This window comes from Rhipicephalus microplus, chromosome 8, assembly GCF_043290135.1.
Source record: "Rhipicephalus microplus isolate Deutch F79 chromosome 8, USDA_Rmic, whole genome shotgun sequence".
Taxonomy (NCBI): domain Eukaryota; kingdom Metazoa; phylum Arthropoda; class Arachnida; order Ixodida; family Ixodidae; genus Rhipicephalus; species Rhipicephalus microplus.
The window spans coordinates 102,110,056-102,254,234 of NC_134707.1; the positions used below are offsets into that span (position 1 = coordinate 102,110,056).

The following is a 144,179-nucleotide window of genomic DNA, read 5'->3' on the forward strand; positions in this document are numbered from 1 at the left end:
AGCGAACGAGCGGCGGCGGCCACAGCGATTAGCGGCGGGAGGACGCGCGGAGGCGCGTTCGTTTCACATGCGCCGCTGCTACCGCTGCTCTTCCGCGACACCCGCCGCTCTAGCGGTAGCGGGCAGTGTTGTCCGCGGAATCCGCCGGTTGACCGCTGTTTTCAGCGGTATCTGAAAGCCGCACTCTCCTCCAAGTGTCCTTCCTTTGGCGCCCCGTGCTACGAGGCTCATCATCAATAGCCGCTCGACTTTTACGTGTCTGTACACTGATTGAACTATTTGTAACACGAATATTACAACAAATAAGCAACGTTTGCAGTTGCTTTTTGTTTTGTCCTGTCTTTTTCAGGTATGATTCGTGTTGCGCGCCCATATAACCGACCATGGAGAAGCAAAAAAAAAAAGGAAAGAGTTTGCTTGTATGGGTTTTTTATACAGCTATTCCGGGTAGGCGAATGCTTAGAAACTGCGAGCGTGTTTTGCGCAGCACTTCCCATGTTTCTCCGATTCATTGCTTTTGCTTTCAGCGATTTAACTTTCAATTGGTAGCCTTCGGCCGTGAAACTTAAATGCATGCTCCTAGGCATGTGTTGCTGTACTGGTGCCTGAAATCAACGGCTGTTCTTCGTAATCTGTGCATTGTACATTGTGCTCGCTACCCAACGTATGTTTGCTGGCCAGCCACGCATTCCGGCACTAGAAACTGGCCAGTGCCGCAGGACTTGTCGACTGCCTGCCAGCTTGAGCGCTGTGCAGCGCATTAGGGGACGTAGGGACGCGAGTTTGAACCCCAATGTGCTTGAATTGGCCATTCAATAAATACAGATACTGACGCATGAAGTTCACTGCCTAATTCTATTTTATTTTCAATCTGCACTCACCAACCGTATAAACGCAGTGAAAGAGGACGGCGTCCCTCGCTATAGGTGTAGCAAATATGGAGTAGATCCATCTTCAAATCTATAAGCATTTCTTGTGGCGTGCTTTGCAGGTATGGTTTCAAAGACAAAAGAAATAACCCGTTAGCGTCCATCGCCTTGTGAGCCGCAATGACGTTGCGCACTGCGTTCAGTTCATCGTCGACAGTTTCCAATTCTCTTTTTCGCTGCCGCTTTGACATTTGTTGTGGCGTCGATGAAACTTCCTCACTTTCTCTTGGGCAGCTGGCACCCTGTAATGGATTGGAAAGTGGTGGATTGGAAGACGGTGGATTGCCGGGAGGCGGATGGTGGGGTGGCGGATTAGGGGGTGTTGTAACCCGTTCTGGTACGCTAGGTTCTTGGAATATAATTTCAAACGGATTTCTTGTGGCGGGGCAGTTATCAACATCTGAACCCTTCCGGAAAGCTTGCGATGGGAGGTCGAGTGGCTCCACAGGCAAGGACGTTGGAACCGCTGTTTCCTCGCTGGCATCCATGTTACTGATGCTCCTGAAAGCAATGTATAATTCAGTAAATAAATGACTATACATTACAAAAACGACAGCAAGCATACGAGTACTATGTTACATTGGCTATTTAAAATTCGTGCTTAATATTGCCACATGATATTTACAATTACGTCACGTACCGCCTAGGTTCCAATACGTCTCTGAGGAAAGTCATCTGTTCAGTGTGCGGCCAATATGCTGTCTTCGATGGAGCTGCAGCACCGCTCTTTTTTATTTTTTCTTCTTTTTTTCCTGAATGTGTCCTTTAGGTTCTTCCAACGTGCTTGAAGTTCGTCTGCTGTCACTTAATAGGAAAAACTTCACATTAGAGCAAATCTTTTAGAATATTATATGCCTGGCACATCTATTTTGAAACTATAAGTTAAAAAAATAAGTCTTTACATGAACAACGTGTACGAAAAGAAAATGTTCACAAACGGTAGAGAAATAATCCCATGTGACACGTGACGCATCTCGTTCCTAAATTTTATAAAAGCAGATGGGAATGTGTGTGAGCATTCAAAATGATGAATTGATGGACTTTAGTGCCACCCCATAGCTCCATGCTTGGTTCTTCAGTTATGCACACACGCACACATGGTCGTATACACGCAAAAAGACATTGTTTACTTACCAGATTCATCGACTTCTTTAAGAATCTCGCAAACTTCTTCCCAGAGGATCATCTTCTTCTGCTTATTCCGGAAATGTTTACTCTTTACGTCCCAAAGAATAGGTAGTTTAGCAACTTCAGCAATCAACAACTCATTGAAAGTAGCGCGAGACATTTGTGGGCTTGGGAGAGGACGGATGTCGTCTGCTACTCAGTCGGAGTGAGCTGTTCTGTGGAACCAGTTCCTCGCAGCGCGCGCGTCAATTTCTCGACTCCACCCCCGTCATCACGTGTCAAACGACGTCACTGGTCGCTCTGCCGCTTGTGCCATTAGCGAATTTTTCCAACTTGGGCGAATTTCACAAGGGCGTCTAGTCGCCGCGGTAGAAACCTGTTTTAGCCTTGCGCGGCGGCTGTCGCTCCGCTCTTGGACCAAAATCGCTCGCATGTGAAACAGGCTTTAGGAGCGTGCTGGCGTCGCTTGCAATAGGCTGTGCGCGTCGCTCGAGGACACTGGGTGCTTTCGAAGAGACACTCTACGCGTCCTTTACTGACAACAAAGGCATCCGTCAGAGACGCCAATCGCGTCCAACAGCGGGGCTACCCCTCCTCCTTCTGCGTACTATACATACGTTGTAAATATAGACGCTTTGTTCCCTTGCTGCCTTTTGCTTTGCCAGTGCCTGAATGCTACTGCAGGTGGCCACGACGACTGTCAGCGCGTTTCTTTTGCTAGTGTTTGTGTGGCACGTCCGTGAGAGCAGACGAAACTCAGCACGATGTTCGTCACAGCCTTGTGTGGTCACGGGATCAAGCCACCTATGCATGACGTCACTTCCCAACTCGGCGTTACGAAACCAAAACCGAAAATGATCCGCATAAGTAGCACACTATTAAATTATTTAGCGAAAATACATGAATTTTGGGGCGTGTATCATGCTTCCTGGAACCGAAGGAAACGCTTACAGCAAAGAACACGCATGCCACAAATTTGGTGGCACCACCCCTTTAAAGTCAATAGAGAAAACACGTTCGAGCTACGGGGCTGCTACGAGCCCAATTCATTTGTGTGTAGCATAAATTGACTAAAACACCACATGTTTATGAACAATCTCAATCACGTTTCCAAGTTCGCAATCCTCACAAGGACCATGCGAATTTTCGTTCATGTACAAAGTGTCTCTGATTTACATAAGAGCTCCAGCTGATGAGTATGTTGCTTTGAAATCCGTTAGAAGTGAGGAGTACAATCTTTGTGCGATTGTCAGTTAGACACCTTTCTCTTTATTACTGAGCGAATTCTCACGAAGACACGTTTGAACTATTGAGAGAAACTCCACGTACATGCAAATGTGTTGCTGTTGCATGTATATGAAAAGAGCTTGGCCACTACACTGCGGACATAATATTACCTGCAAACATTTTTTTTTTGCATCAAATTCAGAAAGCCAGTCGCAAATGAGCTCACCATGTAAGTATACAAAAGCTGCTGCCACTTTTGAGCTATGTCGGCTTCTACTGCAATATTTTACGGAACAACATTTTGTTTCAGATGCTTCTGAGTAAGTATGCTTCTTACAAATATTAGCTTTCTTTGAAGCTAAGGAATCCAATATCATTCGTGGCCTAGTTTGTCCATATGCTAACCTATGACAGGCCAAACACTGTTTTGAAGTGACGCGATGCTGTCAAACCCTCGTATATCAAAATCAGGTATATAAAACTACACTTTGTTTCAAACTATTTTAAAACATGCCAATTTCATACAGTGAATTCCTAGTAAAGCCCGTGGCTACGAAAAACAAAAATAATGGCAACACCTGATACATCGAACGTCGTAATACACAGCACTACTCGAGAGGTTCATTTTTCTACACAGGAGTTTGTCATTTCTCGTGGAAAAGTACTTTTCTGCCCAAAATTTAGATAGCGAGTGGTGTGAACGCTCGCTAGTAAATGCCCGGCACACTCGTGTTCACACTGTTATCCGCTCGCATGAAGAAAACTCTTTCATTGCGGAAATGAAAAACGGCCAGGCCTGTGCGGAACGTGCTGCACAGTCACAGCGAAAGCTGGAAAAGCAACCTTTTAAAACCTTTTTTCAACACTACTTGGTTAATCGCTCCAAGCGACTTTGCAAGGCACCCACCACACTATAAAACATTACATTATTTTACGTAGTGAGCAGGCATTCACTGTGTCGTCCTTCGTTATTCCGATAAGCATTGTAGCCGCTGCGCACTTGCGAGAAATATTATTGCAATTGTTTGATGCTGTTTCTGACGACGGTGACGAATTACGCCCGAATCTTCAATAATAGGGATCGAACATTCGATGACCCACTTGTTACGCAATTCGCATTGTGTGACGCCACGTTCGGTCTCAGTTTTTCTAAAATGATTTATTACAATAACGTGATTCTTTTGCTGAACACAAGCCTACCTCAAGTCAGCTTGTGGCGGACTTTCAAGCGCAGTCTTGGCTCTGTGTTAGAACACTAGGCTGGTACGCAAAACCACCATATGAATATGAGAGACGCCGTAGTGGAGGGCTCCGGAAATTTCGACCACCTGGGGTTCTTAAACATGCACCCAATTAAATCTGAGCACACGGGCCTGCAACATTTCCGCCTTTATCGGAAATGCAGCTGCCGCAGCCGGGATTTGATCCCGCGACCTGCGGGTCAGCAGCCGAGTACCTTTGCCACTAGACCACCGCGGGGGAGTGCGCTGTAAAAGATGCTGTGAAACTACATGTTGAGGAGAATCACATTGCAGCTTTTCGTCCAGTTTATTATATTCACTCCAGTTTATTAAACCTGTGTCAGTTTGTCTCAAATCAGCCACCCAACATACGGCAGTTTTGATCCATAACAATTACTTTCTATGATGATTATTCGGTGAAGTTGGTGCGCTTCACACGCATTGCACACTTAATGCTCCCAGCTCAAACTCTAGTGTCTTACATTGTTACGAGCAGCATTCAAAATTGGAATTACTAAGCCTTGCCTGGGTGTATGTGCCAACGCCTCACGCTTCTCGCAAATTGAAGCCCATGCTGAGGAAAAGTGATCACCGCAGAATTGTTTCTAAGAGAATTTTTTTCGGCCAGCAGGGGGCGAGGGGAGGGCTAGGCGTTACAATTCACGGGTAATTCACCTCTGGCTGCTAATGGCCGTAGAACGTCTTAAGAAGCACGATATGAACTGCTTCTGAACGCACACGACGTCCTTGAAGTTGTGCCGTTCCGTCAAGAACAACCTCGTATACAAGAGAACCTAGCGGTGTAGTGACCCTGTAGGGTATAAAGTAGCACAGAAGCAGCTTCTCGGAAATCACACGGCTGCGGATAGCCAGCGGAAAGGGAACACCGCCTCGCAACAACTGCCCAGGTTCTATTCTTTTTCCAAAATAATACAACTCTCGTGCACTCTCCTCGCCCACTTGGTTCGACATTGGCGCCTGCGCAGTACTTATTCTCGTGCGCCCGGCTTATCTAAGAAATAAGCATCTCCCAAAATGGAAGCACTCACCACCAACACAGGCAGCATGTGGCAAAGATAGTCTGTCCACACCAGCACAGGCGTCAATATCGACCGTCATCATTCGTGCTTCCTATTTCACCGATTCCCGTTGTACGTTGGATCTGCCAGATTTTTTTATGCTTTCCATCTTTCCCATTTCAGAGAATCATCGAAGTCGTTGCACTGCATATCTATCGCTGTTTGTTTCTGCGTATCTATGTTCCTCGGCTTTGCGATCATCACGGTAATGAGTGGCACAAGTAAGAATTTTTTCCGTGTTATACTTGGAAACGAGCGTTTTATGATGGCAGTTTCTTTTTGATAGCAATACGAAAGTAACATTGAACATGACCAGAAGCACTTTTGTAAATGATTTATTATTCAAAGCTAAAGAAAAGTGTGCAATGAATAAAGAGAAATGTATTTTGACTGCCTCTGTTTCCTACCAAATTCGATTGGATCTCGAGTAGGCCAGCAGTGTTGCTAACTTTGCACAGTATGTAACATAACAAAACTTGCGAGAATTCAAAGACTGGTTTGAATGATGGCTATATCGTTCGCTTCTAATAAATTTTTTACGCTCAAACAGCCGACTGATCTAATGAGGGCAAACATTATTGCAACACTTCCAGCGCGTCGAAAGAATCTTTTCCAATTACTTTCTGATTTGTCAAACAGTACTGCTCGAAGATGATGTAACATGAGACAACTTAAGACGAAACCTACTCGCCAACGTCACGAAATTGGTCAGTTCGAATAGGTTGTTTTGGCTAGACATTGCCTAAAATGACCTACTTGAATGAAGCCGTTCAGCACAGGTGAATAGATGGGAATAACCTGCTTCTTCAAGCACTACATTTTTACCTTTTGCATTTTTAATTTAATTATCGTTTACTTAATTTGATAATTATTTACTTTATTGCGTTTTAATAAGTTGCGTGATTAACGTTGCAGGCTTTTGATTAAAGCACTGTTTTTATTTGTTTTCAATTTAACTTTTTATATTTATGTTATAAACTGTGAAGGCAACATGTGTTGTTCTAACTGAGGTGAAATAAAAAAAATTAAAGCACAACAGAAGGGCACCTGTAAAGTGCACTGTGTCTAGGTGTCTTTTTTTAGTATTTGTGTTCTAATTTTTTCGCGCACTTCAGTAAAGATGAATTACAAACTGGGCCACCAGTCCGTGCTTCACAAATATTGATTATACGAACAATCAAAAGCACCTCTAAGCGTTTAGTTTGCTGTTGGTGTGGTGTTGTACTTCGATAAAAAATACGTTCAATAAAAGAAATAATTAGGGAATACATCAGCAGCAAAAGGGATAAACATTGTATCAGCATGGCCCTGCATGGTTGTGGTTTGCATTTTTTTAGAGAGTAAAGAAACATGTGATTACTTGTATTGGAGTGTGCACTTGTTGTTTTTTTGCGTAGTATTATCATATTCATTATGCAGGCTGCTTCGCCATTATTTTTTCTTGATAGATATGCAATGGCTGTGAGGCTATCGGTAGTTGCCTGTGTCTTATGACTTCCATATTAATGCCACTGTGGGTCGGCTTTGTGAGTTGTCGATCTTTCTTTCGGCGCACCAGTTCAATATGAAGAAGAACTGTCAGAAAGTGGCTCAGGCTTTCATTTATTCTACATCAATGAAACTAATATCTGCTATGTCCTTGTGAAAAAAAACTCCACGCTTTACTGCATTCTTTTCAAGGTGCCATCTCGGGCGAAGACGCACTCATTATTTAACGTACATGATCACCTGGTCCTCTAACATTGCTAAAGTCAGTGACATCCTAGTTAATGCCATGCAGTAACTAAAGCGGTCATCATTCAGTGGCAATTGTTCAAGGATTGTCACAACATACGAAAACCACCAAATTGATTTCTTTAAACTTTGTGTTATGCACTCGGCTCCTATGCTGCAATATACACAATATTATACAGTAAAAAAAACAGCAGCGTTGACCTTTGTACTTGTAACTTTTCAATAGCAGGAATATGGAAATTGTTCGGAACGCCAAAAGCGTTTAAGAAGAAAACCGGTTGTGCTTTTTCCCATTTTTCGACATCACCGGGTTACACATAACACTTCCTGTACAATTTTTTATCAGGCGATGAACTGACCACCGATAAAAACGACAACTTTCTTGGTGAAAGTGGAGGAAGTGGCGGAGGTGGTGGCCCAGTGCCTTCTTTCCCAACTCCGCACACCCCAGTAACTAAGGCTGGAGATACAACCATGCCTGTAATCTACCCGTCAAGTGATCCTCACCAGCTGAGCACGGATATCACTCATACGCATGCTGCTACTCCGAGTACACCGCCTTCAACGGCAAGAGAAACTCCCTTTTCTTTGCTGTTTACTACTGCTCCGGCTACCACCAATTTCGCTCCAACTGATGCGTCTACCAGGCCACCACGTCCGCCTGTCCCTCGTCCCACTCCAAGGGTACCGGCTCCAACTCAAAGTAGGCCTACCAGACGCCCTATTCCTACAACAGCAACACCAAGCTCGCATGCGTTTACCACACGTGCGACTCCGAGTGGACTATCTTTCACGACACTTCCGACTTTGAGTACACCAACTCCGACACAGCAGACGGCCACCAAACCAGCGACTACAAGACTGACTTTCCCTCCAAGGCTGACTACTTCAAGGCCGACTCTGAGACCGACTCCCGCACCACGACCCTCTACCACACGGACAACTGCAAGCCCAATTACTCCCGCGCCACGACCCTCTACCACACGGACAACTGCAAGCCCAACTACTCCCACGCCACGACCCACTACCACACGGACAACTGCAAGCCCAACTACTCCCACACCACGACCCACTACCACACGGACAACTGCAAGCCCAACTACTCCCGCACCACGACCCACTACCACACGGACAACTGCAAGCACAACTACTCAAGCACCAGTGACCACAAGACGACCTCGACCTGCAAAAAGTACACGAAGTAAGTTAACATAATTGCCTTCAGATGATGGCTTTGTTATTTGAAATATAAATACTACCTGGACTACCGTAACAATTCGTATGGAATAGTTTTGAGCGTTTGGTGGCTTTGACGAGAAGATCGCGTAATTTTAGGTGCGTGGTCTTTAAAAGGGCTGTCAAATGTGCTACAATATAACAGCCGACACAAGTGCCATAGGCGTCACTTCGCAGCACCGCCTGCGTTTTTCGCAGGTGGTGCTGCGAACAGGTGGTGCTGCGAAAAACGCTGCTATACCATTACCCTTTGATGTAGCCGGTGTTCTGCCCAGAGGACCTGAGCCAGCCAGAGTCTCGGCGAGATGTCGAGGAGAGGAGGACGGATCTGTTAAGAGCTACTTTTAATTACAATATTTACAGGTAGCGTGATACATGATGGTGGTAGCATCATGGAAGCTCTCGATGGAAGCATGACGGGAGCTTCTGGGAGCTTGTGAGAGCTTCTAGGGAGCACCTCGGCGTTCGCATTTTATTACCTGGCCTTCCCAAATTCCCTGCAGGAAAAACCAATGGAGGCGAGGACTGTACAATAAATTATGACATCTTCACCTTTGCCCCCGAAAGGGGAAGGTGAAACGCCACCTCCTTCCCAACCCACTGAAGGGGGAAGAGGGATGCCCAGTTCAGCCCATGGCGAGGGGAAAAACACTGCACACCGCGCACGACACAGCACAGCACGAAGTCATTGAGTCCTACGTAGAACTCAACTTTGTTGTCTGTTGCATTGATAGGTATGTGGCGCCAGGCAGACCACAAATTGTAGAAACAGCGGCATCAAGGCGCCACGGAGAACGTGAGAAATGCATACGCAGATAGTTCCGAGACGCTGGGCCCTTGACGACAATGCAAGCCGCCTCCACGGCCAACAACTCTTCCTAATCCGTCAGTTGGTCAGGCGTGTCCAAAGGGTTTACGAGGGGTGCCGACGACATGAGATAACTAGAAGAACGTATTTTATTTATTTTTATTTATACAATACTGCAGACCCTATTTGGGTCCAAGCAGGAGGGCAAATACATGAATATAAATATACACATACACACACACACACACATATATATATATATATATATATATATATATATATATATATATATATATATTTATATATATATATATATATATATATATATATATATATATATATATATATATATATATATATATATATATATATACACGCATATGTATATATCTGTGAACAGCAATCACAAAAAAAATTAAAACAGAAAATCACAACTAAACAAGATGTACACTGAAGAAATACGAAAAACATGAAAAATGAAAACAACGTCAGAAAGAGAGAACAAAAGTAAGAACACATAATATGCGCATAAACATTTGCCAATACCCCCGCAAGACACTTGAAATACACACAAAAAAGAATTGAAATACAGAAAAAGGAGCACTAAAAATAAAAAAATGAAAGATTAATCAACATGACAATGGCGAACACCAAGTAGATATATGTTCAATGGAGTCTATGCTTACTAGTTATGATAAATGCAGATTATTCCAATCGTTTATAGTGCGCGGAAAGAAAGAATAATTGAAAAGGTTAGTTCTGGTCTTATATGGTGGTAAAGAAAATTCGTGACGATGCCGTGTTAGACGTGCTGCAGGTGGTGTCACATACGCGTGTGGGTTTAGAGAGAGTTGTTTTTCAGTTGGTGGAGAAATTTTAGCCTGTGTATTTTCCTTCGAAGCTGAAGTGTCTTGATATTATGTTGTTTCATTAGGCTAGTGGGAGAGTCAGTTATTCTGTATTTAGAAAAAATGAACCTAACTGCTCTGCGTTGAATCATCGCTAGAGCGTTTATGTTAACTTTTGTGTAGGGATCCCATACGATGCTTGCATATTTGAGTTTCGGGCGAATGAGTGAAGTGTAGGCTAGCATTTTAGTAGAATGAGGAGTGTGCTTTAGTTTGTGCCTGAGGATACACAGTTTTTTGAAGGAGGAGTTACATATGTTGGAAATGTGGTTATTCCAACTTAGGACACTGGTTATCGTGATTCCAAGATACTACTTGTATTTGTTTACTTTGGTGAGTGGTGTAGATCCTAGGTTATAAGCAAACGACATCATATTGATTTTTTTATAGACATGTAGACTGTTTTTTCCTTGTTCAATTCCATACCCCATCGCCCGCACCACGACAAGATGTTTTGAAGATTAGAATTAAGCATTAATTGATCATTATGAGAACAAAATTCGTTAAACACTATACAATCGTCTGCGAAAAGCCTAATTTGAATAGGGGGAAAATTTCGTTAACGATGTCATTTATATATATTAGAAATAGTAAAGGTCCCAAAACACTACCCTGGGGTATTCCAGACGTTACTGAAAGTTCATTAGAAGAGTAATTACTGATTGATACAAACTGTTTGCGATTATACAGACAATCTGCTACCCAGTTAACTATATATGCAGGAAGGTTAATTGACTGCAGTTTTTCAATAAGTTTACTGTGAGGAACAAGGTCAAACCCTTTCTTAAAGTCCAGAAATATCACGTCGATTTGGCTCGACTTGTCAAGTGTACTAGCAAAGTAGTGAATAATTGTCGTTAATTGTGTTGCAGTCGATAACCCTTTGCGAAAACCATGCTGATGAGAAGAAGAAAGTATATTGTTATCATTTAGAAACTTTGTTCTTTCTTTAGCAATAATATGTTCAACTAATTTGCTGCACTTGGACGTTATTGAAATGGTTTTTTAATTGGCTACTTGTGCTGCGTCGCCCTTTTTCGGAATGGGAACGACACGCGCAGTTAGCCAATCTGCAGGAAGAATAGCTGACGACAACGAAGAACGAAAAATGATTACTAAAAAGGGGGCTAACACTTCAGCATATCTGCGCAGAAAGGCATTCGGTATGTTGTCTGGTCTTGGAGATGATTTAATTTTAAGGTTCAGTAACATTGATACCACACCTGGTTGTGATACAACATCAGTGTTCGAGTCACATGGCAAGCGATTAGGGTTTACAATGGTATTAGAACTAGAAAATACACTGTGAAAATAATGATTAAAGCGCTCTGCGATACATTGCTTATCGACAACGACGAGGCCTTCGTGAACGATTTGGTCAATTGAGTTAGTTTTCCTGCTTATAAAAGACCAAAAGTTTTGGGGTGCCATGCGAATGAAGTTTGGCAACGTGTGCTGGAAATACCAGCGCTTAGCTAGCTGTACTTCAAGGTTTAATTTATGTTGCATTTGGTGAATAATCACACGGGAGGCCCGCCGTCGCCTTAGGCGCTTTACTTTCCTTTTGAGGTGAGAGATTTCTCTCGTTATCCAAGGAGTAGTTTTCGATGCTTTTTTAGTTTTGTTGCGAATAAAGTTGCTAAGACAGCAAGCAATAATTTGTTTCAACTCATCCCAAAGTACAGCAGTATTGTTACTTTGAAAATTTTCAAGGCATAGTTCCAGATCATCCAAAACACTTTCTTCTCTGGCACGAGAGAAATCTTTAACCGTTATCGTTTTACATTTGCTGCTGTTAGGTACCTTGAAAGAAAAAGAACAGTATACCAGGTTGTGATCAGAAATTCCGGGATCAACCGATACAGAAAAGTCTTCTAATGAACGACTAATAAACACAAGGTCCAGTATTAATGCTGACATACCACAGGTGCGCGTTGGCTATTTAACTATCTGATCCAGATTGTGAAATAGGATGATGTCATGCAAATATTGTAAATGTGAATTATTCGCGGTGCAAAAAAATCCGTTTTCCCAATCGACATCTGGCAGATTAAAATCACCTACAAGAAACACCTTATCGTTTGCAAAATACGCCATGTGTGTAAAAAGATCGCGAAAGAATTCAAGGGGAGAGTCAGGTGCTCGATAAGCAGCAAAAAGTAAGAATGATTTACCCCAGCAAGACAACTTTAGTGACAAGGTTTCTAAGTTATCAGCCTGTCGTAATGGTGTAGCGGCTATAGTGTTTTTTAACAAAATAGCCACACCGCCCCCCCCCCCCCCCTAGTACTTCTGTCACGGCGATACGCCCTGTACGACGGAGGAAACACAACAGCATCTTCAATATTATCATGCAGCCAAGTTTCCGTTATGACAACTACATGAGTGTTGTAACTTAAAATAGTAGCCTCGAGGCTTTCCGATTTATTAACGACACTGCGGGCATTAATGTTTAAAACTCGAAGTTCTTTAAATTCAGGGGAGGCCTCCACGGAGGAAAGTCAAGTATTTCTGGTACTGTTTTGACGACCGTCGATTTTGATCCTCAAGTTGTTGCTCTCATCCCATGTGAAAAGTTCATTGTTAATGCGCAGCTTATCGTTACGCAGGCTAACTTTCTTGCCTTGCTCTCTATCAGTTCTAGCGCTATCGCACAGCAGTTTACGTTTCCTTAGCGTATTGCGCGAATAATCGTTCTGAACTGATATTCGAGTACCCTTCAGTTTATGAGCATTTTTTAAGATATGCTGTTTTTCAGTGACATCCTGGAAGTGAATAATGACTGGTCGTCTACTACCCGCGTTACCGAGGCGATAAATTCGGCCGACAGATTTACAACTAACCGAAAGCCTCTTGGAGAAAACTTGTTCAAGAATCTTATTTTTAAGAATAGCTTCAGTTTCACCCATATCCCCAAAGACTACTAAATTGCATCGCCTACTCCTATCCTCGAGATCAGTCAACTTCGCCTCTAGCAATTTTACAGTACGTTCAAGGTCATCCACGCATGAGGCTCGTCTTTCCAATTCGACAAATCTGGCTCCCCAGTCAGCTATAACCTTTTCAACGTTATTCTGTTGTTCTCTGAGTGCAGTTACATCCGCTGTCAACTTTTTCTGGCCAGACAGCAGCTCCCTCAACATCGACTCGACAGAAGCCCCACCACTATTAGTGGGGCCGGAATTTGACTCGACGTCACCGCACAACAGCAGCAAACATACACAGTAAACATCATAAGCAATAGAAGCACAGCGTTGGGGGCACGGCAAGACCAAAAGACCGCGACAATCACTCCTAATCGTGCTATAGCAGTTACTAACCTGCACGAGGTAGCAAAACGGTTTGAGCCACATGTTCTTCGATGGTCCGCCGTGCCCACAAAAGGCATAGGTCTGGAGCTGGTGTCTTTTTAAATGGTGTGTCGACGTCACGTGGAACATAAGTGGCGCCACGAGTAGGTGAGGCGTGGAACGAGCAGTGACGCGACATGAGTGACGCAGTTGGAGACCAAGCGCACGTGGCGAAGTCAGGCAGATATGCCTGGTCGATTGCTTTAGTCTTCGGTAGTTGCAGAAACGTTGATCCAGGCAGACCATGAACAAGAACCTGTACGAAGTAGCAAAGCGGTTTGAGCCACATGTTCTTCGATGGTCCGCCGTGCCCACTGTATTCTCTGTTGTCGCCGCATTTGGTGCATCTCTGGGAGCAGAGACTCGGAAGAAATAAGGGTACGCTCAGCCCCAGTGTCTAATGCGTCAAAGCGGCGTCAAGCCAGGCATGCAGGCCAATCGTAAGACCTCGTTGCTGCGCTGGCCATAACTGGGCACTACGATCAGAGCCATCCACAGCGAACGCGCATAAGCACTTCACATTCATTGATGTTGAAGCATGGTTTTTCGAAAATCCTTGATCTGGCAAGCTGTGCTATGGTTATCGCACACCACCGCGCGCACCATGGTCAGGGGCTGTGGTGAGCTTTATAATCAATGTTACCACCGTGTTATGTCAAGGCTACTCAAAACAATAATCGAAGGCTAACGTTATCACACGTTCTCTTGTGACCACCTGTTGTAGAGAAGGCGAGTATTTCGCTCACCCTACACGTTTCCAATGGTCCGGGGCCAGCGCTGTCGACGTTCTGCTTCGCGGCAGCTACGGAAATCGGTAAACCTGAATTTTTTTACGTTCGTGGCAATTCACAATGCAGCAGTACTGTCGACCGCGATCTTTCTTCGTAGTGCGTGGAGCTGTTGGGTCTGCTCTTGTTTTTGTCGTAGTTCTGGCAAGTGGACTGACAAGCACGTCGTGGCTGTTTGATGCCGCGTCCGAAAAGCGGAAAGAAATTCGTAGCTCTTCTTCGGAGTGTACAATGTGCAAACACCGCTACTATTTTGCTCAATCGTACTGTCGTCCGTGCTAGTTGCACCTGGTTGCACAGCAAGCTACGCAAGGTTGTCGGGCTTTGTAATGCACTAAACTGCACCAACGGGTGCCCCTACTTGTCTACAAATCTCCAGAGTCTTACGTTTATACAGTGGGAAAAACACTGTGCTAGAAATACGGTGACTGCAAGCAGAAAGAGCATACTAATGAGCCCCATAAGTCCAAGACAGCAAGCTTGAAAACCATGACGCCCATCGAACACGCAGCTGCGTTATGTGCAATTGCACCAAGTGAAAGTGTTTTCAGGATTATACTAAGAATCACTTACATAGCTAATCATATGTTCACTATTATGCTTTTTGGATATATCTTAAGACTCACTTACACAGCTAATCATATGTTCACTATTATGCTTTTTGGATATATCTTGTGCGACTGTTTGAAATATTGGTAGGTGTACGAAAGTCTCCTAGCGTTAAAAGAGCACAGACACATTCATTTTTTTTTTGCTGACATGTATAGATGATGACCCAGTTATCACAACCGGAACCCTCGTTTGCACGCGGGACAGTTTGTTATGTACAGGAGTTTTGAGAGCACCTAGCCACAATTTTGGTTTCATAAAGCGCTCAGCGATAGGTAGTCGCTGTTCAAGCAGGAAGGAGAACACAACTACCCATGTGAGCACGTAACTGTGACGCGGCAACGCGCGATAAAGCATTCACCAGCAGGCGCCGCACTAATACACAGCCCACGCAAAGCCGCCGTCACAGATGAAGAAATTGCGGGACGCGTGGGCGCAAAGAATTTGTCCGAAACAAGCAAACACAAACTCGGGAGGTAGGGTTAGTTAACAATACCGCCACGTCGACATCAGCAGAGCGAGGGGCTCCGAACTCACTCATTACCTATGTTGCCTTTCAATTTTTGTATCAGTGCTCTTCATTCACATAAATTCAAGAAGTTCTAAAGGAGGTTTTTTGAAATTAGTTCTGTTCATTACCGCTACGTGGTTGAGGGCTTGTGAAGGATGAAGGTATGGTCACACGCGTGGTATTCGTTTAAGGTTGCAGCAGCGTAGAAAATTGGACGAGTTCGTTTAGCTTCACGGTGCAAAACGCAGCACCTAAAGACAATGCACAAAAAAAAAAGACAAAGCGTTAGGGCTATGCCTTCACTTTTTTATGTGTGTCATTTTTATGCGCTGTATTTCACACCATCAAGCAATCAGGATTCATTTTAAATAAGTTTGAGTTTGTATTTGCCCATGATATTTTGTACATTTTGCGTATGTATTCAACCAAATTTTTCTCATTCATTCCCTCCCCTTGTTAATTCTGTATCCCATTTGCTACGATCACATTATTTTACAGAAACCTAAAATAGGTTCTTTCAAATTATCTCTGAGGAATTCCGTAGGTGGCGCAAAGGTTGCGCAAGATAAATACGCGGCTGCGTATTTGTAGGACAATGGCAGGAGACACTCAGGATGCACTTGTCGGAAAAAATGCTTCTATGCTGTTGTAGAAAGGTAGGGCCTTGTCGGGACAATGAACACAGGACCGGCACGCTGACGCTCTGGTCGTTGTACCAACTCAGTTATCCAGGAATCAGTTAGTTCAAAGAAACGCTGAATCATCAACAACTCCACAAACATGGTCACAGAATATTGCAAATGACGTTCTTTAGAATCGCACAAGGTGACCGGTATGTTTCGAACCACCGTATTTTGCGGCACGAAGCTAATTTTTGTTTCGTAATCATTCTGCCACCTTTCCAGATTAGGTAGAGCTCTTTCGCAAAATTTTATGTCCACGTTCTACGACTGGCCGACTATTCCTTTCTCACACTGTGAAACGGTAGCTTCCTGGTGAACTAATCAACTAGGTAGACCACCGTGCAATGGCACTGTCCTCGGTGTAGATCCGAGAATAAGCAAAAATTTGTGCACCCCCAATACCAGCTTTCTTTTTTGCTTGTGTACTTCTCGCTCTGTTTTTTCCCATCTTTATTCAGCATTGCGTCTTCCCTAAATGCAGGGTAGCATATCGTATGCTTCAATTCTGGTTCACCTTCCTGCCTTACTCTTCATTTTTCTCTCTGTCACACTCTAAACTCTATTAAAATGCTGGGTTGGTGGATTCCGTAATCATTAGTGGATAACATCACAATATTAACACGTATGCTAGATCAAGAGTGAATAAAGTGACAAGAAAAGAATTACTCTGGCTTAACTCGTTTAGCCTGAGTGTGTCTAGTCAGCTGTAAAGTTAATTTTATTGAACAAACTTAGTTGAGCGTCGGCAACAGCTTTGTGGACGCAGCCTTGGAAAGGCTGGCAGGCTGCGTCTGAAGAGCATCTGTAGACACCTGAGAACATGTATCTATTATTTAGCTTGGTTTCTCTGTAGGGCCGCGCTTCGTGAGGCGTGAGTCTCCTCCTTCCTCCCTCTCCTCGATCACCGCCTTCTCTTTATTTTCTTCCGACGACGAAGCCTGGTTTCTTTCAGGTTGTCCTACTCACTTTACATATCTTCCAATGAATCCCACTGAGCCGCCTTTTCGTACTTAAGATGTACTGCTGTGTCCGCCTTACATAAGATTGAACAGCGCGATTGAGAGTGGACAGAACAGATCACATGTACGCACGTACGCCCACGCACGCCCACACACGTACGCCCACACTAGCACGCCCCCACGCCCCCACACACAGAGCGTCGACTCTTCAGTGGCAACAAGGCTGCAAAACGGTTTTACAGGCTCCTCCTCTGACGTCATGCCAGTTGGCGCGGTTACAGGTTTTATCCACTTAACAAACCAGGAAGCGAGTTATTGTGAACTGAAGCAAAATTATTGACAATTCCAACATAATCGTCAGAATTTATTCCTAATTAGGTTTTTTTAGAATCGAAAATGGCAACCGGTGTTGTAGGGAAAAGAATTAAACGTCAATATTTTGTGGCACAAGACCACATTTTTTTTAATCAGTGGGTCACCAAGTGGCATTACACAGAACTCATTTTCGAATTTTTGTGTCTCTCACCAGTCGGAAATTTTATACTTGCGCTGTCTAACAATAGCTTCCTGGTTAACTCATTTACTAGGCAGACAGCTGCAGAATTACATTGAAATTAAAATTAAGCCTAACATTAAAAATTTTCGGGCTTAACTCTTCTGAAAATTTCGGATTGGTGATTGCGACAAAAATTATTGGACAACGTCACAAAGTAGCTTATTTTTTGGTTACAACAGGAAACAACATGGACGGAAAACATTTGGCTTTCACGTAACTCACTTTTGCCTAGGTCTCTATAACCTATGGTACGGTTAATCGTATTGGGCAGGTTTAAATGAGCTTCCACAACCCGCTTTCCAGACTTAGCCAGCGTCTTGCGTATGGCATGCTTTGCATGGCAGCAGCCAACGTATGGCCGGATGCGTCCGCAGAGCCTTTGCTCCGTCCCAAATAAATCAGTTTTAAGGTTAGTGCATGCATACGCTTCTCGAGGCGTACGTCTCGTTGTTCCTCTGTCTACTCGGCTCACTGCCATTTCTCGATTTCCTTCTCACGTTGAAGCCTGACTTTTTCTCAGTTTAGGCAACTCACGTTCCATATCTGCTGGCGAATCCTACTGAGCCACTCTTTATGTAAGATCCCATCAGTTAATTTCCTCCTCCTCGACTAGCTTCGACACTAGCTAATGAGGGAAGATGTTTCAGGTTCGGAATGGCTCCCCTCGATGACTCGAGTGCACAGTGGCAGCGCGAAGGAAGAGCCGTAGTCCGGTGAAGAGATGCTTTATTGCAGCCCCAGGCTACTGCCCGAGTCTAAGCCCGAACATCCGCTCTCATTTCAGATTCAAACAACCTCTTTTCAGCCCGCCCTTGGTTGAACAAAGAGTCTTTACAAACACCAATCACATGTTGGGACTCGCATCATCACAACCAATCGCAGAAACACCTTCATAACAGGTACTAGATTGGTTAAAACCACGTTACAAAATAAAACACGCAAAGGAATAGGTCCTGCGCGTGTGACACTCTCTCCCATGCCAGGCCATGCTGCCTCCGTCGGCCGACTTCTGTCGGCAGCCGTTCTCACGCTCGAGCCCCGTCAGCTCTCATTGTTGTTGCTTCGTAGAACCCTCCCTAAGAGCGGTGGGTACACCGTTGGGCTCCGTGCGCTTAACAGGTGTGCATGCGACAGCGAGGCGCCCCGACATATTAGGGAGTTTTAGTGCTGGGTACCCAAGCGGCTTGCGTACGCAGGACGTTGTGGCGGCGGCATTGCGCATGCGCGAAACCCCAAACAGATGCGTCGCAAGATCGCTGGGGCGATGAGGCCATGCGTCCGCGCGGTTCACCTTCACAAGAACTCATGGTATCCGCACAGCGGATACTCTAGCCGTCGAGTTAAAATAAGCCAAAGTGCAAGCACTTATAGTGATTACACGGTTTCAGTCAGATTTCCAAAGCTAGAATGGCGTGGAACATAGAAACTAAAAGGCGCATGCCAGCCCCCGACCAGCTGAATAGGTGCCGCCATCTAGCGCGGCCATAGTGAAACAGACAACCACAAATTTGTTATTGCAGAAACATTGTGCATTGTACATTTGGTGCAAAAACTGCGCAGCGACAATATTACAGATGAATAACCTTTTTATTCATTTTCACCTCAAAAACATTACACGTAAGCTAACATGTTCATGACTGCAGTTGCTCGAAGTGTTACAAGCTGTCGACACTTTCGTTACAGTAACCTTGTATTTTTCACTTTTTTGCGTATACCAGATTACTGTACACAATAAGAAAAGTGTCCTGGTCACTATGTATGTTTAATTTAACATTTTAAATCATAAAAAGACTTAAATAATACTTACGCGACAAGACACTATGGCTCTGCGAGCGCGTGTGAACTTCGTGCGGCTTGTGTTTGCGTGCGTGCCACCGTGGCGCCAACTAAAAGGCATTCCGGTTGGCTATGTGTGCGGCACGCAACGCCGCGCGCTCCCAAGCCCGCAAGGCCCCAAGGGAATGCGTACCCAGTACGAAAACTCCCTATTAGCAGCACTCGGTAATGACATACAGCAGGGGAGGTTATGCTCGTCTCCCTGCCGCCACTATGTCTCGGTCAGCCAAGTGGTCGCGTCCCCGTGTCATTCTCAATGGCACGCGTGCATGCCAACAGTGGCTTAAAATCAGACGGTGGCGCCTGACCTGCCTCTCGCCAGACGCTTTTCCGAGTAAGCCTTCTCCTTCTAGTCCTGAACGGGGATGACTTTGACGGCTCCGCTCGTGAACCGTGCGAACGAAGGAGGCTCCTTTCTTTCCCATGCTCGGGGTCTTCCGCGTTCGCCTTCGCGGAACCGATCGGCGTCGCTAGTTGACTGGTCGGGAACTGGCTACGCGCTCTACATCAGCCGCATTGATTGCGCTACACTCAACATGCTGGTAACTGGTGCCTCGTACTAACTCCATCCTTGCTTCTTCTCTGTTAAGTCTGAACAGAGCGATTGAACGCGGACAAGTAGAACATGTGTGCGCGCGCGCACACACACAAAACGCTGGCTTTACGCTGGAAGCGCGCCTGTGATGGGGTTTTCCTGGCTCTTCCTGTGGTGTAAATATTAGTAACCTGGAAACTGCGGTTGTCGGAATGCCTTAAGCAGGCGAAAAGAGTGAATTCGGTGGAAGAGGCGCCTCTAATTGCGTGCTTTATTTGTTGTTCAAAACGGCCATTTAATACGAAAATATAAAGTGCAGCCTCTTGGTGGTGACTGCAAGAAGTTTTCCATCACAAGCTTGTTGAAAAACTCGAATTACCTTAACATGTTGGGTGTATTGAGCTGCAGTACGGTATGCGGTACTGCTGTGGCAAAATTACCGTATTCGAAAATAGTGACATTTTTATTGTTTTTTTTTGCCAAGAGTGCAGAAAGTTGTTTGCACCTCTACGAAGTCAGCGGCGATTAGAGCGCTGTCCAGAACACTTTGTTTTCTATCCATCTGCTGTCAAATAATCTCTTACTACTAGTGAATCTCAAAGGCGTGAAGCTCGTACCTACGGAACACTGACGCCCGCGATGTTTCCTACATTATGAGGCTTAGAAGTTGGCGTCCACACCGACAGTAAATTTGCTAGACCACAACGCAGTTCTCCAAATTTTGGCGATGTAACGCAAAGAAAACAGCCGCCACAATTTAAGGCCTCCCTAGAAACTTGTCTCGCAATATCCCGCACACTCTTTTTACCTCAGTGGCATTTTAATTGAGCAGCGAATAGACAAAGCCTGAACGCATTACCATCAAGATTGAGTAGTAGTCTGCACCGAGATAGGACCCACCTTGTATGGCTTTTGGTGAAGGTTAGGTCTGTCATAAAGCGCGAATCCACCTACACTATCATTGGCACTTTTTGGTTTCAGGGAGCAGAATCCCGACTGCTATGAATGACTATGCGGCACAGCTGCGGCATTGCTCAACCTAACTGACACCTTCCTTCTGTATGACATGCATTGCGAAAGCAAACATCGGGATACTTCAGTGAGATTAGATTGAAAGATAAAGCCTCTGTAGAAGCCTTTGTATAATCTAGAAATGAGAAATATACACTATAGTGAAGTGAAGCACTTTGTACGATAACAAAGAAGACAAAAACGACATGACGGTTGCATTTCTGGCGACCTATTTATTTCAGGAAAGAAAAATACTTCATAAACTCCTAATGAGGGCATGGTTATGTGTGGCTAAATACAGAAAACCAGATGAAACATTTTTTTTAGTTTTTTCATGGCTTCAAGTGAGACCGCAGTAAGAGTGCATCAATGCACCCACGCCTAACTGGGTTATGCAGAAATCAATCAACACAGAGTCACTGTCACAGAACAAGCGCTCAAAAGGGGCGCGCCGCCAAATTCTTGCGATAACGCGCGGGAGAGGGCCGCGAGGTCAAAAGAAAAAAAAAGAAAACAAACATCCAAGGCTCCCTGGGCGCGCGACTATCTCCCCTCGGAAGCGTGGCTTCGCCGATGAAACTCCTCACCCCACAGCGGCGGCCGGGCAAGCGCTGGAAATTTCTGGAAGGAAATAGGCGTGGTTATGCCGAGTTGAGTCATCTGACGCGGAGGGTATTCGAACCGTCTCGCCCTCTCCCCAGCCTTCGCTGCGTATCGCGCCGACGAAATGACGAGAACCTTCTGGAATCTCGCACGGAAGGTGTTTAATCGAGCGGCCGAGACGAGAGAGCAGGAGAAGACGGAAGTTAGCGCCAGAGTGCGTAGGGATTCCGCCGTGTAGTCGGCGAAGGTTTTGTCCGTGGAGACAAAGCAGGAGAAGAAGATGATTTCCACCTGAGGGGTGACGACTCGAGCTACAGGCCACAGTGTGTGTTTACCGCTATTGAGCGAAGACGCGTGGCAACAGCTGCGTGTGTAAAGCCGGCGTGTTTCCGGCGAAGAAGTTTGAAGCTTGGAGAGTGGCCAATTGAAGACGCGAGGTTTCCTGGAAGAGAAACTTCGGGGCAGCGGAACGGCAACAACGCTGGACTTTGAGTGATTCTCGGAAGAGTATCATTCAGACTTTTGTTCCAAGGACTTTGGACTGAATAGGTTTTCTATCCCTTTAGTCTTTAAGTGTCTTGGTTGTTCAATGCATGCGACTGCATTGTAGTGTGTATTGTTGTCAGTGTCCGTTGTTTTGAGTGTGGCTGATTGTACTGTGAAGTACGTTGTTTGATTGGTGACCTATTGTCTGCAACTATTGTGGGGTGAGCATATTTGTGTATTGTTTTTCTGATGTGCCATTATTGAGAATATAATCTTGTTGGTTTATCGACTCTCGGCTCTGACTTGTTCTTTGGGCCACAGCCGACGTCCGCTGGCGCGCCAAAAAGGACCACTTCTAAATTGTCCACGCTTTCGTGGGGCTGTTCGGGGGGCCGATACTTCGGCCCTTGGAATTAGCCCGGCGATCGCCTCCCTAATTAACGGTACTTGTGTGACAATTAATCTGGCGTCCGCGACACAGGACCTTTTGGTGTACAGTGTGTCCAAATTAGTGAGAAAGAGCCTCGAGTTGTTGATAGTGCTATCGGAACGATTTTGTGTGTTGCTCTGTGTTCTCGTAACAAGTGCAGGGGAGTGTTCCGATAGATGATCTAGGCAGATACTTTTTGCACGCGGCAAGGTTTTATTTGCGAGACACAATGGATCTCGAAAAGTTAGTTGCTCTTGGTGAGAAGATGGGTCTTTCTGGCGCCGAACTACAGAAGTGGGTAAGCCAGAAGGAGAAAGATGCGGTGGAGAGAGAGAGGTTGGCAGCGGAGAGGGCGAAGGAAGAAAGAGAGCAACAATTGAAGTTGGAGTTGGAGAGAAAAAAGCTGGCAGCCAAAAGGGCGAGAGAAGAAAGACAGCAGCAATTGAAGTCGGAGCTGGAGAGAGAAAGACTGGCAGCTGAGAGGGCGAAAGAAGAAAGAGAGGAAAGAGAACTGCAGCGACAGCACGAGATAGAACTCGAGCGGCTCTGTTTGCAACAGCGAAGTGAAATTCCGGTCCAAGCTAGAGTTGAAAGCAGCGAATGGGAGGACGACGGATTCCGCTTGAACCCAAGCAAGCTGCTCGTAGCATTTGATGAAAGGAAGGACGACGTTGACGCGTACCTTCACAGATTCGAGACGATTGCAAGGAGCCAGAATTGGCCGGAACATCAATGGGCAACTGCTTTGAGTACTTCGTTGAGTGGTGAAGCGCTCAGTGTGTACGGCAGGCTGACGCGGACCGATGCAGCCAACTACGCAAAGGTGAAAGCTGCTTTGCTGAAGCGATTTAGATTTACTGTGGAAGGATTCCGGGACAGATTTCGGACAGGAAAGCCAGCTGATGGTGAGACGGCGACGCAGTATGCCGCCCGACTTTGTCATTATTTCGACAGATCGATTGAACTTTCAGGGACAGCACAGGAGTTCGATGAGCTTAGGGAGCTCCTAACTAGAGAACAATTTCTTACTAGTTGCTACCCAAGCCTGTCGCTTTACTTGAAAGAGAGGAAGGCTGAGTCACTTGAAGGAATGCTTGAATTGGCTGATCAATTCTTGGAAGCGCAAGGTGGAACTAATTTGGCCAGGGTCAAGAAGGAGTGTCCTGAAGATTCAAAGAAATCGGCTCCTGAAGAAAAGAAGCGTGCACCGGAGAACATTCTGTGATGTTTTCTGTGTAACCGAGTGGGTCATCGCGCGAAAAACTGTCTAACGATCTTTACGAGCCCTACGGTTGTAAAATGTTTCAAGTGTGGACAGGCTGGGCACAAAGCAGACGCATGTCGAAACGGAGCGAGTCAAACTCACCAGGTATCCTGTGTGCAAGCGGCACCGAAATCCGGGGATAATGCCGTCACCGATGGATTTGTAGAGTTGAAAAATGTGGAGAAATTTCCTATCGTGGGTGCCGTAATGGCAAAACAGCCAACCGGTGTTTCGAAGGGAATGCCAACGCTGCCTGGAAAAGTTGCGGACAAAAAGATTACGGTGTTAAGAGATAGCGGCAGCTCCACTGTTATCGTGCGGAGAGATTTGGTACGGAAAAGTGAGTTAACAGGCAAAACGAAACCGGTTTGCTTAATTGACCGTACAGTTCGGATGCTTCCCGAAGCAGAGATTGAGGTGGAAACCCCGTACTTCAGCGGGAAGGTTACCGCTCTATGTATGACGATCCCCTTTACGACCTTGTCATCGGAAACATCGACGGGGCGCGAGGACTGAATGATCCGGAATGTTTGGGAGAAGACCCTAAGATAGAGCCCTCGCCAACCCAGCGACCGCGACATACAGTGGAGGAGCATCCCGTGACGGATCTCACTAGAGCCCAAGGTGAAGCCGCGGCGCAAGAGACAGCGAATGATAAGATGATCGTGTTGAATGAGTTCATGTGCTGGGCAGCTGGAAGTACGTCGACACGACCCCAACCGACCGACAGTGTAAAAATGCCGGAGTCGGCCAGCCAGGCCCAATGCCGTGACATGAACAAGCTGGTAAATAAACCGACAGGACTCGTTCAACGTTATGACCCGTTAACGGTGTCGGAAGTGACAACGATGGCTGAGACGCCGCCTCAGATACCGTCGTTGGAAAGGGCTCGCCGAAAAAGAACGTGGAAACACAAGAAGAGATCGAGCGAGCACTGCAACAAAGGGCGCAAGCGCCGCTCAAAGTACACAGGATAAGTGCTGAGGTCGAATTAGAATGTGTTTGGCAGTGCTGAGTGTCATATGTTGTGTTAATGTTGTGTTATCCTGTGTCACAAGTGTCGAAGTAATTGTGCTGTGATGTGATGTATAGTGTTGTACAAATTGTTGTAATGAGAGAACTTTGTACATTTGTATTGTTTGGAATGTGTGAGGAAGCGTTTTACTCATGTACCTGCGGTTATATTTCATGTGTGTGAGATTGAATTGTAATGTCCAATTATATTGAGTGATCTATTGTTAATGTGAAGTGTCATGAGCGACGGTTTGTGTTACAGTCTTACAGAGTGTGTGGGGACTGTTCGCGCTCGTTTGTGTGGTTTTGAATAGTATAAGATAATATTTTAAAGTGGGGGGTAGTGTCACAGAACGAGTGCTCGAAAGGGGCGCGCCGCCAAATTCTTGCGATAACGCGCGGGAGAGGGCCGCGAGGTCAAAAGAAAAAAAAGAAAACAAATATCCAAGGCTCCCTGGGCGCGCGACTATCTCCCCTCGGAAGCGTGGCTTCGCCGATGAAACTCCTCACCCCACAGCGGCGGCCGGGCAAGCGCTGGAAATTTCTGGAAGGAAATAGGCGTGGTCATGCCGAGTTGAGTCATCTGACGCGGAGGGTATTCCAACCGTCTTGCCGTCTCCCCAGCCTTCGCTGCGTATCGCGCCGACGAAATGACGAGAACTTTCTGGAATCTCGCACGGAAGGTATTTAATCGAGAGGCCGAGACGAGAGAGCAGGAGAAGACGGAAGTTAGCGCCAGAGCGCGTAGGTATTCTGCCGTGTATTCGGTGAAGGTTTTGTCCTTAGGGACAAAGCAGGAGAAGACGGAAGTTAGCGCCAGAGCGCGTAGGGGTTCCGACGTGTAGTCGGCGAAGGTTTTGTCCGTGGAGACAAAGCAGGAGAAGAAGATGATTTCCACCTGAGGGGTGACGACTCGAGCTACAGGCAAGAGTGTGTGTTTACCGCTATTGAGCGAAGACGCGTGGCAACAGCTGCGTGTGTGAAGCCGACGTGTTTCCGGCGAAGAAGTTTGAAGCTTGGAGAGTGGCCAATTGAAGACGCGAGGTTTCCTGGAAGAGAAACTTCGGGGCAGCGGAACGGCAACAACGCTGGACTTTGAGTGAGTGATTCTCGGAAGAGTATCATTCAGACTTTTGTTTCAAGGACTTTGGACTGAATAGGTTTTCTATCTCTTTAGTCTTTAAGTGTCTTGGTTGTTCAATGCATGCGACTGCATTGTAGTGTGTATTGTTGTCAGTGTCCAATGTTTTGAGTGTGGCTGATTGTACTGTGATGTACGTTGTTTGATTGGTGACCTATTGTCTGCAACTATTGTGGAGTGAGCATATTTGTGTATTGTTTTTTTGATCTGCCATTATTGAGAATATAATCTTGTTGGTTTATCAACTCTCGGCTCTGACTTGTTCTTTGGGCCGCAGCCAGCGTCCGCTGGCGCGCCAAAAAGGACCACTTCTAAATTGTCCACGCTTTCGCGGTGCGGTTCGGGGGGCCGATACTTCGGCCCTTGGAATTAGCCCGGCGATCGCCACCCTAATTAACGGGACCTGTGTGACAGTCACTCTGCGGTGCGTGGGGTTATGTTTCGATAGAATAAGGGATACATTGGCTCACAACAAAATTGAAGTAATGATTGCAAAGAAAAACGCAATGTGTTCAAGATAGTGGCTTACACTGATTGAGATAATTGCCCTTCATGATGACCGCTGTGTAGGTTTCAGCGCTGTCGTTGACACTAAACGGAATTATGAGCTCAGAGCATCAGAGAAAAACATTTTGCGGGAATAGATTGCCGGAACAATAAACACACGTATTAAGGTAATTCAATGAGGGCTAGAAAAAAGTTTGCAGCAGCCTTTTGTTTCTGCAAGTCGTTAAATTTGTTTTTTGTTTGTTTACAGGAACCCGGAAGACAACCACACTGCCGCCATTTTTACGTAAGTCAGCACCATCCCTAGCCAGTTTTTCAAATTTATGCTGTCACACACTGAAACGTCTGCGTAAGGAATTTCAAAAGAATGCTGTTTTGTCTCAAATGTTATATAGGACCTGAAATTTTTATAGCTTGGTTTCTACTCCAAATTCCTCCGAGTGCAAGACTTCAATGTCAATCAGGAGCTGCAGTGTAAGGAGTATGAAATAGAGAGCGTCTAAATGATGTCGAGAGTATTAGGTATTCCAGGAATAAATGAAAAGTTGTCGCACAGCGCCTGCTGCTGAAACCAATGTTTCGACAAGTGGCCTTCCCTTCTTCAACGCATTGAATATAGTTGTGCCCCATGCGTTTGTAGAGATCACAGACCAAATTCCATTCACTGCAGTGCAAGAGGCGGGTAGACCAAGAACAAAAAAAAATATATTAGTGCGGGATATTAGGACACGGCGCGGTACCTAATTGTGCTAGTCAATTGCAAATATGAGACCTTAAATAAAACGCATCGGTTCTTTTTTTCCGTCATCCGTACCCGCGCATCACTACTTTTCACCGCCTTGCTATAGTATACAGTGTTATGCGAGGGAGTCCTATGCTTCGCCGTCTCCTCTTCCTTTTGTCACCTACCGACACACAAAGCCTGTGATCACCCCTCTGTTTAATTACATTATACAAAACTATGCCTTGCTTTACTTTCTGAACTTTTTTTCATCATCCTCAACCTCACTTTTTCTTTGGCGTCTCGCTGTATTCTACTATACTTGGCTATGCGATGCACCCGGTCCACAGTGCAGAGTTAGGAAGAGTGTTGCGCTGCCAACAGATACAACCCTACCTCAAGCTGCAGCAGCTACGCTGTCCGAAGAGAGGGAGCGGTGCTGTTTTGCAGGGGTTTTGGTTTGCCTCCGAAAGGTCGACGCTGTGTGGGATTCCGTAGAGTCATGAAACAGCAGTGCAGTTTCTGACTTTCGTTGTCTATTTACCACATCGCTTGCATCCTAAAACTATATTGGAAATTTCTCTGTTATCCGAATATTCGTAACATTTTCGATAGGCAGAAGCCTCCAGTGCTTTTCTTGCCTCGAGGACCGAACATTCTAACAATGCGCAGCTTTGGCTTGAGGATGCAGTGTCCTGCCGTAATGAATTCTCGGTGGCAGCTTTCGGCGATTTATTTCTCATTTTGTCTCACGACCTTTTTAGCCTACTGAAGCAAGACTTCCTAGATAGCAAGCAAGTATCACTTTAAAAAGCAATATGCTAAAGTAGGCAGGGTTTTATTAGTGATAATGAATACCGCGATGTCACATCAATGCGAGCGAAAATTCATGTTCCTTCTACTTCCAAGATAATGGTTCATTCGGTGAGAAGACATTCCAAATCACGTCGTGTTGAAATATTCCCAGAAGTTTTTGCGTATTACTTGTGAAAAATGAAATACCAATGACCCCTTTTTTTCCTGCAGTGTATAGAAGTGCGAATGGACTAAGCTTTCTACTCCACCAATCACCATCCTAGCTTACCGCCCATGGCGCACGATAGAGTTCCGGTAGTTTTGAAAAGAACGAATCAGGAAGCAATCAGCAGAAATAGTACGTGCATCGACCTCGAACCGTACCTCGGGCAACCCTTTTTCGTAAAAAGTAGCGCGAGCAAGTTATCTTGCGAATCCACAAATAGCAAACACCAGTACCAGCGCTTGAACACTCGTGCTAATGCTTTTAACGTCAAGCTTGCATAATATACATGGAGCAATGGATGGTGAATATTATATACGTGTGTTTTGAAACACAAAATGGGGAAAGTAGAATTTCGTAAAGTGACTACATTCCTCGTGCCCTCCCGCTCTCTAAAATATCACGACGAAAAACGTATGCGTATAGAGAGCACGGCCAGTTTCGCGTGGCGAACGTGTTCAGCTCGGCCTGCTCAATTTGCAGAAGATGGCATACGCGTTAGTACAAATTCAACTGTTTCCATTTCTACATGCACAGCAAAGTGTGCATTAGGCACCCTGCTCCCTTATCCCCACCTCAAAAAAAAGTTTGCCTTCAGGCGTGTGGGATGTGAATTGTAATGTTCGCTTCATCATCTGGATCTTCTTTTCAGAGCTCCCGGTTATGTCCAACTCCACGTTCCTGTGCACTGTGAGCGAGCCGGTCCGCAATACGAAAGGCAAAAGTATGCTCTACCTGCCTCCAGATGGCCTATGTGACGTCATGTTTTACGAATCTCTCTACAAGGACGGTAGGAACACCATTAGTGGTGGTCCCAGCAGCTGGGACCTGGCTCCGAGGACCTTCCTTGATGAGGCGTCCAAGTTCAGCCAGACCGCGATCGGTTTTTCCTTTGCGCCAGAGTGAGTAAACATTTACAACGAATGCACCGTGTTTAGAAGCCCCATTAGGAACTTTTTTCGCCCGAACGAACTTGCACGAGATGTTCTTTTGCACATCACGCACATTTTGGCGTAGTGAAAGTTTGCGCTATATATGGCAAAGTAGAAGTGTACGCAGAGGCAATAACGTTATTCTTCAGCTCTGAATTTGACTACAAGGCTGGAACGTATTGTTGATGCGGCATTGTGAGACTTTGCCTCCTTTCTTGAAGTCATTAAAAAGAAGAAAATAACATTTTTTATATAGTACACGCATGACCTAGCCATTCTGATGTAAAAATACTACGAACGTCTCAACGTGTCACGTTGATTTGTGAGAGCTCTTGTAGAACAAAATGTCTGATTCATTGTAAGGGAGAAATAATGATAGTTATTGCAGCAATTGCAATGCTTCACGAAGAACGGCAAACGCTGGTGATTCCTGAAGGACGCGCAGAAAGAACACACACACCACTAGTGAAAACCTCCGCAACTCGACACCCCTGGTGGGGTGCCATTAAACACAAACAAAAAGAACGCACAGGTAAACATATAGCTAGTGCAAACTCACAACTGTCACCATGGTTACTGCTTGTGTTCCTGTCACGCGTGGCATGTTTCGAAGCCCCAACCACCCCAAAACGGGATGGGTGCTTGTTTGAATTTCGCATATCCACTTTCAAGTATATATATATATATATATATATATATATATATATATATATATATATGGGAGCGTTGTCAACAAGGATAAATATATTATACATATAAATATATTATATTATATTTATCAACAAGGATAAATATATTTATATTATATATATATATATATGGCACAACGGGAGCGTTGTCAACAAGGATAAATATATTTATCCTGTTGACAACGCTCCCATTGCGCCATATGCCATACCTTCACAAAGACTAAGGCGAAGAGAACGAAGAAGAAGTGTGTGTTAGCACTTCGTTTGAAGATACACGCTCATGTCTTTCAGCCCCACTGTTCCTGCATAGCCTCCATGGCTGTTGCTGTGTGACAAGCAGGTGGAGGTGCAAAGTAATCTATGCACCGTACCCTTCCACGTAGCAAGAGCTCAAGCGTCGTACCAGTGGTCACTCCTGTGCACCGCAACAGCAGAAGAATTCGAGGGCGATTCCCTGAGTTTGGACTGCTCGCAAACAACATGGCAGCTACGACCAGCCCTACCGACACCAAACCAATTGGTACGAACGGCACAACGCTACTTCAATGCTTTATTCAACCTTACTTCAACCTTATTCACACTACGAACGCCAAATCTCTTCCACGGCACTGCACTTGAGGATGTCAAAGATTGGCTTGTTGCATATGAGTTTGTTGCCGTGCACAATCAGTGGGATGACGCAGACAAACTGCGGCACGTCAATTTCAGTCTTTTGGACAGCGCATGTGTATGGCATGAAAACCAGGCAGGCATTCTTACTTCATGCGAAAGCTTGAAAGGCCGACTTCTTGGGACATATGTCAGCCTTCACCGTCGGAACAGAGCTGAGTGCGACCTGCAGTCCCGCATACAAACGCCAAAGGAAGGGGTTGCGATGTATGTTGAAGACATGACGCGTCTTTTCTATCGAGCTGACTCCAGCCTGCTAGAAGAAAAGAAGGTACGGCACCGCAAGCGCGCGGTGAAAGAGCATATTTTCGGTAGGCTTGTGTGCAGTTCATTCAAGACTGTGTCAGAATTTCTCACAGAAGCCGTCACCATCGAAAGCACTATTAGGCACCAGGCCCCGTCATACGAACGGCACGTCAACGCTTCAACTATGGACTACTTGGAAGGTCTCAGTGGCCAAATGAATTTCTTCCGAGAGCTCTTACGTTCAGTCATCCGTGAAGAACTCCAAAAGCTGTCAATGCCCTCACAGCCCCCTATCTCCTTGTTCTCCAGTGTTGTTCGAGATGAAGCTCAGCCTGCCTTAGGAGAACCGTCTTTCATGCGGAATTATCAACCACCCAGTGACTTACCCCTAATGTCCAATGTTCAAGCTTTGCGGCAACCTTTTACACCGGCAATTCCGCATCCCACCGTGGCCCCAGCCATGCTGCAGACGGTCCAAGCGGTGCCATATTAGAGCGCACCTCGCCTGATCTCCCGGGAATCGGACATCTAGCGTGCGCCGTTGTCACAGGTCCCGTTAATTTGGGAGGCGATCGCCGGGCTAATTCCGAGGGCCGAAGTATCGGCCCCCCGAACTGCACCACGAAAGTGTGGACAATTTAGAAGTGGTCCTATTTGGCGCGCCAGCGGACGCCGGCTGTGGCCCAAAGAACAAGTCAGAGCCAAGAGTTGATAAACAAAACAAAATTATATTCTCAGTTATGGCAGATACACAAGTATGCACACTCGACAATAGTTGAATACAATGGGTCACCAATCAAACAATGTACTACACAGTACAATCAGCCGCACTCGAAACAACGGACACAGACAACAATACGTACTACAATGCAGACGCATATATCGAACAACCAAGACACTTAAAGACTAAGGAGTTAGAAAACTTATTCAGTCCAAAGTTCTTGGAACAAAAGTCTGGATGATACTTTTCCGAGAATAACTCACTCAAAGTCCAGCGTTGTTATCGTTCCGCTTCCCCCGAAGTTTCTCTTCCAGGAAACCTCGCGTCTTCACTTGGCCGCTCTCCAGGCTCCAAACTTCTTCGCCGGAAACACGTCGGCTTCACACACGCAGCTATTGCCACGCGTCTTCGCTCGATAGCAGTAGACACACACTCTTGCCTGTAGCTCCAGTCTTCACCCATCAGGTGGAAATCCTCTTCTTGTCCTCCTTTGTCACGAAAGACAAAAGGCTTCTCCCACAAGGCGGAACACCCTACGCACTCTGGCGCATACTTTCTTCGTCTCCTGCTTTGTCACTAAGGACAAAACCTTCACCGAGAGACGTGGCGGAATACCCCACGCACACTGGCGCTAACTTCCTTCTTCTCCTGCTTTGTCACTAAGGACAAAACCTTCGCCGAAAGACGCTGCGGAATACCCTACGCACACTGGCGCTAACTTCCTTCTTCTCCTGATCTCCCATCTCTGCTGCTCAGTTAAATACCTTCCGCGCGAGATTCCAGGAAATTCTCATCATTTCGTCGGCGCGATGCGCTGCGAAGGCTGGGAGAAAGGGCGAGACGGTACGAGTTTCGTCCGCGACGGATGACGCAACCCTGCATCGCCACGCCCCTTTCCATCGAGAACGTTCTAGGGCTTGCTCGGCCGCCGATGCGAGGAGGTTCGTCGGCGAACCTACGCTTCCGAGGGGAGAGGGACGCGTGCCAGTAGAGTCTTTGGATGCTTGTTTTCTTTTTTTTATCGTTGACCTCTCGGTGCTTCGTCGCGAGAATTTGGCGGCGCGCCTTTTTTTTGAGCCTATGTTTTGTGGCAGCCGTATCGACGTCATATCTGCTTCCATTGTGGCGAAGCTGGGCATCTGTACCGACAGTGTTCTTATTGACAACTTTGACAACGCAGATTTTTTACGAACTCACCACCACCCAGGTTCGGTCAGCTGCCCCCTGAAAGTGAAGAGTATGTGGCTCAGCAGTGCGGAACTTCATCATTGCAAAGTCACGCTCTCCGTCACATCGCTGATTTTCTCCTGGTCCCCGTACCTATTCGAGTGCGGCGCAGAGTCGGTCACTCAGACCATGCCGAGAAAACTAACCACAGCAACCTTCGAGGGCGTGGCCGCTTATACTAGACAAACTCAAGGCCTCCTACCGATGCTTCCGCAAATTGACGATTCCCCGACGACGACGACACCAGCTGGTTTCGCTAAGATTTCATTAGACATGTCACTGCTGCTCGACGGTCGCAAAGCCAGTGCTTTAGTTGACGCTGGTGCGAATTTTTCTATAATAACTGAAAACAGGCTGCTTTTCTGAAGAAAGTGATGACGCCTTGGAACCTCAGGCCAATTCGTACTGATGGCGGGCGCATCGTCATGCCATTCGGCGTTTGCACGGCACGAGTGCAGCATCGCGGTTCTACCTTTGTTGTCAGCTTGAGCGTTCTTCGTCGGTGTTCTCTTGACCTGATCATTGGCATGGACTTCCTGAGGGAGCACGGCGCTATCATCGACATTTGACAACGGCTTGTCACGTTTTTGACAAAAAGCGCCACACCAGAGCATGATCCCAGACACAACCGAGTCTGTCTGTGTGCAGTTGACGATGCTGCGACGAGACCACCGCGCTCAAGTGTTATGTTTCAAGTGGCCTGTAACAAATCATCACATGGTGAAATGGTGGCGGAGACCAATCAATCCCTACTGTTTTTTCCAAGGTGTCTGTGTAGCACGAAGCCTATTACACCTCCAGGCTGGCCACTGCGAGGTTCTTGTTACAAACTTCAGCTTTGAGCGCTTACACTTTTTTCCTGGTACTGTCATTGTCTATGCCTACCGAGTAACCAATGTGACTGAGTGTTTTGCTTCCAAGGCAACCGATATTGCCAAAGCACCTCTCCAGGACGTCGACATAAATCCAACGCTTTCTGGCGAAAGCGAACGAAGGCTGATATATAATTCCACGCTTGTTTTGCTCGTTTATCGAGAATCTGTCAGTCATCGATTACCAAACACCGTAATATCACCTACATCGACGCGCGTCGTATACGGAACAGCCTTACCCCGTTTTATCAACCGAACGACGCGCGATTCAAAGGAAGTGAAGGAAATGCTTCAAGACGGTGTAATACAGCCATCAAGCAGCCCAGGGTCATCGCCAGTGATCCTTTTAAAGAAGCAGGATAGTACACTCACTTCGCTTTTTGTGTCGATTATAGGAAACTGAATAACGTCTCAAAAAAGACGTGTACCCGTTGCCTCGAGTGGACAATTCTGTTGACGAGCTGAGCCAAGCAAAGTACTTTTCCTCAATCGACTTCAACAGAGGTTATTGACAAATGGAAGTCGATGAACGTGACTGCGAGAACACGGCTTTTGTGACTCCTCCCGGTCTGCATGAATTCAGTGTGCTCCCATTCGGCCTCTGTTCCAATCCGGCCACATTCCAACGAATGATGGATACCGTTCTCGCTGACCTCAAGTGAAAAAGTTGCGTCATCTATCTAGCTGATGTCGTTGCGTTTTCAAAAACGTTTGACGAGCACCTTGGTCGCCTTCTGAGTGTTCCTGAAACTATACGATCCGCTGACCTTGCGCTCGAACGTGAGAAGTGTCATTTGGGCTACAAAGAACTGACGTTTCTGGGTCACGTTGATAGCGCTTCAGGTATTCCGTCCGTTTTCGAGAAGACTGCCGCTGTGGCCACTTTAAGGCTCCGACAGAAAAGAAAAGTCTTCGACAATTTCTGGGGCTCTGCGCATACTATCGCCGCTTTATTGAAAATTTCTGAACATTGTGGAGTCGCTCATCAGGCTTACGCGTGTCGACACCCTGTTCCTTTGGACTGAGAAACAAGCGACTCCCTTTGTAGAACTGCAGCATCGATCGTCTTCCCCCCTGTACTTGGCCATTTTGGTTAAGACGCCGACTCAGAGGTGCGCACTGATGCAAGCAACATTGTTTTCGAAGCTATCTTGGTGCAAACACAAGATGGGACCAAACGTGTGATTACCTACGCGAGCCGCACCTTATCACGTGCCGAGACCAGCTATTCAACGTCAAAGAAGGAATGTCTCACGGTAATATCGCGATTACAAAGTTCAGGCTTTATCTCTATGCGCGCCTACCTACTCAGTAAGCAACGAGCGGACCCCAAGTTAAGACCCATCATCGTTCGTTTAGAAGGCAGCACCACATGTATCTTGCACTTCCCCGTACGTTGCCGTCATTTCACCTGTGACACGGCATATTATACAAGAGAAATGCTGGTGTCGGCAGCAGATCCTATCTTCTAGTCGTTCCTCAAGACCTTCGTGATAACATCATATTAGCCTGCCACAATAAGCCGACCTCCGGTCATCTGGGATACTCACAGACGCTTGACCGGGTCCGACAGCTATATTTCTGTCCTAAACTCGCAGCTTGTGTCAAACGCTACGTGAAAGAAAGCCGCGAATGTCAGCATTGCATGTCACCGCCTCTGAAGCCTGCAGGCCTCCTACAACCGATCGACCCACCGTATACGCCGTTTAACCAAGTTGAGATAGACTTTTTTGGACCGTTTCTTTTGTCTCACTCCGGAAACAAGTGTATTATCATCGCAACTGATTACTTGACGCAGTACGCTGAGACAAAGCCACTACCACGCGGTAAAGCATCTGAAGTCACCCAGTTTTCATGCACCACATTGTGCTTCGTCATAGCGCCCCATCATGTATCATCATTGACCGAGAGACGGCGTTTGCGGCCCAACTGCTGGACGACTTTTTCAAGCTCAATTACATGAACCACCGTAAGACAACCGCATACCACCCCCAGAGTAACGGTCTGACAGAAAGGCTAACCAAAACGCTGGTGGACATGATTTCCATGTAGGTGGATGTGCAGCATAAAACGCGTGACGAGATCTTCCCGTACGTAACGTTTGCGCACAACACCGCAACCCAGGAAACAACATGCTTCGCACCCTTCCGCCTCGTTTACGTTCGAGACGTGCAAACCATGCTAGCTGCCATGATTCCTTCTGCCATCGACCAACACGAGCTGCTAACTACTGACGTCATGGATTACATTCATCGTGCAGAAAAAGCACGTAATCTAGCTCATGTGCCAATAAGATCGCAGCAATGTGAAGGCGCCCGAAGGTGCAATATTTACCATCGACGAGTCACCTATCCACCTGGCGACCAAGTGTGGGTTTACCTCCTGTTAGACGGCGAGGTTTCAGCGAGAAACACCTGAGCAAGTACTTAGGACCCTACAAAGTATTTCGGTGGTTGAACGAGGCCAACTGTGAAGCTATTTCAGACGGAGTCTCGGCAACTACCCAGCGCCACTCATCACAAACAGAGATTGTGCATGTCGTCCGCCTAAAACCTTACTCTACATGGTGAAAATCGCCTGATTGTGCCCTGGCAGCAAACATTTTCTTTTTTTATGTTGTTCATTGGGTCTTCAAGGAACTGTGAACTGTGTTAATGTTTTTTTTCTTATGACCAACCACAGAAATTTTTTGGACCCTCCATATGCCCTCTGCACCATAAGTATAGTTTCTTCCATTTGTTTTCCTTATGACTCCTGCTGTCCTAATGTGTATCAGCATAGAGTCAATAATCTAATGGGAGGGGTAATAACGTCACCTAGAGTTCTGAGCCGGCAAGTACTAGCCAGCCGAAAAGGGCAAAGAGAATGAAGAAGTGTGTGTTAGCGCTTCGTTTGAAGATACACGCTCGTGTCTTTTTGCGCCACTGTCCCTGTCTTGTCTCTACGGCTTTTAATGCGTGAATATAAATATATATATATATATATATATATATATATATATATATATATATATATATATATATATAAGGGAAAGAAGTATACCTAAAGGCTTGTTTTTTCGTGTTTTGACACAATATTAATGAGATCTAACAGACAGTAATGCCAAGGAATGTATAGGGGAACTTATTTGAACCAATAGAATGTAAATAAGAAGAAAGAAAACGGGTGAAAATATAAGCAGCCGTGAGCAGGAATCGAACCTATGACCTTCGAATAACGCGTTCGATGCTCTAACCACTGAGCTATCACAGCGGCCTTCCCTCCATCCACTTTTTTGGGGGGATTATATGTGAATTTAGAAGTAGAAGTGCCAGTCAGCGCCATCAATAAGCCAAGCGACGGGTGTGAAACACTCTTTTATTCGCATGTTTGGCGTCACGTAGCACGTAAACTTATTACGAGTGGGCAGCTGATCGATAGTCCCTCGTATACAACCTAATTACAACAAGTCTGCTTGTACGAGACCCTCATTAATCAATATGGGAAAGAAGTATACCTAAGGGCTCGTTTTTCCGTGTTTTGACACAACGATGATGAGATCTAACAGACAGTAATGCCAAGGAATGTATAGGGGAAGTTATTAGAAGCAATAGAATGTAAATAAAAAGAAAGAAAAGTGGGTGAAAAAATAACCAGCCGTGAGCATATATATATATATATATATATATATATATATATATATATATATATATATATATATATATATATATATATATATATATATATATATATATATATATAGATCCCAATATTTTCAAGTTCTCCTGTTCTTCTTGGGTAAGGTCTTATTATTTCAAGGAACTTAACAGCCCTCTAAAGAGCACTTCTGCGATTGACTTATAATATATAATGCACATGTTACACATTTCGGACAATGAAACGCAGGAAGCAGATACCATTGTAACAGTTCCGAAAAGCACGATACAATTAGGAGAGCCATAGTAGTGAAGGCGTGTAGAAAATATGATCCCCAAGGCCCATGTAGCGTCTGCGTAAAGCCATGTGCATGGTACACTTGGCCCTGACAAAAATAGGTTTCAAGGGAAAGCAGAAAAGAAAGTGAACTATGTATACAGCAAAATCGACTTGCTGCGCAGCCTAAAGGAAAACAAGAAGGGAGACAGGAAAGAGCGCGGGCTACCAACTGTCTCCCTTCTCGCTTTCTTTCAAGTTTGTGCAGCAAATACTTTTTAGATGCGGAAGCTTCTTATACTCGCGCCTTGTAGTGCGCCGTCCGCGCCATCCGCACCGCTTCTCGAACATTCGACAGCTGACGCGCGCGCATGCGCCGTCGCGCCGTCGCCCACCATCTGTGCCGCGCGCGCTTTTCCTTCGAGAACATTCGACAACTGACAGAGCATGCGCCGTCGCGCCGTCGCCATCTGTGCCGCGCGCGCGCTTCTCCTTCGAGAACATTCAACAGCTGACAGTGCATGCGCCGTCACGCTGTATATATACTCAAGGTCGGCGCTCGCTCGCTCAGTTGCCGCTCGTCGGTTGGTTTGTACGGCGCGTCGACGTCCAAGGTCGCGGTGAAATGAATTTCAACGAATCCACAAACACAATGATCGACGTCCCTTCGACCAGCGCCGTCCTTTCGCATACGTGTGTACGTGTTCACTCATTTAACACCCCCTCCTACAACCACGTTAACCAATTTAGCCATCGACCCAAGTAAGTCGCAATTTAACACCCCATTTCACAACCACGTTAACCAATTTAGCCATCGACCCAAGTAAGTCGCACTTTAACACCCCGTTAACCAATTATATGCTCCGCATCCTCCTCAGTGTTCCCCCGAGGGAAGCTGCGGGCAATTTTTTTCAAGTATGAACCAACTAATATGCAAAGAAGTATTGCTTTAACAAGTACACAGGTATCCAGCTGTCTCTGGTCTCTAGCTTGCAGCCGCCACCGCCGGTATTAGTGCCCAGACCTTGCGGGCCAGCAGTTGAGTAGCATAAGCACTAGATCACCATAGCGGTTCGATAGCGAGATGGGTTCTTTCACTATCATAACGCGAAGCAAACCCTGCGCACTGCTCTGTGCGCTCAACCTGACAATAATCAACCCAAGCCCTACAGTCATTTCATTAATTTCTGGTTTCGCGTTCTAATGTGTGCGCATTGTTCAAGTTGGCATTTAAATTTTGGACCATCAAGAGATTTTTTTTACTGTGAACGCGTCATTCGATGCCATCAGCCCCCCACCCTTTACTCAGTGCACCGGTGAAAGCTTTTCAAACATGATATGATTACCTACCACCTCTGGGAGCACATGTATTAGCAAGCCTTCGATGCGTCACATGATTTGGCACTGCATCCGTGACCACCTAACCACTGAGCATCCGCCGGTTTCATGCGTGACTAATAAGATGTGAAGCCAGCGTAGGCGATGTCATCAGGACGGCGCTAATTTGGGCGATCTGTTCAGTCAAGTTATTTACGTCATTATGTTATGAACATTCGAACTGCGTGTATCGGCACTGAAGCTGGCGGTTACTTTTCTCGTTAGATTAGGCATCCGAGATTTTCGCCTTCTGAGCAGTCTCGCACATTGGCGAAAAAGAAATAGTGGTGACGACTTCCTGTGCTAGTATTGTACACTGCAACGTGTAAACGTGCCTTCTGTCTCTGCGAACAAATTTGTTGTGACCATCCTCTGTACAGGCCCAACTTCCTGCGAGAGTCCAAGTACCCTGCATTCTTCGGACGTATAGTCACCTTTTGGAATGACAATATCACCCACTTTGGGTTGCTGAACATCTACAGAGAGTACACGGATGTTGCCGTGATGAATCAAGTCTTCAACGTACTAAAGGTGACTTTTTTTCGCAGTATATTTTATTTGTGCACTAGGCAATTGGAAACAAAGTGAATTTTCATATTGCAATAAAGCCCTCAAAAGATCGGAGCAGCCTGCGTATTTCGATAACCAATGCAATGCAGAACAGTCAGGGAGGAACTGCATACACCACATGGGTTCTTATTCTGACCAAAGCAAGACATCCTACTTATGAGAACGTCACTAAGATTACACGTGAAAAATGGCGTACATCCCATGCTTTTTACGGATGTCATGCTAGACCTTCAGTTTGTGTTCATCAGACTGTTATTCCACGCTATTTCAATTCTAGATATCTGCTGTAAAGAAATGACTGCAAATTCTCCTAGAATTTTCGCGGCAACTAAAGTCGTACATCCCATAAATGTAGTCGTTATTATCCTACTACTTGTCGCTCATATTATTGAAACACTTTTGACAATCCCCATGCATTTGGGTATGTATAAAACTAACAATATAACCAAGAGAACAAAAAATTACTCGCTGAACTTATGCTCTAGGCGACATTAATATCGGGATTTTAATATTATCCACCCCAATTGCTGTTTTGCAGAGATTTTACATAACACAAAAAATATTGATATGTTGTGATACCACATTTACAGTATGACCACGAGCACACCGTGAACGCAGCATGTAAATGGTGTTCCACATGACACGGATGTCATGATTTTTATGCTGCTACTTGCACAGGTTCGGTATTGGACTTATTTCGCTCGATACACAGTTTGATGTTTAACAAGTGCATGAAATCACCATGAAAGTACTATGATTGAACGTGGTGTGTAAGTTATTGCGAACATGACATGCATGCCACTATTTTCGTTCTGCGAACTTCACATATGTTCACCATGCAGCTGTGCCAAGCCATACCGATTTTGCTATATATCGCACTAGCAAAACGACTTGTAATGTATGTAATTTCGTACATGACATCAATTTCTCAATTAATATGCTACGGCATGTCATATCAGGTGAATGGGTTTGTGCACATTGTAGAAGTTTCGTATTGCATCGGCTATAAAACTACCACTAACAGATAAACAACGTGGCGTGTGAAATATGCCACGCAAGAAATGCGTGTTATGTTTTTCAAGCTAATACTTGTCGTTTATTTTCATCTTAGATTCACGTCGTTCTATGCGCCTTTCGCTGCATGTCAAGAAAGCGGAACTGCTCATAGCACATTCGTGGGACACGTTCTGCACATGACATGCCTGCCATGATTCTTGGCGTAACGACATGCTTTTTTATGTTCATCATGCATGACACGAATTTCTGAGTTCTGGTGTTCCTATTTCTCATTTGTCTTCGTCATAACCGTGTCACATAGCAATTTTGATATTGGGCAAGGGCCCATAACGGTCACCCGCAAATCATGAGCGGGACACGAAAAAGATGCCGCACGTTAAATACTTATAGTGACATTCATGTTGGCACCTGTCATTTGTTCATCATTGTTATATCACGCCAGACGAGGTTTTCTATGTGTCAAGCTACCATAATGTCCACGATCAGATCAGGAGCATAGCGTGTGAATTGTGCTGTGCTTAATATGCATATACCATTTGAATGCTCCAACGTTTCATGTATGATCGTTTGGAAGCACGCTGTGATATAACATTCGGAAAATATGTCAGGCTATCTTAACAGCTGATAGCACATAGTGAGCGTGGCGTAAAAATTATGTCATACTTTGCATGCATACATTGATCTTTATGTGCTACCTGTCGTTCATTAAATTCCTGTCGTACGTAACCTGTTACGGTATATATTGAGCTATTGCAAAACGGCCGGGAGCACGTCACGAGCCATGCATGTAAGTCACACTCTAAATCCGATGCATATGATGATTTTCATAACACCGCTTGTTTTTAAGACTCGTCATTCGGTCAAGTCGCGTAATTATAGCGTTAAGGTATTAAACTAGTGAAACGGCCGCCATTTTACCATGAGCAGGGCATGCGACTCAAGCCATACATGATGTGTGTGTTATAATTTTCATGTATACTGAGCAAGACACTGAATGAAACCATACAAAAGAATGAAGCGGTACAAGCGCTGAACCAGTCGCTGTCCTCACACCTCCTCGTGTGTTGTCATTTTTTGCGCTGCCCACTACAAATAAGTTTCAACTCGGCCACCTTTCGATACTCTTTTAATGCTTTTCGTGTAACCACCTATCTAAATTGCCCCAGGTTAAATTAGCGAAATTATCGCAAGCGCGCTGTAAGTGGGGATTGTAGGTCATGCTGTATATGCCATGCATGTCACTATTTTTATGTCAGCCACTCAACCACGTGCAAAAATGTTTCATCTTACTAATTTTGGAACATATTGGCACGTGGCCAAGATGTAGAAGAATGTCGGCCAAGAGCACGTCAATGACGAAGCTTCTTAGCTAATCACTAGTAGTGCAGACTTTTATCAAAAATATCCTTCAGGTTCCAAAGTCTATCCACACCATTGTTTTTAGTAGGCATGCATATACGTCCTTCTGAGTGGTTTTGTTCAGGCCATGGTAGTTAACAGGAAATCCTTCTTCCTTCAGCAAGACTGCTGGAGGTACCGCAGGCTTAATAAAGCTTGTAATATATCATGTGGTCGCCGTCAACAGGCTTGACACCTTAAAGTTCACCGTTCTCGCGTCGCGACCGTGCAGAAACTCTCACGGAATGGTCGAGCGTTTGCTTCCGTAAAGATCCGGTGCATGGCAAGTGGCGTTTATAAAACGCCCAAATACAAAGTCCTTTTTTGCTGAAAATGACATCAGAGCTGCTGCAGCGTGTGAGCCGAAAGACTACTTGACGTAGTTAGGTGGTTGAGGTAATTTTGTCATCGTTGCGGCTTCGTCAGAATTTTACACGCCACAGGAATTGCGGATGACCATGATTTCTTTAATGTAAGCGGCCATCGTGGCCTGGCTGAGGTGTCAATATTCATTGCTGAAGTTTGTATTTCCCGTTTGTGAGACTTTTTTTTCCTTTACACTTGCGTTGTAATCACTTCTAACAACATCGCTTACACTTTCCTTGGCACGATTGTATGCAAGATCTCATTATGGTGATTCCAACAAAGCAAATGTACTTTTAACCGCACTCTTCTTTCTTTTCCCTTCAAATCGAGGGTCTCCTAGCAAACTATCTGCCTTGGGGTAGTATGCGAGAAAAACTTATTCAGCTGCCATCTCGTAAAAAGCCCGCATGCTGCATGACGTCGAACAGGCGGAAAACGTGGTCTACACTCGTTGTCATGGCTCATGGTGGAGCCCACGGATGCTCCCACAATTGATGCACATATATACTTGATAAAGTGGACGGCGGTTTAGTAACCATGGTAGTTCCGTTAGTAAAGCGTTGTACGCGCTATTGGAATGTTATAGCTTCCGTCCCCGCCAATCGCACGGTGCCTTTTCTTCCGCTTTTGCTTCTTTACGCTTACATCGCTTTATTGATTGATATCTGGGATTTAACGTACCGAAACCACGATATGATTATGAGACACGCCGCAGTAGAAGGCTCCGGAAGTTTAGACTACCTGGGGTTCATTACGTGCACCTAAATCTGAGCACACGGGCCTATAACATTTCCGCCTCCATCGGAAATGCAGCCGCCGCTGCCGGGATTCGATCCCGTGACCTGCAGGCAAGTTGCCGAATACCTTAGTCACTAGACCACCACGGCGGGGCACGCTTACAATGCAGCTCTTTCTAATAACATTGTCATATGGCATGAACAATCTTGGCATGATTGTTTGATGAATCTGATTATTATCATTGTGTACAACAAAAAAAAGTGAGTCCCTACTTGTACTCTTCATTTCCTTCAGGCTATTTGAAAGGTGTTTATAGGTATATTTTGAAAAAGTCTTAGTCATATTGGTCGGATAATTTTCAAAAAAAAGTATATCAGGTAGCCAAAAGTTAAAAAAAAACTGATCTTGAAGAAACCACGCCTTCAATGTTAAAAACACTTGTGCAATCTGCTCACAACCTACAGCGACAATTTCACTAAAATAGTTGTTGGTAATAAAGGTTTCTATGAAAAAAATGAAAATGATAAAAACTGCGTATATTCAACCAATCAGGAAACATTTGTGTAAAATAAACATATGCACCAAAACAATGGTGAAAAAAATGCCAGCGTACTTTTTAGAAATTGCAAAATTGAATTTTGATCATAAAGTTTCCTATGAAAAAGAATGGGAATAAGAACAGGTGAGTGTAAACAACCAATAAGGAAATAATTATTAAAAAGGAGCATGTGCACTAAAACGATGATGGAAAAAGGCAGCGTACTGTTTAAAAATTGCACAAAATTAATTTTGGGGATAAATTTTTCTATGAAAGAGAGTGTAAATCATAACAAAAGCGTGTAATAAACCCCTCAGGAAAGATTTGTTGAAAATGAGCATATGTGCCGAAATTATGATAAAAAAAACGCCAGTTTACTTCTTGGAAATTGCAAAAAGGAATTTTGGTGATAAATTTTCTTATGAAAAACAATGCAAATGATAACAGTTGCGTATATTCAACCGATAAGGGAATAATTGTAGAAAAGGAGCATATGCACTGAAACGATGACGGAAAAAAGGCAGCGTACTTTTCAGAATTTGTGGTAGCAGGCCGCATCTTTAAAAGACTTGGAACACACAAACGCTCTGGCCCATGGATGCTTTTGCCCCTCAGAGTTGGTAATATTATTTTGCTCTAAAAATGAAAACTGCCTTTTGGTCGGCCTACCTAGCCGTCACTCTTAAAACAATCATGTGATAGGGCTGGGCGCTAAATGCAAGAGCAGAAAAGTTTTATACTTTAGAAATTAGGTCCACAAGCTGACTCGTATAGTATTTTATCTGGCATAAATATCACAGTGTGCTGAAACCTGGCTGCTGCCGTGGGTGAAGTGATCCGTGGACTATAAGCTACTCTATAAGCCTCACTCTTTCTGACGAGTGTCGAATGACTGTACGAAACTTGTCAGAATACACAAAAGAATTTGCCACGTCGTAAACAATGTCTGAAAGCTAGAAACGCCATCGAGTGAAATCGACTCCTACCATGCATGGGATTGGTTGGTGTATCATCTCTGGGGCTCTTCTGTTAAACGAAGACAAGTACTTTCTACTTTTTGGATGTAGACAGTTCCCTTCTACGTTATTAGTGTCTCTTGGGGTGAATCGTGTCTGTGGGTTATCATTGATAGACATACTCTCGTGTATTTCTCTAAATTCGCCAACATATTCCCACGCTGTCTTGGGGGCAGAAGACGAGAGCGAAGAAGTGAATGGCAGCTGTGGCTGAGTAAACAGTCCTTCACTTCGAGTTCCTGCCTATCTTTTCCTTTCGCGACAGACTGGTGGACGTGCTGGGTACTGTACTGCAACGTCTTATGCCTGCTGGTCCTGAACCAGAAGCAACCACCGCCAGTGCACCAGGGTCTGCTGACATCTATTGAAGCAGACGCCGCCTTCAAGGACTACCACCACAGTACGGCCCGTTGGCAAGTTCCGTGAGGACAATGTTTGCCACATCCTCAACCCAAACCGAGCATGACCCACTCGCTAGCGTACCCTGTCTCATCAACACGCCTCGCACAACCAACCTATTCCATGGTGATGCCAGTGAGGATGTCGAAGACTGGCTTGACCATTTTGACCGGGTCGCTGCCATCAACGATTGGGACAATCGCCGTTAGTTGAAGAACGTGTATATCTCCCCCTTAGACGCGGCAAGAGTGTGGTATGAGAACCATGAAACTTCATTCACAAGTTGGCAGGAATCCCATCGGCAGCTTCGCGACGCGTTCAGTAACCCCGAACGCAAAGAGAGAGCGGAGCAGGCACTTTTTTCGCGATTTCAAATACTGAACGAGAGCGTCGCCATGCTTGTCGAATAAATGTCGTGATTGTTTTGTCGGGATGACCCCCACATGACAGAAGACAAGAAAGTGCGCCTTCTAATGCGAAGCGTAAAGGAGCAATTTTTCGCGGGCCTTGTGCGCAACCCTCCTACGACTGTGTCCGAGTTCATACGTGAGGCCACAATTATGGAGCGCATGCTTCGGCAGCTGGTGTCGCAGTATGAGAGTCAGACGGCCATGTCCGCTGCATGCTCGCTTGTACCAGGAGGTGATAACAGGGAAGTCCTCACAGAACTCATACGGCAACTTGTACGCGAAAAACTTCGAAAATTTCATGCAGCGTCCCCTCCCAGTAGCGCTGTTTTTACGGACGTCGTCCGTAACAAAATCAGGCAGTTCGTTCACTCCTAACCACCATCGCAAGTCGAACCTCCCACTCTTTACTACGCGGATGCCCTACGCGCCTCTACGCCGGCGACGGGACATTTTGCTCATCAACCTACTGGGATCCCCAGACGCTTTCCAACTCCAGCCCATCGCCTGCCTTCTCAGGCCGATTTTCGTCCTGGCCCGCGGAAGTCCACCGTCTGGCGTGCACCCGACAATCGTCCTTTGTGCTACCATTGTGGCGACGTTGGACACATGTACCGCGACTGTTACTACCGACGAATAGGCCTACGCGGATTCCACCAAGATGCACTTTGTCCAGGCTATGGTGAGCGCTTACAAGAAATTGCGGATGACTTGGAAGGTAGTCATCACGCTTCTGTCCCGCCGCGACGACAGTCACGGTCACCATCACCCCGTCCATCCACATCAACGCACCGCGCCCGACCCGCCTTTGGGTTCCCTGGTGTCAGTGGCGCAAGCCCACGCCGGGGAAACTGAAAACGGCGACCTCCGGAGGTGAGGCCGGTGTCACGCGAACCGACAAATACCCTCCGCCGCTGCCTTACGACGTGCCGTTAAAGCCTGTTTGTGAAACCGCCAATAGAACGCCCGCTGCCACTACCGTTTCGGTCGAATGTTATCTGGTGACTGCGCTTGTCAACACGGGAGCTGATTACTCGGTGATGAGTTCGTCATTGGCCACCCATCTACACAAGGTGCTGACAACGTGGGACGGCCCTCAACTAATAAACGCTGGAAGACACCTCGTATCCCCTATATAAAGGTGCACCGCCAGGCTTGAGATTTTTGCGTCGGCTTTTGTAGCATCATTCCTTGTACTGCACAATTTTTCTCGGCCGGTCGTTTTGGACATTTATTTTCTGCAAGAGTATGGAGCGATAATTAATCTGCGTGATTTGTTCGTCAGTTCTGTTAACCCTGTTTCTCCAGATTCCGTCATCGAGAACGAAAATCGTGGCATGGCCTTACGCGTAGTCGATGATTGCGTCACGTTGCTCCTCGCAGTAGTATCTTCGTGCTTGTTGAGTGTCCACGGGAACAGTCTATTATGGGCATCGCCGAAAGTAACCTGACGTTATTGCTTTATCGGGAAGTGGCCATTGCTCGAAGTCTCGTTCAACAGCGAAATGTCCCGACTACCGTTTTAGTTACGAACTTCGGTGGCGAATACAGGCATTTTGTGAAACGCACAACCATAGCTTACTTGGAGGCATTGAATGATTTGGACGCCTTCCTTTTGATTACGACAATCTCGACTGAGAACAGCTGCGATACTGACGTGACTAGTCGCCTCAACGTCAATCGCTAGTTGGAAGACACTAAGAAGGCAAGGCTCCTCCATCTCCTCTCATCCTTTAGTGACTGTTTTGCCACTACTTCGAAAGTCCGGCAGACTCCTCTAATGAAGCATAGAATTATCACTGAGCCCAACGTGCAACCCGTGCGCCAACATGCTTACCACGTGTCGCAGAAGGAGCAAGATGCTATCCGTCATCAAGTGAAACAAATGCTCGACGACGACGTAATTCAACCATCGACAAGTCCTTGGGCGTCACCAGTTGTTCTGGTTAAAAAGAAAGATGGTTCATTACAATTCTGCGTCGACTACCGCAAACTGAACAGCATAACGATAAAAAGACGTATATTCTCTTCCTCGTATTGATGACTTCTTGGATCGCCTGCGACATGCCCGTTACTTCTCTTCCATGGATCTCCGTAGCGGATATTGGCAGATTGAAGTAGATGAACGGGACCGAGAAAAAACAGCGTTTATTACACCTGGCGGTCTTCATGAATTCAAAGTTCTCCCTTTTGGCCTGTGCTCCACTCAAGCCAGATTCTAATGAATTGTGGGCACAGTTTCATGTGACCTGAAGTGGCACTCTTGTTTAGTGTACTCTGGCGACGTAGTTACTTTTTCTGCGACTTTTGACAGCACATTGAGCGGCTTGGGGCAGTACTTCTGACTATTCGCACTGCCGGCCTCTCTCTGAAACCGGAAAAGTGTTATGTTGGAAATGAGGAACTCAAATTCCTTGGCCACATTGTCAGCAGCAGTGGCGTTCGCCCCGATCCTGACAAGGCTATGGCAGTTGCTTTGTTCCCGATACCGAAAACAAAGCATGATGTACGCCGCTCTCTGGGACTTTGTGCTTATTACCGCCGCTTCGTGCCGACTTTTCGAAAATCGCCGACCCTCTACAACAACTCTTCAAGGATCACGTCGCCTTCGTCTGGGGCCCCAAACAATCTAGCGCTTTCCGCGACCTTCAACAACGCCTAGAAACGCCACTGATCGTAGGTCACTTCGACACCGAAGCAGACACAGAAGTCCGCACTGACACGAGCAACCTTGGCCTCGGAGCTATTCTCGTGCAATATCAAGATGGAGTGGAACGCATCATCTCCTACGGTAGCCGCACGTTGTCATCTGCGGAGAAGAACTACTTGACGACTGAAAAAGAATGTCTGGTGGTTGTATGAGCCATAACGAAATTCAGGCCCTACTTGTACGGACGCCCCTTCCGAATCCTCAGTGACCACCACTCTCTCTGCTGGCTAGCGAATCTGAAAGATCCTTTGGGCCGTCTCGCAAGATGGAGCCTTCGGTTACAAGAATTCGATATAACGATGGTTTACTAGTCTGGTCAGAAACACACCGACGCTGACTGTCTTTCCCGCGCACCCGTCGAGATCACTGAAGAAGACAAAGATGAAGACTTCAGCTGCCTTGCTATTCACGCATAATTAAACGTGGCTGAGCAGCAACGCGAAGACTTAGAATTACAACCACTGATCGAATACTTTGAGGGACGTCGCCCACAACCCCCACGTCAATTCGTGCGTGATTTGTCATCTTTCTGTCTACGCCAAGGCATCCTCTACAAGCGCAACTTTCATTCAACGAAAACTGTTTACCTCCTCATCGTTCCTGCTGCTCTCCGCGATGATATTTTGCGTGCTTGTCATGACGAGCCAGCGTCAGGGCATCTTGGCTCCACGCGTACTTTGGCGCGGATCAAAGACAAATACTACTGGCGGAAAATTACGAAAACCGTCCGGTAGTACGTCAAGACATGCATAGCCTGTCAGCGCCGCAAAACTCCAACGACAAAACAAGCCCGTCTGCAACAGCCTTTGCGACCCCCTCACGCACCTTTTGAAAAGGTCGGGATGGATTTACTTGGCCCATTTCCGAAGTCTACGGCTGGTAACCGCTGGATTGTGGTTGCCACCGACTACTTTACCAGATACTGCGAAACACAAGCCGCCCAGCGAGCAACTGCTTCCGAGTTGGCTGACTTTTTCATCAAGAACATCGTTCTCCGCCATGGTGCTCCCGCTGTCGTCATCACAGATCGTGGTACTGCTTTTACGGCACAGTTGCTCCGACAGATCATGTTGCTGAGCGGCACGACGCACCGAACAGCAGCTGTCTACTACCCGCAGACGAACGGGTTAACCAAACGCCTCAACAAAACGATTGCAGATATGCTTTCGATGTATGCCGCCAAGGATCAGAAGAATTGGGATGAAATCCTCCCGTATATAACATTTGCCTACAATACGTCTTTGCAGGAAACCACCGGCTTTGCTCCTTTTTATCTGGTTTACGGCCGCGACGTCACCACAATGCTTGACACCATCCTGCAACCAACTCTGCCGGACACGAGTACCCCGGATGCAGATGTATTTGTTCATCGTGCCGAAGACGCCCGGCATCTGGTGTACTTTCGCATTTTATCACGGCAAAATCAAGATGCTCGCCCATACAACACCCACCACAGAGCAGTAATATACGAACTCGGCGACCTAGTCTGGGTTTGGACTCCTATACGTCAACGGGGACGCTCAGAAAAATTATGTTGGTACTTCGGACCCTACCGAGTTCTTCATCGCTTCGGCGAAGTGAACTGCGAAGTTTTCCCAGCAGACACGTCACACCGTTCTTGCAGACCACGCTCCTCGGTTGTGTTGGATGAAGCCGTACTATTCGCGTTGACTGCAAGTCAAGAACTTTGTGATGTGGCAATAGCCTTCAAGACAATTGTGCATTACTTTCTTGCTTCTTTATTTTTTATCTCGTCCTTTTTCTTTTCTAAGGACACAGACATTTCTGACTACCTTTCGTTGTTTTTCGGAGCCGTGGTATTCATGCGATGCTTCTTCTTCTTTTTTTTTTTTTGGGGGGGGGGGAGAGGCTAATGCAACGCTGTGTTGGTGGCAGAAGACGAGAGCGAAGAAGTGAATGGCAGCTGTGGCTGAGTAAACAGTCCTGCACTTCGAGTTTCTGCCTATCGTTTCCTGTCGCGACAATATAGTTGTCATCTTCTGTGGTCTATTGCATAGCGTCCCATAAATTCAGAGCTTATCGGCCAACAAGTCATTTAGCTTATTTAGTTTATGTAGTTGCTTCTGTGTTCAGTGCATCCCATATTCCTCGGAGTTATTGAAGATAGTAAGATACGTAAAAGATACAGCTGCTGTAGCCTCACGTTTTGAACTCCTTCTAAAAGTTAATGTAGCTCAACACACATTGTATTCCTGTATTCCTGTTCGACTGTCGTGTTTCGTTTATAAAGTCAGAAAAGGTGTTCTGAGTTATCAAGGTGTTCTAATTATAAATTATAATTGCAGCTACGGCTTGTCTACGCGCACCCACTATGCCAGAATGTGCGTGTGTTTTCTCGTAAGGTATTATGTTACTAGTCTCGCTACAATTTCAGAAAACTGCAATATATGCAATTTATAATTATTTGTCAACAGTGCAGTTATCAATAACAGTGTTGTTTAGCTCTCCAGTAAAAATGAACGAAGATAGCACACGTAATGTTACCCAATGTTGGAGAATCATAATCTAAATCATCCAGGGTCTGACAAAGATATCATAGCTCATAGCTTTAACGCTCGGCTAGATATAGTTGAGCAGAGGGTGGACACTGAAGCCAAGATAACTTCTTGTAACTGTCGTATTTTGATAGAAGGTTCTATCTTGTGACAGTGACTTTTTGTTACTTGAAGCTTACCTACCCTGTCTAAACATCAGACTTTCTTTTTTCAATCAGTACTGCATTTATTACTCTTATACAATATATGCGCCGTAAAAGAGTTCATTTTTAACTTGACAAACTTTTTGGATTTTTTCTACATTTTCACCATTACTTGGTTTTCTTATAAAGAAGAATGCAATAAAAGTTTACTGCTTTTGGCTGAAATTATCACGAACCTAGCTTCTCTCTGAATCGACGGTTTCTGTATTATGCCAAAATGTTCGTCTCACTCTGAATCTTCATTTGCCTCGTGAAACACTTTAGAAAGGTGAGCGAGGGTTAAAAGCACTTCAGCGAAATTTTTTTGTGTGATGAGGCCGTATTTTATTTCTACAAGTACCCATGTTGAAAGTGTGTCATGCTTATTAGGCATGCTGCAAAATCCTATAGAAATTCAGACCACCTGAGGTTCAGTTAAACTGTCAAAACCAGCTAAGGTCACTAGAGTAATGTAGCAGGATGAGGTGGCAATGCTCTTTATACAACAAGGTATTTCAGCTCTGCTGGGTTTTTAGAAAAAAGGGAGTTCAACAACCACAATTATAGAGCTTTTACAGGAGTGGTTTGTTGATCAGTCCTCGCAAACATAGTTTTTCTTGTCTGTGCTGGGCTGTTGGTGTTAAGCCGGCGGCTATAGGTGTATTTGTTTGGTAGTTCTTCCAAACTGAAAACCACGACGACTAGCGGCATCATGGGTAATACGCGTGATACGCATATTACGCGTAAAACGCTTGACGCAAATGCCGTTTATGATATTTTCACATTTTATTCAGGGCTCAACTGCCTTTTCAACTAAAATCTGTTTGTTGATGCAGTGATATCGGGGTTTCGATGAACATCGCGCGTTTTGCGTGGCTGCTTGAGACTTCAGTTAGCGCGTTTCCAGTTCCTGCGATTCATCTATATCATCATAGCACAATTCTTTCTGGGCACAGTTTGACGCTACGCCAAAAGATCCATGAAGACTTCCACCAACAGATAAAATATCTGTTCTCTCTGATGTTTTTCGAGCGGCTGTTGTATGAGTTGCTTTTTTGGAAGCATTAGTTATCGTGCAAGGGTTTATTTCAGACACCTAATGTGGCCATGTAGATCCCAAGCCTTTCAATAAACCTATTACATGGTTCTGCGATTTATCTTCCACATCACCTACAACCTAGTTGTTGACCTCAATGTCCCACTTCACCTCCCTTAATAGAACAACAAAGAACTCCGTGCTTTTCCTTCATAAGACTTATTTTTCATCACATTTTATGACTCTATGAACACTCGGAGCTCTGGCTAAATGAGAACTGCTAATAATTGAACGTTTTCTGTGACCTCCATTTTATTGTCACGTTCAACTTCATGCCAGTTTCCTCAAGCTCGCTCTTTATTCCTCTCTTCGGATAACACACCACGAAGAATGTTTTTTTTAATACCATTCCCACCATGAAAATGCCATGGTGCCATTTCGCTCATGTGAGATACCGAATAAGAGAAAGATTGAAGCTTGAGGCCAAGGTAAAAAATATTGAATACGGCGTTTACTGAAGCCTACCTTTCGACAATTCGTCTTCTCTAATGCAGCAATAGTGGCATCTTCCTCAGACAACCTGTTACGAGATGTAACTTTTTGCTGCGTTAAAGATAGGATGGCATGCCATCTGGTTTTTTGGAGAAGCACACGTGGCCTTGAAGACAAGATAATTTGTCAGATGACTGGTTTCAGCCACACACAATGTTACGTATATTGAGTAGTCTCACAAGTATTAAGGTTCAACTTCGCTCTTATTAGCCCTAAACAGTCAAGCGCTAGTCACGGGCTGGTCGTTGCACGCGCCAGTTCCACCATCGTGTTTTTCTTCTAACATTTGCAAAGTGTAAGCTAGCGGAGACGTCATTCATAAGTTACTGTAAGTCAGTACGACTGGCGAAACGAGAACAAGTTTTGCTCACCATATTTCTTGTTTCCAGGCGCTGTATCTCTACCTGAAGCCGAGATTTACAAGCACGAGGACGTTATTCTATGTTGTTGGCATGTCTATTGATGATCCAGCCGGCTACCCGATCCTGAAATTGATGAAGTGAGTCCTCGACAATATGATTTGCATATCTTAGCACTTTACAGCAAGTATTCTATGGTATGTGGTTGATAATGGTCCAGAAGTAAGTACGCTGGAGTGTGTGATTTTGACAAACCAAACCTCTTTTACCGAAGGCCGTTAAGAATTACGAGAGTGAATATTTGACACGCACGTGCCGCTGAGCAGCTTTACTTCAGCTTAATCCACGCGTATTAAAATTGTATCTTTGGGCTAGAAACCACTTGAGCTCTCTTTAGCGGAGATGAGGAAAGAATATATGGCATTTGTTTACCTGATCATGTCGCAACATTTATTCATTTACGAAGATGGCAGCTAATTTTCTCATCCACTTATTGCTTCTGCGAATATTGATAATTCTAGTAAAGGCTGCAGGAATAAAATTGACAGAGTCACTCCGGCCTCACTTATGAAAAGCACGCAAACGAACTCAGGAGCCCATCACCTAAGGGAATAACGGAAACCCCCATGGGAATTACATGTTCCGTCACATATACAACTTTCGTCACTTTCTATTTCATTGTGTTGCACAATACTCTTTCCAAACTTTTCTTTCTTCCATATCAGTAAATTATATCAAGGCAAAGACGACGTTCATGTATTCACTTATAAGGAACAATTATGTGTCGCACCGTGAAGTCACCTCATTAAATTCTTGGACAGGCTACACGTCTAAATTGTCTGATAGTAGAACTAATTAGGGTGCTACTTCGCTATAGCAATATTTTCCTGTATAAGTACACCAGGCTTTACCGGTGAGTATGTATGCCCACCGAAGGCGCGCACTCTAGATTTAAGTGGATAAATCTAGAACGTAGTTTGCGTTCAGTCAATCAATGTCGCTGTATTGATTGCTTGTTTTCAGAACCGTGTTCACTCCATCAATGTTCGTCGCCATTGCACACCTTAGCTACCCAGTGAGGAAGTTCAAAGATTGTCGAATATTCCCGGTGGTCGTGGACAGTCTACCTTCGAACCTCACCCGTGGCAAAGATTACACTTATGGACACACATTCGTACGTATTCACTGGCATCACTAACTAAAGTGTAGACTGGATACATTCATTATGACATAACAGAAAAAAAAATCCTGTCAGGGAAATATTTGTGAACATGGGGTATTGCTAGAATAAACATCAGCTCAAGCAGACTTATTCTTCTGGAGCTCCCAGCCTTGGGCAAGACAAGCTTGCCTATGGAAACGCATACTCTCCTCATACTTTGCTTCATGAATTTTTCACCTCTTCAAACTTGTATTTTCTCATATTTTCGCTCCTTTTCGGAAAACTACAACGCATATTCAATTGTACATAAAAGCCAAGGTTGGCAGAAAAAGACTTCTGAATTGAGCAGGCTGCAAAAGAGGCAGAAGCCTAATACCGGTGTCACATGGGCATTTTTTATCGCGATCAATGTCGATCCGGATTGAGAACGATCGGAATTAGGTGCTGCTCCACTGTAACTTTGAATCTCGATTAGGTGCGATCAGGATCAAGACTATCGCGATCCGCGCATCGCAATCTGGCAGGGAGATTGAGGTTCCACTGTCATCTGCATCCCCTGGCCACTCTTGTTGAAAGTGCAATAAATAAAAAAATTGAGCTTAGTTCAATAAAGAAACAATTAGTCAACAAGATGATAATAAAAAAGTCAATTCTAAACTCTTTAAATTTGAACTTTGGCTGAAATGTCACATATTTTAGGATTCGTATTGACCGCATGTAATTATGGGAGAAGCAGACGATAAGCAGATGACCATTGCCTTCCGCGCTTGGCTTAACTCTCGCACCATCGGAGCAGTCGGAGCACCTCGAAGCAAACTGATTGTGAGTGTCACGAGCCTTTCGACTACGTCGCATCGTATGCGCACTTCGTGGTCGAATAAAGACATCTTTACAGTAATTGACCGCTGGCGGGAGGGACTGGAAGACTTGAGAAGTGAAACTCTGGCGCGTACAACGAGGTTGACGATTCGCTGCGACTAAACGGCTACAAGTGGGAGCCATCAGAAATAGCAAAAACATATTAAGACTCTCGCACGGTTATACAGGAAAGGGCAAGAAATTTTCTATTGAATAATGCATTTATGAAACTAATTTTGTTGTGGCACGGAAAGTTTTTGACGTTTGGGCGGTTCTCACACGAATAAAACATTGATGATAAAGGGCTCTATAGCAATCTTGGTTGCCAAGGTTTCTCAGTGACATGCTTAGCGAAATGCAAGCACCACCTCTTGCATTTCGTCTGACCCAAGCTCGAACAGGATTAGCTTGTGCCGTTTAGCAGTGGTCATAAAGTTGATCGCGATGAAGAAAACCGATCCGGCTCACCTTTATCGCGATTAAGTGTCCAAGTGACGCCGGTATAAGAGCTGCCAAAGAAAACTTGTGCATAGTCAAAATTCAGATGTATGCATTCAGAAACAAGCAAAGCAATCTAATAACCAAATTTGATACGGTAGTTAAAGTGGCGCAAGATTTCTAACGAGAGCTGTACAAAGGCCGAAACAACCAGGGTAATGTCGTAAGAAGCGACAATCAGCCCAGAGGAATTTGACTTCCTACCAGTGACGACAGGGAAAGTAAGGAAATGCCTAGAAAAAATGCAGCGCGGCAAATACGCTGGTGAGAATAAGGTAACATTGGACCTGATGAAAGATGGCGGAGAAATCGTTTGAGAAAACTACGCCACCTTCTATACCAAGTGGCGCTTGGCAAAAAGGGTACCGGAATCCCCGAAAAACACGAAAATCATTTTAATTCATAAGAAAGGAGACGTCAACGACTTGAAAATTTACAGGCCGATCAGCTTACGTATTATCTACTATATCATCTACTAAATTGAGGGCGACATTACAGTTCAATTGACCAAAGTACCAAGCAAGATTTCGTACTGGCTACTCAAAAATACACCATTATCATACTAATAACTAGGTAATAGTGAAATGCTCAGAATACAACCAAATCTATACATACCTTTCACAGATTACAAGAAGGTGTTCGACTCAGTCGAGGCAACAGTAGTAATGCAAGCACAACTCAATCAGGGCATTTGGAAACTCTTCATAAACATACTGAAAGAAATCTACAGTGGATTTTTAGCTGACATAGCTCTCCATAAAAAAGCGAAAGAATCCCCATAAAGAAGGGTGCAAGGCAGTACACAAGATTTTTCCAATGCTATTCACCACGTGTTTACACAAAGTTTTCAGGGCCCTATATTGGGAGTAGTGAGTGATAATAGTAATTAGAAGGTGTCTTAGTAACCTTCAATAATTGATGACATTGCCTTGACGAGTATTTCACGGGACGAATTGCAGCTCATGATTACTAAACTGGACATAGAAAGCAGAAGAGTAGGTCTGAACCTATGATGCACAACACTAAGCTACCGTGCAACAGCACACGGCGATACGTAGAGAGACGCTACAAGTTGTAATGAAATACGTGTACTAAGAACAAGTAGTAACTGATGAGCCGGGCTATTAGAATGAAATAACTAGAAGAATAAGGATTGGGTGGATCAAACTTGGCAAGCATTCCAAAATCGTGTATGGTAATATGCCAGCAACCCTGAAGTTGAAGGCATATAACTACTGCATCTTGCCGGTACTTACCTACGGAGCAGAAACCTGGAGGCTTAAAAAGAGGTTCACAATACAGTGAGGATGGCGCCGCGAGAGATAGAAGAGAATATGATAGGTGTAACCTTAAAGGAGCACCGACAATAAAGCATTGGCCTCGCGTTGTTCGGCTGCAATGCGTTGCTGGGTGCCTGTTGGTCATGACATGACACAATGTTTTGCTACAGCATGCGACAGAAAATAACTACAGGTCCCTCATTATCGATCAGTTTCAGATTCGGTTTGAGAGAGCTCAAAAAACTGGGCGCAACTGTCACCAGCTAGCGTGTGCAGATCTTGACCACGCCACCACACAAACCTGTGACACACTTCCGCACAATCCGCATCATGAAATAATTTCGTATAGGAAATGGGACTGCAGTGTCGCCGAACGCAAACCTTTGTAAGTGTGCACCACGGCCACGCACTCGCAACCAGCCGCCAAAAAGTATCGACTGCGGGAACAAACACGGTTAAAAATATGGCGGCTATGGCGTCATCATAATTTGTTTTGTTGACTGCAGCACGGTAACTCGATGGAAGTAGGTGGTAACCTCAAGGGTGCCCTTCGAGGGTGTCAATAGCGCGATGGAGTCGGCAGCTCTTGCAAACTTCAGAAGCCTTTACTATACATTCCCAGCTATGTTCGCTGTTGATATTTTGCAGATGATAGACGAAAGTGGTTGAGAATGAACCCCACAGGCTATCTCGGCCACGAAATTTTGTGCCAAAGCCCCTTTAAGAGTCAAGAAAAGAGCGAGTGGGCCAGGGAAGAAACCGGGGTTGAGGATAACATAGTTGACATCAAGAAGAAGCAATAAATATGGGCCGGCCAGGAAGCACGTAGGCAGGATAACCACTGGTCATAAAGGGATTCCCAGAGAAGCCGAACTCACGAAGGACAGAAAGTTAGGTGGGCCGAAGCAAATACAAAGTTCGCAGGCATACCATGGTAGCAGTAAGCACAAGACAGGGTTGATTAGTGAATAAAGGGAGACGATTTTGCCCTGTTGCGGGTGTAGGCAGGCTGCTGCTGCTTCTTATGATGATGATGGTGAATGGGCACTGTGGTGTACTAGACATTTTAGTGCATTTTATGTGCTTGGCTATACATAGGTACGTACTTGACCGTTCGTACGTATTTACTTGAACGTTTAGTACATCCACTTCATTTCTAAGATCAGCTTGAGTCAAACCATAGCGTTTTATTTTCTTTTGAAAATGTACCACGCTTTGTTTAAATGATGCATAAATCAGGATATATGAATGATTTCTAAAATTAACATACAATCACGATAATGCACGTTACTTTTGAAAAGCTTGAAGGGTTATTTGTAAGTAAACCATGTCTTTCTGCGATGAACGCACTGCGTGCGCCAGAGCAATTTAGTTTTTGGTCAGAGCCTACGCCGTCGGCGTCGGCTTCGTAGGCCCAGCGACGAGGTATACCGGCAGATATTTATGAACGAAAGGCTCCAGAGGCTATTGAGAAACAAAACACTATAGCACATGCGAAATCAGCCATACAATCTAAACGACATTGTTCAGTATTATGACGCTTTCCTTGTTCTTGAGATACCCCCTTCAAGCGTATGCAAGTGATTCTTTTTGCACTGCCCCAAATCTTCTGGAGGTATCCCTCCGAGATGAAGTGCATACTTTTACCATGGGAGGAAAGAGTGAGCAATTAACGAAGAATTTTGCATTAATTAGCTCTTCTATTTTATTACTGTCTAACAGTTTTCATATTTACGTGTATGGACTCCACTCGTCATGCAATATAGTGCAGCTGCCAACAGACATTGGTGTCCACGCGTAGAAATCGCTTGCCAGTATTTTTATTGCGAGGCTGAAGGAATTTAGTTCGAAATGTAGTTCGCAGACGTGCCGTCTCTGGAACCTACAACACTATTGCTGCTGTAAATTTAGGCTTGGGAAACATTCTATCGAGGCTTATGGACTACGTTCTAGAACAGCGTGGTCGTTCGCACGAAAATACGGGCTCTGTGGCGAAACCAGCCAATTTTCTGAGCGCACATGATTGCATCCCATGAAGTTGTGCCGGTCACATATATGTTTCAACTATTGGACTATTTGTGCTCGCCAATTTGTAGACGTTATTTTCCAATAATTCAACCTCTTCCAATAGCGCACTTTTCGGCGAACAGCGTTTCCGGCTACCGAAACACCGTGTGATATCGAGGTACCTTCCCGTTTCACGTTACAACAATGCATTGACCCCTAAATATGAAGGGTTCGTCTAACGTTACGACAACGGCAGCGAAAAGGTAGTCGGTGCCTACAATGCCGACTGGGTTGGGTGAGTTGGCATCGTGATTTGTAACTAAATAGATGAGAGAAAAAAAGGAAAGAAACAGAAAAAAAAGAAACAAAGAGAGGAACAAGTAAACGTGATGAACTCACAGACCTGCATAATGTTCGCACAGGGTGAGTGCTCCAGAGTTTTGATTCCGAAGATGGGATGCAGTTGCTAGACAGCATGCCTTATAGCGATCAGTAGTGCACTGGTTTATTTCATTTTTCCACACAGCATAATCACCTACGCATATGTTAGCCAATCAGAGTGTATCTCTTTTTTCACGTATGATTGCAGAACGAGGCCATGGCGGTTGTTCGGGAAGTCAATAATCTGAATCTCTCAATTCCACTTGCCGTCTCATTCAGCTATAAAGGAATATACTACGTCCCCCAAAGTTATGCAATACCGACAGACAGCAGTTACTACGAGTATTTCATGCCTTGCACAGACCACCCGCCGCCGTACTATGCCGATCCAAAGGAGGTGAGAGAAGTCAACTATTATTTATATTTTCTATATATGGCATTGCTAACAGCATGGGCCTCCAGGAGGAGGCAGATAAAAATATACACTGACCATTTTCGAAACTCAATATAAAACTTTCTCGTCTCTAAAATAAGAAGTAAAGGAGCAAGATTGTTATCACCAAGTAAAAATAAGCCCTTAAAGGAATGAAATGCGCCAATTCATATAGATGCAAAATTTATTTGATTCGTTACAAGTTAGCCCATAAAGCATTGGCAGTCCCATGTACAGAGGAAATCAATGACATGCGAAGCACTAATGAGAAAGGTTCATATGTCTCTTTAAAATCAGCGCAACGTTACTAAATGACTTCCATGTCATGATTATCACGTATGGATGTGTCGTTTACCTGTGTTATCTGTTCCCGTCACGTGATACCAAATTTAGTATAGGCACCGTTCAGTCGAGATTTCCAGTCTGACTGCAGCGCCAGAATACATAACCTAGCGGATAAAAAAACAAACCTTGAGACGGCATCAGTGAAAATGGAAAGTGACACGCGTGTCTCGCAACCTGACTCTGCCGGCGGATTGTGTTCGGGATACACTGGGGAAGCGAGCACGCGTCTCTTTTCGGCGTGCCCCTAACGGTGAATGTCAGAAACTTTGAGATGGGGCAGTGTGAATCGCAGTTCCCTTTGGTCAGTGTGCGGTGCCTATACGTGGAGCTAGCGAAACACCCGTGAGCACGCTTTGAGCGTGGTATGTTGTCATCGTCTTACATGACACGCGTGTCTGGATTATCATGATTGCACCAGTGTCATCCATTGACGTCACGTAACGCCAAATCTGGTATGTGCGACTAGCAAAACGGCCGCGGGCGCATCATGAAGGACCCAATACACTCCAATGCAGCGTTGATGCGTGCAAACGCTAGGCACACCGACGATACGTAAGCAAAACGCGAGCACTCCATAGTCTGAAGCCAAGCGCGACCGGAGTGACCAGTGACCGTCGGCATGGCCCAACGGCAACCAGCGCGAAATGCGACATGCTGCATTTCGTGCCGATGCGTTACCCAGACAACAATGCGTGTCCCTCTTTTCGTGACGGAGGGACGCCGGACACACTGAAACGCACATGCGATAACGCAACGCAGTGCGCGCCTGGGAGTACATGACAGGACCGGCGCCTGGCGTGGAAACGCTTGCGTGACGCAACGAAAAAGCACGCGCACCGCGTCACATCGAAATGTATTGGCACCTTGACAATGGAATGTAGTCATGTTCTCACATGGCACGTATTTCATGATTATTATGTTTGCACAAGACACATGCCTTCGTCATCCATTGGCGCCACGTGATACCAAATTTTGCATATGTGAAGCTAGCAAGACGGCCGCCAGCGCATCATGAGCGTGGCATGTAGTAATGTTGTAACATGACACAGCACCTCATGATTAACATGATAATCATGAGATGCTGTGTCATGTCACAACATTACTACATGCCACAGCATCTCATGATTATCATGTTTGCACAAGTCACATACTGTCGTCATTTCTTAACGTAACGTATTATCAAACTTGGTATATGTGACGCTAACGATACGGCCCTGAACGCATCAGGTGCGTGGCATGTAGTCAAGTTACATGACACGCATGTCATGATTTTCATGTTAGGGTTTGTCGCTTGTGTTCGCCATGCAATCGTGTCATACCATACCAGTTTTGCAACAAGCCATGTGAACGAAACCACTGCCAAATCTTCAGGGCCATGAAAGGTTAATCAAGATATTCAAGACATACATGTCATCATTTTCATGTTTTGAATAATAAAATTTGTTGTTCATACAGGCACGTTATGCCATACCAAGTTTGGTATCGATACCATTGTTGAGAGAGCCAGGAGGGCTAAACGTCGCAGGTGGCTAGATAGATAGATAGATAGATAGATAGATAGATAGATGGATAGATAGATAAATAGATAGATAGATAGAGAGATAGATAGATAGATAGATAGATAGATAGATAGATAGATAGATAGATAGATACGCTTAAAGTCGCCACACTTCGCTAATAAATGCTTCGCACTCAACAGTTGTGTTTTACGAATAAATTAATAAGCGGATAATCACGAAACTGCTCGTTCCGACGAAGCTTGGTCCTTGAATACGACGACTCGTTTCATCTAAGTACACTATTTCTAGACGCGGTAGAACAACTACGAATTGGGATGAGGTGAATTCGGTTTTTATAAACGCTGCTAAAACAAATGCTGTTCCATTCAACCTAAATTTTTAAATTGATATACTGGCGTATACTTATACCTTGGTGAGAATAACTGAAGGTATTAAAGACACTAGGATATTCTTAAGGAGAGAGTAAATTTAATGGTTCGTTTTCTGTGTGAGACACCGTGTTAAAGCTAACAAAACCATTGACAGCAAACATATAGAAGTAACTTGAATGAGAAGCTGAAAAAGAAGAAGACCAAGAAAAGATCACTTGCCGCCGACAGGCTCAATACCTTGAACCTTCAAACAAGGCGTCCGATTTTCTACCATCGAGTTACGGTGGTGGTCCCTTCCCGTCCATTATATGGAGTATAATATGTGCACCTAAACATGAGTGCGTCATCCAGCGCCACCTGTTCCGAACAGCCGCCATTCAAATTACTGTGACTTGCCACATAGACAGTGCTCTAGGCATAGAACCAGATCGTAAAGAAAATATTGGAGTCGTCAGAGGTTCCCGGTGCGATATTTCGCAAGAGGCTTACGGAGCATTGTCAGCCTGTGCTCCGACTTTCCACGTTTTGTCGAGAATTAGCCTACATTGGCCATTTTCTGGTGGAAGTGCTGAAGAAGCATATGGAAATTTTCTAGCGTACTGACTAACTGTATATGGCACATTTAGTACATTACTCATTTCAAGATTACTTTTCTTAAATTAAGACATCATTTGCACTGCGTCCAAAGTTATATCGCCTTTGAAACTAAGGATGACTTTTTTTTCTGTTCTGGAAGAATGCTCACAACATTACTTTGAATAATAATGGTTCATCATCTGAAAGCATAGTGATGTGCAAAATATATGGTCATAACGTCACCCTTTCGCAAGTCCTAAAATTCATATGTATGAAGTGTTTTTTCCCTCTATAGTATCCTTTTGTATTCTTCTATGCACCTATAATTGTTCTATGTGGCCACCTGTGTGCATCAGTCTCCAGAAAATCTTATGGCGACGTAAGTGTGACCAAATAAATAAATTGATATAGTAAATAAATACATTTTCTAGCCATTTTTATTCTTACAACTAGATGCATATCATAGAGAACGAAAAGAAAAAAAATGAAAGCATATTCACGGAGTGAATGATGGAGAGTGGGGCGAAGCATCCGTCCGTCCATTCGTTCTTGCTTCCGTCCGTCCATGCGTCTGTCTGTGTGACCATCCGTGCGTTCATTCGCCCGTACGTGCGTGCGTCTGTTCGTGCGTCCGCACGTTCATGTGTGCGTCCGTTCCTGCGTTCGTCCATGCATCCGTCCCTGCGTCCGTCCATGCGTCCATCCGTCGGTGCCGCCACCCGTGAGTCCGTCCATGCATCTGTCTGTGTGTCCGTTCGTCCATCTATTCAACTCTCCAAGTACCACAATTTCGCAAATGTCATCACATATTCCGTATCTGCACCGCCATCCAGTGGACATTCCAAGGACTAAACGAGAGGTGGCACATGCACACTATCTTACGGCTTGCGCTTCGTGTCTACTTCCTACCTTTAACCACCTCGAGTTCATCGTATATACTAGTTCACTGTATTCATGGCACTGCGGCCCAACGCTCGCTAAACCTTTCTAAAACCAAGGAGGTTATGTCCAGCGAGTATAACGTAGCAACCTTTTTTTTTGTCAGATAGTGCTCAATGTACATGTCAATGGCTGCTAAGGAGGAATGAGAGACAGGAGAATCCGGCTTGCAGGTAATGCGCACGTTGCAAATTTTTAATTGTTCAACAACGCCTTTCCGTGTCATCAATGATCATCACGCGCTGTGTTGGCTGTCTTCTCTGAAGGAGCCCACTGGACGACTTGGCCGTTGGGCATGATGCCTGGAAGAGTATTCCAACTCGGTTGCTTATAAGTCTGGAAGTCTCCATCTCGACGCCGATTGCTTATCCCGCTACCCTGTTGATCAGCCCGACGAATCAGACATCGAGCCTAGCCTCAGCGTCATGTCAGTGTCCCAGTTTCTTCAGATTAGTGATGAACAACGGCGTGATGCTTCTCTGCGACAACTTATTGACCGTCTCGAATATGCTCCGAACGACGCATCGCTTTGCGTGTACGTCCTCCTGAATGGCACGCTGTACCGTCGTAGCCTCCAGCAAGACGGCCCTGAGCTCCCTCTTGTCGTGCCGGAACATTGGCGTTCAACCCTGCTGCACGAGCTTCACGATGAACAAGCCGCTGGTCATCTGGGTGTATCTCGCCGCTTCTTTTTGCGCGGTCTCGCCCGGTCCGTTCGCCGTTACGTGTCCTCCTGCGATAAATGCCAACGTAGGAAGCGACCTACTGCGCCCCCGGCTGGACTTCTTCGACCGATCTCTATCCAAACCGAACCTTTCTTCCGTGTTGGTATAGATCTTCTCGGTCCTTTTCCCGAGTCGAAATCGGGCAACAAGTGGGTCGCCATTGCTATACACCACGCGACTAGGTATGCCATAACTCGAGCGCTCCCCACCAGTACTGCTACTGACGTTGCAGATTTTTTGCTCCACGATGTCATCCTACACCATGGCGCTCCTCGCCATTTACTCACGGATCGCGGCTGTGCATTTTTGTCCCGTGTAATCGATAATGTTCTGCGCTTTCCTTGATGCAGCACAAATTGACCACTTCTTACCATCCCCAAACAATTGGCCTTACCAAACGGCTAAATCACATTCTCACGGACATGCTCGTGATGTATGTGTCCTCCGACCATCATGACTGGAACCTGGCGCTACCTCACGTGACCTTCGGGTACAATTGTTCACGCCACGACACCACTGGTTATTCGCCCTTTTATTTGCTCTATGGCCGTGATCCGACGTTACCACTCGACACCCTACTTCCAACCACTACAACGCCGTCAACCGAATATGCACGCGACGCTATTGCTCATGCTGACTACGCACGTCAGATCACCCGTTCTAGACTTTCGGCTTCGCAAGCCACCCAGAAATCCATCTACGACAGCCGGCATGCTGATGTTCGCTTGTCACCCGGTTTTCACGTTCTCCTGTCGTGCCCAGTTCTTCGAGTTGTCTTATCAAAGAAGTTGTTGTTTTGCTACATATGTCCTTACCGTATCATCCGCCAGGTAACCGACGTCACCTGTGAGATCATTCCTGCATCTGAGACCACAAGCCTGCCTGCAACCACACCCAGTGATGTTCTGCACGTTAGCAGGCTAAAACCTTACCACCTGACTCTTGAAGAACACATTTAATGCTCCCCGAGGCGGAACTTTTACCACCAAGGGGGAGGGGTGTAATGCAACGTAGCTGACATATCAATGGTCAGAAGACGACAACAAGGAAGAGGTCTGTCAGTTGTGCGTGCTGTCTTCCATCTTAGTCGATGCTATACGCGTTTTTCAATATAGATTCTAAATAGACACGCCTCGTGTCATTTTTACGTACCAATATGTACAAGTACCACCCTCTGCGGCCGGTTCAAGAACTAACGAGAGGTGGCTACATACGAGTACGACGGGGCGCTCAGCGTACGGGTTAAGGAGCTTGGCTCTAAAAAATACGTAATATCCCGCTAAGGTAAACTTTGCTTATATGTGAAGCAGTGGGTGCTAACGCTTACACTGGTGGCGACGTCGATGCTCCCACTCAGCGCGACGTTGCACAGGAGAAAAACGAGAGAAAGTGCAAAGCACGCAGTGATGGATGAATGTTTCCGTACTGGAACACGCCAATCGCTATTAATGGGCGATCATACTCAGAAGACTCTGATTGAACAGAGAGCCCGATAGTCCACTTTTAGGTAATGTGCACGGTGCAAATTTAGATTGTGAAACAACGCACTGGAGAAATACTTCACCGGCACTACCTTGGAGGTCTAGATCCAGTGGCTACTTGACAGTTTTCCAGAAGGAAGTTAATTTTGGTAAATGCGGAACATTTCTTAGTCGCACGATATGTTGCGCTTCAACGTAGGCGCTGGCGCCGTTCACACCCCCACTACGCATGCTCGCTTAGGCTGACTCAAAAAGACACCCGTGAAACTGTTGCGTCTCCCCCCCCCCTTTCTAGCCTCTCAAGGCAACGCAGGCAGCGTCTGCTAGTAAAAAAAACAAACGCCAGGCCTGCGTAAAAGGCGCAGCACAGTCACAGCGAAAGCTCGAAGAGAGGATTTTATGGCGCTTTTCTAAACACTCATTGGGCTCATATGGTGGTTTTGGGACGGTAAACCCCACATATCATCAAACACTCATGGGTAGTTGCTGCAAGCACACTTGCTTGATATCTACTACGGCATTATTATTATAAATTTTTAGTAGTAGGCTGGCATTCGCTATGCTATTTTTAGTCATTCTTCTGAAAAGCGTAGTATTCGCTAAGTCGTTGCAACGAATTTCGTAGCAATTGTTTATTCAGTGGTTGACAACGATGAAGAATTATGCTTGATGTGGGTATACGCCACAGTTAATAAGTGGACAAGAACAAAATTTCGTAGTGGGTTGAAGCATTAGGGAACCCACTCATTACGCTATTCGTATTGTGCGACGACTGTTTGTTCGTTCGCTGTTTCATATTGCTTTATAAGTCGTATATTTAACGCTATAGTTTTCCCGACATCAAGCCAGCCTGGGGCAAGTTAGCAAACAAGCCCCAAGCACTGGCGTCGCTCAGTCTTTCTTTCGTCGGCACTGACGCACGTCGGGCGCAAAGATCTTGTGCTCCGTAGAAGCGGCGTTTGCGGCACAGACTAGCCACGGTAACAGGATAGCCGAAGATCAAGACGCAGTTTACCATAATATTTTGCCACAACTTCCCTAGAGACGCATGTCATAAAACACCTTGTTTTTACACGGTGATGTGCGAGGCCGACCGTATCAACTAGATTTACGAGGCGCACTCACTTGCACGGTTCTGCTGCCGGAGGTGTTGGCACTGGACGCCTACCAGATAAATCATGTCTGGGCTATCACCATGGATGCTACGAAACGCTTGCTGGTCGTGAAGGAGCTGGAAGTCAGAGACCAACGCTGCATCACCGTAGACCCCTAGTATAGCAGGCGCGGCTGCACCTTCATTGGTTGTTTTATGGCGTCAACGATTAAGACTTCCGAACGGCGTCAGCAGCTTTTCGGAAGGTCATACAAGTCACCCCGTAACATTGGCTTCTCTCTGTGTTGTCGTTTTGATCTTCTTGTCTCTGTGTCGTTCGTGTCATTCTTGCCTCTTTGTCGTCGCTTTGTTCTCGCGCTATAACTATCGCCGTGCCATACCAACTAGCCCAAGCTGCCGCACTTCGCGTTTAAGAAGTCAGCGACAAGGAGTTAGCTACGTGGTCTGTGCTTCTTAAGCTCAACAGTGGCGTTAAGGTTGAAGAACCCCCGCATCAAATCAGGGTGGCTGGTGAACTGGCACGTGTGGTTGCGCCTGGTCAGTCAATGCAGTGTTTGCGCTGCCAAAGTACCTGCCATGTTAGAAGAGAGTGTAAGGTTCCCCGACGGTAGCGCTGCCGTTGGTTCAGCTGCAGCGAAGATGAGTGCATGCGCACGTACGCATTAGCTATCGTACCAGCTGAAGGTGAAGACACAGCAGAGTTGGTGATGGATGCGACCAAGGCTGAGGGCGTGGTGAAAAGGACAGTGACGTGGTGAACCCACATGCTTAAACAGGTACACCTACACCGATTGGTGGTGATGGCTTAACAGTGCAAGCTGACAAGGCACCTGAGGAGGTTACTCAAAAGCCAGCTGGCCAAACCGAGGAAGGCTACACAAGTACCCCTTGAAGGAACTCGAGCCGGTGGAATTAACCGAACAACTTTCAGTGTCGAACGAGAGTACCAGTTGTGGGGCACCGATTAAAAGACATTACGAACAGTCTACAGGAAGGAGTGGGGTGCCCAGTGGAAAGCATGAAGACGGGCCATCTGCGAAAGCGACGTCGTTCCGATGTAGTAGCACAAGGCTGCGTCCGAACCTGATTTCGGACAAACACGGGTCACCATTGTCCTCCAGGGGCACAGGACCACCTGGAGGCTCTGAGGATGTCTAGCTCCGTGCTATGCGCTGAAGGCAAGCATCATGCCCAAGGCTAACTTCTTCACTGTGTATACATGGTTTTTGCCACAAAATTTAGACTGGCAACGTTAAATGTTCGAGGTCTCGCCAACAAGCGGAAACAGAGCCAAGTCTATAAGCTGCTCGTGGATTATGCTGTGGATGTATTAGCTGTATGAGAAATGAAAGTAGACGGTAATGAAGAGACCCGGCACATGATGCTGATGTTTCCGGCGCGTTACTGCGCAAGGCAGTAGGCACGTCTGCAGGCTGTGTCTTATTCATTAAGAAGTTACCGGGCATGGTAGTGTAAGTTATTTTCTCTTGCCTGTCTGGTAGATTGGTTTCCTGTGTTATTGTGTTAAATAAATGCCAGTAGTGTGTGTTTATTTATGCACCAATCATTTGCGAAGAACGATGACATTTTTAAAAGCTCAAAGCTTACTTATGTTTGAAAAGGAAATCTGTATAACTTGGTGATTTTAACTGCGTCCTTAATGGGCGAGATTGATCAAACGGGCACGTCATGTACGACAAAAGCAGTAAGACGCTAGCAGACACAATAGGGAATTCAAGTTAGAAGACGTGAGTGGCTGTATGGAGGGAAGGCGGGAAGCAGGTTTCACACATTTTCTCTTGAACAGCCAAGCACGCCTTGATTGCATTTACGTGCCGCTTGAAATAATAACCCCCCGTAAACATATGGTGCCTACCCAATACACTCTAGCGACCACTGTTTAGTTAAATGCGATATGGGAGAGAAAACAAAAGGTGGAATTTCGTCATGGAAGCTGTGGTGAATTTCACTTTGATCACAGACGAATATTTGTTAAGATCAGGTTATGAACTTCTTCAATGAAATAAAATGGATGATGAAGGTAAACTTGCAAGACAATGGGAACAGTTCAAGCAGCGAATAAAAATAACGGCCATTTATCGTTCTTGCGCATTAACCACGGTGCACTCATTTGTGCGTAGAGCTGGGGCTTCAGCTGATGGAAAGACGCCATTCAAAAGAGCGTTGGCGGTAGAAAAAACGAACTCTCGACGGAATCACAATGAAAAAAAATAAAGTAGGTTGGTCACGAAGTAATTGATATCGGCAGCATTTCATGCATATTTTGAAGGCATTATGAAAGCCTTTTTGCTGGTAGAAAGGTACACCAAGGAAAATTTAAAGCAGAATACTTAGGGCGCATGCCACAAGTGAGTGAGGAAGTAAAAAGCATGTCCGCATCTGAACTTGAACGGGTGATTGATCAGTTAAATTCCCGCAAGTCTCCGGGACCAGAATGTCTTTGTGCCATATGGCAGAAGTGCTTTAAAGTAAATTGTCTCCTAAACGTGCAGTCGTTTTCAATAAGGCATATAAATAAAATAAATACCGCCGTCCTTTCATGAATCACGTACCGTTTTGATTCCAGAGACATATGAGGTTGAAAAGCTGAGGCACGTGACAGCATACAGGCCAATCGCACTGACAATCGTAGACTACAAAATATAATAAAAATTTTGGCTGCTAGACTTCAGTGAGTAATAAAACATATCGTTGGGCCACCCCAAACACGTGAAATCAGCGGTCGTTCCAAAGTAACAAATGTTCATAAAATGCGGTCTGTTCTCAAATGTGTTAACATGAATCTGGCTCGTGTCGCACCACTCCAATTGGATCTGTAAAGAATTTGAATGCGTCGCCAACGCTTTTTTGTTTGCAGTATGGAGCACGTCATTGTTGGTAAAATATTTATGGACACTGTAGCCATCACATATCAAAATCGTAGTACAAAACTAATATTTAACATGACGGGCGCGCCCCCCCCCCCCCCTAAGAATTGAGCGCCCAGAGCGTAAATCTGGCCGTGTTAGTCCCCTGTTGTTGTGCGTCCACATTGAAACATTATGGCGGTCGATACTGCAGAAAGATAATAATAGTGGGTTTAGAAGTACTTTCTGAGGCGGTATTTAAGAATCAATCACAGTTTATAAATCTTCAGCTCAAGTTCAAGGAAGCCACATAAACTGGGGTAAATGCCTTAGCTTTTGGCATAGATATGGGGCTTTCACCCCGTAATTTTTTGCTGCCATTCAATCGGTGAAAACGCCTTTTAAATCTCTCGTTATTCGCTCGAGTCATACAAATAGACTGACGATTATTGTACACACCAAACAAAAGAAATGTAAGAGAAAGCGCATAGATGGAATGCAACTTATCTGTCCAAGTTTGCAAGGGCTGCTGCACGCAACTGTTTTTTGTGTCTAAGCTACAGTATGTGCTGCAAGTGCTGTACTGTTCACCGCTCAACGTGCAAAGATTACATGAGGTGTATGCAATACTTGTGTGGGGGTCTAACTGGGAAAAGTGTGGCCGCACGAATTTGTTGTGACGGGTGAAGTGTGGAGGTCTTGGGCTAGGACATTTGTTTATCAAACAGTTGATAAATAGGTTTTTCATTTTCCGCGAAACAACAGATCCTTTCTTACTAACAGTGTGTCAAACAAGACTAAGTAGACTGTTTCCCGAGTTTGTTGTAAGCACTCATGTTACTACAGGGGCTGTGCAAGAATACACGAAGAAAGTTGTTTCCAGCGTGCGGTTTTCGGCAACGCTGTGTTCGGTTTTTAACTGACTACCTGTGGTCTGTTGGAAAGAGAAAACTGTACAAAGAAATTTGTGACACTAGGCTCATCATCCCACTGTACAGAGCTCTATATACAGCACGCAAGGGTCAAAATTTACCTAAACAAGTTAAAAAAATGCCGGCAGCTCCAAGTGCAGAAACGTTCTTTTTTTATTTATACACCGGAACACTTCCTGTAAGAACCTTCCTAGAGGAACGTAGGTTTTATATTGACGCGCGTATGTGCCAGTGGTGAGGACAACGAAGCAGCGCGAGTGTCTTTGGCCGAGAACAAAAGACACTCGCGCTGGTTCGTTATCCTTACCTTGGAGATCTCACTGTTTAATCTGTAACAAACAGGAAACTATTGTTTTCCTGCACTAATGGGAAGGAGTATACTTTTGGGACGTATTACAATGGACAATTAAAAAAGTCTCTGTTAGACTCTCATGGAATTAAGTATTTGGCAATAGGGAATGATGATGGATTACCTTTCGATTTCATCATGATGAATCCCTTGCACAGTATTTGGTGCTCAGGAATGGCTGGATTTCATTGTCATCCCGACAGGACACCAGCAGAAGAGTATTTAAAACAAAATACCTCAAGCTTTGTCGAGGCAGTAAGAACAGATGAATGTGTACCTTTATGGTCAGAAAGGGTAGAAGCCCTACTGACCATGAACGAATGCTATGACGTGATGTGTTGTAGTGATGCTTGATGGCTGTAGTTACTTTTGTTAGGTTTCTTGTTTATCTTTATATACTTTATCACCCCACGTGCGAAGTGTAACCGGAAATAAAGAAAAAATTACCAGCGTGGCTCAGTGGTAAAGTGTTGGGCTGGCAAAAACGGGTTCAAGCTCCACTGTGTCAGTATTATTAGGTTTTTTTTATAATTTTGTGCGATGTGGTTACGGACACCGATGGCAGCAGCGGCAGCGGCAGCAGTGGCGGTGGTGGATACTACGGCGCCGTGCGTGACACGAGTTCTGATCTCATAAGTGTTCGCTGGAAAACGACTGCTGGCGCAGCGCACCCGTTCACCACGCATTGGGGTTTCAGCAAAGAGCGAATGCACTTTATAAGCGACCCCGAATCTGCCGTCTGTGTAGCACCTCCTCCTCTCCCCTAGCAACAGCGCGACGAGCGGAGAGGAGCATATGTGGCTACGGCGCAACGACGTCACACACCACGTGCTTGCGCGCGCTCCGCTCCGCTCCGTGGCTGCACGGGCGCGCGCAGTCACGGAGCGCGATCTCGAGCAAGTCGTCTCGAGTGACTTGCTCGAGAGCGACTTGCTCGAGACGACTTGTTCGAGATCGGCAAGTTGTCATAAGTAAGAATCCATCGCAGGCATCAACCTCGACTGCGATACCTCCAACAACCAGAACAACGCAATCGAATGCGAGCATTGCACGCGTCGTTGAACATGTCGCGCCGGTTGAAGAAAAGGCAGCGCGGCCAAGGGCCCGTGATGCCGAGCGCAAGCGGACGAAGCGGGCCGCGGACATAAACATCGTTATGGTGCGAATTTATTGTCACATATACTCGTAAACTCACCAAGATTTCCCGAGAGGGTCTAATGTTTCCTGGGTATCGCAATGTGATCACACGGGGAGTTTACGCTAACTCACTGGCAGTTTTTTTATAAAGCAATTTTAGCAAACTTCGACAACTTTCAGCGTATCTATCTATCTATCTATCTATCTATCTATCTATCTATCTATCTATCTATCTATCTATCTATCTATCTATCTATCTATCTATCTATCTATCTAGCCGCCTACGACTTTTATTTCTCCTGGCCGGTTCGATAATGTTATCGATACCGAAATCGGTATGGCACATCATTAATATATGAAGAACATCAGTGACTAGTCATAACATGAAAAGCATGACATGCATGTCATGAATGTCATGATATAAATTTGATGGTCTTGATACTCTTGAGGCGGTTTCGTTTATAGATATGTTGAAAATTGGTTTGGGACGACATGACTGCATGGCAAACACAAGCGGCAGACCCTAACATAAAAATCTTGACATGCGTGTTATGTAACAGCATGACTACATGCCACGCTCATGACGTGCTCGCGGGCGTTTCGATAGCTTCACAAATACCAGGTTTGGTATTACGGGACGTGAATGGATGACGAAGATATGTGACTGGTGCAAACAAAATAATCATGAGATGCATATCATGTAAGAACTTGTAAAGTACAACTCTCTGGCTTTGGCTCAAGTGGCTTCACTGCATTGAGCAGATATGACCGAATACCAGCCGATAATTGAAATTTAGTATTGAAAACGGTGTTGCATGTCATGTAGTTTTATAATAAAAGGCCGACGTGCCTACAGAGTACCTAACAATCCCCAGATAGTTGCACATGCTCGTATGTTGTCATGTGAGAAAATGACAACATACCAATGACGCGCTCATGGCCGTCTCGCTAGCTTCACATGCACTAAATTGGGTATTACGTGACACGAACGCATGACATACGTAAATGACATGTCCAAACGTGATAATCATGACATGCGTGTTATGTAACAACATGACTAAATGTCACACTCATGACGCGCTCGCGGCCGTTTTGCAAGCTTCACGTATGCCAAATGTGGATTACGTCACGTAAGTGGATGACGAAGTTATGTGACTGGTGCAACCATGATAATCATGAGATGCGTGTCATATTAGAACATGACTATATGCCATACTCATGACGCCAATACACTGAGCGACAATGCACATGACCCGGCGTGCGTGCACAGCAGTGTTTGTTTTCTCGCGTCACGCTGGCAGTGCCACGCCAGGCACCGATTCGCCCGCCATACACTCGTAGTCACGCGCAGGGCTGCGTTGCTTTGACGCATGCGCGTTTGAGCACGCCTGGTGTCTCTCCGTCACGGAGACAGGCAGATGCACTACTCTCTGCGTAACGTCGTCGGCGCCAAATGCAGTATGTAGCGTTTCGCACCGGTTGCCGCCAGGCCGCCTCGAGAGACACCGGTCGCACTTGGCGTGAGTGCTCGTGTTTTGCTAGCGTAGCGTCCGTCAACATTACGTTGGAGTATATTGGGCCCTTTCATGATGCGCTCGAAGCCGTTTCGCTAGCTTCACATATTCCAAATTTCTTTTCACGTGACGTGAATAGATGAAGAAGGTAAATGACAGCTCCAAACATGATAAATATGAGATGGAAGTCATGTAAGACATAATTTACTTCCGCCTAGTAACGTTGTACTGATATTAAAGTGACACATCAACCTACAGAATCGAAAGTTGGGCTAGTTGGATATGCATGGTATAACTGTCAGTTCAAGCGCACGAATAAACAGAAAGTAACAGAGTAAAAGCACTTGTCCTCTCTTCCTTTCTGTTTATTCGTGCGCTTGAACTGACAGTTATACCATATCAACCTACCTCATTCGTACTTCGCATATCATCGATTCTCACTGTAAGTGGGATCTGCCTTTTTTTTTTACTTTAGCTTGACGTTTGAAGAAATGCTTCTTCTTTTTTCAATAAATAATAATAACAGACGACATAAGAGATAAGAATTCTCAAACTAAACCCAACTACGCAGCATTCATGCAATATCCCCCCCTTCTCTGAGACGTACTTTCTCGAGTTCCCCCTTGGAATTACGTGGCCGGCGAAGTTTTTTAAAGCCAGGAACTCGCTAGCAGACGCTGCCTGCATCGGCGTTGCGAGGTGAGGGAGGGGACGCACCTGCGTAGTGGGAGGAGTGTAAACACCGCAGGGAGGAAAGCATAGAGCAAAGAGACGCGAAGCTCAGTCGCAGTGCGGGGTTGTACAGGCAGCGGGGAGGAAAGCCTCCCCACCGTCTGTACGAGAGAGAGGGGGGTGTAAGAGAGAAAGGGGTGCTAGCGCAGGGGAGGGAGAGGGGGGTGCTAGCGCAGGATATCAGACTCTCACTGCATCTGCGTTGCAGAACGAGGGAAGAGGGAGCATGGGAGAGCAGAGAGAGAGCAGTGGATGAGCGCGTGCATGCGCAAAAAAGGTGGTCACGCCGCACCCAGAATTGAGCTCAACTCTCCGGTTTTTTTCATCTATAGTAGCCGTGACATGCTGAGCGAAAAGATAACCTCGCCACACTTTTTATGGTCCCTTCGCGGCCTGCAATTTGCACTTTTTAATTTCTCTTCTTCGATACTGGTGAGAGGGTTCGTGAAGATTGATGCCATAATACATTAATGCAGCTGGTCAATCTCAATGGTTCACTCGTATATCTTTTTACTTTATTGCAAGTGGAAAGCATGAGGGTAAGGCACGCGGTTTACAACGTTGATGTTCGTGAAAGTTGATAGGAAAGTGCATCCACCCTATTGGAAAGCCTGGGTTGGTGGATAATGCCACGTTACCTACGTGGAGAAAGAAGAGAGCGAAGAAATGAATCGCTGCTGTGGCTGAGTAAACAGTCGTCCACTTCGAGTTTCTCTCTATCGTTTCCTCTCGTGACAGACTAGTGGAGGTGCTGGGTACTCTACTACAACGTTTCATGCCTCCTGGTCCTGAAACAGGAGCAACCACCACCAGTGCACCAGGATCTGCTGATATCCATCGAAGCAGCCGCCGCCTTGAAGGACTACCACCATAGTACGGCCCCTTGGAAAGTTGCATGAGCAGAATGTTTGCAACATTCACAACCCAAACCGAGCATGACCCATTCGCTAGCGTACCCTGTGTCATCAAAACGCCTTGCACACCCAACCCATTCTACGGCGACGCCGGTGAGGATGTCGATGACTGACTCGACCATTTTGACCGGGTCGCTGCCATCAACGACTGGGACAATCGCCGTAAGTTGAAGAACGTGTACATCTCCCTCTTAGATGCGGCCAGAGTGTGGTACCAGAACCACGAATCTTGATTCTCAAGTTGGCAGGAATTCAATCGGCAGCTTCACGAGGCGTTCAGTAGCCCCGAACGGAAAGTTAGAGCGGAGCAGGCACTTTCTTCGTGGTTTCAAATGCCGAACAAGAGCGTCACCACGTTTGTCAAAGAGTTGTCGCGATTTTTGTGACGAGCTGACCCCCGCATGCCGGCAGACAAAAGTGCACCTTCTAATGCGCGCCGCAAAGAAGCAGCTTTTCGCGGGGCTTTTGCGCAACCCCCCTAGGACTGTGCCGGAGTTCATACGTGAAGTCACGATTTTAGAGCGCATGCTTCGGCAGTGGTTGTCGCAGTATGAGTGTCAGACGGCCATGTCCACTGCGTGCTCGCTTGTACCAGGAGGTGATAACAGGGAGGTCCTCACAGAACTCTTACGATAGGTTGTACGCGAAGACCTTCGGAAATCTCATGCAGCGTTCCCTTCGAGTATTGCTGCTCTTACGGACGTTGTTCGTAACAAAATCAGGCAGTTCGTTCATTCGTCACCACCATCGCAAGTTGAACCTCCGACGCTTTCCTACGCGGATGCCCTAGGCGTCTCTGCGCCGTCAACGGCACATTTTTCTTACACACCTGCTCGGACCTACAGATGAAGGCGACGTTGTCCTTGACGAGTTGTTGTAGAGGGTCAGTGATGTTCAAAAAATTGGCCACGAAGCGGCGGTAATAACCACATATGTCCAGAATGCGGCATACATCATGCTTTGTTCTCGGTATCAGGAACGAAGCAACTTCCATAGCCTTCTCAGGGTGGGAGCGAACACCACAGCTACTGACAATGTGGCCAAGGAATTTGAGTTCCTCATTTCGAACATAACACTTTTCCGGTTTCAGAGAGAGGCCGGCAGTGCGAATAGTCAGAAGTACTGCCCCAAGCCGCTCAATGTGCTGTCAAGAAGTCGCAGAAAAAACAACTACGTCGCCAGAGTACACTGAACAAGAGTGCCAGTTCAGGTCACATGAAACTGTGTCCATAATTCATTGGAGTCTGGCTAGAGCGGAGCACAGGCCAAAAGGGAGAACTTTAAATTCATAAAGACCGTCAGGTGTAATAAACGCTGTTTTTTCTCGTTCCCCTTCATCTACTTCAATCTGCCAATATCCGCTACGCAGATCCATGGAAGAGAAATAACGGGCGTGCCGCAGGTGATCCAAGGAGTCATCACTGTGAGGAAGAGGATATACAAACGCCTTTTTTTCGTTATCTTGTTCAGTTTGTGGTAGTCGACGCAGAATTGTAGTGAATCATATTTCTCTTTACCCAGAACAACTGGTGACGCCCATGGACTAGCCGATGGTTTAATTACGTCATCGTCAAGCCTTTATTTCACTTGATTACGGATGGCATCCTGCTCCTTCTGCGACACGCGCTAAACGTGTTGGCGCACGGGTTGGACGTTCGGCTCAGTGATAATTCCGTGCTTCATTAGAGGGGTCTGCCGGACTTTCGACGTAATGGGAAAACGGTCAATAAAGAATAAGAGGAGAGCGAGGAGCGTTGCCCTCTAAGGCTGTTCTACCCGACGATGGGTGTCGTAGCGACTGGTCATGCCAGTATAACAGCTGTTCTCAGTCGAGATCGTCGTAATCAAAGGAAAGGCGTCCAAATCATCCAAAGCCTCCAAGTAAGCTATAGCTACGCGCTTCGCACAATGCATGTATTTGCCTCTGAAGTTCGTTACTAAAAGCGTAGTCTAGCCATTTCGGACTTGAACGAGACTTCAAGCAATGGTGACTTCTCGATCATGCTATAATGTGAGGTTACTTTCGGTGATGCCGGTAATTGACGGCTCCCGTGGAAACTCAACAAGCACGAAGATACTACTGCGAGGTGTAACTTGACGCAATCAACTACGCGTAAAGCCGCGCCACGATGTTCGTTCTCGATGTCGGAATCTCGAGAAACACAGTTGGCAAAACGGACGATCACATCACGCAGATTCATTATCGTTCCATACTCTTCCAGAAAATCTATGGCGAAAATGACCAGCCGAGAACGTTTGGGCAGTACAAGGAATGACGCTACAAAAGCCGACGCACAAACCTCAAGCTTGGTGGTGCATCTTCCTATCGGGGATACGAGGTGTCCTCCAGTGGTAATTAGTTGACGGCCGTCCTACATTCTAAGCACCTTGGGTAAACGGATGGCTAATAAAGCACCCTTTACCGAGTAAGCCACTGACAACATGGAACCCAAAGGCGGGTCGTGCGCGGTGCGTTGATGTGGACGGACGGGTAATGGTGACTGTGACTGTCATCGTGGTGCGACAGTTCGAAGGAATAGCGGATATGGTGGAAATATTAGTGGATATGGTGGAAATATTAGTGGATATGGTGGGAACTGTAGTGGGCATAATGGCTGATGACGGCGAGAGTGTAAAACATGGTGGCAGGTGGTCGTGGTGGCGGCGAGCAATTGATGACGACAGTGGAAAATGCCGGCTGATGATGGCGAGGCAAAACGTGTTTTGTGGAAGGCTTGGTGAGCAAGTAGGGTGACAGTGGCGTGATGGAAGCTTGGTGGATGATGGTAGGAGAATGAAAAAGTACATGACAGTATGTGAAATTACTTAGTTGTAGTGTTTCGTTTTTGAATAGGCAGATATATTTGTTTACTCTCAAAAGAAACCAATCCTGTTCATCACGCTTTCTAGCACGTTATTCTTTTTATTGATGTGGTATCAACAACGGTTCTATTTTTGTAGAGCGTAGAATATGTGGCCATGAATATGTTTACATTTCGCGCACGTACAAACAGCAGTTTGACATCCGCGATGTGTTTCTTTCTTGTGGTGTTTAGAAGACTAGAGGTATCACTGTGAACAGTGGCAATAAATGCTTTACATAGGCGCGCAGTTGTCAACAAATAAATGAGCTCCTGTTCGCAAGATCCCCTTTCAATGTTAAAGCAAAACATAGCGGTCACTTGATGTCGCCACGCTATAAACGCAACTCTGGCAATTCTTGTACACTCGATTGCTTGAGCTGTACTTTTAAGTTAACAAAGTGCATGCAAATACGCATAAACGTTCACTTTCAACATGCGTCGAGACGAGCTCCAGTGAATTTGACTTCCACCCTTCCACCAAGATTTCCACCTAAGGTTAGTCATACCGACCGAGCCCGTACAAGTGTTATCGGTGCTTCTGGGTTTCAGAATACGTGATTTTGACAAATATAAATGACAATACAGCATAGCTGTGGCATCATACATTCTAAATGTAAACTTTTTATTGCGTACGATGTCTGCGCAAGAAGCGACAAACATCGAGGCGACGCGCTTGCAGCACTTCCACCGAATTTACTTCTCCCTTCACCGACAGCCGCAGGTCGCATTCACCGGAACTTCACTGCCTCTTATGCAAGAACACAGACTCGTCAATTCGTACGTATGCTGACTGAACCATTATGATAGCATATATAGTGTTTCTGGCGCACTGCATTCGTTTTGACCAAGCCGTTATGTAGTTGTTCCTAACGACAGAGCAACAGCAGTGCGCTGGCACGAATAAGCTGTGCGTTCCGCGAAATACATCACAAACAATTGTGTGGGCGAATCTATCGAATGAGCATAAAAGCGTTATAAAGCCTGAACAGATATGGCCCGTTAGAAGGAGCAAGAAACTTCGCAGTAACTGCCGATAAACTCTACCTGCTCTTCAGTTCTTTGAGTTTTTTTCTTGCGGTTGTGAATTGTAACAAAAACATAGTGCTGTTGCCATAATTGCAGTGGCATTTGTTACAAACAGCAGTTGTTTGGGTTTATAGAATGTGAAAATTTTAATAGCAGGTGCACATCCCGTCCATCTCAGGTAAGCTGAGACAGAAATGAAGTTGAACAGTGACTTTGTGAGCTGACTACTTCTTTAACAACAAAGTTGCCATCTGTCGGCGTAGCGCAGTGGTTAGTCTAACTTAGGAATCCGAAGGTGGCAGGATCGGTTGCGCGCTGTCGCACCCTTTTTTTACGTGTGGTTTCTACATTGTTCTTTATACAATTATTTGTATTATTTCAATAGTGGCAGCTCGTCTCGGTGGTTTTGACACTGCTTCGCGCGCCAGCATTGACAGCTCGAGCACTCCATTTATCATCCGCTCCACCATACGCCACCATACACCGTGTGCCATCAACATTTCCGGCACCATTATCCACCAAAATGGTGTATGGTGGAATCCTTCATTCCCAAGATGGACGTTTTTTCAATAGGGCGGGCCTTTTCCGAAAGAACTTTGTAGTGAGAGAGAAACGAGAGACAGCGTTGTAAAGGTGGTTGATGCGGCAGTGCCAATGTTGCCACTTTCTTCGTAAAACAGGAGCGGAGTGGCTGTGGCTGCCAGCGTCAGACACGCCAGGTGCGTGAAGTCGTTGTGTTGCTCACTCGAATGGCACGGCGGGGTGGCTGAGAAATTATAATGAATAATGGCGATGATTACAACACTGCAGATTACTCCTCCCGGCAGACATTAAACCGAAATGAAAAACTATATGGGGACTTATATACAAGAAGGGTGGTGACGCGAGACAAAAGGTAATGGGGATAGTACAGGTCGTCAACATAATATGGCGCTGGGTCTACATGAATGTTCTCATGGTCGACAGTGGGAGAACCGCAACATACGAAGAAGTAAATGGTCATGCATCAGCGTGTCCCACAATGACCTATTCGGATAGATCGAGAGCGGAACATGTGTGGTGAGGCTTGGCTGCTAACGTTGGCAGTGGGTCGGCTGCGGTTATGTAGATGTCGGTGTCCACGCAGCACGGATCTCAGAGTTGCGTCCGGTGTGCTTGCGTGGTTACGCGAGCGGACGGATGAGGAAACATGCTCGTTTAACGGCACCACGTGCACTGTGGGTAGTCAGGTGCCCTGTAAGTGATAATCAATTGCGTCGACCAAACCTTGTAGACGCTGTCTTGAAGGGCATGACTGCAACGCGTGGGTGCGTAGCTGGACGGCCGAAAAAGGGCCAGTCTGTTTCGTTCCAAGTGCGATGAGTTCGTTGACTTGGTGCAACAGCTGGTAGTTAAGCAGTAGGATTGGGCATCGTCACTGTTGTGACCATCAAGACCTGCGTTGTGGACACGCGTCATGTAGTTCTCATGCAGCGTTAGCGGCTCCGGGGATGATTGTGGAGCCCCACTATGACTGACCTCCCCAACGAGAGGCAGTGGCTGAGAAAATATGATGATAATGAATGATGATGACGCTGCAGCCTAATCTAAGCACTCATTGTGTAACTAATACTAATTTGTCTAACGGATCAAGAAAGTACACGTTAATATAAAATACATTGCAGTACAGTTCATTGTGGCGTGAATTAGGTTCAGACTTCATTATACGACTACGAACATGCATTCCCGACACACGTCGTTGCATGACGGCAAGGTCGTCCAGGAAAGTGTGTTCACTCTTCGGCGAGTGATGGGTTTTTACTTGAAAATTTTTGTAGCTGTCAGTTATGGTTTTGGTTTCAAGGAACTCATAGGAACCAGAAATGGAAGTGTTGTTGCAAACTGAGTCATGTACGTGAGCACTCAAAACAGTAACGCACGTGTCGTAAGCTCTGCGCACGGACCCGCGTGCATTTGAACGCCACCGTGAAAAGTGTGGTAGAGAGTCTATGTAAGAATGGCAGCCCAGTTTAGGTGTTGTCGATGTGTTTTGTTATCTATAAAACGGGGTATTTAATCATGTCACAAAGTGATCTGTTCTGCTCTGAATTCCGCAGTAAACTTTTTTTTTAAATTGGTTTAAACATGCATTCACTTTTGTATCATTCATTGATAGTTTGCAGACGTTGTGTATGTGCGTTAATTGTGGTGTCTCAATTTACGTCATTATGAACGTTTCAAAACTGTACTTCTTCATGCACATAAGAGTGCCACTAGCGTGACAATTTCGCCATTCTGAACATTCGGGGTGAGTTTTTAATACCCCCAACTTGCTGCGATTCCATAGCCACCAGAATGAAATTCGAAAGCACTCAATGTCTTCTAATAAAGCGTCTCTCATTCTAAGCGACATTAATGACGTATCCTGCTGCATTGCCTTTACGGTCACGTGAAATACATCAACGGCACCTTGTCGGACTGACCACCCACTAGAATACACACACTTTCAGCTGGTTCGAGTGGTTCAATAGGGCACCTCCTAACATAAGGTTGATTTAACAACACGTTCACACCGCAATAATAAGGCGGGGCCAACAATTCTAAGGTTGGTTCACGCTGCACGTCTTGTGGTTATGCTGTTTACTTTGTGAGAAGTTTCCGTTTATACGATTTGTATTTTAACATACATTTTAGTATTGTCATCATCTCTGTGTCCATTCTAATGATGCTTGGTTTGATTTTATAGTACTGTGGCGGCTACGTTTTTTATGCCCGTTCTACAGTGGAGGGATTCGCCTCTAACTCCGTTGAGAAGAGGGCAATCACCTTCGTCACCGACCAGATTGTGAAAAAATTGGTGAGTAATCCACACTGTTTTTCATACAATGGCACAATAGTGCGTTTTGCATATAACCTGTTATCGGTGTCAACAACGTCGGTGGTTACAGAAAAATGAGTGTTGTCATTCAGCGAAACCTCTAATGAACTCATGCATGCTGCGTGGCAAGCAGGTCCTCTAAGACCGAGCCAATGCATTGCTAAGAAGTCCTGCTGCAACACCGTTTACGATTGATATCCGGTGCGATGAGTCTACCTACTTAATGTAATGTTGTGCTAAAGAAGCTTGGAATCGCGTCTGCTGTTGACATCTGAATCGTGCCATGAGTGGCGGCTGTGAAAGCCGGACTATTGCAAAGCGCTGAGGCAGCTGTTGAGTAGTCCGGTTTGTTGGCTTGCAGACGGGTTGTGCGTATTTGGCTGATTCACATGATGGCGAAGTGGGCACATCGCCACTGCGCTTACAAAACTCACTAAACGATATGTTTAGGCTTCTCATGTTGCATACACCGACGTTATTTTTTTGTTAGTGTAGAAATTTCGACTGATAACCCAAGCTAGGTTAGCGTTTGAGAGAGCCACGCAAACGGGTCTCGACTGCACTATCGTGTTCAATTCTTGAAGGCGAAGCTCAAGCTTCTTTCAACTTTCTATTACTTTTTAGGAGTTATCGCAATGTTGAGCATCAAATAATTGGTCTCATTTAAAGCAATGCGAAGCTCTCATAGAAAGGGGAATCGTTATCGGGGACAAGAGATGCTATGGGATGTAGCTAGCCGTAAAATTATCATGCATAAAATGGGACCATGTCGCGCAGCGCAGACGAAATTCAACATTATGAACAGGAGCGTTTGTTCTGTAGTGGCAAGAGAATGTGATTATGATGAAAACGACAATAAAGTTGTCGAACAGGTGGGCGCCCCATGGCCCTCTCACATCCAGTGGAGAAGATGACGTTGGTCATCGAAAAGCTACAACCTACGAATCCAGAATCCAAAACAAGGTATTACAATACCTTGTTATGCACAGTGCTAGATTCCGTTGCATGAGGAGGAGGAAAGAATTTTATTTAGAGTCCGGTGAGTTGGTGGGGTGGGCCAATGGTTCGCCTAGGTTGCGGCCAGAAGTCCTTGAACCCTTGGGGCTTCCTCAGCCTCCTGGACGGCCGGCCAAAATATGATCTTCGAGGATGGGGCTGAGCATTGAGGCTTCCCAGGGCGCGCGAAGGCTGCCACCAGAGGCCACATACTCGTTATGGGCACAAATCCCTCCACATTCCCATAACATATATATGCCCCAAAGTGGCTCTGCAGTCACAACACTTGCATTTGTTCGTTTTGTAAATATCGGGATATTATGGGCATATAAAGCACGCTTCTTCATCACCTGCATAAAACAATCATAATTTAGTGTTCTCCATCTTCATCGCTAGTGAATATGGCTCTTGAGTCGGTTATGCGCCTCGGAGGTGACTGTTTTTGGCCACATCTTCTAGGCCTGATAAGGGCTTGTAAAGGACTCTGTCGCAAGTGGTGGAGGTGCGGGGTAAATAAGCGCGAGTGCAGGGTTGGGATCCGTCCTAGTTTGTAACTGCCGCCATTTGACAGGCTGTATCTTTGTTAATTTTGGGTGAGGGGGTAATAATATGCTCCTCTGTAATCTATAATGTTTAGTTATGTCATCGTATCTGGTAATTCTGTCTTCCCGAACCCACTCGTGTGCCACGCTGTCAACAGTGGAGGATGCTGGGGCGGAACTTGAGAGGGTAGCTCGGTCGTTGACTCCTCGGGCTGCAACATGTACAGCCTCGTTGTTGTAGTCTCCCGTGATGGCGTGAGCACCTGTCCATATAATGTATTTGTGTTGCTTGTTTGATCCCCTCCAAGTAGATTGCGCCGTGCCTCTGGTGAAATTCGGCCGTTGGCAAAGTTTTTCACTGCCGCTTACGAGTCACTGACTATCAGGGTTGCATCTGTCTGAGCTACTGCAAGCGCTTGGCTACCTCTATCGTTGGCTCGGCACTTGTGGTCCGTATCGTCGCGCACGTCGTACAGCGTTTCTTGCTGTCAATTGCTGCCGTAAATCCCCGTCTGCACTTGTATCTAGCATTGTCAACGAAAACTGCGTCCTTGTCATTACCAGACTTTTTTTGCATTTGCTTTACTACAGTCTCCCGTCTGGCCTTATTGTGTTCGGGGTGCACTTTTTTTGGCAAGGGGGCTATCATCAATGTTTTTCTGGTCTCTCTTGGGATGTCTACATTGACGGCGTGTTGTGTGTGATACGTTACGCCTAGTCGCTCTAGGATATGTATTTAAGCTCGTGTCTTAGAAAGACGTTCCTAATGTGCCGTACGGTAGCCGCAATGAGCTCATATATGGTATTGTGCAGGCCAAGTTGTAGCAGTTTGACCGCCGGCGACAATCCTCTTTTCTTAAAGAGGATTGTCGCCGAGCTACGAGGGAATGGCTACACAGAAGCGTTCATCCGCCGGGCGTCACGCCGTTTGTCGAGACGACAACCACCGCACCGCGGAAAGACACCTGCAAGCGACACACCGCCCGACCCCCTTTCCGCCCTGGCCACACCACCGCACACGAGAAAAACGAAGGCGCCAAACAACCGCGTCGCCATTCCATATGTGCCGGGCATAAGTGAACAGCTCTCGAGAGTCCTAGGAAAAGCCGGGGTCACGGTAATCCACAAACCTGTTTCGACGCTCGCTCGCTTGCTACCGCGGCCGAAAGATCGACCTCCGAGGGAGCTACACCCGGGCGTTGTCTACAAAGTGTCGTGTTCTGGGTGTCCAGCCTGCTACATAGGCGAGAGCAAGTGTTTCCCGGAAAGACTGCGCCAACACAAGAACGACGTCAGGAAGATGGAAGTGCAACGTAGCGCTCTGGCGGAGCACTGCGAGAAGCACGACCATAAAATTGACTTAGACGGCGCTTCTGTTATTGAAACAGAACGGAATTTGGGAAAGAGGCTCTTGCTCGAGTCTTGGCACATTCAGCATACGCCTGCCAACGTGAACCGCTCGCTGGGATCAATGCCTTCGGTGTACGTTCACGGTCTCCGAAACGTGGTGGAAAGGGAAAGCCGGAGCCGTGGTGAGAGAACACGACGCGACGACACTTCCATGACCAAGACAGTCACCCCCTGAGGAAGGGACCGAGTCGATCTCGAAACGTCGGACTCTATTTGAACTGTGGCTGGAGCAATTTGAATTTTCTAAACCGTTCTACCCAGCCAGACAGATTGCTGTCAAAATGTTTACGTTCAATCGTGAGATGCGTGTAATGTGAGAACATGACTACACGCCACAGTCAAGGCGCTAAAACATTTCGACATGACGTGGTGCGCGTGCTCGCCAGCGTTCATTTCGTCGCGTTACGCTGGCGTTGCCACGCCAGGCGCCGGTCTTGCCATTAGAGAGTTTAGTACTGCGGAATGGTGCTACCTACGCATCACGCAAGCGCCTTGCGTTACGTGGTGTCGCTTGCCACTAATCGGCTTTTAGTACGCCGTAGTACCCGCGTACGTAACGAGCGTGAAGCGTGTTGCGCCAACTGGTAGATCAAAATAGAAGCACGTGTCGTTGACAGCCAATGTGAGCCAATCCAAGTGTTATAGCCAGATTATGGCCATATTTTAAGCCACAGCACCGGTTGCTGCTTGCCTTCGGTGCCGCCATTTTGCCAAATCAAGTCTCGCGCTGTGGCGAACTTGTTCGAGAGCAGCGCGATCACCTGATACGTACGCACGCACCCATCTCATGCATGCGTACGTAGCGGCTGCGTACGTAATGCGATACGTGCGCGTTACGGTCTGCGCGTGCGCACTACGCAGAACGTGGCGTCCTTACGTACGCAACGCCGCCACGTACGCAGCATACGCATTACTAAAACTCTCTATTTACTCGCAGGCGCACGCCACGCTGCGTTGCTTTGATGCATGCGCTTTTCAGCGCGTCTGGCGTCCTTCCGTCATGAGTCATGAAAAAAGCGAGACGCAGTGTTGTCTGGGTAACAAAGCTGCGTGAAATGCGGCATGCCGCATTTTGCGCCCTTTGTCATCGGGCCGCGCTAACGGACGCTGGTTTCGCCTGGCTTCCGACTATAGAGTGCGCGGGTTTTGCTAACGTAGTAGGACGCGCTTTGTTTTGGACTTGCTGTCAGTGGGCTGTTCTGCAGAAAATTGCCCTGTACCTACGGATGCCACTCGTATAGGCAAATTTGTCCCTGTTTTCGGAGTTTTCGAGATTTTCCTATCAACGCCGTGGCGGAAAGGCTAGGCCTATCTCCTAGGCCAAGCCTGGGCCGCGTCGCCGAGCGTCTGGCTTGCACCTGGTGACCGTGGGCCTTTTTCTTTATTTTATTTATACATACTGCAGCCCCTATTAGGGCTATTGCAGGAGTGGACATACAAATGATCAGGTGATAACAAGTAGAAACAAAAACATGAGCATATGGCACAAATTTGTGGTTCATAGTACTACAAAAGATACAGAATGAACAGAGCAAGGGCACAGAAAGCAAAAGAACATGGAAATAACTCGCAATCTCCTGTTTTTAGGCTGAAGATAGAATATTACGTCGAAGGAGAGACTATAGCGCCCGAAGATTTTGAAGAGGGTGAGTGGGCTTCAGTGCTGAAGGCACAGGACCGATTTAAGAAGACTCTGCATGGCGACAACGCCAAGAGTAAGCCTTGCGAAACGGAGACCGGCAGGGTGCAAGACGAACGGAACGCAGCAAGTTAAGCGGGGGAAAGCGCCGGTGTGGAAGAAACGTGGACCATTTCTCAAGTTGTCAGCCACGGATTTCAAGGTTGTGTACAGGCCCCAGAACTGGGACTTGAGTGTTGTGAGAGTGAGAAAAGTCGGATGTGCACTGAGAGCAGCAGCGCGTCTATCGAGTGCAATTGCCGCGGAAGAAGACATTGTGTGATTTATGGCACAAACAACACGTTGACGGTGAGCACACCGTGGATAAATCGCAGTGGGGCATATGCGACAGAAAAGACGCTCAAGCTGGTTGATCGTGACCTGCCGGTTTTGGCGTTCGTGGCGCCGTTGGAGAACTCCGTGCGGGGAGTGATTTACAATGATTATGAAGAATGTCCAGTGGAAGAAGTTCGGGCGGTATTCCTGAAGAAGGATGAAGGCATAGACATTCTGGACGCGAGACCTCAGCGAAAGTCAGAGGCGATTCAGATTACGTTCGGGGGAAAACGCATACCCCGACAGGATACTTACTGGAACTGTCTGTACACTGTGATCCCGTATAGAAATTTAGTCGAGAGCTACGCACGCAACACCAACAAAAAGGCGAGATTGTCAGGCACGGCCTCCCTGAACGAAACCGCTCGAGAAAGGCAGTTAGCAGTGTTGGTTCAGCGACAGGGAGATTTGATTGAAAGAATGAAAAACAAAATTGCAGAGATGGAACGCGCACTTAGAAATGACCAACGGCAGGGAACACAGGCACCAGCAGTGCAAGGCCTACAGAAAGCGACGCAAGAGGCGTCTGCTCGCGTACAGGAGAGTGCAGCTATGGGAGTGGAGAATCGGGGGACAGTGAAGAGACCACTGCAAGGGGATAAGGAAGCTAACGGAAAACGATTAGCCGAAACATCACCAGTAGACATGCCACAGCCTGTTTTTAGGTCACTAGTCTCAAGTCGGATGTAACTACACTTGCGGATAAAGTAGGCAAACAAGGAAAAAGACAGGATAGGTTGGAGGCTCCAGTCGAAAAGATCGAAGCCAGATTAGACACAATAGAGGAGCGTCTCGGCATGCTCTCCAGTGAATTTAGGGATTATGAAACCCAGGTCATGGGCATGTTTCAGCAGCTTCATACTCTATTGGAAGCAAGCCTGCCTCCCATGGGTGGCCAAGTGTCATTAGATATCCTGGTGCCTCATCATGGCGCCTCGAAAGCAAATGGAGGTTTGGCAGTGGAGCTGCTGGGGCTTTCGTCAAAAGCGAGGTAACCTGCAGTTGCACGTACAAAATCTGGACTGCAAACCAGACAAAATATCCTTACAGGAGGCTAGTGGTTCCGTAAAACTACCTCGATTTAAGGCATTAACAGCGCCAGGAATTGACTCAAGGGGTGTATCACGCGTCTTCACAGCCGTGCTAGTCCATCGTAACATCACTGCCTTACAGCATTTCGTAAATAACAGCAGAGAAGACTATGACCTGCTAGAGATTTTGCCTAAACGAAAGTAGGAGAAGAGTCTCTTTTTACTTAATGTGTATAGTTCTCCAAAAGATAACCGATTGAACTTGCCACAACTCCTGATTCAAACTCAACGGTTAGCAGCTCGCGCTCCGCTTATAGTGGTAGGAGATTTCAGTGCGCCTCTACCGGAGTGGGGTTATATCCGAGCCAGCCCAAAGAGCAATCGCCTTTGGCAAGTTGCCCGGGATCTGCGATGGACGCTGTTAAACAATCCACAAGATCATACGAGCATAGGCAACAGCATAAACATGGATACCTCTCCAGACCTTACGTTTTTAGAGGCATCAGTGCAAAGTGGATAACACGAGACAAGCACTAAAAAGTGATCACTATATCCTTTCCACGACGTTTAGCGCTGTGAAGCATAAAGACAAAGTGAGGGGGCATAGAATTACAGATTGGGACAGATTTAGAAAAAACAGAGCAGACACTGCAAACGGGAAAATTATTTACCTAGACGCATAGGTAGAGGCGCTCAAGGATGACGTAAATAATACCTCGGTAGAAGTGCCAGTCGAGCAGGAGGAGTTTACCGCTGACTCTACACTTTTACATATGTGGGAAGCGCATGCGCTTCTCTGGAGAAGGGGAAAGAAGCGAAAACGTAATGGCGTCCTTCGCAGAAGGACTGCCAAGTTAGAGCGTAAAATCGAAAATTATTCAATTTAGTTGCGAGCAAAGTAGTGGGGCCAGATTTGAGATCGCATGAATTGACAGTTTGGATGCAAAATGACATGGCAGCTGTTAAGGCTTCTTTTGGACCCGGCAGCAACAAAATCGGCGCAACGGGAACAAATGAGTCGGTCAATGCAACAACATGAAGGCACAATTGGGGAGTTTATACAGGAACTCCGGAATCGCTACATAACTTAGGGAGTAGACGGTTGCTTACCACACTACTCGGGGGTGGAAAACTCAGAACTAGATGAAGAGTTCACAATTGCGGGGGTAAAGTTTGCCATGGGGCAGCTGCGTACTACGTCTGCCGCAGGTCCGGATGGAGTTACTAATAAAATGCTGAGAAACCTGATTTCAAATCGGTTGGGCGATCACTGACTTGATAAATTAGTATTGGGTGGCCGGGGAGATCCCAGCACAATGGAAGCATGCTAGAATTATATTTATTCCTAAGCCTGGCAAGAAACTCTGCTTGGAAAACCTGCGCTTTATATCGCTGACATCATGCGTGGGCGAATTGATGGACACATGGTTCTCAACAGGTTTAAGAATTATGCAGAGGACGAGGCCATTTTTCTCCCAACTATGATAGGTTTCAGGTCCAATTTGTCCACACAGGATGCCATGGTACAGTTGAAACATTCTGTAGTCGATCCCGGGCATGGCAAGGGCACCAAAGCAGCATTGGGGCTTGACCTGAATAAAGCTTTCGACAATGTTTTGCATGAGGCAGTATTGAATAACTTGTCATAAATTGGCCCAGGGTACAGGACATTCCGCTACATCAGATCATTCTTGGAGCGCCGAACCACCGAAATTTCAATAGAAGATATCTAATCGGACTCTTTTGCATTGGGAGGCAAAGGAACGCCTCAGGGTTCAGTTTTGTCGCCGTTTCTGTTTAACCGCGCCTTATTTAAAATACCGCCGAGGCTGGGGGAGATAGCGGGACTCAAACACACATTTTATTAAAATGATATTACTCTATAGGTAACCAGGGGTAGTGACGCGCATCTGGAAGAAACACTACAACAGGCAGTTAGCATTGTCGAAGAGCTGGCAGGGAGGCGGGACTTTCATGCTCTCAGCCTAAGTCCGAGCTCTTGTGGTTCGGGACAAACCCAGAGGGCTACATGCAAGACACTATATTCCGCCACCGCCTTTAGAGGTAAAGGTAGGGGGTAGGCCGGTAGCTGAAGCTCAAATGAATAGGATTCTTGGTCTATATCTGCAAACTAACAGGAAGAATAGGGTGGCCCTTGAAAAACTTAAGAGCACAGTTAATGCTACTGTCAGGCTTATCAGAAGAATTGCTAACCGTAAATGTGGGGTTAAAGAAAAAGAATTCTGTAAGCTGGTACAGGCGTTTGTGCTCAGCAGGATTACTTTCGTGACAACTTATATGAAGTTGGATGCTGCAGAAAAAAAATTGCCCGCAGCTTCCCTCGGGGGAACACTGAGGAGGATGCGGAAGCATGTAATTGGTTAACGGGTGTTAAATTGCGACTTACTTGGGTCGATGGCTAAATTGGTTAACGTGGTTGTGAAATGGGGTGTTAAATGAGTGAACACGTACGGCACGTATGCGAAAGGGCGGTGTTTAATTTATTGCGACGAACTTTGAGGACGATGGCTTTGTGGTCGGTAAAGTAAAGAGTGAGTGGATCTGGTTGCATCGGTCGTAGGTCGAAATTTGCAAAGACGTGGTCGATGCAGGTTCCGCGAATGGTGGTCGGCTGGTGGTGTTTGCAGTCGTCGTGCGTTGCGCGTTTCAGCGAGTGTCGCGACGCCATGTATTCGACTATCCAATCGTCCTTGATGACGTCGACGTTGAAGTCGCCAACTAGCATGAACGGTCGATGTTGCGGTTGTTGTTTTCTGTAATCTTGCACGGCCTCGTCGACGTATATATACAGCGCGACGGCGCATGCGCTGTCAGCTGTCGAATGGTCTCGAAGGAGAAGCGCGCGCGCGGCACAGATGGCGACGGCGCGACGGCGCATGCACTGTCAGCTGTCGAATGTTCTCGAAGGAGAAGCGCGCGCGGCACAGATGGTGGGCGACGGCGCGACGGCGCATGCGCGCGCGTCAGCTGTCGAATGTTCGAGAAGTGGTGCGGATGGCGCGGACGGCGCACTACAAGGCGCGAGTATAAGATGCTTCCGCATCTAAAAGGCAAGGTCGAGGCTATGATCGGCAAGCTTACAAGGCAGCGCTTGGGCTGCCTTACAACGCGCCTCCAGAAAGGCTGTTAAAGCTAGGGGTACACAACACTCTGGATGAGTTATGGGAGGCGCATCTGGTGATGCAGCACGCTAGGCTTTCGACAACCAAATCGGGCAGGATTATATTGGAAAGGATTGGCATTGGAGCAGAGGCTCCCACTGGGGACACTAAAGTTCAGGTGCAGCGAGAGTTACATAAGGCCCTGTACATAAAACCTTTCCCAAAAATATCCACCTCATTCACCATAAGCAGCGCAGGCAGGCAGGCAAGAGCCAGAGCTTTACACGTTGAGTACGGCGAGTACAAAGTGGCAGTCTCTACAGATGTTGCTGAATATAAGCAAAGATGCTTTTGTGATTGTGGCGGTGGACAGGCGGGACGCTTGGCCGCCTCTGAATCGGTCAAAACCCACTCTTTACAAACTGCAGAAAAAGCGGCCATAGCGCTAGCTATAACTAATTCGCAGTCGGACCTGATTCTCAGTGATTCAAAGACAGCCATCGAAAATCTGGCGAGGGGCAGAATATTGGCGACTGCCGCACGATTTCTGCGAGGGGCAACGGGACGAGAAATTAGAGAAATAGAAATTGTCTATGTACCAGCACACTCTGGGAACCCTGGGAACGAGACGGCTCACCTCAATGCTCGAGGTTTCGTCAGCCGGGTAGGTGAGCCACGAGTTCCGGGGAGGTCCGCGAGAGATGGGCAGGAGTCCTTTCATGACATTACGAATCATTATAAACTAGAGCGGAGGTTTTCTCCGCTCCGAACAAGTGGTTGACTAAGGCGCAGGAATGCGTCTGGAGAAAACAGCAGACACGATCTTTCCCCAACCCTTACGTGTTGAACCAATTGTACCTGGAGGAGATGAAGCCGCAATGCAAATGGTGTCAGGTTGTGGCAACATATGATCACATGCCACCACCGGTGGATATTATGCGTGACTCCTCTCTTGAGCACCGAGAGGCCGTCTTGACCAGCTCAGACCCAGTCCAGTTAAGGGTCGTGGAGTGGACCACACAAGTTGCCGCCAACCTTGGGTTCATGGCCATCTAACACGTAATTATCCGCAGCTGCTTTCTGACGAAATAAAGTTTTACCATCGATTGCTAACGTAGCGTCGCTGGGCCAGCGTGCGCGTGCCTCAACGCTACATTGAAGTATTTTGGGCCATTTAGGATGAGCTCACGGCAGTTTTGCTCGCTCCACATATACCTACCTCGGTGTTACGTGACGTCTATGGATGATGATATAAATGCCTGGTGCAAACGTGATAATCATGACACGCGTGATACCACGCTAATAGCATGTTCGCGGCCGTTTTGCTAGCTCTACTTATACCAAATTTGGTATCATGTTACGTGAATAGACGGCGAAGGTAAACGACATATTCAAATATGATAACCATGACCGAAATTCGTGTATGGCATCATTTAACTCCACGTCGTGACGTTGTGCTGATATTAAAGGGACACATCAGCATTTCTCTTTCGTGCTTCGCATAGCATGCATTGCAACTGTACGTGCGATCTGCCAATTTTTGTATGATTGAGTTATTCAATTGCTTTGAGCTTAGTCAGCAGTCAAACTAGAGCCAGATTGAGTAACATAGGCAATAATACCAAGCCTTTGGCGTAGCTGCACTAACCATCTCAATTTCCTCCGAAACTAGGCCCCCTATCATAATCTTTGCCTTCCTTCCCGTCAGGAAATTACTCACGTAATTGTACGTCTGTTGTACCAGTTATAATCGTTTACCCTTTTTTGCATTGTTGCTTGTGTTACACTATCCAATGACTTCTTGAGGTCTAACAATAGAATGGCCTTTGTCGATGTTCCCAGATCATCTATAATCTGACATTTTAACTGTAGCAATGCGTCTTGCGTTGAGAGGTTCCTTTTGAATCCTATCATTGTGAGTTGGAGTGCGTCCCGGTCCCCGAGATAGGTATTTACCCCCTCCAGAATTACGTGCTCCATGAGTTTCCCCACGAAATATGTGAAAGATATGGGTCTCAAATTCGCTACTTGCAGTCGTTTACCTTTCTTGGACGTAAACATGATTTTCGCCGTCTTTCAGTGTTGTGGAATCTGTTCTGCCTTACATGATTTCTTAATGCATTCATTTACCTTCGCTTTGGACTCATCATCCAAATCGCCTAGCGTTTTATTAGCTATGCCATCTAGTACAGGTGCTGACTTAGTATTGAGTTTTTGCGTTGTGTCCCTCACTTCTCCCTCACTGATCTCGTTGTCTAAACCATCATATACCATCCCTTGTAATCAAGGTTTGGAGCGGGAAGCGCTTGAAAGATGTATGTTTTCTTAATTTCATGAGAAAATCTTGTGATTTACCTTGATACGTTTGTATTACTGATTATATTGTGCTTTAAGGTCAACTTGCTCCCGTCCGGGTTTAACAAAGGTCTAAGGATGTCCCACGTTTTCATGATTCTTATCTAGTTGTCCATGTCATGCCATTTTTCCTACCACTGTTGTCTGCACAGCTGCTGGGCGTATTGCTCTATATCCCTTTATTCAATTTACCTATTCTTCTACGAAGAGTCAGGTTGCGTTTTTTTCTAATTGTGAAGCATTTCTAAGCGAACTTCGGCGACTTTACGCTTATCTATCTATCTATCTATCTATCTATCTATCTATCTATCTATCTATCTATCTATCTATCTATCTATCTATCTATCTATCTAATCTATCTATCTATCTATCTATCTATCTATCTATATATCTATCTATCTATCTATCTATCTATCTATCTATCTATCTAGCCGCCAACGACTTTAGCTCTCCTGGCCGCTTCAATAAAGGTATCGGCACCAAACTTGGTATGGCATACCATGACTGTATGGAGAACGTATTTGACTAGTTATAACATGAAAGTCATGACATATGTGTCACGAATGTCATGATTTTCATTTCATGGTCCTGCTGCTCTTGCGGTAGTTTCGTTCACATAAAATGCCAAACTACTATGGTATGACATGATTGCATGGTGAATGCAAGCGAGAAACTAACATGAAAATCATGACATGCCTATCTTGGAACAACACGACTACATGCCACGCTCATGATGCCCTCGCGGCCGTTTCGCTTGCGTCATATATACATCAGTTGGTATTACTGTACGTGAATGGCCGACGAAAGCATGGTACTGGTGCAAACATGATAATCATGAGATGCGTGTCATGTAACAACTTGACTACATGCTAAGCTCATGATGCGCTCTCGGCCATTTCGCTAGTTTAGGAAGTACCAAACTCGCTAATACGTGATTCAAATGGACGAATTAAGTAAATGACATATGAAAAGATGACAATAATGACATGAGTGTTATGTCGCAACATGACTACATGCCACACTGATAATGTGCTCGTGGCCGCTTCGCTAGCTTCACATATGCCAAATTTGGAATTTTGTGACATCAGTGAATGAATAAGGTATGTGGCTGATGCAAACAAGATAATGTTGCGATTCGTGTCATGTGAGAACATGACTACACGCCACAGTGAAGGTGCCATAATATTTCTACCTGACGCGGTGCGCGTGTATGCCAGCATTCATTTCGTTGCGTCATGCTAGCGTTGCCCCGCAAGGAGCCGGCCCTGCGATTTACTCGTAAGCGGTATGAGTAATTGTTTGTCAATGTTTTGGGGAATTTTGTATTTAGCATTGGTGAGCGAGGTTAAGGTAATTCGGGTAGCCGATAAAATGTGGTGACCTGGGCTAGTCCATAACATGTGGGGGTGTACTCGAAACCCACCACCTAATTCTCTACATATTATTAGTATGGAGCAGTTGGGAGGCTGCTATGTGCAGCTTGGCGCCCGAGGTCCAGGACCAGATCTTGGATTGAGCCAAGAGGGTAGCGGAGACCTACGCTGGGTAGGCTTCTCTGACGCTCCACCACCGCACCTTTCCCTCTTGGGATGAATAGTGTTTTTCTCCTCCTCCTCGCAGGCGCGCGCCACGCTGCGTTGCTTTAACGCATGTGCGTTTCAACGTGTCCAGCGTACCTACGTCACAAAAAGAGAGAGACGCAGTGTTGTCTGGGTAACGCATCCGCACGAAATTCAGCATGTCGCTTTTCGCACCGGTTGCTGACAGGCCGCGTCGACGGACGCTGGTTGCGCCTGGTGTCAGACTGTAGAGTACTCGTGTTTCGCTAAGGTAGCGTCGCTGTGCCCAGCGGGTGCGTACGTCGATGCTACGTAGGGGTATATTGGGCACTTCATGATACGCTCGCGGCCGGTTCGCTAGCTCCACATAAACCAAATATGGTGTTACGTGACATCAATAGATGACGAAATGTATGACTGGTGTAAACATCATAGTTCTGGCACGCGTGTTATGTAAGAACATGTCAGCATACCACGTTTATAGCGTGCTCGCGTTCGTTTCGCTGGCTCCACCTGTACTACATTTGATATCACGTGACGTGAATAGATGACGAAGTAAATGAAACATCCAAACCTGACTATCATCACGGAACTCATGTACGGCATCATTTAAATCCACCTCTTAACGTTGTGCTGACTTTAAAGTGACATATCAACATTTCTCCTTTATTCTTCGCATATCATCGATTCTCACTATACGTGGGATCTGCCAATTTTTTTCAACCTCCATTGTAACACTTTCTTAGCTATCCACTTGTGGAGAAGCTCATTATCTACAGACTCTAACTGCGCTTCTGGTAGCAACGTTTGCGTAGCTGCCTCCACGTGTCCTTTTCACTTTTCGGTCTTTTCCTGAATACTCTGTATCATTTCGTCGGGCTCTTCTCTCATGTTCCTGAACTTGTCCCAGTCGACAAGTCTAAGTTTTCTGCCTTTTTTCTTCCGTGTACCTGCCTTCACCATTATTTTAAGTATAAATGATCGTGTCCCAAGTCACGTAGCGTGTTGGGCCACTGCGTGTCGAGTATGTTTTAGGCAAACGTCAAATTTGGCGTGATATCCACGCAAATGCTAGTATCTGTACTCGTAGAAATCGATGGATTGGTCGAAAGCGTCTGGCCCTCCTCCTTCGCGTCCAACCGCAAGTTCCTGCCTTTCCGAGTTTCGATCCTGTGTCCCAATGCACCTTGCGGGCGTAAGTATTGCCTCTAATCACTACCCCTCGGTTGCCCGTTATAGCAAGAATTTTGGAAAACAACGTGCAGAATTAGTGTTGTCTGCATTTAGAACTTCTGTAAATATTTATTGTGAAAAACTGACCTCAGTTTTCCGCATGAGTATGAATTTGAGGAGAATGTGATTTATTGCCTTAATTTTCATGTCGTGTTGCACCACCGCGTGATTTCGCATAACCAACGTTGTTATGTCTTCCCATTGGCACTGCCGAATGACTTGTATCCCTACAAATTGGCCCACCCGTGAGTTTCATGCAGCAACAGAACATCCGAGGTGATGGTGTCTTAAACGTGTTGCTGCAAAATGTATCGTTTGAAATTATATCCTCAACAATCAATTGCCAAACCGTTTAGCTATTTTGTCTGTCTATGGTGGTGTTTACAGGCTCTCCGACCCCTCTGTAGGCACCGAGGTCCTAGCCTACGGTCTAAAAGATGTCTTCCCTGGGCCTCTGTCACTTGTCTACGATCTCCATATTGCTAGCATGGCGTCGAAATGAGCCAACACTTGCTGCACTTTCTACAATATGCCTTGATTTCTGCCTCTATGTTTACCTCAAATCTAACTTCTTGTTGTTCGAGCTTAGTTTGCAGTTTGCTTTTAAATATGTTCTATTTTGGCTTTCAACTTTTTCGCGAATTTTTCCCGTTCTTCTTGTGGCGTCGTCACTGCTTTTGGTTTCTTTGCCCCGCTTTTAAACGCAACGTATTCAAGTTTACGTTTAATGGGAAAGAGGGCTATAACCTCATCATTCATTGCTGTGCCTTTTTTCTCTGTTATAACTTTTAAGGTTTAATCGTTGCGTATAACCCTCCCCCCCCGCTTTTCAGAAGGTCATTTTCTTCCCTAAATTTCTAATGTCATTCATAAATGTAACATTTCTCTGCATGATCTGCACCCATTTGTTCTCGTGCCTTAACCCTACTTCGAAGAGCAGCCTCTGCCTCCACGCGCACCCCGGAAGCCACACCAGCCAAGTTCACCTGGAAAAAGTACCGCGGTGCCATGTACGCCGATCGGTCCTTTTGGGCTTTGAATCCTCCTTTACCCTGTTCTGGGAGAGACGTGGTAATGCTGGCCCTGGGTCTGGACCTCAATCTGGACCTCGATCTGGATCTCGACTTAGATGTGGTGGTAGTGGACGTAGAGCGGCTTTTGTCTTGTGCTTGAAGCTTGGCGATGGCTTCCGGTCCAGATGAGTCCCGCGTCCGATGTTCCGAACGTTGACTCGAGTCGTCCCATCGTTGCCTGTGCAGTGACTTTGCTTCCGTCTCTTAGCACATTGCTTCTTCTTCCTCTCGTGGGGCTCGTTCCCAACAGCGTCGTTTCACCAGGTATGGTACTTTGTATCTGAATTTGCAATAGCGATGCGCTGTCGGGTTGTCTTTGCCGCACAGCTGACACTTCACTTCCCACCCGTTATCTTGCGGTGAGTTCTCAGCCTCACATTTTCTGCATAATCTGCGATTCGGCCTCGGGAAGATGTTATCTCCGTGACCAAGGCGTCCACATTGGTAGCACAAATCTATTTTTTTGTGGTACAGTGAGCACTTGGCCAGTGCTCTTCCGTATCTCACATAACATAAAACGCGATGCCCATCAAAAAGCACGATGACGTTCGTGGTGCTTCCCAACTTCTTGGCCATAGGGACTGTCGTATTTCTCAGAATTACTAAAATTTCCACTATCTCTTTTGGAGACACGTCCTGCGTTACTCATCGGATCACCTCTTAGATCTTCCGGAGCTGACTCGTACACGTTGGCTTCGCATTCCTTGTCCACAATCTGCAGTTAAGTGATATTTCTGTATTTTTCAGTGCGCTCCTTCGATGGCGTGCTAATCACTCGAATGCTCTGTTTATAGCCGGCACACACCGCGTCTCCTTCCGATTGCTTCCTGGGTATTTCGGCGACGTTGGCGATGCAGCATTCTAGACAATTGATCCCGTAGTCAGTGACCTTGAAGCTGTCACGTGGGCGCACACTTATCTTGTACTCTTCTTTTGGCAGACAGGCATCCTGCTCGTAGCCACAATTTCTCTTGCTCTCTGCCTCTTCCTCCACCTATTACTGACCACGTTCTCGCTTGAGAAGTGCATTTGTTGGTCCTTGGCTTCATGGATTGTGGTTTATTAGTTGGATCCTCCTCTCGTGTTTACAACGCGCGGTGGGCTTCACTCGGTGGGCTTCACTCTCATACTCTTGTTGCGTGGTATCCTCGTCGTCCACGCTCATCGTAGCCATACTGTGGCAATCACCCGAGAAGACGTCGCCTTAGAGGGACTCAAGTCGCCATCGTCGGTGGGCCAGGCCAAGTGCATCTCGCACAGCAGCAGGAGACAACGGTGTCGTGCGTTTGGCGGCGTTAACAAAAGTGATCGATGTGCCGAAAATTAACCAGCCACCTACTTGAAAGCGGTATTACGGGGTTTCTTGGAACTTCCACTTCCTTCTCTGCCAATAGGCGTCCGCCAATACTTAGATTTAACGCTGTGAATCACTCGAAACCTGCGGAGCCGATGCAAAATGCGTGTCTGCACTCCGTGTTCATCTGGCGGTCGCTTCCATTCCACGATAAAACACAAATGAAAGCAAATATTTCTTGTCGACTCTATTGAATACATGAGTTTTCGCGTTTAAAAAGTACGAGCTTATTTCATTTCAATAAATTCATATGTGATAGCACTGTCTCGCTGAGACCGCATAACAAAGACTTCTGCGTGGAAGATTACACATGAAAATGATCAAAATACGCAATAGTATCCACACTTTGTAGTCATACTTGTGCGAGTGCTTAAAAAACGAGCTCATTTTCATTTTCCAAATTATATACGTCATAGCACCTAATGTTTTACCGTGAACAAATGTGTCGTCGTAATCATAAAAAGATGAACGACAGTTTGCAATAATCATACCTCAGGCACATATGGGTTCGTGTCAAGCGCAATAATATTAACCATATTACATTGCCTTGTTTTGCACAGGGCTGGACCGCGTTTCATGAGAAAACCAATGAAAGCGAATATCATATTGTGTTGTGTGTATTCAATATGCGTGTTTTTGAATTTAAATGTGATAGCACAATTTCGCTTAGACTGTATCAGAAAGACTTCTGCGTGGAAGATTACACACGAATTTAATCAAAATTCACACTAGTATCTACACTTCATTGTCATAACTGTGGTGTTTTAATCGGCGTAACCTCTATTTGAATGTATGTTTTTGTTTACTAGACACGAATGTAGGGAGTCTGTAGTCTTAGTGGCGGTATACTTGGACGAGCTGCGCCAAGAACGTTGCGCCGTGGCCGCATCAACGTAAAAACATTGTACAAGTGCTCGTAATTTCCCTTACAAAAATCTTATATATGGACTTGTATAAAAATCCCCATATATGGCTACATCAGGAATTGGGCATATCTGGCCTTATATGGAATCCCCATATATGGGCCCTATATAACCTGATATGCCCTATTCCTGATATAGCCATATATGGGCCTTATATACCCATATACGGGTGTTGCTGTATATGACCATATATGGCTATATATAAAAGCATCTATATAAGGTCTTGTATGGATGCTTTCATATATAGCCCTATATAGATACCTTTATATAAAGCTGTTCAGATGATTAATCTATATTAGTTCAGCTTGTGTCGAAGGCAAAAAATATAGCTGCTCAAATCACTCTTCAGCTAGAAATATAGCTGTTTGTTGAAAGGTCTGCATGCAGTCACCATCATCTCCAAAATAAAGGCAGTACATACCTCCTGAACATTCTTGTTTAATTAAGTTATCCTCATTATATCTCGAGTTATTCTCAATAACTAATTGCTAAAAATGTAACTTGGCTTCATATTTAAAGTTTGTGGCGGGCACATGTCACTGTTGTCCACTTTTCCTGAAGAGATACACTTTTTGTGCTTAAATTTATTGCTTACTTATTGACACTTTTTATTTATCCATTTATTTCATTACCCACAGCACTAATTGGCATTACTGGGGGGCAGCATTTACAAAAAGTAAAATACAAAAAATACATAGTCAGCCAAACAAATAATCGTAGTCGCTTGAATCACAATCTGCAAGAGAATTTCATACATAAATCGAAAAATGTGACATACCCAAAAATGCAACGCACTAATTCTAACATGAAATAAAACAAACATTTGAGAGTTTAGAAGCAATGCTGGAAGGCAGTGGAATCCATCTTGTAATTCTTTGGTAAAAAATCATTTTGAAACACGTCAGTCTTGCATGCGATTTTTCTTATCTTGAACCTATGGTCAACACGGTCTGAGACATAGTACGGTGCAAGTAAATATTCCGCGTTATTGATTCCGACTTGACAAAAATAAATAGCATAAAAGAACCCAATTTGAGTTTCATAAAGATATTTTTCACAGTGTGTTTGTTTAAAACTTTTCTCGCGTGTCATTGGAGCGGCCATAGTCAGTCAAAACGAAAGATTGACTTACTGTTGACCGTATGAACTGCGTGTGCATTTAATAACTTAAATGAGTTGATAATCAACTTCTAAGGAGTTCAGTCAAAAGGAATTTGTATGCAAGCTTGTTATGTACAAGTATTGCGACTAATGGCCTATAGAACGACTGCTAAAAGTGGTGTCCATAGGTCTCTGCGCGCGTGTGAACGGAGGCATTTAGCAATACTTCTTGCCAACGGGACACTAAATAAAAATGCACTTTGTAAACGTAATCCACTTTGCATTCTGCCAATAATGCATCGTTAACGTAACAGTGGTAAAGAGATTATTCTGCAGAAATTCCGGCGTAGGCATCGGTGGCTCTCCGTGAAAAATCGTCTTGTCAATGATAGAAAATTGGGAGAATGCAAATAAAACATATATTATAAATTTTCGGGTTTGAGTGATGATGGAAATCATGCAGGCAATTTGCATGACATGCAAGTGCTCTACAACACAGCTATGCATCTGCGTGGAAATAAAGCATGAATAACTTCCTCTTGTTGTAAATGCAAGAAAAATAACTGTCATGCTTAACAAATAAATGTATCCTGCATACAGGTTTCACAACAAAACATTTATTATCGCAGCTATATTGCATGATACTAGCGTGCATCGTCATCGGGCATCACAACACGTTATTACCAACGTGACTTCGCGGTCTAAAGACAGCCAACCATTACAAAAGGCACACACGTTACTGCACGTATTCCCTCACGACTGCGTAGTGGATGCATAAAGTTTTAAAACATTTTACACACATTATATTGAAAAGCACGTTCTGCTGGGCGAGTTGGTACTTCATCTTAACTTAGTTACGCGAAAAAATTTGAAGTGCGAAAGGAAGACACCTGGACACAGCGCACACTGACAACTGAAACTTTATTGGAGAAAACAGACATATGTATGCGGTTACGAGAACACGTGAGGTGGAAAAAAATGATTAGATGAGGAGACATCTCATCAATTTCTTTCACAGTGTGGACATCGTGTGGTGGAAGGCACTGCGCTGTCGTGTGGGAAGTATTATTTAGAATTCATTTATATAATTGTAGATCACAAAGCTTCTCTAAAGGAACAACCATTCTCTAACCAATCATCATATTGTAGAGAGTGTGGCTGCGCGCCCTTGTTTGAAATACGGTAGGTAAAGCTAGATTCCGTGACACGGTATAGCGCGGGAAATCATAGAGGCGTATTTCATAAACAAAGGTGGGGATTCACGTGTGACGAAACTCTCTCTTATGTTGCTTGCTACTGAGGTAGCTTTCCTGGAAGCGCATCATTTATACAATCTGTCTGCTCATCTAATCCTTTTCTTTCACTGCACGTGTTCTCGTAATTGCATATATACGTATGTCTGTTTTTTCCAACAATGTTTCAGTTGTCAGTGTGTGATGCGTCTAGGTGTGTTCCTTTTGTAATTCAATTTTTTTTGCGCAACTTAGTAATTACATAATATTTTTCGTTCTTTAAACTATGTTACCCCCTTTTTACACAAAATGCAGCCGTGTGCGAAACCTTCATTGAGACACTTTCAACCTTCTCAATTACACAGTACTATTCCACAATTAAAATTGTTCAAGTAGCATCATGCAATAAAGAGTACACACTAAGTGATTGAATTACGCACAAGAACAGGATCGATACTGCTATTACGTTCAACTTTGAAAAACGGAGCTTAACGGTCCCCCAGTTTTTTTCACACAGTAGCAAGCCCTAGTGCATCACACCAGTTAATTTGTCGGCTTGCGTAAAACTATCTACAGCGCTCACGGATTAAAACGTGACATCACATTATTTTGGGTAACTTTGTATGCGGGTATGCGCAGTTCCTCAAGATAACCACGCGATGTTGCGACATCAGTAACGATAATGTCGCCTGTGATGTACGCATTCCAGTCAAATTTACACTTATATCACCCTGATTGTAGATGGCGGAAACAAAATTACGGGCTATTCTTAAGTTTTTCCATTTATATCCGTGACATAGCACCCTGTTTTGAAGAATCAAACTAGCAACAAAATTTTAACTTCGTGTCCTTATCAAAACACACGTAAATATAAAAACAAGTGGAACGTAGACGAAGAAAGATAAATTCAAACGCCAGACAAATTCAAACGTGGGCTCATAAATCTCACGACACACTTGAAGTTGGAGATATGCAACTCTTTTTTATTTGTAATTGCGCAAGTTGTAATTTATTCTTGGTTTTTCCTCAAGCGTTAAAATGAGAAAAATACAACACAAGTATATTTACATCAATACGTTTATGAAAAGTACAATGGCACGAAACCAACATTTTCCTGGCGTGGAATTTTCGAATAAATAGAGCACTGTCTGGATCAAGTGAAAAAAAAGAAAGTGTTTTCGTATCGTTTAAACAAAACGGCCTAATGACGTAATCACGATTAGCATGAAGTTATTTACTCAGCAAGCAAGCAATGTGCTATTATTTCGAGTTATCATAATATTTATGAACAACGTGCGAAGGTAATGAAAATGATGAACTTACCTTAACATTTAACCAAGACTTGTCTTTCAAGGAGCCTGTTAATCCTGATAACCTATTCACACCTTAAAGCCACCACGTCCATTCGTACTGCTTTAGGAAGAAGTTTTGAAGGAACGCTTGCCCGCAAGCATGGGTATCCATTTTTTTCTCGCACGAAAAGTTGACGATCGCCAATCCAGCAGCGTATAGACGCACTCGCACGTAAAAACACTTCAACGTTTGTCCACAATTTCGCCACGTACAGAGAAGTCGATTCCTGAGAGATGCGCGATTATCTTGTGTAAATTGGAGCAGTAGTTAAACACGAAATAAGAGCAAAAGAAATGAAAAGTAACAAACTCGATCAGCATGACACCCATGACTCCGGCGAGCAAAAAAGCAACAATGGCGCGGATGAATACAGTGCATGCAGGCTTGACAATGAACATCACAATAAACATTACATTACTCCTTGAGATCAATGGTTTACGCACTTTTAACTAGAACTAAATTTTCCTGAGCTTTTAGGCGAACGACGTTTCATTTTTTAACTATTATTGACGCAATGTTATTACAATACGACTGAATGTTTGTGTAAACTATTTTCTTCGTCGTTACATGAAATGGGCCGCGGCACTCTCTTTCCTGCTCTGTCGACAGACTGGTGTAAGCCACGGCAGGGCTGCACGGTGCCTACGTGCGCTCCTTCGAACAACTTTCTCCGAATTTTCCACTCATCCGACGGGCGCCCTTTTTGTATTTTTTTTACTGTGCGCACCCCTTGCAACCTTGCAGGCAGTCGAGTTTTTTCGGACAATGAACTTCAACTTCCTCCCGCGGGCCACAAAAGCTGCACGTGCAGGACCTTTGAGACAGGCATTCCATGGTGGAGCTGAAATCACTGCGTCGTGTACGCTGGCTACGAAGACGCGTTTCAGCCACAATTTCATCTTATTATGCAAGGATTTATAATGATAATAATATTATTCATTACACCAATAATCAATCAATCATTTTTAACGTATCCAAGAACAACAACTGGGTTTTTCGTGCTGGCACGCGCGAAAATAAAAAAAATTAACAATACATTACAGACTGTCCATAGAAAAGCAAATCAATGAAAAGAGCAAAAATGAGCAGTCGAAAAAATCAACGCACAAAGAGAACAACAAATAAAAGAGTAGATATTCATGAAATGGGACTGCAAAATAATGTGGAATATACACAACCGTGCCGAAGGCTTCCTGAAAGACGGAAAAGGGAAGAATCTGTGCATTTGCAAACCTACGTTAGGACAGGGCAGCCCTCACTGACAAAAAATGACTGTAGACTATGAAAAACATAACGAATCAAGAAAGTTGACTTTAGAGAGACTCGGTATTCTGTAAAGGTTAGAGTGTTGAAAGAAGCTGGAACGTACAACCAACGGTCGATTTTCTCTCGATAACGTACGCAAAGTTTGAAAATGATTACAACCGAGAAGGGCAGAATATCTCACCCTGAACTAGCTTGTAAAGAAATAACAGCTCAGTGCAATTTTGCCGGCCGTTAACTGATGGCAAATATAATATTCCAGCAGTGTTGAAAGGATTCTAGTGAAACGATGGGGGAAAATGCTTATGAAATTTTTCTGGACTCACTCAGTGGCGCTACTGCTTTATTTAGCAAGGCCTTTCCAAATCAGATATGCATATGTACTCAAGTTGAGCACGACATATCGCGGTGTACAATTTGTAGAAGGCTGTAGGATAACCAGATTCTCGAGAGATGTTGAGCCAACAGGAAGAGAATGAAGGCCTCGCATGGCAGCACATTTAATGCAAGTATAAAAAATTCAGCATGCTATCAAAAAGAACACCAAGATAACTGATCTCATAAAACTTACATAACGACACAGTATTGACAGCATATGGAATTGAAACGTTGGATGTTTTGCGAGATACAACAACAACAACAACAACAACAACAACAACAATAATAATAATAATAATAATAATAGTAATAATAATAATACACTCATATCATTCTGACATGGCCGAAAATATCTGGCCACATTGAATGAAATGCTAGTGTCCGGGTGCCCATGAATCTCTATACGCGAGTGTGCAATTGCGCAGTTTGGTGGGTATGTACCAGCCGGTATACATATCTTATAATCAAGTGCACTATCGTGTTGGTGTTGAAAATATATGTTCGCAAGCTGTTTGAATCGTTACGCGCCTGCACAGCAAGGGGCTGTTTACATAATGTAGAGTTTGGCTTAGGTATCACGCCAGCCCGCAAAAAATGTGTCATACTACTTGTAGTCGCAAGGCAATATTTTGGCTAATCCTGATGATGGCACGTGCGCATTAGTGACCTCGACCAAGTAATGACACACCTACACAAATTAGAAGTTTTGTGAATTCGGCAGCCTACGTTAAATGTTGCTATAAAGCTTCAGCATTTCATTATATGGTCCATTAATTATGTATCACGTGTGAGTCAGTTGCACCTTTCCTAACGTACATGTCTATAACGTGAGATTTATTTCACGCTTGCAAACATTACACCAAATTAATTGTTCACTAGTGCAATCATAAAATTTTCGATAAATTTACTATGTGCACAGCCAGGAACATTATACGTAGCCAAAGGAAACGCAAGATGTATTTTTGCAATAAATTAGTACAACTTCCATCTTGAATGTAATCATAATAGTGCCTGCAAGTTGCATTCACGTAAGTTCTTTTTTGTTTTTGAAAATACTCCCTTAAACATTGCACTGCACATGCAATTATAGTAAATGGCTGCTGAATGCAATCGCAGATGAGGGCTCAACAGGATTAATTGAAATCTTTTATATGAAGGGAGCACATACCCATCAAAACTTTCAAATAATCAGAAATTTTGTCCACCGATGTGGAAGCTGAAAGTGCATTGAAATTACTATTTCTTGGTGCCACTTTAAACAATGCATTAATGTGAACAATATAAGTTGCATGCATTTTGTGTTTACATAGTACTATATAGGATTGCTCTATAATAATAGCGAGGTTCGGAAGCTTCAATACGTTTTGTGACTTTACACGATTCCTTCTTCGTAAGACATGTCTGCACTTTTATACATTATTTACGTCGTATTAATTGCAACTTATTGTTTCAAACCTAAATGCCATGTAAAATGTACAAGTTAAATTACACAAATGCATGAATTTATGCATTCAACTGAGTCGCAACTATCACGTACACAAAGCTGACCTGAAATTTCGATTTTTTTTCATGGCAGAAACAACAAATATAATTAATACCCCTATTGTTATAAAAAATAAGCAGGCCAGCTTTGTGTACAAATTGTTATATATTACAATCCGCATAATAGTGTGATCACGGTGCTAAATATATACGTAGTTCATACCAAACAAGGGAGCACTTCAACATAAAAGGATCCACTTGATATGTTATATATGGTGTGGCTGTGCCTTATTTGGCCCAATTTGACTCCTTATATGGGCCAACCGCGTCATATATGGCCGTATATAACCTCATACATGAACTGTCTCCACCAGATATACATCCATCTATGCTTATATGTGGCCACATATGCTGCCATATATGCTTAAATGTGGCCACATATGCTGCCATATATGCTTATATGTGTCCACATATTCTGCCATATATGCTTATATGTGGCCGCATATGCTGCCACATATGCTTATATGTGGCCACATGTAACTTATATATGGGCCATGTATGGCGTTTCCGTAAGGGTTCTTCCTACTTTACTCTATCGTATACTAATGAATGCTCCAAGTTTTTATCAACTACATATGTGCAGGAGAGATATTGTCTTCACGCAATTCGGATTCTAGGTAATTATATTCACGTCATTTCCATTATTGCGAGCACAAAGGTTGCGTGATATGTACATGGGCAGAAGGTATCGACAATTAGGCATTATTATTATTACGCAATTAGTTTGGAATTTCACAAACACGCCAACAGCACACTACGCAAGTCCTCAGATTCCGCATTGTAGGTGTGAAGTTGTTTCTCCTGCCCGTGTGCAGTCGCTCAACATGTGCATTTACCTGGCGAACCAACACGTGCGCACCAAAAGTTTGTGAAGTGCTTTTTCGGCTCTTGTTCTGAGGAAATATGAAAGGTAGCAAATTCAGATTTACCATTAAAACAATAGGTGTACAAAGGAGGCAAAGGTGAAGATACATAAAACGGACACCAATAATCACGAACGTTTTCTGTTATCCGAGTCAATGCATCGGTCTTGTTCTAACACTAAACCAGGTAGACTAACCTCTTGTTTTTTTCTAGGAGATACTTTTGCTCGTCATAAATATTTTCGCAAGCGAGTTTCGCACAGCTATCTTGGCAAACACCACATACTGCAATTGCGTGTACCGAGCTCTACAAAAGTTAAAATATGGAATATGGTTAATCATACGGCGCTTACTATGTTGTACATTGACGGCCTTGTGAAAGAGGCGAGGTATTGAAACAGCCAGGCAACTTTGCACTGAATGCTGCTATACAGATCCACTATAGAGAATATGCAAGAACGAGCTTTCAATTCACTGTTATTTTTCTTCGAAAAATGATGCCTCATTCTGCCAGCATTGAAATATTCCCGCAGTGAATGTCCAGCAATGCACCACTACCAAAATATTTTCCAAAGGAATACCCACTGTACACACATTCATTCGCAGGAACCGCAACGCACAAAGCCTGGGCTGGCACTCCATTTTCCACTGGGAACTCTTAAGGATGGCCTTCGGCGCTTCTATTGACCCCTATGGGGCAGTAGGAGGTGTTTCTTACTGTCACCGCACCTCACCTTGACTACGGAAACCTTTAGCTTTCAGGCTGATTCTGGAGGCCATACCCCGACTATTTTCGCAGGAGTGGGCAGAGCTGTAGTGAATATTTCAAGCTATTTTGGCACCGATTTCATGCTTAACAATTTAGGCGGTGGCGAAGGAAAGACTTCAGAATTCTTAACAGTGCCAAGTGCTGAGGTAAGCCTACTCAAGCCTAGCTACAGTGTGACTTCGAACCCCACCTCTTCACCGCAGTGCGTCTCCTGACTGCCCATTGAAATGAAGTACGCTGTGGAGAGACTGGAAGCGTCTACCAAATAATTATGGGATGATTTCTAGCAGTCAGCGAGCTTCCGCGACCGGAAGCACCACCACGTGGCATTACGCCGCGCCGCTGTGACCAAAGCTACCCTTACCTGCATGTGATTTCACCTGCTATATACTTCACCACAACACAAGCAGACAGTGCTTCGTCACTTCGTCCCCGGCGTAACGCTTAAGCAACACGTCATTCTTGCTTGCTTGCAAACTCACACAGACACCATGAGCCTCCTTCCCTACACTGTGCTCGCTTTCTGCCCTAGCCTCATAATGCAAGACCACCACAACTCATTCAATTTCTCAGACGCGAAGGCTCTCCAGAGTCACGATCTCATAAGCCCTTTCTTCAGGGCTCTCATTCGGCTATTCTCACTTAACTGGCGGGCCTCATTCCCGGGCTCAACTCCTAAAATATGGTCTCTTCATTCTTACAGAAGATACCGCCGAGCTCATTGTCGGCGATCCTTCATCATACTCTCTCGGCTGTGGTGATGCATCCTAAGGTGCAGTATTGTTAATTTCTTTGTTTGGAAACCCATTCTCTACTGGTTTTCCAAAATGGTAGAAAGCATCTCTAGTCTAAAACAAGCTGTGTTTCCGGATAACTACTTTTTTGGTCACGTGAGGTTGCGACAGCACCATTGAGCAGACCTCCCAGTGTGCCCCATGTGAAGGCGGCCAGTGTCTCCGGCTCGGTGGCATAATCAGTCGTTCTCTTCATCGACCAAAGGGCCCGCCACAAGAAACCTCACCCCCCTTTTGTGGCCTTCTCCAGCTCGAACCCGTTCCCATCGTCTCGCATCTCCATGAGTTGGGGTTGGTCTACCAATGCAATCGTTGGAACGTACACCATCGACGAGCTTTCAGTTTGGGTTGAGCGGACTAGCTTGTTAGCTTGCGTTGGAGCGTGGTAAGCGGGCATGCGTGATCGCGATCTGCTGAGCCAAATTGACGCTTCAGTTAATTGAAGTTTCATCTCCAGCTTGCCTACGCTTATCTAAAATCTGAACGAGACATGATCGACGTGCTCATACCCATTGGTCACACAAGACTGCCCTTAGGATATCCTCCAACGCGTCAACTAAACGCCTCTTCACCTAGAGGTATACAAAGGCGCGGTTTGGTTGAAGCTGATGGCAGCTCTCATGACAACGCCTTTTTCGTTTGTCGATTGGTCCTCCATTGACCACAATAACACCTCTGTTATTGACCGAACAAATTTTCACTACCGCACGCCCCTGTGGCAGTTGTTTACGTAAATCCGCTACCCAGGTACAGGCTACCGGGCTTGCACACGGCCAACGTCAAGGCTTATGGCCTTAATTCGTAAGAAATATTACCACCCATCCGCCATTTTTGTCTACGCGGCTAGTTACACCTCGCCCGGCAGCGCATTTGGCATCATCATCACGTTGCCCTCCTTGCGGCTGCCCGCGAAGCCGAGTGTGATAGCCATCACTGTCCACATAACCTGCTACATTGAGGTAGAGGAGGTTGCCGTCGCCCTAACTTCTACGTGTACCGAAGCCTCAGTAGTGCTCAGCGGTTCTCATCACTTGATCTGGAGTTTCGCGAGAGGCCTTGTCTCGCTTACCACCCTGCGGCTCCTTGGCTTAAGCTTCCTGCGAGATGCTATGCTCAAGGCTTCCCCAACCTAGCTGAGGGCTTTTTTGAGTCGGACGCACCAGTGCCGGAGCACCTGCCTACACCAAACCACCTCCCACAATCACATGTTTTCCCGTACCATGCGGCCGAAAACTGCGTCGCTGCGGCCCGCTAGCCTAAGTGAGACTTTAGGGTGACTGTTCAACTTCTCAAGGTTCCGCTTTTGCTGTCACCCGCGCTTCTGCTGTGGGCGCCAGCCTCCTTCTTGGAGATTTTTCCCCAGCACGAACCCAATAGGCCACATGGGTTTCTCGTTGTCTGTGGTTCCACGAACTTCTCTTTGTCCTATTGTAGCAGCACCCTCACACAACGTGGACGCGAGCAAATTTGCCTGAGCTATCATCTGAGTTGAAAAACAAGCGCAACAGTCCAGCGCTCAGACTGGTGCGCCGTCTTTACTTTCTGCATTTATCTCCACTGGGACTGTATGGGCTTCATGTAAGGAGCTTCGCAGCCGAACAACACGAGCACTTTTAGCACAGCATCACGCAGAAGAACACAGAACGACCCATGAACAAAGTGTTCATTTTAGGGTCTTGTAGCTTCTGAATATTTTCTTGTGAGTATTCCCGCGCGGCATCTGTTTTACTGCAATAAGGTACCGTGAGTATCAACGTGAAATGCTTGTGGAATTTACCCAGTAAGGGATATTGCAATAGACACTCTCTACAATACGTTGTTACGCTTTCCGCTTCGTTGCAAGCGAGTTTAGGCTTCGGAGTAGAGATCAACGCAATCTTCGAACATGTCAATGTTCTCTTTATTCCTTTTTGAATGTTTTTTTCTAAGTCTTTTTCCCGTTTTTGTGACACAAGACATGCTTTTTCTTTCTTTTTCAGGCATGTGTTGCAAAGCAGTCTAACTTTGACCTAAACTTTGTTCTGGCTGCCTATGATGTGGATTTCGACTCTTTGGAAACATGTACGGAACTGGGTTTCTTTCCTCTTGACGGCACGTATCCCCTCACGCGACTTACAAAGACGTTGTCGAAGAAGTTGCTGGCTAAATTCGGCTTTACTTTGCCCGATGATAAGTTTTTCTGGCGCTGCAGATTCTCAGTCTTTAAAGTATGAACTAAAAAATAAAAAAACCTTCTTCAAATGAGTACTAATGTTTCATACTTATTGCATCATTTTTGTCCTATGCAACTAAAAAAACGCACTCAATATTTTTGTCTATGACTAGCGTCCTGCATGACGTATTTATTTCTTGGGTTGCAGAGTGCAGTTCGTTGCCTGCAGCAAACAGTGCTCATCTGCCCCGGCGATGCTGTGCTGGTCACACTGCAAGCGATAGGCTGAGGTACCCGGGAAAATGCTCCGTAATATATAGCGGCGTGTATAGCATCACGTTAAATGCGAGGACGTTGTCGAATAGCTTGCTGACTGCATTCAGCAATAGTTCAGTCAATTATATCATTTGCTAGCGCTAAATATTCCAGAACCTTTACGGATGCAATAAAAAAATAAAAAAACCTTCTTCAATGGAGTAGTAAATGTTTCATGCCTCTTGCACCATTTTTGTCCATTGCAGCTTTAAAAAAACGCATCAAATATGTTTGTGAATGAATCGCGTTCTCCATGGCACGTTTATGTCATGGTGTGCAATGTGAAGTCCGCTGTCTGCCGCAAACAAAATTCCTCGGTCTCTGCGCTGCTGTGCTGGTAACACATCAGGGGATGGGCCAAGGTACTTGGAAAAGGGCTCCAGAATACAGAAATTGAAATGCACGTGTTGAAGCTTAAGATAGGATACCGAAACATTTACGTTGCTTTAACAGGGTATTGTGGCAAGATAACTTTAAAATTATTTGCGAAAAATAGGGAACCTCAAATCTTCGCCTTTAAGAGTTCAGCGCTATCGCGATATGTTGTTCCTAGTGCGTACTTCAATCAGTGCATGAAACACTTCTTCCAAGCTATGCGCCCATGTTTGTGGCGTTAAGGGTATATGTGCAGCGGTGTGAGTGCCTATTGTAGTAGTTTAGCAGCTTAAAATCATTAAGCCATTATGATAATCTCACGTTATGACACGCCCTGGCAATGAACGCTTGTACTACGCATTATTACTGCAATATTTTTGTAGCATGGTGAAGCATGTATGCAGTACGCGCGTGGTCGTAAAATATTCAAGCTAGATCACTGCAGACGTGTGGCCGTGTGGCAGAACATCCGCTTGCCATGCATATGCCAGCTTCGATCACCACTGGGACTCAAACAACCCTGGTCGGTGCCCATTCTGATCGGGAAATTTTTTCAATTCTTTTGTTTGCATTATTCTCAATCTGGCGGTAAGGCATAAGATTATTTTTTGCTCACAACGCCGACGACGCCAATTCCAACGCAGGAATTTTCGCAAAACGAGTTCTTCAATGCTGCCGCATCGAAAAGTTGCGGTATACAAATGTAGCAGTGGACCTATACGAATGCAGCACACACGGATTTAGAGAGACCCTGTGGTAGCCGAAAGGTACGGACGCACTTCAAGTGGGCTCCTGCGTCTACGAATGCGTTGGCAGCGACAATCACCACGCAACCACATAAATTGAATCTCAACAAAACCACCTCATTACCAGGAATCAGTGCATGCCAACATTCAGATGAGTTGACGTTTTTTCACTATTTTATGGCCTCTTTCTTGCTCGTGGTGCAGCACGAAGAGGCGCGAACGGGCTTCTCAATGCACAAGGCGGCACTAGACGCTATGGAGCTGGTCTCGCCGGCAGTAGGAGCGCCTTGCGATGACGTCGAGGCGAACAATAGGAATTTAAAAGAAGAAAATTACGAAGTGCATGATGAATCGGCAGATAAAAAGGAATGGCGCACTGTCAAAAGGCGACGCAGTCGAGGCGAATACAAGGAATGCGATGTTGATGGCAAAGGAGATGGCACCAACGCTAAAGCGTGGATAACGGGCAAGACGCAAACCAAAACTCATGATATACTGCTCGGCCGAATCGAGAAGAGAAACAGGCTGCTTGGCTACCTGCTGATGACTGTAAGGGGTGTTTAGACTCAGAAAAGGACTATGGGTAGCTCAGATCAGCCCAACAGAAAACAGCAGTTGCATCTACGAAGCAGCTGACATATCGTTCGAGGACAGACAGTACGACGTCACCTATCCCAACAAGATTCAGGACATCTTAGTGGTGAGCATTCCTGATCCTGATCGGGCTGACTAGTACAGATAAAACGAGCAGATCAACACCAGAGGCAAGAAGAAGAATGGCTATTTGGGCTAGTTGGTTTGAATTTATGGTAATGAGGGCTGCAGCGCGAGCACGAATGTGCTAGAAGAAACCGACGAAAGTCGAGGCACGGAAAGGCACAGCGCTCCTGTTGTCCTCTTTGCTTTCCGTGCCTCGACTTTCGTCTGTTTCTTCTAGCACATTCGTTCTCGCGCTGCAACCCTTATTACCAGAGGCAAGGTACACTAAGTGGCTGCGCACGAGACAGCGCCTGCGGATACATCTGAGGAAGTTTTCAGAGGGATTTATCTGAAGGAAACGCCAGCGAATATTATATCATAGCTTGTTACGGCTAGAAACCCCATGGTCTTCACTGCAAATAGGCTGGGAAACACCACGACTGTTAAAGTGCTCTTGAGCGGAAACAGGTTCCCGATTACCGTGTGCTACGCCGGGGTCATCACACGCTGTGTGCTCTATTCACACAGTGTAACAAGATCGGCGCAGGAGCGATGTGCGCTCGTACCCGACGGATAGACTGTTCCCTGGTCGCAGTGTCTTCAATCCACACAGAGACCACACGTGCAAACTCAAAAGCCGGATTCGCGGCAACGATCACGCCACCGCAGACAAACTGCAAAACCAAGTACAATCAGCCTTTCGTCGTGAAGCAAATACAGTGCACAGAGATACAAGAAAACCAGACACAGGCGACTCCTCCAGCAAGAAAAAAATTCCGCTCGAGGTCGAGATCAAGGGGACGATGAGGGACGGGTTTCCCCTCTAGAAGCTCCACCCTTGCTAAGTCGCGGTTTTAGTTTGGATCATAGCCTTAGGATTTACCATACATGGTGACCTGGGCAGACAAAGTACGCACGTCACGACCACCTGAGAAGGGGAAGGCAGTTCAACACACTAACAAGAAACTCGGTAAGCTCAAAGCAGAAAATACCCAAATGAGAGAGATGAGAGCACGGTTGGATGCCAAAGTTGAAAAACTTTCGTGAGAGTGTAGAACCAGAAACTCAAATGGTACACTCCTACCACGGTAACAAATAGCGAACTTCAATAGGTGAGAATTGCATGGAGGTAACGACCCCACCTCACGCTAAAACGGAAGACCAAAAGTTAAAAGATCATGCAATCGCAAGTCTCCTGGCAGGATCTCACCGAACAGCAAAGGTTATATACTATCTAGAGAAAGGTAGAAGAAATACTAGCCAGGATCCAATCATTAGCCGAGGCTACGAGGAATGCCTCCAGGGATATTATAGCACTCGTTACCGGAATCGAAACAATGGAACGATGTAAAAATAGCACAAAGACAACACCGCCTATCGTACCTGCAGAAGCCATTTTGCAGCCACAACAACTGCACTCCTCAAAACTCCAACCGCGGCCACACCGATTGCTATTCTGTGATAAACTAGTTTTATCCCTCCGTCAAACGTCACTTGAAGTATTAAAAATCTGGCAACGGAAGTGTAGAGGATACGGGACCAAAACTTACCTTCTCCAACAATATATTAGGCACAGCAGTAAACCGGACGTTCTTTTGCTCCAGAAAATGCATGGCCTTGCCAAACTGGCAGGTCACCAATTCATAGGCACCGGATGGGGCGAAATTGAAACAATTTTCCCGACACTAGTTAGCAGAGAACTAACAGTGAAAACGCATGACTTTGCGGCAGAACACAATCACCTAATGACAGAATTCATCCCTCTAAGTTCACGGGTGAGAAGTATTTTTATACCAAAATTATTGTAGCAACTCGTCAAATTAGTGACAAAAATAATCTGTTCAACAAAGCGGTTGTGTGTGCAGGATACGCTCCATGTTTAGTGGGCGGAGACCACAATGTGCCACACGAAGCTTGAGCTACCTACGGCTTCACACCTCCTAGAGAAAATATCTAGGCATAGCTCACAAAACGAGAACTTAACGTTAATCACTGAGCCTGGTGCACACATGTGCATATGTACGAGTGCCCAAAGGGACATGACGCCGGGTCTCACTATGACTAAAAGCTCCTTGGGAGCAACGCGGCATAATTTTTTTGACGACCTGGGTAGGAACCATACAGTGCTCTTGATGACCATACCGCACGCGAACAGCGAAACTCGGTCATCAACTCGAAAAAAACGACTTGTTGACTGAGACACACTCAGAGAGATAAGACCAAAGTCGTCTTCCCCACCCACATTGGATATATATAGCTGGTATGAAAATGTACTAAGAAACGCTCGCCAGGCCACGCAGAAAGTGCAGGCGGACCATAACATTGACAGGCTAGACAGTAAGCTTGTGCACCTAAAACAGACGAAAGAATAACTTAAAGCGACATGTAGGAAGCAGAGATTCCGAAGAGGGTTACAAAAAGAGATCTCGCAAGTAACAGGCACATTGAGGCCTATTGAAGGCAACTAAACGAGCAACAATGAAAAGATGTGTGGAGACATGGGCAGGCAGCTTGGAGCTTCTGGAACCTGGAAGCGACTTCAGTTTCCTTTAGACCCGTCAAAAGCCAAAATTCAACAGAGGCACACAACGGAAATAACGCACAATCACAAGAGAAACATGGAGCTGTTGATCAAGGATCTAAAGGCTCTATACGTTGCACAGGCTTCACCTGTGTGAGACCAAGATTACTCGGGAGACGCCTAGACCACAACACTAGACCACAAACTCACCATGGCGGAGATATGAGTGGTGTTGCCCACATTCGAAATTGGCACCGGGGCCGGATAGTGTTACAAACCACATGCTCCAAAACCTAGACGAGGACTCCACAAAATTCTTAACCGAGCATATAAACGAGCTCTGGATTAGCAGCGAAATACCCGCGTCATGGAAAGACGCCGCAGTAATCCAAATTTGTAAATCAGGCAAACCAACCAATAAAACAAACCTCAGGCCAATCTCGACCATGTCGTGCGTGGGAAACATAATGAAGCACACCTTTCTCAGTAAACGACTACCTAGAGGATGGAGGTAAGTACTCAGGCACAATGCTGGACTCAGGCTATTCTTGGACTGTATCTCTAAAAAGCCTTTCATAACCCTGCACATAGGGCGATTCTAGCTCGATTGTGTAGTCTAGACAAGGGTGAGATAGCGTAGAACTATCTCAAAAACTACCTGTCAACCAGCAATATGATGGTCACCATAAATGACCTTGAATAAGACCTGTACGTGTTCGGCAGCACCAGAATGCCACAGGCCTCCATGATTTCGCCGATGCTTTTTAGTTTGCTAATGATAGGTCTACCGAAGGAGTTTGATCAGGACTTCACCACTCCATCTATGGAGATATTACCATCTGAACAGCCGGTGCTAGTGACGGCTACATGGAGCAGAGGCTTCAAGAAGCCTTAGCCACGTAGGAGAGACACCTTGAAGGCCGGGGTTAGAAGCATGCCGCCGAAATCGTACGCAAGTAGTTGGCAGAACGGTTGATAGTAAACCTATACTCATATCTAGGGCATAGCTTACAGAACGAGAACTGAACTTTAGTCACCGAGCCCAGTGCACACACGTGCATTGGTACGAGTGCCCAAAGGGACAGGACGCCGGGTCTCACTATGATTACAACGCCTGGGGAGCAACGTGGCATAACGTTTTTGACGCTTACACGAGTTTTTGTATTGATTATTTAGTCCAATGAAAAAACCGTCCAAAAGCTACAAACTAAGTTCGCCAACGCTATGAGGTTCGTGCACAGGATTGGAAACGGGTACCGAGTCAAGGGCAAGGGCAGCCTCATGCGCCTAACACAGACTTTTGTAATTAGCCAAGTTCCATACGTAGCGGCTGTCCGCAATCGGTATACCACGGAAACAACAATAACGTCCCGATTAGAAAAGTGTAAATACAAGCCTTATGCAATGCAAAATATTCAAGTACGGAACTACTCCTGAAACTAGGCGTTCACAAAACGCAAGAAGAGATTGCCGAGCCCAGCGCGTCTCGTATTTAGAAAGGCTGTCAGCAACAAAACGGGAAGAAACAAATTAGCGAAATTTGGTATCACATACCACGTTCAGCACGGCGAGCATTGTGAAATTCCCACCTACATCCGCTCCAAAACTCAGATAAACCTGCTGCCAAGAAACAAATGGCAGATCCCACGTACTGTGGAAATCGATGACATGCGAAGCACGAATGAGCAAGGTTGATATGTCACTTTAAAATGATACAACGTTATGAGGTGGACGTAAATTATGCCGTGCATGAATTCCATGCTGTGGTTATCATGATTGAATGCGTCAGTTACCTTCGTCGTCTGTTCACGTCACGTAATCCCAAACTTCGTATATGTGGAGCTAGTAAAACCGCCACGAGCACGCTATGAGCGCAGCATATAGTCATGTTTCAAATGACACGCATATCGTGATTATTCCTTTTAGGCGTGTCATTTACAGTCGTCGTGTATTCATGTAACGTGATGACAAATCTCATATATGTGGATCTAGCGACATGGCCACAAGCACGTTATGAGCGTAGCACGTAATCATGTTCTGCATGACACGCACGTCTAGATTATCATGTTTGGACATGTCATTTACCTTCGTTCAGTCACGTCACGTACCGAATACTGAATATTGTATATGTGGAGCTAGCGAAACGGCCGCGAGCACGCTATGAGCATAGGATGTAGTCATGTTTACTTGACATACATATCATTACTATTATTTTTTGACGTGTCATTTCATGTTGTTGTTCATCACCTGATATCAAATTTGGTAAAGGTAGAGCTAGCAAAACGGCTGCCAGTGTGCTAATAGCGTAGCATGTAGTCAAGCTTTTTTGTGATATGCGTGTCATGGTTAAAATGTTTGCCCAGCCGTATGCTTTTTACATATATTGATACCTTGTATCACCAACTTATGTATAAGTGAAGCTAGTGAAATATCCACGAGCATATCAGGAGCGTGACATGCAGTCATTCTCTCGCATGACAAGCATCTAATGACTATCATGTTGGCACCAGTCATCTATCTTTGTCATCCACTCACGTCCCGTAATACCGAATTCGGGATACGTGAAGCTGGCGAAACGATCATGAGCGCACCGCAAACGTAGTTCGTAGTCATGACTAGTCATAAAAAGAAAATCATGACCTGCATGTCCTGATTTTTAGGTTAGGGTTTGTCACTCATGTTCGCTGTGCAGTCATGTAATACCATACTCACTTTGCAAGATGTCATGGGAATGAAACCAACGCAAAAGACAACACCTTAACATGTAATTCATGACATTCGTGTCATACAAATATTGGCTATCTTGTTAGGAGTTAATTATGCTCGCCATACAGTTATGGTATATCATACTATTTTTGGTTTTGATACCATTATCGAGACAGCCAGTAGAGCTAAATGTCATGGGTGGCTAGACAGACAGACAGACAGACAGACAGACAGACAGACAGACAGACAGACAGACAGACAGATAGATAGATAGATAGATAGATAGATAGATAGATAGATAGATAGATACGCTAAATCTCGCCGAAGTTCGCTAAAAATTGCTTCACACTTAACGTGAACCACACCTCGAACGCAGAACTCAGACACCACTGAGCTAAAGCACTGCTCAAGACACATGAAACCAGAGTAAAGTCTGTTTGTAGAAGGGAGCCTGCACTCCAAGAAGGGAGCGAACGTTGCAGTGGCTGTAGACGTTACTGAACCCTGCGTTAACGCTTGCACTATCTTTACGACACAAATTGGGAAGCTTACGAGGTGGCCATCGCCATTTATTTTTTATTTATTTATTTATTTATTCAGTTACCCTCAAGGCCCGAGGGCATTACAGAGGGGAGTGGGTACATACATACATGTACAGCATACAAAGCAAAATACAACAACTGAAAAATTGCAATCATCACTTGCTACAGGGCTGAACTGAGGCTACGTACAAATAAAATTAGTGACGGCAGTTTTAAATAAAGCGGCATCTTTTATACCAACAATATCACAAGGAAGATGATTCCAACATACAGATGTTTTTGGCACAAATGAATCGTGAAAACACTTGGTGTGCGCTAAAGGAAGTCCTACTTTATGGCGATGATCAATGCGAGTGGAAACGTAAGTTGGTTGGGCCAATAATCTGCTTCTGAGTAACGGATTGGTGAAGTAAATTTTATGGAATATACACAGGCGAGCCACTTTCCTGCGAAGAGACAGTAGGGGTGATGCTAGTGTAGTTTTCATTGATGTGACGCTCGAGGTGCGATGGTAATTTGAAAGGATGAAGCGCGCTGCCCGATTCTGCACTTGTTCTAATTCATAGATAAGCGAGTCATGACCAGGGTCCCAAACAGATGCTGCATATTCTAATCTGTTACGTACCAATACTTTGTAGAGTAAGAGTTTCAAGGAAACGGGTGCCTGATTAAAATTTCTTCGAAGGTAACCCAACGTGCTATTAGCTTTACCTGCAATATATTCAATGTGTGTCTTCCAAGACAATGTAGAAGTTATGTGGATACCCAGATACCTATAAGAATTTACTACTTCGAGAAGAACATTATTATTATGATACGACCTGATACTAGTGCTGTGTCGGTTAACATGCATGTACTTGCATTTGTTAACGTTTAACGCCATGCCCCAAGTCTCACACCATTCCTGAACCCGATCCATATCAGCCTGCAATTCTAGAACGTCTGAATAACCCTTAATTGCCCGATAAATTACGCAGTCATCTGCGAAAAGACTCACTGAAGAAGTAATGTTTAGAGGCAAATCATTTATATAGACCAGAAAGAGCAATGGTCCCAACACAGAGCCCTGTGGGACCCCAGAGCCAACCGGGACCCTGGGCGAATCAAAGTTATTAACAGTTACAAATTGGGGACGGTTGCTGAGAAAAGCAATCACCCACGCGAGGACGTTATCATCTATATTGAGGCTCCGTAATTTTAAAATGAGTAAATCATGAGGTACTTTGTCAAACGCTTTTGAGAAATCTAAAAAGATACAGTCAATGGGTGTGCCGTTGTCGAGAATAGAATGCAAATCATGTATAAAACATATTAGTTGCGTTTCACAGGAAAAGTTTTTACGAAATGCATGCTGCGAATCAGTAAAGAAAGAATTGCTCTCACTTCCACAAAACTAGCTTAATTCTGAGTGACTCACAGGTTATGACTAGAAATTTGACGTGAGGACGCATATCACTAAATGCCCTATATATTCTAGCGAAAAGCCAGAAACTCATTAGTTCGCAGGAACGTATAAATCTACTATGGTTCCCGGCACAGACGAATACCAGGGAGTTTTAGCTTGTAGTATACTTCTTTACGTTACCGTGTTACCGGTTTACGTTTACCGTGTTACCGGCGCCCGAGTTTCAGCAGCGTTTTGCTACACATACGGGAACCTTTACGTTCGTTCGTAAAAGTTTACGCTCGCCGATGATGATGATCATGAATGCACACATATTCGTTTTCTTTTAAATAAAACTTAACCAGCGCTGCGGCGCAAATATAATAACTTTTAACATGTAAAATTATCAAGTGTTTTGGTGCTATATAATCACCTAACCCATTAAAGTTGGCTGCGTGCAGAAGGCTATAAGGAGCCACCGCATAATTCTTTAAGCCTCTCTGGCTAAGCCTCTCTGGTTGAACGGTCAGCGGCTAGCCGCATTCGCAAAGAAGTGGTCGTCGATATGGCAAAGAGTGTGCTCCAAGATCCATTCCTGGCTCAAAATCTACCGTGGAAGTACATCGACGATCTACTGAATATGGATCTGCTACACAGCTGCAGCCGCGGAGGAACCTTCACGAGAACGGCGTGATGGGTATCGACGGTGGATTGCTCCGTGCGTCGTCTGCTAGCCACGTCATGCTTCTATGTGCGCGTACGTCTTGGAAATTTTCAAAGTGTGGTTTGTCCAGTCATGTCAGTGCGAGTGTAACTGTTTTACCTATGCCTATAACGACGTACGAGAGCATTTTATCTTTCGGATGCTTATGCGTTGTAATATGATCAGCGAGGGCAACTTTCCAAAGTGACGTTTATTGTCGTTGTACCCTCCATTCACCAGAATAATTTCAGAGTGGGTGTCGCTTTCTGTTTCAAGCATATCACAAAATGCTCTGGGCACCCTCCCAAACATGAGGACTATTAAATAGTGTATAAATGCAGCGTGTTACTATAGAGACTCGGTAACAAAAAAAAAAACAGGCTCTAGGCCATACATTTGGGTGCTGTTGGTAGGTGTACAATTACAGTACTGTACTTTATTGATCGTGCTAGGAGCCTTAGTTGTGTTTATTTTGCCGTGGTATCGCTACATAAGAATATTACTACCACATAAACAGTGACACATCAGTACTTAAACTGTACCGAAAACAGAGTTACCGCGTGCAACCGTGTGCTTAGATTTAAGAATGCTTTAAAGAAGCCAGATATTGGAAATAATTCAGACGGCATGCCTTATATGTAATGTCGTGTAACTTAACTGAAAATTTCATCTTTGTTATTGTCTTCAGCGTTTATGTGGCATTGTTAGTGACTGACTGAATGCGGTAATAATTTTTGTAAAAAAAAGACATGCTTGTCTCATTCATTAGGCTTTTGTTGTAGCACTGTCATGCACGTAATCAATCAATGAAAGTTTTCTGCTGAACTCTTATATAAGATTTTATGTTATTACTGGTGCGAGAACATGTGCGTACATGTGGTAAATGCAGTATAGTGTCAGCCCCTGAGCCACTGAACGAAGCGCGGCTGCGAGTATTTGTATATGCGCCGTCGACCACCTATCCACACTTGCGCGGGTGCGGTGCTGGCACCTATAGCCCGATCTGTGGGAGGTTGCCCGATATGACAAATCCTTGAGCCGCTAGACACCGATGGCTAAGGTATCCTTTATTGGCTGCTGTGCTTCGCTTTAGGCATCTTCTTCATAATTTACCTTGATGAGATCAGCTCTTGTGTCATCCCTTCTCTCAGCACATAACAGTATGTTAAAAACAAAGTAGTGCCCAACTGTCTGACACTAGGCATGTAGCTTATGCCTTTCTTCATGACTTAACTTCAGATGAAGGGGTGATTATTTCTACACTGTTATCTTCTGTCTTTTTAGGTGTTATGCGCTCTGGTTTAAGTGCAGTTGTTCTCTAGTGGTGTCAGTTCTTCAAGGAGTGTTTAGAAGACGCCCCTGACATTCCAAAAATAACAAAACTTGCTCGTTGTGCCAACAGAACCTAACAGCTACTCAAGTCTGCATTTTCCCATTAGTCTATTGTAAGATGGTCTGTTGAAGGCCGCGATTAAGTTTGGTGAACTAAATGTGTGTGTGTATGCACATGACAAGGTAATCATGGTGGTGTTATCGGGTCGCTCCACACCTAAAAATCTCCAACTTTTTTTATGAACCACGATGTAATGAAAATACGGGGATGAGAGCCAGACACCTTGCTATGTGGAAGGAGTGAAAGCAACTACCTGTAGCAGCACCCTCTGCCGATGCTCGTGCTCTAAACCCATTTTTATTTATTTGCAACACACCTTAAATGTATTTAGAGCAACCTTTTATGCCCATTTCGCAAAATATGCAGATATATATATCCATTTTGATGCACATAGCTGGGCAATAATGGTCAAATATTTTGCAAAGGTTGCTTGTGCTAAGTCTGCGAAGTAGAGAGTGCCAAAAATGAGACACCCAATCAAAATTATGCACCACGTAGAGTTTCACACTGATGGCACGCTTAATTATGCTTGTTGAGTGCTTCTGATGAGACTTCGTACATGACTTTGAAGGCTTCTGTTGTGTCTGTTTCAGCATATCTTGTTCATGCATACCCAACACACATAAAAAGGCCTTTAAAGCACTTTGTGCCTTTTAGGTTATGCATTTTTAGGATTTGTGGTTACATTGATGTATAATTTGATGGGATGTTTGCAGTTGCATAGATGTATATCTGTTTGGTGCTGAAAGATGTGTATACTTTATGCAGGTTTCTGCAGCTGTGTGAAAATGAAGGATTGTTCGGTATTTCACCCAGTGTCGATGTTTTGAAATGGCATACAGTAGTCTGGAGTAGAAAAATCATGGCCTAGGGTAGAGACTCATTGCTCACTCAAAGTCGCAAAGTGTGCATGAAATTGTGACATAAACCTGGTGAAAAAAATATTTGGTTTTATTTTGTTTAACATATGTCATTACTAAAGTCACTACTCCGCTGGGGCACTCAAGGTTTCCAAAGCATCTTTGTAAAATTTTAGGTACAACAAGCATCACAGAATGTATCACATGAGACCACAAAATGAAAACTATTTTAGCCCAGCCAGAAATTTTGATCTACATAGTGAAAGCAAGAGGCAACATCTGAACAAGAGCCGGCTAAGCAATGTAAATATACATGAGTTTATTGTCTATCACATGATTAACCGACTAGATTTATTGAGAAGTAGCTGGGGGACATTCAAGATCTTAAGTACATGTAACGAATTTCAGGTACATCTAGTATCACAATAATATATCATGATAGCCCCTGCAATGAAGACACTTTCTGCACAGCCGAAAAATTTCATCTAGCTTTTGACCAAGCTGGGTATGCACAACACCTTAAAAGAAATAGCCAAAGCACATTGCAGTTCGTAGCTTGAATGCGTGTCAACCACTACCATAAGAAAACAAATTATGAACAAACTTGGCACAATTTACCACCAGCATGGCCAGAAAATTTATATCTCAACAAAAATTGGAAACACTGTTGCAGTGGCTAATATTCATGGACACGTGCACCTCAACTACAACAGAGGCCGATGAAAGGCCAAAGCCGAGGCTTTGATTTGTTTTTTGCATGCTTGTTGACGTGACAGAGTATTGTAATAGTGACAAAGGTCACAATTACACTGCCGTAAGAATAGACAGGTTTCAAGGCTGAAATTACAGGCAGCATACGCATGGAACATTCGGAAATAGCAGATGAAGTAGCCATATTGTTGCAGGAAAAAAACATGCACACGAGTGCAGAGTTGGTGTTTTGACAGTATTTGTAGTGATTGCACAGGGTGTGATCAGTCAGGTCAATTTCCTCCAATCTAAGTGAGCTTTCTCATTCTTTTTAGTGCAACATCATCCTCCCGGCAAGTGTAGCTCCATCCGGGTACAAATCATGGAGCATTAGTTAAGGCGAAGTATATATGGTTTGAGCCTGGCGACATGAACGTCACTATCGACGTGACGTAGCAAAAACACGTCAGCTGGTGCTATTTTGTATACCATGTCACAAAATTGGCGTAAGGTCTTGTACGAACCAGAATGACAAAAGAGCAGTTTTTCCGCTGAGCTAACACGGCACGAGGGCGTCCAGAGCAGTACAAGAGAACCAAGAGGCAATTGTGTCTTTGTGCTGATGATTGTAGCGTCGCTTTTGAGAAGGTTGCGACGTCTTGACGAGCGACCTCTCGGGCATGGACGGCCGAAGTGATTGCATAGTGGGCGTAATTGGTCGTTGAGAATATAACACCAGATGGTAGGAATGTGTCGAACGGCAAGACAGAGCCGCGGCCATACAAAAAAAGAATGGGGAAAATCGAGCGGTTTCGTGACAGGACGAATTGTAAGCAAAATGTTTGTACAGTAGGGCGGTGGACAAAGTGATGGGGATTGTCGGAAACGTACATGGCCAGCATGTCAGTTAGGAGTGTGGTTTAGTCGCTCAGTGAGCTCCTTCCTTTGATACCTTTGATGGTGGTATGCGGTAGCAATCTTGTGTTCAGAAGCTCAAAATCGGAAAGGGCCATCGTCGACTTTTGACAATAAGTAATGGCCACGATCCATTAGTAACTGTGGAAGGGTGCTGTGGTGTAGAGTAACATCGGGGAATAGAAAGTCCACAACATCTGCTGCACAGCTGGTCGGCATTGCTTGTGCAATGGCGTATCTTGCTGCATAATCTGTCACAGTGGCAATCCACCTGTAGCGAGAGAGGAAGACGGTATCTCTTTAATGTTCATTCCAAGGAGCCATGACAAGCAATTTTCATAATATGTATTATAAAAGTTGGTCCTTTGCTGTTGACAAATGAGCTGGAGAAATTTCAGCACATTTGGCTGAATGCTTAATTTACAATGAGGATTCTTATAAACACGCATGTGGCCCGGTAGCCTCACAACAGTACATGTGAACCATGACATAAGACACTTGTTTTTTGAGCGTATCTATTCCGCCCAACAACTGTTTCATGGTCAGTTGCGGTACAATGGAGCTACTTCAACTTTTGTATGCCTTGGAATTGAAAAATTGAAGAATTTGCACTGGCTAAAGTTCGGGAGAAGACAGATCTCCTGCATGAAACACATGACGTCCCACACCCCATGGCAACATAACGGTAGCTGGCAGTGGGCGGAGTTTATAGCTGGAGACTTCTATAGCTGACTTAGCAATTAGATATTATTTTTTAATGTCTGTTTTTCATACATTTACAGGCACAATAGACGCTCTACAATTTTTAGCTGAGAATAGCAGTACGAAGGGTGACCTTGTCATGGCCCGAATAAGTACTTAGTTATGGCGGACTTAGTTACATGGAGGTTTAAACGGATACATCTACTTATTTATGAATGACTTTATGATTTCGAGCTGCGCTTCTTGATAGCTCCTGTTGTGCCTGCGCTCCTCAGCTAGCGCCTCTAGCTCAAGCTCCTTTAGCTTGAATTTCGCCTCCTGCTTCGCCTGCCTCTGTTGAAGCTCCATTTATTTCAGCTTCATTTTCTCCTCATGGTGCTTTATCTCGAACCGTAGCCGGTCCTCTTCAAGTTGGAGGCGGCGGTTCTCGATTGCAGTGTCCCGATCACAGCGGGCCTCAATGAGGGCATATGTTGCCTCAGCGTACCGCTGTGGAACTGCACAAATTTACAAAGAACAGTTAACTGTCTTAGGTTCAAATGGATGAGCAAGTGCAACAGTTTACAAAGCACCATGATATTCTACTGGGCACACATGGTTTTTTTTAACACAGTAGACTCTCAGAAAACTGAAATCTATTAAAGGGAATTGTTGCTTAAATGAAACAACTTCATTCAACACGGTTGCTTTCGTGCTTAGATTCTCCACTTTTTTTTATCTCGGAGCTACTGTTAAATGAAAAACATTTTCTAGTCTCTTCACATTCCATTTAACTAGAGTCTACTGTACAGTACTATTCCAAAACACTAGACTTATTAAACACAGGCAGGTAAATACTGTAATAATAGTCAAGCTGCCTCTGTACACACAAAATTGCTTGCAACAAAATGTTGCGATTACTTAAAAAAGTATTGGGAGAAATCTTATAAGTTGTTTCTATGCATCAAATGAAAGGTCAAGCCCTCAAAACCAAGAAAGTTCACTTATACACTTGACTACACTTTAAAAAGCAAATGCAACACGTTTTTAAAAAGCTGGTTCTGTTTCATATACTGTATACTGACGTCAAGACACACTGTAGCCACATGAGTTGGCGACATGCTCACGCTAGATATGGTGATATGGTGACATTACACGGGCATTCCATCATCTATTGCTATACACATATGGGTCAAAGAAAGACCAAGTATTGTTCTGGCTGGCAACCAGTTGCTGCACACTTGTTGTAGCACCCAATAGTGAACGAATCTAGGGAACTTGTATCTATTGCGGCCTGTTTTGTTGCTGAAAGTTTATACAGGGCAAAATTTTGCTGTCATGACAACAAATCACAATAAAATTATTTCCTTGCCTTGGGATCAATTTAGACGATGTTGGAATGCACACACAATGACACAAGCTATGTTTTACTTTGCTCGATTGAAAGGTATGATGAACTACTGCAATCGAACAGCGAGAAGAAGTGACAGGAAAAGCAACATGTAAGCAGCAATTTTGTATGCTTTGGTATGTGACATCGCATGTGTTCATTTGGGTGTGTGAAGTCACCAGAATTGATACTGTAGCTTGACGTCATGCATGTACCATTCAAGTCGTAGCAGCATTTTCGTACCTTTATATTCGCTCAGAGACGTGTCTGTACACAGGAGATTGTATAAGAGAGTAAACCCAGCTTTGAAAATCGGTGTTAGTGCAATTACAACTGCCTACATGCATACCTCTGATTGGAGTGGCTCGGGGGCGCACTGGAGTTGAAGTGTGAGTCGCAGCAGTCAACGGTGAGCATGGGCTACTTTGAGCCCTGCGCTGCTGCGAATCAACTGGCAACTCTGAAAGGGCAATCAGTAACTGAGTCATGCGAATTCATGCAATACATTTAACCCCCTCCCCCTTTTTAACTGGCTGATTCTGTCCGATTTCCGATACAGTAAAAGCTCGTTAAGTCAAACAACACAGGACCAAAAAAATGTTTTAGTTATTTAATCTTGAATTATCAATAGTATCAAGAAAACGAAGAAATGCCTGTTATACCCCTATCACACCTGGCAATATAAGTGCACTTCGAGCGAGTACACTTAGCTGCGAGTGTCATTTGCGCGTTGTCACACAAGCAAGTTTAGTGTCACTCGCTGCAAAGTACACTTGCTGGCAAGCGCGTTCCCCAACCTCATTTCGCTTTGACCAAGTTTGTAGCCTCGGTCCCAGTGCCTTGCACAGAAATACGCTGTTGCCTAAAGCGGTCCTCATACTATTTTTGAACTATTGTTTTTATTATAAGGAATTCTGCTATATACTAAAACAAGTCATAAATCAACAACTCTCGCTACTCTCTCCCTCAGGCAGTTTGCGGCCACATCCGCTGTGGGGATGCGGCACCTCATGCTTGGTGGGATTCGCGGATCATTCATATTACCCACGTTGGAACCAAATGTAACCGAATCAACAGGTTTGATGGCAATAAACTATACAAATACTGGCCAGGGCCAGGAAAAACTCCCAAGTCATCCAATTTTCTTAATAATTCATTGAGGTCAAATTAACGAGCTTGTTCTGTATTACTCAGAAAGCTGCATGGACTTGTGCTAAAGAATCATGCACAAATTTCCAAAAATTAATCTTAAAACAAAGATGACCTACTTCATGTCTATGGCTCTTTAAAGTTAATGCAAAGGCCCTCTGGCAACACACATTATATATTTTCTGGCAGCGGAGCAAAGGTGATGACATTTTTATTAACAATTTAGTTCTGGAATATTTAATGGAATATTTCCATAGTCTCCTAGTGCAGCAAATGCTTCATATCAATCGTAATATGCAACACTTCACTGCACTAAAAAGTAGCACCTTTTATTGCCACCTTGACTTCACTGCAAGTTCACATCATTGCAACCGACTGGAAGATGATTACGTGTGCTCAAACATTTCTCACAGTGAGAGTGGCCACATGTCCCTGAGAGTGTGGATCTATTGAAGGCCACAAGAGCACCCCGACAATGGCACACCTAAGCACATGCCACGTCATATATTTGCCTAACATAAAAGGACACATGAGACACCAGTTTGCTCATGTCTCCTTTCCTGGCCAAGACTAAAGATGCGATAAAGCCATATACTCGGAGATTTTAGGGGACAGAGAAATAAGCTTTCTCAAAGGAAGATTTACTACACAATTAAAGTGTTTTTTTTTACTCTTGCCTTCAATAGCAAGCATCTTCATTTACAATTGTGTACCTGTATTTTGAATGATAGTCTTGTTTTCTACTAGGCAAAATACAAGATACATTGATATGACCAAGCTTTCTTTTTTTTTGTTACAGATCTTGCAGAGGCACACGAGTGTTGGCCACCCGTCTGGTTTCACCAGTGTGGGAATCAGGGGGGCTCCCATGCACAGTTGCATTGCCTGGTAGTCCAAGAGATCACAAGTAAACAAGTTTAGAAGGAGGCTGCTACTTGAGTCTAATGCACATAAAGCAGACTTATTCTCAGGGAGACAAAGAAAAGATAGAAAAGCAGCAAGGGCAACTAAAAGAAGTGGATCCATGATGAAACTATGCAACTAGTTTTTGAACATACTGAAACTACTTACACTTATTAGGTACTTATTCTCTTAATAATTTATTATTGCATAGGACAAAAATATTGTACTGAAAAACAAAACAATGTCCTTCGCTGAGCTCATATTAATTTAATTAAGGACTTGGTGCAAATGTTAGCAACAGCTAAAATCTGACCCTGTATTTCTTTCATAGCACAAAATAGAATTTTTCAGGCCATCTTGAATGATTTCCTAGACTCAATAGCTGCACCTAAAGTCGCTTTTGTTGATGTTGAAAGCACTAATGACGAAAATCATTTGAGTCTGTAGGCATGCACCAACAAAACTAGGGATTACAAACCTGCAGAAGCAACATCTGAAGGACTAGATGTTGGAGTTTGAGCTCGACTGGGTGCAGCAGTTGTGATGCGGTCAGGGGCTGGGCATGAGGCCGTCCGGTTGTCTTCGAGTTCTGTACATCACAAGTGAACCAACTTAAGAGCTGTGCTGTGTGCTTTGAGCTTGAACCCAGCTTTCATTTCCAATACACATCGGCAATAACTCCTCTCATGCAGCAGCTCTTTTGATGAGAAATACAGGCTCTTCCTAGTGCCTTATTTACATTCTGGAGGCTAGGGCTCAATAGTGCCGGTGCAATTACTTGAAAAACCTTATTTTGTATGATCTCCCAGGTATAACATGGACCTAAAAAATGACAAACAACACAGGGTGATGCACAAGCTATCAACTAACCCCTATTGCCGCCTTGGTAGCTTCAAAAACCCACTGCAAGGCTAAAAATGACAGGTAGGAGAAAAGAGAAAAATAATGAGCCATGCTGAGAGGCTCACCTGACTGAAAATGACTACTTAGAACTTTTTTAAGGGGTCCATGGTGTTGCCATTTCTTCCGTGTGTTCGTGTACGTACATTTTCCAGTCTTAAAATGAATTAACACCAACTATCCTAATTTTGCATGCTACAGCATCCACTAGTTTATGCAACAGTGTATTCAGCACGTGTGTAATGAAAAACTTTTAGTGTTTCTCACTGTATTTTCACTCACCACAGTCAGGCAGATTCATGTGAATCTCTATGTTCTCCGGCTCATACATTGAATTGAGAAGTGTCCGAGCGAGCCTGTAACGTGCTTGCACCATCTGCTGGTGAGGAAGAAAACAAATTTTTATTGAGCTCTACTTAATATAGCCAGCAGATATTTGATTTGTTATAACATAAGGGCTCTAAACCAAGGAACAAGAAACAAAAGAGAGGGAATACAAGTACTTATAGATAAGTAGTAGGTTACACATAAATAAGAATAATTATAGAAAAATGGAAAACCATGCTAAAAAAACATCTACAAACTCCAGCTAGACAATTATTTCAGGTACACTTATAAATAGTCTATTTCAGCCTTGTGCAAAGCTGCTGAAGGCAAAAGTGTCACCTAATTCCTTGAAAAAAAAATCATCACATTCACATGTTGCTTGATCCTTAAATCTAGTCAGTACCTCAGCCCAACAATCTGTCTGACATCGAATCCCACTGTTTGGTTCAGAAGAGTGAAGTTGTTCTAATCTTTGCTAGACACTAAATGGCGCATCACAGCCTTCTTTGGTGAGACAGCTATTCCTCAACCTTTGGCAGAATAGTTCAAGCTCTGACCTAGTAAAATGTTATGTAACTGGTGAAATGATTATGTAACATAGGAAACAATTGCATATTCATAAGAATTTCATGTCTACTGCAGGATGAAGGCTTGCATGAAGATATTCCAATTCGCACATGTTGTGCAAGCAGACTGCATGCCATGTCTATAGCATTGTCAATTTTGCCACTTGATATAACTCATGTTCAAGGTTCTCTGCGTGACTCTTTTCTGAGCATGTGTGTGTTTGCGAGTAAACATATCTTTTTGCACATGTGATCCTTTTTTACATCACGGTAATCAACTGACACCAGAAGTAGCAAGCTAGGAAACCAAGCAAACATTTCCGGGAATCTTATTAAACATTGCTATATCTCTGTCTCCACCTATCTGGTAAATATACCACAGTGCCACACAGGTAGCACCTAACTAAGTCATACAACAGGCCGCCAAGTGTGCTGCAAGCATGGCTGCTGCCTTCAGATTTCACACAGAAAACTTCCAGAGGTTGTGCCTGCTATGATCGTGCAGAAAGCAAACGTTTACAAATATTTGTCCAGTCTGTTACTCTCTTCTTACCTTACTCAACCGGTGAAGCACTGTAGTATCATGCAATTGATCAAATGACACCACCTGTAAATTCAACGCAGGCCAAGTGTACGGCACACTATCAGTTAATTACGAGTAAGAATTGCGAAATCAGCACATTTCTTACCAGGCTCAACACTGTCCCCCACTGTTAACTCCGCGTAGGCCGCCAGGGCATCTTCTTCCCTGTTGTCGACGCGACGTTTCACTGGCGGTCGGGCGACCGAGTTTCTTGTGGCTCTATTTTTTATGTCGTCGCGTTCAGCGAGCTGTCGTGCGGTTGACGGCGGTGGCGTGTAGCCGCACTCGCGCGCTATGTCAGCCGCTTGCTGCAGGAGGTCCTCCAGTTCGGACTGCTCCTCTTCTGTACCGGAGCTATTGCGGAGCCAGTAATCACAATTTTTGTCAATGGGAAAGAACAGTACATAACAAAGTTCAATACGAGACGCACTTACCTCTCAATTTTCTTCTTCTGATCTCGCAGAAAATGCAGGAGGCATAAGTTAAGCCTTTCTCTGACACTGCGAATGCTGAAGCACCTGCCGAGCACCTCGGAGAGCCGATCGGCTATCTTCAGCCACCTTGCAGGGTCAAGGAAAGGGTTTACATATAATACCTCCTTTACTAGGGCGATGTCATCGCTGAGAGTAAATCGCTTGCGCCCAGACATCGATTCCGCTGATGACAGAGCGAATGTAAACAACGTGTTCGCCGTTGGCGCTTCTGCTTTGGCTTGTCTTGACTCGGTGGCTTGCTCCGGGCCGTGAACGTAAAGCCTATCCGGCGAGTAGTTTACGTTACGTAAAGGTTCACGTTCCGTAAAGACTCGCGCATGCGCAGATTCTATCCGGTATCCGGTAACACGGTAACGTAAAGAAGTATACGTACAAACTAAAACTCCCTACCATCACCTATGCAACTCAAACGGAACACTCCATGCGCTGTCGAAAAATTTAACCTACCGCCCAGCCCAAGGAGTACCCTCATCGGGAGAGTGCTGCGGAAACTGATGGCATAATTATATGCAGAATCTACAGCTATGCAGAACACACCAAGTGTCATCGTAACTTGACGAGGATTTTCCCTTCATCCTCCACCTCACGCAAAATTAGATCAAAAACGGTGATAGACTGGTGCAAATTACAAACCTATTCTTTCCCAGCCCTACTCAGCTACACAAAACGTTTCCAGCAATTTACCCAGAGCCTATATGTAAATCCTGTAAAGTATAAGTGGCTTCTCTAAGCCACTTTATCTGGAGCGGTCGCAAGACGCAAACAGACTCCCCAGAACCTTCCGAGAGTGATGGCATACAATGCTGCTTTGCTGAAATTTAGAAGACCAAACCTGCGCCATCCAGCAGGCCAGGGAGTCTATTGGGAGACAGCCTCTTCTATACTCCATGTGAGCGGTGTATCCCGCGTCAGCAACAAGCTGGATCTTGAAATAAAGTTGTTTCATTCATTCAAACTGAATTACTTTTTTTTCAGCTATGCAGATGCTCATATTCCAAACATACATTTTAACTACAGCGTAATATTTGATGCGCCAGGACATTAACAGACGGAATTTTTTCCTATCGCAGGCATATACAAAAAATAGCAGTTAATTTTTAAGCTATACTCATTTATTGCTTTTCACACCGCGTGTTCTTGTAAGAGGCGTTTTCTCCCGATTGCGCCTTTGTAGCGATAACCGCTCAAACAGGCTGCCCCACAGACATCGTTACTTCAAATATACAAATTTCTCTATCGCTGTAAACTAGTAGAGCTTCGTGCTATGACTAACCAATATTACGATTCGGCCCCTTCCCCCCCAAAAAAATTGGGGTTGTGCAGATGTCTTGAAAGATACCTGCTCGCGTCAGCACACATATCTTTGTTGTCCATACAACCATTGCCCACTACCGCACTCCAGCGTTGCTCCAAAATATACAAATTTTTCTCCCGCTGTAAACTATTAGAGCTACGTGCTATAACTAACAACTAATGCAATTGATTGATATGTGGGGTTTAACGTCCCAAAACCACTATATGATTATGAGAGACGCAAAATAGTGCAATTACGCCCCAAAAATTGCACGTTGTGCAGATTTCTTGGACGGTATACTCTCGTCAGCACTAATTTCTCTGTTATCCACATAACCATATCCCAATACCGCACGCCCCTCTGGCGGTCATTTACGTCAATCCGCTACCCAAGTGCATGCTTTATTGCCAGCATACGCCCCCCATTAAGGCTCGTGGCCGTGGTTTGGAACAAATACAACACCCATCCATCCGTCATTTCTGTGAATGCGCTGGTTGCACCACGCCCGACGAGGCAATTGCCATCGTCGCCATCTCGCCCTCCTTGTGCGTACCCACGAAATCGAGTGTCACAGCAATCACCGTCCACACAACCGGCCACATTGGCATGGAGGAGGTTGCCATCGCCTTAACTGCCACGACTACCGAAGCCTCTGCAATGCTCAGAGATTCTCATCCAGCAATCTCTAACTTCGCCTGAGGCCTTGTTTTCCTTATCAACATGCGGCTCCTTCACCTGGGCTTCCTGCGAGACGAGCCACACCAAATTGAACTGATTTGAGTCCCCGCCCAGTCGGATCACCACGCATATGCTCGACCATCTCGCAAGTATGAACGCTGACTCTTGAGCAACAATGGTGGGCGCTGCGGATGGGGTTGCCTATTTAGGATATGCGCTGGTGCCGTTTTAAGTGCCCGGTACCGTGAAGAATGGACAACCAGACAAATGAACAGGCAGACAGACCAAAATTTTCGCGCTGAAGGTCCCCAAGAAAGACCATCGTCTTCAAAACGGTATGATCTGTGGTCACAGTTTTGCTATAGAGAAACATACTTAAATTAAGAGAGGACACTCCCGTACGGCCCTGCGGCCCAGCTACTGTGCTGCTTTCAGCGCCACAAGTGGCTTGTCAGACCCGATAATGTCTTCAGCATAAATAAAGTAGCAAAAAGTTATCTTTCCGATGCTGGGATTTGAACTCGTATCTGAATGCTCCGAAAGCGAGTGTCCTCACCACTAGGCTACACATGCATGCCTCCAGAAAGTGAATACATGTACAGTACATCTAAACTACATGAATGTGCCTCTTTGTGCTAAACAAATTCAGAAAGAAACGCTTTCTTGTCATAATTTACTGTTTTTGTTGTAAGGCATTAGATGTCGTCCGCGGGACATGATGTGGAGCAGATATAAAAAATTGCACAGAATAATAAGACTTCTTTTTTGCGAAAACTTTATGCCAAACTGGGGTATCTGAGATCCTCTTGAAGAGTTTATTATATGTCTTAACAAAAGAGTAAAAGCGAGAATGGCTACGCCATCTAGCGGTCAGTCAGACCCCTTTTGGCTGGGCCGCGAAAAGGCTCCAGTGGCCACTCTTTACGTTAGGGTTTCGACTAGTCGGCTTCACGGCATCCTGCGGTAAAAGCAACAGGGGCTTTTCTTGGGGACCTTCGATGCCGAAATTTTGGTCTCTCCGTCGGTCTCTAAATTTGTCCGTTTGTCCACTCTTAACGGCACCGAGTACTTGAAACGGCCGACCCCATCCGCGGCGCTCACCACTGTTCCTAGACGTTTAGCGTTCATGCCTGTGCAATTGTGAATTAAAAATCAATTATTGCGCATGTCTGGGGCACCATAACAACACGTATATATTCTGCATGTGCGTTTTTTACTAGAAAAGGCACACATAAGTCATTTTAAGAACCGTAGTGCTTATCACGCTGGGCTGACTATGCAACGCTTGCACGAGAAGGCGTTTCCAACGCTTTGCTAAGACGAGACGGTGGTGGCACCGACTTGTCAACTTGCGTTCTACACCTTATCACATCTGAGACGAGCAAGCATACCCGTCTCAGAGCCACGCACTTCGTTTTCCAAGAAAACTGCCAGATGGCGCTCATGTCTCACGAGTGACTTGACGCGTTTGTTCGCCTCCACTGCACGCTCTAGGCACACTAACGCAGCGCCTCCAGAATACTACTCACCAATTTTCTTGCCCAGAACGTCAAATAAATGTTTTGTTCACTCTCTCTACTCGCAACACTATCATCTTTCGACAACATTTGCAGATTAGCATGGAGATACGGGGCCAATTTTTCGTCACCTTGACGTCCTGAAACCCCACTCCCGCAGGTTGCCGCCTTCAGTTTACCTGGCGTGGACTAGTTGACCTCCTCCCACTGACGTTAGTACTAGTGCGGCGGCACGACGAAGGCGAGTAGGCTGTAGGCAGAGTGCGTGGTCGACGTAGCAAACCTGGCTGGTAACCAGGCACGCAGTCCTCATTGTTGACACGGCGGTCGTGAAAATGGGGTTGTGACAAAGGGGTCCTTCAAAATGAGCTCGTCTCGGCATCATACATAGTTGTCGTTGGCGCGTCGATTGTCAAGCCATGGCAGAATAGGGAGAAAAGTTTCGGTGCGGTGCCAGCAGTGATGAGAAACGTGGCCCTAACCTCCGAAGTTAAAACAAATTGGACGCCTGTCTACAGTGCGCCTGCCGTCTGTTTGTGAAGCTGTGGACGTCACAACGGCTCGTAATTTAGCGAACGACCCGTCATGTCGGGAGACCGCTCTCTCTATGGCAGCAATTCGTTCGGCGGAAGGATGGCAGAGCGCCACGGTGTCTGTTGTTGTGGTGGTGACCAGGCGATGGCTGGCCGTACGACGGCGCAACGTGTGGCGGGCGGCGAAGCGTGGCTGCGTAGCTTATGGGTCTCTGATCCTGAGTAGGATCAGTGGTTGAAAACGCTCGGCGTATTTCTTCGCGAACTTCAGCGACAGAAGCCGTGGGTGTTTCTCTTACCAGGGTCCACAGCTTGTACAGCTGTTCGCGAATAATTAATCTTATTTCGCACAACAAAATTTGATTGCCAGATGTCGCACTGGAGACTTCAATGTGGGCGCTGCTGGACAAGCGATTGTACTGTCGGCATCGCAGAAGAAGCGCCCGCTCGATAGCCGTAGCTTCTTTGATAATGTCCACCACGGTGCTTGGCGGGTTGCGTAGAAGTCCGGCAAACAACTGCTCTTTAATGCGACGCATGACGTAGCGCAACGTTTTGTCGTCTTTCTTGTGCGAGTCAGATCTGCGGAAGAGATGGGCCATGTCCTCAATGAACAATATGACCGTTTCGATGGGCTTCTGAACTCATAACTCTAGTAACTGCTGCTCACCGTCGCGCCGGTGAACATTGGCAAGTGTTTCAGTCATCTGCCGCGTAAAATCACAACATGTTGATAAACTGCCTTCTCTGTTTTCGAACCATGTATGACCGCTGTCGCCGAGATAGAAATGGGCACGGGAGAGCCTTTGTTCAATTGACCACTGGTTAGTTTTGGCGACACGTTTATAGTGATCAAGCCAGTCTTGGACGTCCCCTTTCGCGCCGCCGCCAAAGCTATTAGGCACCAGTGGTGAAAAAAGGGTTACCTGAAATGGGGCGGGAGGATTACTGTCTCGGAGTAACTGTTGTGGACTGGCAGTGGCCATTGAAAGAGGTGAGCGCTGCCGTGCAGAGGGCTGTGGTGAGGGGGTGAACTCTGGAGGGAGGCCTCGCAAGCGACGACTGAAGCGATTCACGGGCGGGAGTTTCTATAAGTGGGCCCGGGCTGGTTGAGCGGCTCCCCGTTGGAGTGTGGAGCATCAGGCGGGGTCGCAGTCCAGCACCTCCACCAGTGTCATGGTGTAGCGAAAACAAAAGACGGAAACAGCTTGTGACAGTGTAAAAGCGTATTTCCGAATCAGGTGTTCACAGAACGCTTTAGCGTCTTCCTTTTCTAAAGCTACAGTACCGCTACATATATATGTGTGTGTGTGCGTGTATATTTACACGTGATTACGGAAAGACCACAACGTCTCTTCACAGGATCAACTGCACTGGACGTCTAACCAAACCAAACGTTAGACCACGAGCACAACAAACAGTCTTCTTTTTCACGAAATGGCACATACTCGCATTGGCATGGCTCAATCTTGTTCGATGCCCGTGGCATTACCCCCCCTTCAGAAAAAAGTACCACCCTGATGCTTAACCGTTTTAGCCATAAAATCTTTATTTTGGTCGGATAGATTTTTTTTCGTGATTTCGTCGTAGCTAAGACCTCAGAAAACAAGGAAAAAATGAGGCAGTGGTGCAAGAAATTTCGGATTAGTCAATGTGGCATCAGATTAGGTAATCAGAGCTCAGTAATTATATTGTTACGCCACGTATGTGCCGGACGAAGAAGGAAAAAGAAGCAAGGTGTGTGGAAGAAGAAGATCATCATCATCTGCCTGCGCCGATACGGCTCGTCCCTCGAACCGTGTATCAATAAACCCCCAGACGCCTACTGAGGTCGTAACAGAGTGGTGGAAGGTGCTGGGTATAGGAACCAACGACGGGACCGCTACCCCTCGGATTTCGCCGGAGTCGTCGCCTCGCCGGCCTGCCTCCTTCTTTGGCCATCATGCCTGACGAAACAGAAGCTCGGGAACCAGTCCCAAGCAGTTCTTGGCCGTATCACAGAGAGCCACGAACCTTCTCCGGGAGGGCCAATGACGACGTGGACTCATGGCTCAAACATTTCAAGCGAGTAAGCAACTGCAACAAATGGGATGCTGCCTCCCAACTGTCACGCGTTGTTTTCTACCTCACTGATGTTGCCCTCGTTTGGTATGAGAACCATGAAGATATTCTGACAACATGGGAACGCTTTGTTGAAGAAATCAAGAAGTGTTTCGGCAACTCAGCTACAAAAAAGAAGCTTGCCGAGCAGAGTCTTGCACAGAGGGCCCAGCTATCCGGTGAGACCTGCACCGTGTATACTGAAGAGATTTTGAGGCTGTGTAGGGAAGTCGATTCCAGCATGTCGGAAGAGGACAAGGTGGGGCATTTGCTGAAGGGAATTGCAGAAGATGTTTACAACTTCCTTATTAGCAGGGAAAGCCTGACTTCAGTGTCTGACGTTGTACGGCACTGCCGCACGTTTGAAACCCTGAAGCAGCGCAGAATAGCGCCTAAGTTTGGTCGTCTGGCAAATGTCACCTCAGTAGCCAGCATAGAAGCGGCCTCAACTGGTGACCTTTCGGCAACCATCCGCCAAATTGTTCGGGAAGAGTTACTCAGACATGGCGAAATGACACGTGAACGGGCAGCTGCCACGTCTCCATCCTATTTCCCGCAGGACACCACTGCCCCACAGCTTACAGTTTATGAACATCCATCCGTCAACGCAACGGAGGTTGCAGGGCCTCGGCGTATTCAGCAGTCAAGTCCGGTTTTTTACGAGCGATCACAGTACCCTCAACGTTTCCGTTCCGTACGCCCATACCACCCACCGACAACTGATTTCATTGAATCTCGGGCTTACGCGAACGCTCGCAGACGTGAACACTTCGAAGAACGGCGACGACCTCGTCCTGCGCCTGTGTGCTACAACTGTGGTCTGACTGGTCACATATCGAGGTATTGCGATCGTTCGCGCATACCACGCTATGATCAGTGGACAAGCTTGACCGATAAACCTGCTGTCCCACCTTTTCAAGGACACTGGCCCACCGACTCAAGACCCGGCAGCAGCTTCTGGCACGGACACCGGCGCAACAACTCCCCTGCCTCTGATCGAAGTGTGACGCCACCTCCTGCGCCTCGATCCCACCGGTCTCCATCGCCACGGCGCCGCCCATCGTCACCACATCAGGAAAACTAAACAGTGCGGCCGATGGGGGTGAGGTCGCTGGTGACTTGCTGCAAAACGAAATACCCCCGTCTGTGTTGATGTTCAAGAACAAGGTAGAAGTTTTTGTTGATGGTGTGTGTACGATGGCTTTGGTGGATACTGGTGCTACAGTTTCGATTATGAGTGCTGCTTTTAAACACCGTTTAGGACAAAAGGTGATGTTTTTGTGGGAGAAGGCAACAACATTCTGTGGCGTTGGTGGTAACTCGCTGTGTCCCATTGGTGTCTGTACCGCAGAAGTGTGCTTGGGTGATCAAGTGTTTGTCACAGAGTTTACGATTCTTCCAAGGAGCACACACGACATAATCCTGGGGATTGACTTCCTTCGAATGTGTGGCGCCACTGTTGATTGTAGAAATGGAGAGGTGTACATATGTGATGCTGCCCCTGGAGAACTATTAGAGAATTCAGACAGGGAGCACGGTGCGCTCCGGGTCAGTGAAGATAGCATTGTGCCGGCATTCTCTGCAGTCTGTGTTCCTGTATACTCTTCACGCATTGAAAACAGTGACAGTGCGTTCGACGCATTAGTGGAGCCCTTTCATCTCAGTTGCATTAAAAAGAACACATTGGTGCCGCATTGCATAGTGTCACTCGTTCAAGGACGCACAGGACTATGGGCGGTAAACTGTTCAGCTGAGTCGGTGGTTCTACCAGGAGGACTGAAGCTTGCCAAGTTCAAAACATACTCACCGATGGCAGTGGCTGCCCTCAGTGATGCTCCAGGTGGGGCCTCAGCCAATACTTCTACGGCCGATTCAAAACTTTTACCTATGATCGACAAGTCACTTACTACTGACAAACGCCGCATGCTTCTGGACGTTTTGTCGAAATACGTGGCGATTTTCGATTTTTCCCATGACCATGCGCCCTCGATTCCCGCGTCTCGGATTCTCCACAGGATAAACACGGGAACAGCACAGCCCATCCGCCAGAAACCCTACCGAGTGTCGCCGTCTGAGCGCAAGATAATTGATGAACAAGTGCGTGATATGCTGCAGAAGGGTGTCATTCGAGAATCATCGAGTCCTTGGGCGGCTCCCGTGATTCTAGTCAAAAAGAAGGATGGTACCTGGAGATTCTGTGTGGACTATCGCCGTCTAAACTCCGTCACAAAGAGAGATGTCTACCCTCTCCCACGCATTGATGACGCTCTAGACTGCCTCCATTCAGCATCCTACTTTTCGTCCATAGACTTACGCTCAGGCTATTGGCAAATACCTGTGCATTCAATGGACAAAGAAAAGACGGCTTTCGTTACTCCGGATGGACTATATGAATTTAACGTGATGCCTTTTGGTCTATGTAACGCGCCCGCTACATTTGAAAGATTCATGGACACCATTCTGCGCGGCCTGAAGTGGAACATCTGTATGTGTTATCTTGACGACGTTGTTATCTTCGGGCGTACATTCAGTGAACATAACGAAAGGGTAGAGCTGGTTTTGAAATGTATTCGAAATGCTGGCTTGGTTCTTAATGCAAAGAAGTGTCATTTCGGAGCTCGACAAACACTGGTGCTGGGACATCTCGTCAACAAGGATGGCATCAGGCCCGACCCGAATAAGACGGCGGCTGTTAGAGCTTTTAAACCACCTGGCTCAGTGAAGGAGCTTCGGAGCTTCTTGGGCCTCTGCTCTTACTTTCGCCGATTTATTCCCGCCTTTGCAGAAGTTGCCTTTCCACTGACCTGTCTTCTCCGCCAAGGTGCTAGTTTTGAATGGACTCCTGATTGTGAAACTTCTTTCAACCAACTGAAGTTCTTGCTCACGTCGCAGCCTATCCTGCGGCACTTCGATCCTTCTGCGGCGACTGAAGTTCACACCGACGCAAGCGGCATTGGCATAGGTGCAGTCCTGATACAGCGATGTAATCAAGTGGAACACGTAATCGCATATGCCAGTCGTACTTTAAGTAAGCCGGAACGCAATTACACTGTGACCGAACAAGAATGCCTTGCACTCGTCTTCGCTGTGCAGCGATTCCGCTCATACCTATACGGTCGTCCTTTCCAAGTAGTTACGGATCATCATTCTTTGTGCTGGCTTATCAACCTTCGGGATCCGTCAGGCCGTCTAGCACGCTGGGCCCTCCGGCTGCAAGAGTACAACTTCACGGTATCGTACAAGAGCGGCAGGAAACACGCGGACGCAGACTGCCTTTCAAGGATGCCAGTTGATGCTACAGTTTGCGACGCTGACGATTTCGATCATCTGATTGCGTCCGTAGCACCAGCGTTCCCGGATAAGGCCACCTTTGAAACTGAGCAGCGGAAGGACGTGAGTTTGAATCCGTTATTCGTGATCGCACAAGCATCCACTCCGGAAAGCCGCTTTTGCGTCCGTGATGGTCTACTGTACAAGAAATCCATCTCCGGCACCGGTTCCCGCTTCCTGCTGGTGGTTCCAGAGGCACTACGGTCATCTGTTTTGTACGCCATGCATGATGACGCCACTTCAGGTCACCTCGGAACGACGCGCACTCTTCATCGTACCCAGGAACGCTTCTACTGGCCACGTATGCGCCAGTCAGTTGAGTTGTACGTGGCCAGTTGTGCGCAATGCCAGGCGCACAAATCTCTCTCAGCAGCTCCGGCCGGACATCTACAACCTGTGACGCCTCCCAGTTCTCCGTTCGAACAAATTGGCATTGACCTGGTGGGCCCTTTTCCGCGTTCATCGAAAGGCAACAGATGGATTGTGGTATGTGCTGACCATCTTACTCGGTACTGCGAGACTGCTGCCCTGCCATCCGCGACTGCTGGTCAAGTGTCGTCCTTCCTTCTCCATTCTATCGTACTGCGTCATGGGCCCCCTCGCGTCATCATAAGTGACCGTGGACGTCAATTCACGGCAGACGTTGTCGAACAACTTCTCCGTATGTGTGGCTCAGAGCTCAGACACTCGACGCCTTATCACCCGCAGACGAATGGTCTCGTCGAGCGAACAATTCGAACACTGGTGAATATGCTTTCTATGTACGTTGCTTCGAACCACAAGAACTGGGACGATGTCTTGCCGTTCGTCACATACGCGTTTAATACTTCTCAACATGAGACCACCGGCTACAGCCCGTTCTTCCTCCTCTATGTTCGACCCCCCCGTTATACTCTGGATACAATATTTTCCTTCTCTGATCGGGACCAATCAGAAATCTCCCTAGCAGAAACTCTTTGTCTCGCCGAAGAAGCTCGTCGTCTTGCTCGTTTACGTACAATAGCCTCGCAAGACAGATCGAAAGTTCGTTATGACAGCAAGCACCGGCAGGCCACATATATTCCGGGAGATCTCGTGTTGGTGTGGAAGCCTTTACGCAAACGTGGCTTGTGCCAAAAACTGCTCGCGCACTACATCGGACCTTTTGTTATCCTTGACCGCCTGAGCGCAGTCGACTACCGCATCGCACGTCTTACAGCTAGCGGGAGACGTTCCAGAAAGACAGAGGTCACGCATGTCGCTCGCCTGAAGCCTTTCAGTCAACGCGACACTGCATGAAACGCGCGGCGCGCTTTGTCTGCGAGGGGGGAAATGTTACGCCACGTATGTGCCGGACGAAGAAGGAAAAAGAAGCAAGGTGTGTGGAAGAAGAAGATCATCATCATCTGCCTGCGCCGATACGGCTCGTCCCTCGAACCGTGTATCAATAAACCCCCAGACGCCTACTGAGGTCGTAACAATATAATAAAAAAATGTCCTCTTTTTTCCTTCTAATGATTAGTGTACACAAAATTGGAATCAACGCCTTACTTTTAAGTCTAATACTCATTGAATCAGCGTCAATACGACGTCCTAAAAATCGCGCTTACCTGACTCAATTTACGCGCCTCAGCTTCACAAAAGACCTTGGTCGTGCTTCTTCTTCTTTGGGGCTGCTACCTTCACAAACGTGCCGCAACATTGATATCAACTGCAGTGGTGATCATTAAAGAACTATGCCACCAAGAATGAGCTGTATTTACGTTTCCGAGATATTAGGGGAAATGTTGTGCGGTGTTGTCAATTGACACCACCGCACAACAAAAGGGTTAATGCCGATTAAAAGTTAAAGTAATCACGTACACGCACAAAGATACATGATGATGCAGTGTGAGATGGCTCGGGATTGGGTGGGTTCATCCGTGACACATGAACAATGTCCGCCTCCTGGGAACATTGAGATCGCCGAGCTGTGTCTTCAAGCAGGACTTTGTAGTTGACATCTGTGAGCCACCGTTGTACTCAATAAGGACTGAAGTAGTGGTGAAGTAACTTTTCCGAGCAATCCCTTTGGTGAACGGGGATCCACAGCAACACGAGATCACAGGGTTGGTAAATACCATGGCGATGACGGGAGTTTTACTTCTGCGAGTCGATGCGTTGTTGTTTTCGGATCCTCTAGAGTGCCAGCTGGCGGGCCGCGTCGGCGAGCCGGATAAAGTTCTTCGCATCAGTAGGAATATCGGTCATGTCAGGCAACAGCATGGCATCCAGCATCGTAATTGCTTCTCGGACGTGAAGCAACCGAAAAGGAGTGAAACCTGTACTCTCTTGAACCTCAGTGTTGTAAGCGAACGTTACGTATGGCAAAATTTCATCCCAGTTTTTGTGATCGTGGTCGACGTACAAGGATATCATGTCAGCGAGCGTCTTGTTTATTCTCCCCGTCCGACTATTGGTTTGTGGTTGGTATGCGGTCATTTTGAAATAAGCTGTTTCACTAAGTCTCGTGCCATCTTGCATTAATTGGGCTGTAGAGGCTGTACCATGGTCAGTGATAAGAACTGTTGGCGCTCCATGGCGTAGGACGATGTTGGTAATGAAAAAATACGCAATCTCGTTGGCGGTGCCTCGTCGTAGAGCGTTTGTTTCGTAGTAACTTGTTAAATAGTCAGTAGCGACTATGATCAAGCAGTCGCCATCATGTGACTTCAAGAAGGGCCCAAGCAAGTCAATGCTGATTCATTCAAACGTGTTGACGGTGGTGCAACAGGCTGCAATAAACCAACAGGGCACACAGGTGCGGGTTTACGGCGCTGGTAGTGAATACACGTTTTAACGTAATGCTTGATATCCTGGGTGAGTTTTGGCCAGTAGTAGTGAGTCCAAATCTGGGCAAGGGTACGTGCGAGTCCCAGGTGGCCGGAGGAAGGCTCGGCATGGCAGGCAGATAAAATGTCAGCACATAGGCCTGGTGGAACGTCGAGGAGGTATTCAGTCGCATAAGGTTCGAAGTTCTTTTCGTAGAGGGTGTTGTCGCGTAGAGAAAATGGCCCTGAACGTGCGAATGCCGATAGTGGACTCGAGCTGAGACCTTGAAGGTATTGGTTTAGTTGTCAGAACTCTGAATCATTCCACTGTTGATGGGCCAAGTCAGATTCACTGACTGCACAAAGAAAATGGCCATCGGTATCAACATCGCTC

The 144,179-nt window shown here is 45.5% G+C and overlaps 2 protein-coding genes and 1 long non-coding RNA gene across 3 annotated transcripts; 2 read left to right on the forward strand and 1 right to left on the reverse strand.

Annotated features, from left to right (window-relative positions):
* Positions 1-841: 841 nt before the first annotated feature.
* LOC142768692 (uncharacterized) lies at positions 842-1,721 on the reverse strand. The gene is made up of 2 exons (XR_012885398.1): positions 1,570-1,721; positions 842-1,430 (listed from the first exon to the last, which is right to left on the reverse strand). It is a non-coding gene; the product is annotated as an uncharacterized LOC142768692 (long non-coding RNA).
* Positions 1,722-7,812: 6,091 nt separating this feature from the next.
* Positions 7,813-29,197, forward strand: LOC142768336 (uncharacterized). The gene is made up of 4 exons (XM_075870305.1): positions 7,813-7,905; positions 8,046-8,539; positions 26,824-26,859; positions 28,965-29,197. The coding sequence occupies exons 1-4, from the start codon at positions 7,813-7,815 to the stop codon at positions 29,068-29,070; spliced, it is 729 nt and encodes a 242-aa protein (XP_075726420.1). The 3' UTR covers positions 29,071-29,197.
* A 23,451-nt stretch (positions 29,198-52,648) lies between these two features.
* Positions 52,649-111,096, forward strand: LOC142768693 (uncharacterized). The gene is made up of 5 exons (XM_075870704.1): positions 52,649-52,901; positions 53,785-53,935; positions 59,156-59,344; positions 81,512-81,622; positions 110,530-111,096. The coding sequence occupies exons 1-5, from the start codon at positions 52,855-52,857 to the stop codon at positions 110,761-110,763; spliced, it is 732 nt and encodes a 243-aa protein (XP_075726819.1). The 5' UTR covers positions 52,649-52,854; the 3' UTR covers positions 110,764-111,096.
* The last annotated feature ends 33,083 nt before the right edge of the window (positions 111,097-144,179 follow it).

Coding starts and splice junctions, on each gene's coding strand:
- LOC142768693 (XM_075870704.1), top strand. CDS start 52,855: ATGTCTATTGATGATCCAGCCGGCTACCCGATCCTGAAATTGATGAA. Junction 52,902..53,784: donor CCGATCCTGAAATTGATGAA/GTGAGTCCTCGA, acceptor GCTTGTTTTCAG/AACCGTGTTCACTCCATCAA. Junction 59,345..81,511: donor ACTATGCCGATCCAAAGGAG/GTGAGAGAAGTC, acceptor TTGATTTTATAG/TACTGTGGCGGCTACGTTTT.
- LOC142768336 (XM_075870305.1), top strand. CDS start 7,813: ATGCCTGTAATCTACCCGTCAAGTGATCCTCACCAGCTGAGCACGGAT. Junction 7,906..8,045: donor CGAGTACACCGCCTTCAACG/GCAAGAGAAACT, acceptor AACTCAAAGTAG/GCCTACCAGACGCCCTATTC. Junction 26,860..28,964: donor CACACTGCCGCCATTTTTAC/GTAAGTCAGCAC, acceptor TCTTCTTTTCAG/AGCTCCCGGTTATGTCCAAC.